Here is a 144,179-nt window from a genome sequence, read left to right as displayed (position 1 = left end):
GCTCCATGCCCTTGTCATCACAATGCTTCAAGACCCCCGTAATCACAATGCTCCATGCCCCTTTTCATAAGAATGCTCCATTAGACTTGTCATCACAAGTCTCCATGGTCATCTCATCACAATGCTCCAAGACATTGTCATCAACATGCTCCATTCCCTTGTCATCACAATGCTCCATGACCCCTGTCATCACAATACTCCATGCACATTTTCAGCCCAATGCTCCATGACCCTTGTCATCACAATGATCCATGCCCTTGTCATCACAATGCTCCATGCACTTGTCAGCACAATGCTCCCTGATCCTTGTCATCACAATGCTCCAAACCATTGTCACCACAATGCTCCATTACCTTTGTCATCAGAATCCTCCATGACACTTGGCATCACAATGCTCCATGCCATTGTCATCACAATGCTCCATGACCCCTGTCATCACAGTGCTCCGTGACTACAGTCATCATAATGCTTCATAACGTTTGTCATCACAACAATCCATGCCTGCGTCATCACAAGGCTCTGTGACCTTTGTAACCACAATGCTCCATGAACTTTTCATCACAATGCTCCGTGACCCTTGTCATCACAATGCTCCATGCCTTTGTCAGAACAATGCTCCATGACCCTTGTCATCAAATTGTGCCATGCGCTTTTCACCACAATGATCCACAACCTTGTCATCGCTATGCTCCATAAACCTTGTAATCACAATTCTCCATGCACTTCTCATCCAAATACTCTCTCACATGAGATATCACAATGTTCCATCACTAGTCATCACAATCCTCCCTCACCCCTGTTATCACAATGTTCCATGACCCCTGTCATCACAATGCTACATCCCCTTATCAGCACAATGTTCCATGACCCCTGACATCACAATGTTCCATAACCCCTGTCATCAAAATGCTCCATGACCCTTTTCATCCCAAAGCTCCATGACCCCTGGCATCACAATGTTCTATAACCCCTGGCATCAAAATGTTCCATTACACTTTTCATCAAATTGCTGCATGACCCTGTCATCAAAATGCTCCCTGACCTTCTCATCACAATGCACCACACACTTGTCATCAAAATGCTCCATGACCTTTGTCATCACAAAGCTCCGTGACCCTTGGCATCACAGTGCTCCATGTCATTGTCATCAAAATGCTCCATGAACCCTCTCATCACATTGCTCCATGTCCTTGTCATCACAAAGCTCCATGACACTTGTCATCACAATGCTCGATGCCATTCTCATCACAATGCTCCATGACCTTGTCATTACAATCCTCCATGACCCATGTATCACAGTGTACCGTGCCCTTGTCATGACAAACCGCCATGCCCACTCTCATCACAGTAATCCATGAAACATTTCAGATCAATGCTCAATGCCCTTCTCATCACAATGCTCCGTTACCTCTGTCGTAACAATGCTCCATGACACCTGCCATCATAATATTCCACGGCCTTGTCATCACAAGGCTCCATGACCCTTGTCATCACAATGCTCCAAGATCCATGTAATCACAATGCTCCATGCCCTTGTCATCACAAAGCTCCATGACGCATGTCTCAGAATGTTCCATGGTCTTCTCCTCACAATGCTCCATGCCCTTGTCATCACAATGCTCGAAGACTCCAGTAATCACAATGTTCCATTCCCTTTTTCATCAGAATGCTCCATTAGATTTATCATCACATGTCTCCATGGTCATCTCCTCACAATGCTCCAAGACCTTGTCATCACCATGCTCCGTTCCCTTGTCATCACAATGCTCCATGACCCCTGTCATCACAATACTCCATGAACATTTTCAGCCCAATTCTCTATGACCTTCTCATCACAATGCTCCATGACCAATATCATCACAATGCTCCATGACCACTGTCATCACAACACTCCATGACACCTGACAACACAATGATCTGGGACTCTTGTCATCACAATGCTCCAAGACCCCTGTAATCACAATGCTCCATGACCCCTGTCATCACAATACTCCATGAACATTTTCAGCCCAATGCTCCATGACCATTGTCATCACAATGATCCATGCCCTTGTGATCCCAATATTCCATGACACTTGTATTCACAAGGCTCTGTGACCCTTGTCACCACAGTGCTCCATGACACCTGTCATCACAATGCTCCATTCCTTTGTCAGCAAAATGCTACATGGCCTTGTCATTACAATGCGCTAGGCGCTTGTCATCACAATACTCCATTACTATTGTCATCACAATTTCCCATGAACCTTGGGATCACATTGCTTCATGCCCTTGTCATCACAATGCTCCATGCTCCTTGAAATCAAAATGATCCATGACCTCTGTCATCACAATGCTCCAAACCCTTGTGATCACAATGTTCCATAACTCTTGTCCTCACAACGCTCCATGATGCCTGTCATCACAATACTCCATGCCCTTTTCATCACAATGTTCCATGACCTTTGTCATCACAATTCTCAATACACTTGTCATCACAATGCTCCCTGACACTTGTCGTCAGCATGCTCCTTGAAACCTGTCACCAAAAGGCTACACGCCTTTTTCATCACAAAGCCCCATGCCGTTTTCATGCCAATGCTCCATGCCATTGTCATCAAAATATTTCACAAGCTTGTCATCAGAAAGCTCCATGACCCTTGTCATCACAATGCTCCATGCACTTGTCAGAACAATGCTCCCTGACCCTTGTCATCACAATGCTCCAAGCCATTGTCATTCACAATGCTCCATTACCTTTGTCATCAGAATCCTCCATGACACTTGGCATCACAATGCTCCATGACATTGTCATCACAATGGGCCATTACATATGTCATCACAATGCTCCCTGACACCTATCTTCACAATATTGCATGACCTTTGTCATCACAAAGCTCCATGACCCTTGGCATCACAATGCTCCAAGCCATTGTCATCACAATGCTCCATTACCTTTGTGATCAGAATCCTCAATGGAAGTTTACATCACAATGCTCCATGCCATTGTCATCACAATGGGCCTTTACATATGTCATCACAATGCTCCCTGACACCTCTCTTTACAATACTGCATTACCTGGTCATCACAATGCTCCCTGCCCTTCTCATCACAATGCACCACACCCTTGTCATCAAAATGCTCCATGACCTTTGTCATCACAAAACTCCATGACCCTTGGCATCACAATGCTCCATGTCATTGTCATCACAATGCTCCATGAACCCTCTCATCGCATTGCTCCATGCCCTTGTCATCACAAAGCTCCATGGCACTTGTCATCACAATGCTCGATGCCCTTCTCATCACAATGCTCCAGGCCCGTGTCATTACAATCCTCCATGACCCATGTATCACAGTGTACCGTGCCCTTGTCATCACAATGCGCCATGCCCACTCTCATCACAATAATCCATGAAATATTTCAGACCAATGCTCAATGCACTTCTCATCACAATGCTCCATTACCTTTGTCATAACAAGCTCCATGACCCCTGCCATCACAATGTTCCACGGCCTTGTCATCACAAGGCTCCAGCACCCTTGTCAGCACAATGCTCCAAGACCCATGTAATCACAATGCTCCATGCCCTTGTCATCACAAAGCTCCATGACGCATGTCATCACAATGTTCCATGGCCTTCGCCTCACAATGCTCCATGCCCTTGTCATCACAATGCTTCAAGACCCCCGTAATCACAATGCTCCATGCCCCTTTTCATAAGAATGCTCCATTAGACTTGTCATCACAAGTCTCCATGGTCATCTCATCACAATGCTCCAAGACATTGTCATCAACATGCTCCATTCCCTTGTCATCACAATGCTCCATGACCCCTGTCATCACAATACTCCATGCACATTTTCAGCCCAATGCTCCATGACCCTTGTCATCACAATGATCCATGTCCTTGTCATCACAATGCTCCATGCACTTGTCAGCACAATGCTCCCTGATCCTTGTCATCACAATGCTCCAAACCATTGTCACCACAATGCTCCATTACCTTTGTCATCAGAATCCTCCATGACACTTGGCATCACAATGCTCCATGCCATTGTCATCACAATGCTCCATGACCCCTGTCATCACAGTGCTCCGTGACTACAGTCATCATAATGCTTCATAACGTTTGTCATCACAACAATCCATGCCTGCGTCATCACAAGGCTCTGTGACCTTTGTAACCACAATGCTCCATGAACTTTTCATCACAATGCTCCGTGACCCTTGTCATCACAATGCTCCATGCCTTTGTCAGAACAATGCTCCATGACCCTTGTCATCAAATTGTGCCATGCGCTTTTCACCACAATGATCCACAACCTTGTCATCGCTATGCTCCATAAACCTTGTAATCACAATTCTCCATGCACTTCTCATCCAAATACTCTCTCACATGAGATATCACAATGTTCCATCACTAGTCATCACAATCCTCCCTCACCCCTGTTATCACAATGTTCCATGACCCCTTTCATCACAATGCTACATCCCCTTATCAGCACAATGTTCCATGACCCCTGACATCACAATGTTCCATAACCCCTGTCATCAAAATGCTCCATGACCCTTTTCATCCCAAAGCTCCATGAGCCCTGGCATCACAGTGTTCTATAACCCCTGGCATCAAAATGTTCCATTACATTTTTCATCAAATTGCTGCATGACCCTGTCATCAAAATGCTCCCTGCCCTTCTCATCACAATGCACCAGACACTTGTCATCAAAATGCTCCATGACCTTTGTCATCACAAAGCTCCATGACCCTTGGCATCACAATGCTCCATGTCATTCTCATCACAATGCTCCATGAACCCTCTCATCACATTGCTCCATGTCCTTGTCATCACAAAGCTCCATGACACTTGTCATCACAATGCTCGATGCCATTCTCATCACAATGCTCCATGACCTTGTCATTACAATCCTCCATGACCCATGTATCACAGTGTACCGTGCCCTTGTCATGACAAACCGCCATGCCCACTCTCATCACAGTAATCCATGAAACATTTCAGATCAATGCTCAATGCCCTTCTCATCACAATGCTCCGTTACCTCTGTCGTAACAATGCTCCATGACACCTGCCATCATAATATTCCACGGCCTTGTCATCACAAGGCTCCATGACCCTTGTCATCACAATGCTCCAAGATCCATGTAATCACAATGCTCCATGCCCTTGTCATCACAAAGCTCCATGAAGCATGTCATCAGAATGTTCCATGGTCTTCTCCTCACAATGCTCCATGCCCTTGTCATCACAATGCTCGAAGACTCCAGTAATCACAATGTTCCATTCCCTTTTTCATCAGAATGCTCCATTAGATTTGTCATCACAAGTCTCCATGGTCATCTCCTCACAATGCTCCAAGACCTTGTCATCACCATGCTCCATTCCCTTGTCATCACAATGCTCCATGACCCCTGTCATCACAATACACCATGAACATTTTCAGCCCAATTCTCTATGACCTTCTCATCACAATGCTCCATGACCAATATCATCACAATGCTCCATGACCACTGTCATCACAACACTCCATGACACCTGACAACACAATGATCCGGGACTCTTGTCATCACAATGCTCCAAGACCCCTGTAATCACAATGCTCCATGACCCCTGTCATCACAATACTCCATGAACATTTTCAGCCCAATGCTCCATGACCCTTGTCATCACAATGTTCCATGCCCATGTTATCCCAATGTTCCATGACACATGTATTCACAATGCTCCATGACGCTTGTCATCACAGTGCTCCATGACACCTGTCATCACAATGCTCCATGCCTTTGTCAGCAAAATGCTACATGACCTTTTCATTACAATGCTCTATGCACTTGTCATCACAATACTCCATTTCCATTGTCATCACAATCCTCCATGAACTTTGGGATCACATTGCTTCATGCCCTTGTCATCACAATGCTCCATGCTCCGGGAAATCAAAATGATCCATGACCTCTGTCATCACAATGCTCCAAACCCTTGTGATCACCATGTTCCATAACACTTGTCCTCACAACGCTCCATGATGCCTGTCATCACAATAATCCATGCCCTTTTCATCACAATGCTCCATGACCTTTGTCATCACAATTCTCAATACACTTGTCATCACAATGCTCCCTGACACTTGTCGTCAGAATGCTCTTTGAACCCTGTCACGAAAAGGCTCCATGCCTTTTCCATCACAAAGCCCCATGCCCTTTTCATCCCAATGCTCCATGCCATTGTCATCAAAATACTCCACAAGCTTGTCATCAGAATGCTCCATGACCCTTGTCATCACAATTCTCAATGCACTTGTCAGCACAATGCTCCCTGACACTTGTCATCACAATGCTCCAAGCCATTGTCATCACAATGCTCCATTACCTTTGTGATCAGAATCCTCAATGGAAGTTTGCATCACATTGCTCCATGCCATTGTCATCACAATGGGCCATTACATATGTCATCACAATGCTCCCTGACACCTCTCTTTACAATATTGCATTACCTGGTCATCACAATGCTCCCTGCCGTTCTCATCACAATGCATCACACCCTTGTCATCAAAATGCTCCATGACCTTTGTCATCACAAAGGTCCATGACCCTTGGCATCACAATGCTCCATGTCATTGTCATCACAATGCTCCATGAACTCTCTCATCACATTGCTCCATGCCCTTGTCATCACAAAGCTCCATGGCAATTGTCATCACAATGCTCGATGCCCTTCTCATCACAATGCTCCCTGCCGTTCTCATCACAATGCACCACACCCTTGTCATCAAAATGCTCCATGACCTTTGTCATCACAAAGCTCCATGACCCTTGGCATCACAATGCTCCATGTCATTGTCATCACAATGCTCCATGAACCCTCTCATCACATTGCTCCATACCCTTGTCATCACAAAGCTCCATGGCACTTGTCATCACAATGCTCGATGCCCTTCTCATCACAATGCTCCATGCCCTTGTCATTACAATACTCCATGACCCATGTATCACAGTGTACCGTGCCCTTGTCATCACAATGCGCCACGCCCACTCTCATCACAATAATCCATGAAATATTTCAGACCAATGCTCAATGCACTTCTCATCACAATGCTCCATTACCTCTGTCATAACAAGCTCCATGAACCCTGCCATCACAATATTCCACGGCCTTGTCATCACAAGGCTCCAGCACCCTTGTCAGCACAATGCTCCAAGACCCATGTAATCACAATGCTCCATGCCCTTGTCATCACAAAGCTCCATGACGCATGTCATCACAATGTTCCATGGCCTTCACCTCACAATGCTCCATGCCCTTGTCATCACAATGCTTCAAGACCCCCGTAATCACAATGCTCCATGCCCCTTTTCATAAGAATGCTCCATTAGACTTGTCATCACAAGTCTCCATGGTCATCTCCTCACAATGCTCCAAGACCTTGTCATCACCGTGCTCCATTCCCTTGTCATCACAATGCTCCATGACCCCTGTCATCACAATACTCCATGAACATTTTCAGCCCAATTCTCTATGACCTTCTCATCACAATGCTCCATGACCAATATCATCACAATGCTCCATGACCACTGTCATCACAACACTCCATGACACCTGACAACACAATGATCCGGGTCTCTTTTCATCACAATGCTCCAAGACCCCTGTAATCACAATGCTCCATGACCCCTGTCATCACAATACTCCATGAACATTTTCAGCCCAATGCTCCATGACCCTTGTCATCACAATGATCCATGCCCATGTTATCCCAATGTTCCATGACCCATGTATTCACAATGCTCCATGACGCTTGTCATCACAGTGCTCCATGACACCTGTCATCACAATGCTCCATGCCTTTGTCAGCAAAATGCTACATGACCTTGTCATTACAATGCTCTATGCACTTGTCATCACAATACTCCATTTCCATTGTCATCACAATCCTCCATGAACTTTGGGATCACATTGCTTCATGCCCTTGTCATCACAATGCTCCATGCTCCGTGAAATCAAAATGGTCCATGACCTCTGTCATCACAATGCTCCAAACCCTTGTGATCACAATGTTCCATAACACTTGTCCTCACAACGCTCCATGATGCCTGTCATCACAATAATCCATGCCCTTTTCATCACAATGCTCCATGACCTTTGTCATCACAATTCTCAATACACTTGTCATCACAATGCTCCCTGACACTTGTCGTCAGAATGCTCTTTGAACCCTGTCACGAAAAGGCTCCATGCCTTTTCCATCACAAAGCCCCATGCCCTTTTCATCCCAATGCTCCATGCCATTGTCATCAAAATACTCCACAAGCTTGTCATCAGAATGCTCCATGACCCTTGTCATCACAATTCTCCATGCACTTGTCAGCACAATGCTCCCTGACACTTGTCATCACAATGCTCCAAGCCATTGTCATCACAATGCTCCATTACCTTTGTGATCAGAATCCTCAATGGAAGTTTGCATCACAATGCTCCATGCCATTGTCATCACAGTGGGCCATTACATATGTCATCACAATGCTCCCTGACACCTCTCTTTACAATAATGCATTACCTGGTCATCACAATGCTCCCTGCCGTTCTCATCACAATGCACCACACCCTTGTCATCAAAATGCTCCATGACCTTTGTCATCACAAAGCTCCATGACCCTTGGCATCACAATGCTCCATGTCATTGTCATCACAATGCTCCATGAACCCTCTCATCACATTGCTCCATGCCCTTGTCATCACAAAGCTCCATGACGCATGTCATCAGAATGTTCCATGGCCTTCGCCTCACAATGCTCCATGCCCTTGTCATCACAATGCTTCAAGACACCCGTAATCACAATGTTCCATGCCCCTTTTCATAAGAATGCTCCATTAGACTTGTCATCACAAGTCTCCATGGACAACTCATCACAATGCTCCAAGCCCTTGTCATCAACATGCTCCATTCCCTTGTCATCACAATGCTCCATGACCCCTGTCATCACAATACTCCATGCAAATTTTCAGCCCAATGCTCCATGACCCTTGTCATCACAATGATTCATGCCCTTGTCATCACAAAGCTCCATGCACTTGTCAGCACAATGCTCCATTACCTTTGTCATCAGAATCCTCCATGACACTTGGCATCACAATGCTCCATGCCATTGTCATCACAATGCTCCATGACCTCTGTCATCACAATGCTCCGTGACTACAGTCATCACAATGCTTCATAACGTTTGTCATCACAACAATCCATGCCCGCGTCATCACAAGGCTCTGTGACCTTTGTAACCACAATGCTCCATGAACTTCTCATCACAATGCTCCGTGACCCTTGTCATCACAATGCTCCATGCCTTTGTCAGAACAATGCTCCATGACCCTTGTCATCAAATTGTGCCATGCGCTTTTCACCACAATGATCCACAACCTTGTCATCGCTATGCTCCATAAACCTTGTAATCACAATGCTCCATGCACTTCTCATCCAAATACTCTCTCACATGAGATATCACAATGTTCCATCACTAGTCATCACAATCCTCCCTCACCCCTGTTATCACAATGTTCCATGACCCCTGTCATCACAATGCTACATCCCCTTATCAGCACAATGTTCCATGACCCCTGACATCACAATGTTCCATAACCCCTGTCATCAAAATGCTCCATGACCCTTTTCATCCCAAAGCTCCATGACCCATGGCATCACAATGTTCTATAACCCCTGGCATCAAAATGTTCCATTACACTTTTCATCAAATTGCTGCATGACCCTGTCATCAATATGCTCCCTGCCCTTCTCATCACAATGCACCACACACTTGTCATCAAAATGCTCCATGACCTTTGTCATCACAAAGCTCCATGACCCTTGGCATCACAATGCTCCATGTCATTGTCATCACAATGCTCCATGAACCCTCTCATCACATTGCTCCATGTCCTTGTCATCACAAAGCTCCATGACACTTGTCATCACAATGCTCGATGCCATTCTCATCACAATGCTCCATGACCTTGTCATTACAATCCTCCATGACCCATGTATCACAGTGTACCGTGCCCTTGTCATGACAAACCGCCATGCCCACTCTCATCACAGTAATCCATGAAACATTTCAGATCAATGCTCAATGCCCTTCTCATCACAATGCTCCGTTACCTCTGTCGTAACAATGCTCCATGACACCTGCCATCATAATATTCCACGGCCTTGTCATCACAAGGCTCCATGACCCTTGTCATCACAATGCTCCAAGATCCATGTAATCACAATGCTCCATGCCCTTGTCATCACAAAGCTCCATGAAGCATGTCATCAGAATGTTCCATGGTCTTCTCCTCACAATGCTCCAAGACCTTGTCATCACCATGCTCCATTCCCTTGTCATCACAATGCTCCATGACCCCTGTCATCACAATACTCCATGAACATTTTCAGCCCAATTATCTATGACCTTCTCATCACAATGCTCCATGACCAATATCATCACAATGCTCCATGACCACTGTCATCACAACACTCCATGACACCTGACAACACAATGATCCGGGACTCTTGTCATCACAATGCTCCAAGACCCCTGTAATCTCAATGCTCCATGACCCCTTTCATCATAATACTTCATGAACATTTTCAGCCCAATGCTCCATGACCATTGTCATCACAATGATCCATGCCCTTGTCATCCCAATGTTTTATGACACTTGTATTCACAAGGCTCTGTGACGCTTGTCACCACAGTGCTCCATGACACCTGTCATCACAATGCTCCATTCCTTTGTCAGCAAAATGCTACATGGCCTTATCATTACAATGCGCTAGGCGCTTGTCATCACAATACTCCATTACTATTGTCATCACAATTTCCCATGAACTTTGGGATCACATTGCTTCATGCCCTTGTCATCACAATGCTCCATGCTCCTTGAAATCAAAATGATCCATGACCTCTGTCATCACAATGCTCAAAACCCTTGTGATCACAATGTTCCGTAACACTTGTCCTCACAACGCTCCATGATGCCTGTCATCACAATACTCCATGCCCTTTTCATCACGATGTTCCATGACCATTGTCATCACAATTCTCAATACACTTGTCATCACAATGCTCCCTGACACTTGCCGTCAGCATGCTCCTTGAAACCTGTCACCAAAAGGCTATACGCCTTTTTCATCACAAAGCCCCATGACATTTTCATCCCAATGCTCCATGCCATTGTCATCAAAATATTCCACAAGCTTGTCATCAGAAAGCTCCATGACCCTTGTCATCACAATGCTCCATGCACTTGTCAGAACAATGCTCCCTGACCCATGTCATCACAATGCTCCAAGCCATTGTCATTCACAATGCTCCATTACATTTGTCATCAGAATCCTCCATGACACTTGGCATCACAATGCTCCATGACATTGTCATCACAATGGGCCATTACATATGTCATCACAATGCTCCCTGACACCTATCTTCACAATACTGCATGACCTTTGTCATCACAAAGCTCCATGACCCTTGGCATCACAATGCTCCATGTCATTGTTATCACAATGCTCCATGAACCCTCTCATCACATTGCTCCATGCCCTTGTCATCAGAAAGCTCCATGGCACTTGTCATCATAATGCTCGATGCCCTTCTCATCACAATGTCCAGGCCCTTGTCATTACAATCCTCCATGACCCATGTATCACAGTGTACCGTGCCCTTGTCATCACAATGCGCCATGCCCACTCTCATCACAATAATCCATGAAATATTTCAGACCAATGCTCAATGCACTTCTCATCACAATGCTCCATTACCTCTGTCATAACAAGCTCCATGACCCCTGCCATCACAATGTTCCACGGCCTTGTCATCACAAGGCTCCAGCACCCTTGTCAGCACAATGCTCCAAGACCCATGTAATCACAATGCTCCATGCCCTTGTCATCACAAAGCTCCATGACGCATGTCATCAGAATGTTCCATGGCCTTCGCCTCACAATGCTCGATGCCCTTGTCATCACAATGCTTCAAGACCCCCGTAATCACAATGCTCCATGCCCCTTTTCATAAGAATGCTCCATTAGACTTGTCATCACAAGTCTCCATGGTCATCTCATCACAATGCTCCAAGACCTTGTCATCAACATGCTCCATTCCCTTGTCATCACAATGCTCCATGACCCCTGTCATCACAATACTCCATGCACATTTTCAGCCCAATGCTCCATGACCCTTGTCATCACAATGATCCATGCCCTTGTCATCACAATGCTCCATGCATTTGTCAGCACAATGCTCCCTGATCCTTGTCATCACAATGCTCCAAACCATTGTCACCACAATGCTCCATTACCTTTGTCATCAGAATCCTCCATGACACTTGGCATCACAATGCTCCATGCCATTGTCATCACAATGCTCCATGACCCCGGTCATCACAGTGCTCCGTGGCTACAGTCATCATAATGCTTCATAACATTTGTCATCACAACAATCCATGCCCGCGTCATCACAAGGCTCTTTGACCTTTGTAACCACAATGCTCCATGAACTTTTCATCACAATGCTCCGTGACCCTTGTCATCACAATGCTCCATGCCTTTGTCAGAACAATGCTCCTTGACCCTTGTCATCAAATTGTGCCATGCGCTTTTCACCACAATGATCCACAACCTTGTCATCGCTATGCTCCATAAACCTTGTAATCACAATGCTCCATGCACTTCTCATCCAAATACTCTCTCACATGAGATATCACAATGTTCCGTCACTAGTCATCACAATCCTCCCTCACCCCTGTTATCACAATGTTCCATGACCCCTGTCATCACAATGCTACATCCCCTTATCAGCACAATGTTCCATGACCCCTGACATCACAATGTTCCATAACCCCTGTCATCAAAATGCTCCATGACCCTTTTCATCCCAAAGCTCCATGACCCCTGGCATCACAATGTTCTATAACCCCTGGCATCAAAATGTTCCATTACACTTTTCATCAAATTGCTGCATGACCCTGTCATCAAAATGCTCCCTGCCCTTCTCATCACAATGCACCACACACTTGTCATCAAAATGCTCCATGACCTTTGTCATCACAAAGCTCCATGACCCTTGGCATCACAATGCTCCATGTCATTGTCATCACAATGCTCCATGAACCCGCTCATCACATTGCTCCATGTCCTTGTCATCACAAAGCTCCATGACACTTGTCATCACAATGCTCGATGCCATTCTCATCACAATGCTCCATGACCTTGTCATTACAATCCTCCATGACCCATGTATCACAGTGTACCGTGCCCTTGTCATGACAAACCGCCATGCCCACTCTCATCACAGTAATCCATGAAACATTTCAGATCAATGCTCAATGCCTTTCTCATCACAATGCTCCGTTACCTCTGTCGTAACAATGCTCCATGACACCTGCCATCATAATATTCCACGGCCTTGTCATCACAAGGCTCCATGACCCTTGTCATCACAATGCTCCAAGATCCATGTAATCACAATGCTCCATGCCCTTGTCATCACAAAGCTCCATGAAGCATGTCATCAGAATGTTCCATGGTCTTCTCCTCACAATGCTCCATGCCCTTGTCATTACAATCCTCCATGACCCATGTATCACAGTGTACCGTGCCCTTGTCATCACAATGCGCCACGCCCACTCTCATCACAATAATCCATGAAATATTTCAGACAAATGCTCAATGCACTTCTCATCACAATGCTCCATTACCTCTGTCATAACAAGCTCCATGACCCCTGCCATCACAATGTTCCACGGCCTTGTCATCACAAGGCTCCAGGACCCTTGTCAGCACAATGCTCCAAGACCCATGTAATCACAATGCTCCATGCCCTTGTCATCACAAAGCTCCATGACGCATGTCATCACAATGTTCCATGGCCTTCACCTCACAATGCTCCATGCCCTTGTCATCACAATGCTTCAAGACCCCCGTAATCACAATGCTCCATGCCCCTTTTCATAAGAATGCTCCATTAGACTTGTCATCACAAGTCTCCATGGTCATCTCCTCACAATGCTCCAAGACCTTGTCATCACCGTGCTCCATTCCCTTGTCATCACAATGCTCCATGACCCCTGTCATCACAATACTCCATGAACATTTTCAGCCCAATTCTCTATGACCTTCTCATCACAATGCTCCATGACCAATATCATCACAATGCTCCATGACCACTGTCATCACAACACTCCATGACACCTGACAACACAATGATCCGGGACTCTTGTCATCACAATGCTCCAAGACCCCTGTAATCACAATGCTCCATGACCCCTGTCATCACAATACTCCATGAACATTTTCAGCCCAATGCTCCATGACCCTTGTCATCACAATGATCCATGCCCATGTTATCCCAATGTTCCATGACCCATGTATTCACAATGCTCCATGACGCTTGTCATCACAGTGCTCCATGACACCTGTCATCACAATGCTCCATGCCTTTGTCAGCAAAATGCTACATGACCTTGTCATTACAATGCTCTATGCACTTGTCATCACAATACTCCATTTCCATTGTCATCACAATCCTCCATGAACTTTGGGATCACATTGCTTCATGCCCTTGTCATCACAATGCTCCATGCTCCGTGAAATCAAAATGGTCCATGACCTCTGTCATCACAATGCTCCAAACCCTTGTGATCACAATGTTCCATAACACTTGTCCTCACAACGCTCCATGATGCCTGTCATCACAATACTCCATGCCGTTTTCATCACAATGCTCCATGACCTTTGTCACAACAATTCTCAATACACTTGTCATCACAATGCTCCCTGACACTTGTCGTCAGCATGCTCCTTGAAACCTGTCACCAAAAGGCTACACGCCTTTTTCATCACAAAGCCCCATGCCGTTTTCATGCCAATGCTCCATGCCATTGTCATCAAAATACTCCACAAGCTTGTCATCAGAATGCTCCATGACCCTTGTCATCACAATTCTCCATGCACTTGTCAGCACAATGCTCCCTGACACTTGTCATCACAATGCTCCAAGCCATTGTCATCACAATGCTCCATTACCTTTGTGATCAGAATCCTCAATGGAAGTTTGCATCACAATGCTCCATGCCATTGTCATCACAGTGGGCCATTACATATGTCATCACAATGCTCCCTGACACCTCTCTTTACAATACTGCATTACCTGGTCATCACAATGCTCCCTGCCGTTCTCTTCACAATGCAACACACCCTTGTCATCAAAATGCTCCATGACCTTTGTCATCACAAAGCTCCATGACCCTTGGCATCACAATGCTCCATGTCATTGTCATCACAATGCTCCATGAACCCTCTCATCACATTGCTCCATGCCCTTGTCATCACAAAGCTCCATGGCACTTGTCATCACAATGCTCGATGCCCTTCTCATCACAATGCTCCATGCCCTTGTCATTACAATCCTCCATGACCCATGTATCACAGTGTACCGTGCCCTTGTCATCACAATGTGCCACGCCCACTCTCATCACAATAATCCATGAAATATTTCAGACCAATGCTCAATGCACTTCTCATCACAATGCTCCATTACCTCTGTCATAACAAGCTCCATGACCCCTGCCATCACAATGTTCCACGGCCTTGTCATCACAAGGCTCCAGGACCCTTGTCAGCACAATGCTCCAAGACCCATGTAATCACAATGCTGCATGCCCTTGTCATCACAAAGCTCCATGACGCATGTCATTACAATGTTCCATGGCCTTCGCCTCACAATGCTCCATGCCCTTGTCATCACAATGCTTCAAGACCCCCGTAATCACAATGTTCCATGCCCATTTTCATAAGAATGCTCCATTAGACTTGTCATCACAAGTCTCCATGGTCATCTCATCACAATGCTCCAAGACCTTGTCATCAACATGCTCCATTCCCTTGTCATCACAATGCTCCATGACCCCTGTCATCACAATACTCCATGCACATTTTTAGCCCAATGCTCCATGACCCTTGTCATCACAATGATCCATGCCCTTGTCATCACAAAGCTCCTTGCACTTGTCAGCACAATGCTCCCTGATCCTTGTCATCACAATGCTCCAAACCATTGTCACCACAATGCTCCATTACCTTTGTCATCAGAATCCTCCATGACACTTGGCATCACAATGCTCCATGCCATTGTCATCACAATGCTCCATGACCCGTGTCATCACAATGCTCCGTGACCCTTGTCATCACAATGCTCCATGCCTTTGTCAGAACAATGCTCCATGACCCTTGTCATCAAATTGTGCCATGCACTTTTCACCACAATGATGCACAACATTGTCATCGCTATGCTCCATAAACCTTGTAATCACAATGCTCCATGCACTTCTCATCCAAATACTCTCTCACATGAGATATCACAATGTTCCATCACTAGTCATCACAATCCTCCCTCACCCCTGTTATCACAATGTTCCATGACCCCTGTCATCACAATGCTACATCCCCTTATCAGCACAATGTTCCATGACCCCTGACATCACAATGTTCCATAACCCCTGTCATCAAAATGCTCCATGACCCTTTTCATCCCAAAGCTCCATGAAGCCTGGCATCACAATGTTCTATAATCCCTGGCAACAAAATGTTCCATTACACTTTTCATCAAATTGCTGCATGACCCTGTCATCAAAATGCTCCCTGCCCTTATCATCACAATGCACCACACACTTGTCATCAAAATGCTCCATGACCTTTGTCATCACAAAGCTCCATGACCCTTGGCATCACAATGATCCATGTCATTGTCATCACAATGCTCCATGAACCCTCTCATCACATTGCTCCATGTCCTTGTCATCACAAAGCTCCATGACACTTGTCATCACAATGCTCGATGCCATTCTCATCACAATGCTCCATGACCTTGTCATTACAATCCTCCATGACCCATGTATCACAGTGTACCGTGCCCTTGTCATGACAAACCACCATGCCCACTCTCATCACAGTAATCCATGAAACATTTCAGATCAATTCTCAATGCCCTTCTCATCACAATGCTCCGTTACCTCTGTCGTAACAATGCTCCATGACACCTGCCATCATAATATTCCACGGCCTTGTCATCACAAGGCTCCAGGACCCTTGTCATCACAATGCTCCAAGATCCATGTAATCACAATGCTCCATGCCCTTGTCATCACAAAGCTCCATGACGCATGTCATCAGAATGTTCCATGGTCTTCTCCTCACAATGCTCCATGCCCTTGTCATCACAATGCTCGAAGACTCCAGTAATCACAATGTTCCATTCCCTTTTTCATCAGAATGCTCCATTAGATTTGTCATCACAAGTCTCCATGGTCATCTCCTCACAATGCTCCAAGACCTTGTCATCACCATGCTCCATTCCCTTGTCATCACAATGCTCCATGACCCCTGTCACCACAATACACCATGAATATTTTCAGCCCAATTCTCTATGACCTTCTCATCACAATGCTCCATGACCAATATCATCACAATGCTCCATGACCACTGTCATCACAACACTCCATGACACCTGACAACACAATGATCCGGGACACTTGTCATCACAATGCTCCAAGACCCCTGTAATCACAATGCTCCATGACCACTGTCATCACAATACTCCATGAACATTTTCAGCACAATGCTCCATGACCCTTGTCATCACAATGATCCATGCCCATGTTATCCCAATGTTCCATGACCCATGTATTCACAATGCACCATGACGCTTGTCATCACAGTGCTCCATGACCCCTGTCATCACAATGCTCCATGCCTTTGTCAGCAAAATGCTACATGACCTTGTCATTACAATGCTCTATGCACTTGTCATCACAATACTCCATTTCCATTGTCATCACAATCCTCCATGAAGTTTGGGATCACATTGCTTCATGCCCTTGTCATCACAGTGCTCCATGCTCCTTGAAATCAGAATGATCCATGACCTCTGTCATCACAATGCTCCAAACTCTTGTGATCACAATGTTCCATAACACTTGTCCTCACAACGCTCCATGATGCCTGTCATCACAATAATCCATGCCCTTTTCATCACAATGCTCCATGACCTTTTTCATCACAATTCTCAATACACTTGTCATCACAATGCTCCCTGACACTTGTCGTCAGAATGCTCCTTGAACCCTGTCACGAAAAGGCTCCATGGATTTTTCATCACAAAGCCCCATGCCCTTTTCATCCCAATGCTCCATGCCATTGTCATCAAAATACTCCACAAGCTTGTCATCAAAATGCTCCATGACCCTTGTCATCACAATTCTCCATGCACTTGTCAGTACAATGCTCCCTGACACTTGTCATCACAATGCTCCAAGCCATTGTCATCACAATGCTCCATTACCTTTGTGATCAGAGTCCTCAATGGAAGTTTGCATCACAATGCTCCATGCCATTGTCATCACAATGGGCCATTACATATGTCATCACAATGCTCCCTGACACCTCTCTTTACAATACTGCATTACCTGGTCATCACAATGCTCCCTGCCGTTCTCATCACAATGCACCACACCCTTGTCATCAAAATGCTCCATGACATTTGTCATCACAAAGCTCCATGACCCTTGGCATTACAATGCTCCATGTCATTGTCATCACAATGCTCCATGAACCCTCTCATCACATTGCTCCATGCCCTTGTCATCACAAAGCTCCATGGCACTTGTCATCACAATGCTCGATGCCCTTCTCATCACAATGCTCCATGCCCTTGTCATTACAATCCTCCATGACCCATGTATCACAGTGTACCGTGCCCTTGTCATCACAATGTGCCACGCCCACTCTCATCACAATAATCCATGAAATATTTCAGACCAATGCTCAATGCACTTCTCATCACAATGCTCCATTACCTCTGTCATAACAAGCTCCATGACCCCTGCCATCACAATGTTCCACGGCCTTGTCATCACAAGGCTCCAGGACCCTTGTCAGCACAATGCTCCAAGACCCATATAATCACAATGCTCCATGCCCTTGTCATCACAAAGCTCCATGACGCATGTCATCACAATGTTCCATGGCCTTCGCCTCACAATGCTCCATGCCCTTGTCATCACAATGCTTCAAGACCCCCGTAATCACAATGCTCCATGCCCCTTTTCATAAGAATGCTCCATTAGACTTGTCATCACAAGTCTCCATGGTCATCTCCTCACAATGCTCCAAGACCTTGTCATCACCATGCTCCATTCCCTTGTCATCACAATGCTCCATGACCCCTGTCATCACAATACTCCATGAACATTTTCAGCCCAATTCTCTATGACCTTCTCATCACAATGCTCCATGACCAATATCATCACAATGCTCCATGACCACTGTCATCACAACACTCCATGACTCCTGACAACACAATGATCCGGGACTCTTGTCATCACAATGCTCCAAGACCCCTGTAATCACAATGCTCCATGACCCCTGTCATCACAATACTCCATGAACATTTTCAGCCCAATGCTCCATGACACTTGTCATCACAATGATCCATGCCCATGTTATCCCAATGTTTCATGACCCATGTATTCACAATGCTCCATGACGCTTGTCATCACAGTGCTCCATGACACATGTCATCACAATGCTCCATGCCTTTGTCAGCAAAATGCTACATGACCTTGTCATTACAATGCTCTATGCACTTGTCATCACAATATTCCATTTCCATTGTCATCACAATCCTCCATGAACTTTGGGATCACATTGCTTCATGCCCTTGTCATCACAATGCTCCATGCTCCGTGAAATCAAAATGATCCATGACCTCTGTCATCACAATGCTCCAAACCCTTGTGATCACCATGTTCCATAACACTTGTCCTCACAACGCTCCATGATGCCTGTCATCACAATAACCCATGCCCTTTTCATCACAATGCTCCATGACCTTTGTCATCACAATTCTCAATACACTTGTCATCACAATGCTCCCTGACACTTGTCGTCAGAATGCTCCTTGAACCCTGTCACGAAAAGGCTCCATGCCTTTTTCATCACAAAGCCCCATGCCCTTTTCATCCCAATGCTCCATGCCATTGTCATCAAAATACTCCACAAGCTTGTCATCAGAAAGCTCCATGACCCTTGTCATCCCAATGCTCCATGCACTTTTCAGCACAATGCTCCCTGACCCTTGTCATCACAATGCTCCAAGCCATTGTCATTCACAATGCTCCATTACCTTTGTCATCAGAATCCTCCATGACACTTGGCATCACAATGCTCCATGCCATTGTCATCACAATGGACCATTACATATGTCATCACAATGCTCCCTGACACCTATCTTCACAATACTGCATGACCTGGTCATCACAATGCTCCATGCCCTTGTCATCATAATGCGCCATTCCAAATGTCATGACAATAATCCATGAAACTTATTAGATCAATGCTCCGTGCCCTTGTCATCACAATGCTCTATGCCCTTGTTATCACAATGATCCCAGTCCCCTGTAATCAGAATGCTCCATGCCCCTTTACATCAGTATGCTCCATGAGACTTGTCATCACAAGGCTCCATGTTTTTCTCATCACAATGCTCCAGGACCTTGTCATCACAATGCTTCACGACATTTTCATGAAAATTCCCAATGGCCCTTGTCATCATAATGCTCCAAGCCCTAGTCATCACAATGCTCCATTATATTTGTCATCACAATCCTTCATTATATTTGGCATCACAATGCTCTATGCCATTGTCATCGCAATGGACCATTACATATGTCATCACAATGCTCCCTGACACCTGTCTTCACAATACTCCATGCCCTTGTCATCACAAAGATCAATGTCCTTGTAATCACAATGCTCCATGCCTTCGTTTTCACAATGTTCCAAGAACCCTGTAATCAGAATGCTCCATGCCCCTTTTCATCAGTATGCTCCATGAGATTTTTCATCACAAGGCTCCATGGTTTTCTCATCACAATGCTCCAGGACCTTGTCATCACAATGCTTCAAGACATTGTCCTGAAAATTCTCAATGGCCCTTGTCATCATAATGCTCCAAGCCCTAGTCATCACAATGCTCCATTATATTTTCACCACAGTCCTCGATTACATTTGGCATCACAATGCTCCATGCCATATTTATCGCAATGGACTATGACATATGTCATCACAATGCTCCCTGACACCTGTCTTCAAAATACTCCATGCCCTTGACATCACAATGCTCCATGCCCTTGTCATCACAATGCACCATGTCCACTATCATCACAATAATCTATGAAACTTGTCAGACCAATTCTCCATGCCCCTGTCATCACAATGCTCCATGCCCTTGTCATCACAATGCTCCATGACACCTTTCATCACAATGCTCCGTGACTCCAATGCTCCTAGACACCTTTCATCACAATGCTCCGTGACTCCAATCATCACAATGCTTCATGACTTTTGTCATCACAATTGTCCACGCCCTCGTCATCAACAGTCTCTGTGACCTTTTTAACCACAATGCTCCATGAACTTTTCATCACAATTCTCTGTGAAACTTGTCATCACAATGCTCCATGTCTTTGTCAAAACAATGCTCCATGACCATTGTCATCACAATGTGCCACGCGCATTTCATCACAACCTTCCAAACCTTGTCATTGCAATGCTCCATAAACCTTGTAATCACAATGGTCCATGCACTTCTCATCAAAATGCTCTCTCACCAGAGATATCACAATGTTCCATCACTAGTCATCACAATACACCCTCATCCTTGTAATCACAATGTTCCATGACACTGTCATCACAATGCTACATCCCCTTATCATCACAATGTTCCATGACCCCTGCCATCACAATGTTCCATAAGCCCTGTCATCAAAATGCTCCATGACACTTTCCATCACAAAGCTCCAAGACCCCTGCCATCACAATGTTCTATAACCCCTGCCATCAAAATGTTCCATTACACTTTTTTATCAAATTGCTGCATGACCCGGTCATCAAAATGCTCCCTGCCCTTCTCATCAAAATGCACCATGCACTTGTCATTAAAATGCTCCATTACTTTTGTCATCACAAAGCTCCAAGACCCTTGGCATCACAATGCTCCATGTCATTGTCATCACAATGCTCCATGAACCCTCTCATCACATTGCACCTTGCCCTTGTCATCAAAAAGCTCCATGACACTTGTCATCACAATGCTCGATGCCCTTCTCATCACAATGCTCCATGCCCTTGTCATTACCGTCCTGCATGACCCATGTATCAGAGTGTTCCGTGCCCTTGTCATCACAATGCTCCATTCCAACTCTCATCACAATAATCCATGAAACATTTCAGACATAAGTTCCATACCCTTCTCATCACAATGCTCCATTACCCCTGTCATAACTATGCACCATGACCACTGCCATCACAATGTTCCATGTCTTTGTCATCACAAGGTTCCATGATACTTCTCATCACAATGCTCAAGACCCCGGAAATCACAATGCTCCATGCCCTTGTCATCACAAAGCTCCATGACGCATGTCATCAGAATGTTCCATGGGCTTCTCATCAAAATGCTCCATGCCCTTGTCATCACAATGCATCAAGACCCTTGTAATCACAATGCTCCATGCCCCTTTTCATCTCAATGCTCCATGAACCCTGTCATCACAATGCACCATGCCCATCATCATAATGCTTCAGGCTATTGTCAGCACAATGAAATCAAAATTATCCATGACCTCTCTCATCACAATGCTCCATGACTCCTGTCATCACAATACTCCATGAACGTTTTCAGCCCCATGCTCCATGACACTTGTCATCACAATGATCCATGCCCTTGTCATCACAATGCTCCATGACCCCTGTATTCACAATGCTCCGTGACGCTTGTCATCACAGTGCTCCATGTCACCTGTCATCTCAATGCTCCATGCTTTTGTCAGCAAAATACTACATGACCTTGTCATTACAATGCTCTATGCACTTGTCATCACAGTACTCCATTACCATTGTCATCAAAATCCTCCATGAACATTGGGATCTCTTTGCTTCATTCCCTTTGTCATCACAATCCTCCATGCTCCTTGAAATCAAAATGATTCATGACCTCTGTCATCACAGTGCTCCAAAACCTTGTGATCACAATGTTCCATAACACTTGTCATCACAACGCTCCATGATGCCTTTTTCATCACTATTCTTTATGCCGTTTTCATCACAATGCTCCATGCCATTGTCATCAAAATACTCCACAAGCTTTTCATCAGAATGCTCCATGACCCTTGTCATCACAATTCTCCATGCACTTGTCAGCACAATGGTCCTTGACTCTTGTCATCACAATGCTCCATGTGCTTGTCAGGACAATGCTCCATGACACATGTCATCACAATGCACCATACGCTTGTCATCACAGTGCTCCACAATCTCGTCATCATAATTCTCCATAAAACTTCTCATCACAGTGCTCCATGCACTTCTCATCAAAATGATCTCTCACCCCTGATATTACAAAGTTACATCACTATTCGTCACTATACACCCTCACCCCTGTCATCACAATGTTCCATGACTCCTGTCATCACAATGCTACATGCACTTATCATCACAATGTTCGATGACCTCTGACATCACATTATTCCAATACCCCTGTCATCAAAATGCTCCATGACCCTTTTCATCAAAATGCTCTATGACTCCTGACATCACAATGTTCCATAACACGTGTCATCAAAATGTTCCATGACACTTTTCATCAAATTGCTCAATGACCCTGTCATCACACTGCTCCCGGCCCTTCTCATCACAATGCACAACGCCCTTGTCATCAAAATGCTCCATGATCTTTGTCATCACAAAGATCCATTACCCTTGGCATCACAATGCTCCATGTCATTGTCATCACAGTGCTCCATGAACGCTCTCATCACATTGCTCCATGCCCTTGTCATCACAAAGCTCCATAACACATGTCATCAGAATGCTCCATGGCTTCTCATCATAATGCTCTATGCCCTTGCCATCACAATGCTCCATTACCCCTGTCATAACAATGCTCCATGACCCCGGCCATCACGATGTTCCATGGCCTTGTTATCACAAGGCTCCATGACCCTTCTCATCACAATGCTCCAAGACCCCTGTAATCACAATGCTCCATGCCCCTTTTCATCTCAATGATCCATGAACCCTGTCATCACAATGCACCATGCCCATCATCATAATGCTTCATGCTATTGTCATCACTATGAAATCAAAATGCTCCATGAACTCTGTCATAAGAATGCTCCAAACCCTTGTGATCACAATATTCCATAACACTTGTCATCACAATGCCCCATGACACTCGTCATCACAATTATCCGTGGTCTTCTCATCACAATGCTCCATGAACTTTGTCATCACAATGCTCAATACCCTCGTCATCAAAATGCTCCCTGACACTTGTTATCTGTATGCTCCTTGAATCCTGTCATGAGAAGGCTCCATGGATTTTTCATCACAATGATCCATGCCCTTTTCATCACAGTGCTCCAAGACCCCTGTAATCACAATGTTCCATGCCCTTTTCATCACAAAGCTAAATGACGCATGTCATTAGAATGCTCCTTGGCCTTCTCCTCACAAATCTCCATTCCCTTGTCAGCACAGTCTTCCAAGACCCCTATAATCTCAGTGGTATATGCCCCTTTTCATCAGTATGCTCCATGAGATTTGTCATCACAAGGCTCCATGGTTTTCTTATCACAATGCTCAAGAACATTGTCATCACAATGCTTCACGACCTTGTCATGAAAATTCTCAATGGCCCTTGTCATCACAATGCTCCAGTCCCTAGTCATCACAATGCTCCATTATATTTGTCATCAAAATCCTCCATTACATTTGGCATCACAATGCTCCATGCCATTGTCATCGAAATGGACCGTGACATATGTCATCAAAATGCTCCCTGACACCTTTCTTCAAAATACTCCATGTACTATTTATCACAATGCTCCATGCCCCTGTCATCACAATGCTCCATGCCCTTGTCATCACAATGCTCCATGACCCCTGTCATCACAATGCTCCGTGACTCCAGTCATCACAATGCTTCATAGTATTTGTCATCACAGTGGTCCATGCCCGCGTTCTCACAAGGCTCTGTGTCCTTTTTAACCACTATGCTCCATGAACTTTTCATCACAATTCTCCGTGACCCTTATCATCACAATGCTCCATGCTTTGTCAGAAAAATGCTCCATGACCCTTGTCATTACAATGTGCCACCTGCTTTTCATCCCATCGGTCCTCAAATTTGTCATCGCAATGCTCCATAAACCTTGTAATCACAATGCTCCTTGGCTTTCTCATCACAATGCTCCATTACCCCTGTCATAACAATGCTCCATGACCCTTGCCATCACAATGTTCCACGGCCGTGTCATCACAAGGCTCCATGACACATGACATCACAATGTTCCAAGACCCCTGTAATCACAATGCTCCATGCATCTTTTCATCAGTATGCTTCATGAGATTTGTCATCACAAGCCTCCATGGTTTCTCATCACAGTGCTCTAGGACCTTGTAATCACAATGTTTCACGACTTTTCATGAAAATACTCAATGGCCCGTGTCATCATAATGCTCCAATCCCTAGTCATCACAATGCTCCTTTAAATTTGTCATCACAATCCTCCATTACATTTGGCATCACAATGCTCCCTGCCATTGTCATCGCAATGGAACATGACATATGTCATCACAATGCTCCCTGACACCTGTCTTCACAATACTCCATGACCTTCTCATCACCATGATCCATGCCCTTGTCATCACAATGCACCATGTCCACTCTCATCACAATAATCTATGAAGCTTGTCAGACAAATGCACCATGCCCCTGACAACACAATGCTCCATGGCCTAGTCATCACAAAGCTCCATGGCACTTGTCATCACAATGCTCAATGCCCTTCTCATCACAATGCTCCATGCCCTTGTCATTACAATCCTCCATGACCCATGTATCACAGTGTACCGTGCCCTTGTCATCACAATGCGCCACGCCCACTCTCATCACAATAATCCATGAAATATTTCAGACCAATGCTCAATGCACTTCTCATCACAATGCTCCATTACCTCTGTCATAACAAGCTCCATGACCCCTGCCATCACAATGTTCCACGGCCTTGTCATCACAAGGCTCCAAGACCCTTGTCAGCACAATGCTCCAAGACCCATGTAATCACAATACTCCATGCCCTTGTCATCACAAAGCTCCATGACGCATGTCATCACAATGTTCCATGGCCTTCGCCTCACAATGCTCCATGCCCTTGTCATCACAATGCTTCAAGACCCCCGTAATCACAATGCTCCATGCCCCTTTTCATCAGAATGCTCCATTAGACTTGTCATCCCTAGTCTCCATTGTCATCTCATCACAATGCTCCAAGACCTTGTCATCAACATGCTCCATTCCCTTGTCATCACAATGCTCCATGACCCCTGTCATCACAATACTCCATGCACATTTTCAGCCCAATGCTCCATGACCCTTGTCATCACAAAGCTCCATGCACTTGTCAGCACAATGCTCCCTGATCCTTGTCATCACAATGCTCCAAACCATTGTCACCACAATGCTCCATTACCTTTGTCATCAGAATCCTCCATGACACTTGGCATCACAATGCTCCATGCAATTGTCATCACAATGCTCCATGACCCCTGTCATCACAATGCTCCATGACTACAGTCATCACAATGCTTCATAACGTTTGTCATCACAACAATCCATGCCCACGTCTTCACAAGTCTCTGTGACCTTTGTAACCACAATGCTCCATGAACTTTTCATCACAATGCTCCGTGACCCTTGTCATCACAATGCTCCATGCCTTTATCAGAACAATGCTCCATGACCCTTGTCATCAAATTGTGCCATGCGCTATTCACCACAATGATCCACAACCTTGTCATCGCTATGCTCCATAAACCTTGTAATCACAATGCTCCATGCACTTCTCATCCAAATATTCTCTCACATGAGATATCACAATGTTCCATCACTAGTCATCACAATCCTCCCTCACCCCTGTTATCACAATGTTCCATGACCCCTGTCATCACAATGCTACATCCCCTTATCAGCACAATGTTCCATGACCCCTGACTTCAGAATGTTCCATAACCCCTGTCATCAAAATGCTCCATGACCCTTTTCATCCCAAAGCTCCATGACCCCTGGCATCACAATGTTCTATAACCCCTGGCATCAAAATGTTCCATTACACTTTTCATCAAATTGCTGCATGACCCTGTCCTCAAAATGCTCGCTGCCCTTCTCATCACAATGCACCACACACTTGTCATCAAAATGCTCCATGACCTTTGTCATCACAAAGCTCCATGACCCTTGGCATCACAATGCTCCATGTCATTGTCATCACAATGCTCCATGAACCCTCTCATCACATTGCTCCATGTCCTTGTCATCACAAAGCTCCATGACACTTGTCATCACAATGCTCGATGCCATTCTCATCACAATGCTCCATGACCTTGTCATTACAATCCTCCATGACCCATGTATCACAGTGTACCGTGCCCTTGTCATGACAAACCGCCATGCCCACTCTCATCACAGTAATCCATGAAACATTTCAGATCAATGCTCAATGCCCTTCTCATCACAATGCTCCGTTACCTCTGTTGTAACAATGCTGCATGACACCTGCCATCATAATATTCCACGGCCTTGTCATCACAAGGCTCCATGACCCTTGTCATCACAATGCTCCAAGATCCATGTAATCACAATGCTCCATGCCCTTGTCATCACAAAGCTCCATGACGCATGTGATCAGAATGTTCCATGGTCTTCTCCTCACAATGCTCCATGCCCTTGTCATCACAATGCTCGTAGTCTCCAGTAATCACAATGTTCCATTCCCTTTTTCATCAGAATGCTCCATTAGATTTGTCATCACAAGTCTCCATGGTCATCTCCTCACAATGCTCCAAGACCTTGTCATCACCATGCTCCATTCCCTTGTCATCACAATGCTCCATGACCCCTGTCACCACAATACTCCATGAATATTTTCAGCCCAATTCTCTATGACCTTCTCATCACAATGCTCCATGACCAATATCATCACAATGCTCCATGACCACTGTCATCACAACACTGCATGACAACTGACAACACAATGATCCGGGACTCTTGTCATCACAATGCTCCAAGACCCCTGTAATCACAATGCTCCATGACCCCTGTCATCACAATACTCCATGAACATTTTCAGACCAATGCTCCATGACACTTGTCATCACAATGATCCATGCCCATGTTATCCCAATGTTCCATGACCCATGTATTCACAATGCTCCATGACGCTTGTCATCACAGTGCTCCATGACACCTGTCATCACAATGCTCCATGCCTTTGTCAGCAAAATGCTACATGACCTTGTCATTACAATGCTCTATGCACTTGTCATCACAATACTCCATTTCCATTGTCATCACAATCCTCCATGAACTTTGGGATCACATTGCTTCATGCCCTTGTCATCACAATGCTCCATGCTCCTTGAAATCAAAATGATCCATGACCTCTGTCATCACAATGCTCCAAACCCTTGTGATCACAATGTTCCATAACACTTGTCCTCACAACGCTCCATGATGCCTGTCATCACAATAATCCATGCCCTTTTCATCACAATGCTCCATGACCTTTGTCATCACAATTCTCAATACACTTGTCATCACAATGCTCCCTGACACTTGTCGTCAGAATGCTCCTTCAACCCTGTCACGAAAAGGCTCCATGCCTTTTTCATCACAAAGCCCCATGCCCTTTTCATCCCAATGCTCCATGCCATTGTCATCAAAATACTCCACAAGCTTGTCATCATAATGCTCCATGACCCTTGTCATCACAATTCTCCATGCACTTGTCAGCACAATGCTCCCTGACACTTGTCATCACAATGCTCCAAGCCATTGTCATCACAATGCTCCATTACCTTTGTGATCAGAATCCTCAATGGAAGTTTGGATCACAATGCTCCATGCTATTGTCATCACAATGGGCCATTACATATGTCATCACAATGCTCCCTGACACCTCTCTTTACAATACTGCATTACCTGGTCATCACAATGCTCCCTGCCGTTCTCATCACAATGCACCACACCCTTGTCATCAAAATGCTCCATGACCTTTGTCATCACAAAGCTCCATGACCCTTGGCATCACAATGCTCCATGTCATTGTCATCACAATGCTCCATGAACCCTCTCATCACATTGCTCCATGCCCTTGTCATCACAAAGCTCCATGGCACTTGTCATCACAATGCTCGATGCCCTTCTCATCACAATTCTCCATGCCCTTGTCATTACAATCCTCCATGACCCATGTATCACAGTGTACCGTGCCCTTGTCCTCACAATGCGCCACGCCCACTCTCATCACAATAATCCATGAAATATTTCAGACCAATGCTCAATGCACTTCTCATCACAATGCTCCATTACCTCTGTCATAACAAGCTCTATGACCCCTGCCATCACAATGTTCCACGGCCTTGTCATCACAAGGCTCCAGGACCCTTGTCAGCACAATGCTCCAAGACCAATGTAATCACAATGCTCCATGCCCTTGTCATCACAAAGCTCCATGACGCATGTCATCACAATGTTCCATGGCCTTCGCCTCACAATGCTCCATGCCCTTGTCATCACAATGCTTCAAGACCCCCGTAATCACAATGCTCCATGCCCCTTTTCATAAGAATGCTCCATTAGACTTGTCATCCCAAGTCTCCATGGTCATCTCATCACAATGCTCCAAGACCTTGTCATCAACATGCTCCATTCCCTTGTCATCACAATGCTCCATGACCCCTGTCATCACAATACTCCATGAACATTTTCAGCCCAATGCTCCATGACCCTTGTCATCACAAAGCTCCATGCACTTGTCAGCACAATGCTCCCTGATTCTTGTCATCACAATGCTCCAAACCATTGTCACCACAATGCTCCATTACCTTTGTCATCAGAATCCTCCATGACCCCTGTCATCACAATGCTCCGTGACTACAGTCATCACAATGCTTCATAACGTTTGTCATCACAACAATCCATGCCCACGTCATCACAAGGCTCTGTGACCTTTGTAACCACAATGCTCCATGAACTTTTCATCACAATGCTCCGTGACCCTTGTCATCACAATGCTCCATGCCTTTGTCAGAACAATGCTCCATGACCCTTGTCATCAAATTGTGCCATGCGCTTTTCACCACAATGATCCACAACCTTGTCATCGCTATGCTCCATAAACCTTGTAATCACAATGCTCCATGCACTTCTCATCCAAATACTCTCTCACATGAGATATCACAATGTTCCATCACTAGTCATCACAATCCTCCCTCACCCCTGTTATCACAATGTTCCATGACCCCTGTCATCACAATGCTACATCCCCTTATCAGCACAATGTTCCATGACCCCTGACATCACAATGTTCCATAACCCCTGTCATCAAAATGCTCCATGACCCTTTTCTTCCCAAAGCTCCATGACCCATGGCATCACAATGTTCTATAACCCCTGGCATCAAAATGTTCCATTACACTTTTCATCAAATTGCTGCATGACCCTGTCATCAAAATGCTCCCTGCCCTTCTCATCACAATGCACCACACACTTGTCATCAAAATGCTCCATGATCTTTGTCATCACAAAGATCCATGACCCTTGGCATCACAATGCTCCATGTCATTGTCATCACAATGCTCCATGAACCCTCTCATCACACTGCTCCATATCCTTGTCATCACAAAGCTCCATGACACTTGTCATCACAATGCTCGATGCCATTCTCATCACAATGCTCCATGACCTTGTCATTACAATCCTCCATGTCCCATGTATCACAGTGTACCTTGCCCTTGTCATGACAAACCGCCATGCCCACTCTCATCACAGTAATCCATGAAACATTTCAGATCAATGCTCAATGCCCTTCTCATCACAATGCTCCGTTACCTCTGTTGTAACAATGCTGCATGACACCTGCCATCATAATATTCCACGGCCTTGTCATCACAAGGCTCCATGACCCTTGTCATCACAATGCTCCAAGATCCATGTAATCACAATGCTCCATGCCCTTGTCATCACAAAGCTCCATGACACATGTGATCAGAATGTTCCATGGTCTTCTCCTCACAATGCTCCATGCCCTTGTCATCACAATGCTCGAAGTCTCCAGTAATCACAATGTTCCATTCCCTTTTTCATCAGAATGCTCCATTAGATTTGTCATCACAAGTCTCCATGGTCATCTCCTCACAATGCTCCAAGACCTTGTCATCACCATGCTCCATTCCCTTGTCATCACAATGCTCCATGACCCCTGTCACCACAATACTCCATGAATATTTTCAGCCCAATTCTCTATGACCTTCTCATCACAATGCTCCATGACCAATATCATCACAATGCTCCATGACCACTGTCATCACAACACTCCATGACAACTGACAACACAATGATCCGGGACTCTTGTCATCACAATGCTCCAAGACCCCTGTAATCACAATGCTCCATGACCCCTGTCATCACAATACTCCATGAACATTTTCAGACCAATGCTCCATGACACTTGTCATCACAATGATCCATGCCCATGTTATCCCAATGTTCCATGACCCATGTATTCACAATGCTCCATGACGCTTGTCATCACAGTGCTCCATGACACCTGTCATCACAATGCTCCATGCCTTTGTCAGCAAAATGCTACATGACCTTGTCATTACAATGCTCTATGCACTTGTCATCACAATACTCCATTTCCATTGTCATCACAATCCTCCATGAACTTTGGGATCACATTGCTTCATGCCCTTGTCATCACAATGCTCCATGCTCCTTGAAATCAAAATGATCCATGACCTCTGTCATCACAATGCTCCAAACCCTTGTGATCACAATGTTCCATAACACATCTCCTCACAACGCTCCATGATGCCTGTCATCACAATAATCCATGCCCTTTTCATCACAATGCTCCATGACCTTTGTCATCACAATTCTCAATACACTTGTCATCACAATGCTCCCTGACACTTGTCGTCAGAATGCTCCTTCAACCCTGTCACTAAAAGGCTCCATGCCTTTTTCATCACAAAGCCCCATGCCCTTTTCATCCCAATGCTCCATGCCATTGTCATCAAAATACTCCACAAGCTTGTCATCAGAATGCTCCATGACCCTTGTCATCACAATTCTCCATGCACTTGTCAGCACAATGCTCCCTGACACTTGTCATCACAATGCTCCAAGCCATTGTCATCACAATGCTCCATTACCTTTGTGATCAGAATCCTCAATGGAAGTTTGGATCACAATGCTCCATGCCATTGTCATCACAATGGGCCATTACATATGTCATCACAATGCTCCCTGACACCTCTCTTTACAATACTGCATTACCTGGTCATCACAATGCTCCCTGCCGTTCTCATCACAATGCACCACACCCTTGTCATCAAAATGCTCCATGACGTTTGGCATCACAAAGCTCCATGACCCTTGGCATCACAATGATCCATGTCATTGTCATCACAATGCTCCATGAACCCTCTCATCACATTGCTCCATGCCCTTGTCATCACAAAGCTCCATGGCACTTGTCATCACAATGCTCGATGCCCTTCTCATCACAATGCTCCATGCCCTTGTCATTACAATCCTCCATGACCCATGTATCACAGTGTACCGTGCCCTTGTCCTCACAATGCGCCACGCCCACTCTCATCACAATAATCCATGAAATATTTCAGACCAATGCTCAATGCACTTCTCATCACAATGCTCCATTACCTCTGTCATAACAAGCTCCATGACCCCTGCCATCACAATGTTCCACGGCCTTGTCATCACAAGGCTCCAGGACCCTTGTCAGCACAATGCTCCAAGACCAATGTAATCACAATGCTCCATGCCCTTGTCATCACAAAGCTCCATGACGCATGTCATCACAAAGTTCCATGGCCTTCGCCTCACAATGCTCCATGCGCTTGTCATCACAATGTTTCAAGACCCCCGTAATCACAATGCTCCATGCCCCTTTTCATAAGAATGCTCCATTAGACTTGTCATCCCAAGTCTCCATGGTCATCTCATCACAATGCTCCAAGACCTTGTCATCAACATGCTCCATTCCCTTGTCATCACAATGCTCCATGACCCCTGTCATCACAATACTCCATGAACATTTTCAGCCCAATGCTCCATGACCATTGTCATCACAAAGCTCCATGCACTTGTCAGCACAATGCTCCCTGATTCTTGTCATCACAATGCTCCAAACCATTGTCACCACAATGCTCCATTACCTTTGTCATCAGAATCCTCCATGACCCCTGTCATCACAATGCTCCGTGACTACAGTCATCACAATGCTTCATAACGTTTGTCATCACAACAATCCATGCCCACGTCATCACAAGGCTCTGTGACCTTTGTAACCACAATGCTCCATGAACTTTTCATCACAATGCTCCGTGACCCTTGTCATCACAATGCTCCATGCCTTTGTCAGAACAATGCTCCATGACCCTTGTCATCAAATTGTGCCATGCGCTTTTCACCACAATGATCCACAACCTTGTCATCGCTATGCTCCATAAACCTTGTAATCACAATGCTCCATGCACTTCTCATCCAAATACTCTCTCACATGAGATATCACAATGTTCCATCACTAGTCATCACAATCCTCCCTCACCCCTGTTATCACAATGTTCCATGACCCCTGTCATCACAATGCTACATCCCCTTATCAGCACAATGTTCCATGACCCCTGACATCACAATGTTCCATAACCCCTGTCATCAAAATGCTCCATGACCCTTTTCATCCCAAAGCTCCATGACCCCTGGCATCACAATGTTCTATAACCCCTGGCATCAAAATGTTCCTTTACACTTTTCATCAAATTGCTGCATGACCCTGTCATCAAAATGCTCCCTGCCCTTCTCATCACAATGCACCACACACTTGTCATCAAAATGCTCCATGACCTTTGTCATCACAAAGCTCCATGACCCTTGGCATCACAATGCTCCATGTCATTGTCATCACAATGCTCCATGAACCCTCTCATCACATTGCTCCATGTCCTTGTCATCACAAAGCTCCATGACACTTGTCATCACAATGCTCGATGCCATTCTCATCACAATGCTCCATGACCTTGTCATTACAATCCTCCATGACCCATGTATCACAGTGTACCGTGCCCTTGTCATGACAAACCGCCATGCCCACTCTCATCACAATAATCCATGAAACATTTCAGATCAATGCTCAATGCCCTTCTCATCACAATGCTCCGTTACCTCTGTCGTAACAATGCTCCATGACACCTGCCATCATAATATTCCACGGCCTTGTCATCACAAGGCTCCATGACCCTTGTCATCACAATGCTCCAAGATCCATGTAATCACAATGCTCCATGCCCTTGTCATCACAATACTCCATGAACATTTTCAGCCCAATGCTCCATGACCATTGTCATCACAACGCTCCATGATGCCTGTCATCACAATACTCCATGCCCTTTTCATCACAATGTTCCATGACCTTTGTCATTACAATTCTCAATACACTTGTCATCACAATGCTCCCTGACACTTGTCGTCAGCATGCTCCTTGAAACCTGTCAACAAAAGGCTACACGCATTTTTTATCACAAAGCCCCATGCCGTTTTCATCCCAATGCTCCATGCCATTGTCATCAAAATATTCCACAAGCTTGTCATCAGAAAGCTCCATGACCCTTGTCATCACAATGCTCCCTGCACTTGTCAGAACAATGCTCCCTGACCCTTGTCATCACAATGCTCCAAGCCATTGTCATTCACAATGCTCCATTACCTTTGTCATCAGAATCCTCCATGACACTTGGCATCACAATGCTCCATGACATTGTCATCACAATGGGCCATTACATATGTCATCACAATGCTCCCTGACACCTATCTTCACAATACTGCATGACCTTTGTCATCACAAAGCTCCATGCCCTTGTCATCACAAAGCTCCATGGCACTTGTCATCACAATGCTCGATGCCCTTCTCATCAGAATGCTCCATGCCCTTGTCATTACAATCCTCCATGACCCATGTATCACAGTGTACCGTGCCCTTGTCATCACAATGCGCCATGCCCACTCTCATCACAATAATCCATGAAATATTTCAGACCAATGCTCAATGCACTTCTCATCACAATGCTCCATTACCTCTGTCATAACAAGCTCCATGACCCCTGCCATCACAATGTTCCACGGCCTTGTCATCACAAGGCTCCAGCACCCTTGTCAGCACAATGCTCCAAGACCCATGTAATCACAATGCTCCATGCCCTTGTCATCACAAAGCTCCATGACGCATGTCATCACAATGTTCCATGGCCTTCGCCTCACAATGCTCCATGCCCTTGTCATCACAATGCTTCAAGAACCCCGTAATCACAATGCTCCATGCCCCTTTTCATAAGAATGCTCCATTAGACTTGTCATCACAAGTCTCCATGGTCATCTCATCACAATGCTCCAAGACCTTGTCATCAACATGCTCCATTCCCTTGTAATCACAATGCTCCATGACCCCTGTCATCACAATACTCCATGAACATTTTCAGCCCAATGATCCATGACCATTGTCATCACAATGATCCATGCCCTTGTCATCCCAATGTTCCATGACACTTGTTTTCACAAGGCTCTGTGACGCTTGTCACCACAGTGCTCCATGACAACTGTCATCACAATGCTCCATTCCTTTGTCAGCAAAATGCTAAATGGCCTTGTCATTACAATGCGCTAGGCGCTTGTCATCACAATACTCCATTACTGTTGTCATCACAATTTTCCATGAACCTTGGGATCACATTGCTTCATGCCCTTGTCATCACAATGCTCCATGCTCCTTGAAATCACAATGATCCATGACCTCTGTCATCACAATGCTCAAAACCCTTGTGATCACAATGTTCCATAACACTTGTCCTCACAACGCTCCATGATGCCTGTCATCACAATTCTCCATGCCCTTTTCATCACAATGTTCCATGACGATTGTCATCACAATTCTCAATACACTTGTCATCACAATGCTCCCTGACACTTGTCGTCAGCATGCTCCTTGAAAACTGTCACCAAAAGTTTACACGCCTTTTTCATCACAAAGCCCCATGCCGTTTTCATCCCAATGATCCATGCCATTGTCATCAAAATATTCCACAAGCTTGTCATCAGAAAGCTCCATGACCCTTGTCATCACAATGCTCCATGCACTTGTCAGAACAATGCTCCCTGACCCTTGTCATCACAATGCTCCAAGCCATTGTCATTCACAATGCTCCATTACCTTTGTCATCAGAATCCTCCATGACACTTGGCATCACAATGCTCCATGACATTGCCATCACAATGGGCCATTATATATGTCATCACAATGCTCCCTGACAACTATCTTCACAATACTGCATGACCTTTGTCATCACAAAGCTCCATGACCCTTGGCATCACAATGCTCCATGTCATTGTCATCACAATGCTCCATGAACCCTCTCATCACATTGCTCCATGCCCTTGTCATCACAAAGCTCCATGGCACTTGTCATCACAATGCTCGATGCCCTTCTCATCACAATGCTCCATGCCCTTGTCATTACAATCCTCCATGACCCATGTATCACTGTGTACCGTGCCCTTGTCATCACAATGCGCCATGCCCACTCTCATCACAATAATCCATGAAATATTTCAGACCAATGCTCAATGCACTTCTCATCACAATGCTCCATTACCTCTGTCATAACAAGCTCCATGACCCCTGCCATCACAATGTTCCACGGCCTTGTCATCACAAGGCTCCAGCACCCTTGTCAGCACAATGCTCCAAGACCCATGTAATCACAATGCTCCATGCGCTTGTCATCACAAAGCTCCATGACGCATGTCATCACAATGTTCCATGGCCTTCGCCTCACAATGCTCCATGCCCTTGTCATCACAATGCTTCAAGACCCCCGTAATCACAATGCTCCATGCCCCTTTTCATAAGAATGCTCCATTTGACTTGTCATCACAAGTCTCCATGGTCATCTCATCACAATGCTCCAAGACCTTGTCATCAACATGCTCCATTCCCTTGTCATCACAATGCTCCATGACCCCTGTCATCACAATACTCCATGCACATTTTTAGCCCAATGCTCCATGACCCTTGTCATCACAATGATCCATGTCCTTGTCATCACAAAGCTCCATGCACTTGTCAGCACAATGCTCCCTGATCCTTGTCATCACAATGCTCCAAACCATTGTCACCACAATGCTCCATTACCTTTGTCATCAGAATCCTCCATGACACTTGGCATCACAATGCTCCATGCCATTGTCATCACAATGCTCCATGACCCCTGTCATCACAATGGTCCATGACTACAGTCATCACAATGCTTCATAACGTTTGTCATCGCAACAATCCATGCCCGCGTCATCACAAGGCTCTGTGACCTTTGTAACCACAATGCTCCGTGACCCTTGTCATCACAATGCTCCATGCCTTTGTCAGAACAATGCTCCATGACCCTTGTCATCAAATTGTGCCATGCGCTTTTCACCACAATGATCCACAACCTTGTCATCGCTATGCTCCATAAACCTTGTAATCACAATGCTCCATGCACTTCTCATCCAAATACTCTCTCACATGAGATATCACAATGTTCCATCACTAGTCATCACAATCCTCCCTCACCCCTGTTATCACAATGTTCCATGACCCCTGTCATCACAATGCTACATCCCCTTATCAGCACAATGTTCCATGACCCCTGACATCACAATGTTCCATAACCCCTGTCATCAAAATGCTCCATGACCCTTTTCATCCCAAAGCTCCATGACCCCTGGCATCACAATGTTCTATAACCACTGGCATCAAAATGTTCCATTACACTTTTCATCAAATTGCTGCATGACCCTGTCATCAAAATGCTCCCTGCCCTACTCATCACAATGCACCACACACCTGTCATCAAAATGCTCCATGACCTTTGTCATCACAAAGCTCCATGACCCTTGGCATCACAATGCTCCATGTCATTGTCATCACAATGCTCCATGAACCCTCTCATCACATTGCTCCATGTCCTTGTCATCACAAAGCTCCATGACACTTGTCATCACAATGCTCGATGCCATTCTCATCACAATGCTCCATGACCTTGTCATTACAATCCTCCATGACCCATGTATCACAGTGTACCGTGCCCTTGTCATGACAAACCGCCATGCCCACTCTCATCACAGTAATCCATGAAACATTTCAGACCAATGCTCAATGCCCTTCTCATCACAATGCTCCGTTACCTCTGTCGTAACAATGCTCCATGACACCTGCCATTATAATATTCCACGGCCTTGTCATCACAAGGCTCCATGACCCTTGTCATCACAATGCTCCAAGATCCATGTAATCACAATGCTCCATGCCCTTGTCATCACAAAGCTCCATGACGCATGTCATCAGAATGTTCCATGGTCTTCTCCTCACAATGCTCCATATCCTTGTCATCACAATGCTCGAAGACTCCAGTAATCACAATGTTCCATTCCCTTTTTCATCAGAATGCTCCATTAGATTTGTCATCACAAGTCTCCATGGTCATCTCCTCACAATGCTCCAAGACCTTGTCATCACCATGCTCCAGTCCGTTGTCATCACAATGCTCCATGACCCCTGTCATCACAATACTCCATGAACATTTTCAGCCCAATTCTCTATGACCTTCTCATCACAATGCTCCATGACCAATATCATCACAATGCTCCATGACCACTGTCATCACAACACTCCATGACACCTGACAACACAATGATCCGGGACTCTTGTCATCACAATGCTCCAAGACCCCTGTAATCACAATGCACCATGACCCCTGTCATCACAATACTCCATGAACATTTTCAGCCCAATGCTCCATGACCCTTGTCATCACAATGATCCATGCCCATGTTATCCCAATGTTCCATGACCCATGTATTCACAATGCTCCATGACGCTTGTCATCACAGTGCTCCATGACACCTGTCATCACAATGCTCCATGCCTTTGTCAGCAAAATACTACATGACCTTGTCATTACAATGCTCTATGCACTTGTCATCACAATACTCCATTTCCATTGTCATCACAATCCTCCATGAACTTTGGGATCACATTGCTTCATGCCCTTGTCATCACAATGCTCCATGCTCCTTGAAATCAATATGATCCATGACCTCTGTCATCACAATGCTCCAAAACCTTGTGATGACAATGTTCCATAACACTTGTCCTCACAATGCTCCGTGATGCCTGTCATCACAATAATCCATGCCCTTTTCATCACAATGCTCCATGACCTTTGTCATCACAATTCTCAATACACTTGTCATCACAATGCTCCCTGACACTTGTCATCAGAATGCTCCTTGAACCCTGTCACGAAAAGGCTCCATGCCTTTTTCATCACAAAGCCCCATGCCCTTTTCATCCCAATGCTCCATGCCATTGTCATCAATATACTCCACAAGCTTGTCATCAGAATGCTCCATGACCCTTGTCATCACAATTCTCCATGCACTTGTCAGCACAATGCTCCCTGACACTTGTCATCACAATGCTCCAAGCCATTGTCATCACAATGCTCCATTACCTTTGTGATCAGAATCCTCAATGGAAGTTTGCATCACAATGCTCCATGCCATTGTCATCACAATGGGCCATTACATATGTCATCACAATGCTCCCTGACACCTCTCTTTACAATACTGCATTACCTGGTCATCACAATGCTCCCTGCCGTTCTCATCACAATGCACCACACCCTTGTCATCAAAATGCTCCATGACCTTTGTCATCACAAAGCTCCATGACCCTTGGCATCACAATGCTCCATGTCATTGTCATCACAATGCTCCATGAACCCTCTCATCACATTGCTCCATGCCCTTGTCATCACAAAGCTCCATGGCACTTGTCATCACAATGCTCGATGCCCTTCTCATCACAATGCTCCATGCCCTTGTCATTACAATCCTCCATGACCCATGTATCACAGTGTACCGTGCCCTTGTCATCACAATGCACCATGCCCACTCTCATCACAATAATCCATGAAATATTTCAGACCAATGCTCAATGCACTTCTCATCACAATGCTCCATTACCTCTGTCATAACAAGCTCCATGACCCCTGCCATCACAATGTTCCACGGCCTTGTCATCACAAGGCTCCAGGACCCTTGTCAGCACAATGCTCCAAGACCCATGTAATCACAATGCTCCATGCCCTTGTCATCACAAAGCTCCATGACGCATGTCATCACAATGTTCCATGGCCTTCGCCTCACAATGCTCCATGCCCTTGTCATCACAATGCTTCAAGACCCCCGTAATCACAATGCTCCATGCCCCTTTTCATAAGAATGCTCCATTAGACTTGTCATCACAAGTCTCCATGGTCATTTCATCACAATGCTCCAAGACCTTGTCATCAACATGCTCCATGCCCTTGTCATCACAAAGCTCCATGGCACTTGTCATCACAATGCTCGATGCCCTTCTCATCACAATTCTCCATGCCCTTGTCATAACAATCCTCCATGACCCATGTATCACAAGGTACCGTGCCCTTGTCATCACAATGCGCCACGCCCACTCTCATCACAATAATCCATGAAATATTTCAGACCAATGCTCAATGCACTTCTCATCACAATGCTCCATTACCTCTGTCATAACAAGCTCCATGACCCCTGCCATCACAATGTTCCACGGCCTTGTCATCACAAGGCTCCAGCACCCTTGTCAGCACAATGCTCCAAGACCCATGTAATCACAATGCTCCATGCCCTTGTCATCACAAAGCTCCATGACGCATGTCATCACAATGTTCCATGGCCTTCGCCTCACAATGCTCCATGCCCTTGTCATCACAATGCTTCAAGACCCCCGTAATCACAATGCTCCATGCCCCTTTTCATAAGAATGCTCCATTAGACTTGTCATCACAAGTCTCCATGGTCATCTCATCACAATGCTCCAAGACCTTGTCATCAACATGCTCCTTTCCCTTGTCATCACAATGCTCCATGACCCCTGTCATCACAATACTCCATGCACATTTTTAGCCCAATGCTCCATGACCCTTGTCATCACAATGATCCATGCCCTTGTCATCACAATGCTCCATGCACTTGTCAGCACAATGCTCCCTGATCCTTGTCATCACAATGCTCCAAACCATTGTCACCACAATGCTCCATTACCTTTGTCATCAGAATCCTCCATGACACTTGGCATCACAATGCTCCATGCCATTGTCATCACAATGCTCCATGACCCCTGTCATCACAATGCTCCGTGACTACAGTCATCACAATGCTTCATAACTTTTTTCATCACAACAATCCATGCCCGCGTCATCACAAGGCTCTGTGACCTTTGTAACCACAATGCTCCGTGACCCTTGTCATCACAATGCTCCATGCCTTTGTCAGAACAATGCTCCATGACCCTTGTCATCAAATTGTGCCATGCGCTTTTCACCACAATGATCCACAACCTTGTCATCGCTATGCTCCATAAACCTTGTAATCACAATGCTCCATGCACTTCTCATCCAAATACTCTCTCACATGAGATATCACAATGTTCCATCACTAGTCATCACAATCCTCCCTCACCCCTGTTATCACAATGTTCCATGACCCCTGTCATCACAATGCTACATCCCCTTATCAGCACAATGTTCCATGACCCCTGACATCACAATGTTCCATAACCCCTGTCATCAAAATGCTCCATGACCCTTTTCATCCCAAAGCTCCATGACCCCTGGCATCACAATGTTCTATAACCCCTGGCATCAAAATGTTCCATTACACTTTTCATCAAATTGCTGCATGACCCTGTCATCAAAATGCTCCCTGCCCTTCTCATCACAATGCACCACACACTTGTCATCAAAATGCTCCATGACCTTTGTCATCACAAAGCTCCATGACCCTTGGCATCACAATGCTCCATGTCATTGTCATCACAATGCTCCATGAACCCTCTCATCACATTGCTCCATGTCCTTGTCATCACAAAGCTCCATGACACTTGTCATCACAATGCTCGATGCCATTCTCATCACAATGCTCCATGACCTTGTCATTACAATCCTCCATGACCCATGTATCACAGTGTACCGTGCCCTTGTCATCACAATGCGCCACGCCCACTCTCATCACAATAATCCATGAAATATTTCAGACAAATGCTCAATGCACTTCTCATCACAATGCTCCATTACCTCTGTCATAACAAGCTCCATGACCCCTGCCATCACAATGTTCCACGGCCTTGTCATCACAAGGCTCCAGGACCCTTGTCAGCACAATGCTCCAAGACCCATGTAATCACAATGCTCCATGCCCTTGTCATCACAAAGCTCCATGACGCATGTCATCACAATGTTCCATGGCCTTCACCTCACAATGCTCCATGCCCTTGTCATCACAATGCTTCAAGACCCCCGTAATCACAATGCTCCATGCCCCTTTTCATAAGAATGCTCCATTAGACTTGTCATCACAAGTCTCCATGGTCATCTCCTCACAATGCTCCAAGACCTTGTCATCACCGTGCTCCATTCCCTTGTCATCACAATGCTCCATGACCCCTGTCATCACAATACCCCATGAACATTTTCAGCCCAATTCTCTATGACCTTCTCATCACAATGCTCCATGACCAATATCATCACAATGCTCCATGACCACTGTCATCACAACACTCCATGACACCTGACAACACAATGATCCGGGACTCTTGTCATCACAATGCTCCAAGACCCCTGTAATCACAATGCTCCATGACCCTTGTCATCACAATACTCCATGAACATTTTCAGCCCAATGCTCCATGACCCTTGTCATCACAATGATCCATGCCCATGTTATCCCAATGTTCCATGACCCATGTATTCACAATGCTCCATGACGCTTGTCATCACAGTGCTCCATGACACCTGTCATCACAATGCTCCATGCCTTTGTCAGCAAAATGCTACATGACCTTGTCATTACAATGCTCTATGCACTTGTCATCACAATACTCCATTTCCATTGTCATCACAATCCTCCATGAACTTTGGGATCACATTGCTTCATGCCCTTGTCATCACAATGCTCCATGCTCCGTGAAATCAAAATGATCCATGACCTCTGTCATCACAATGCTCCAAACCCTTGTGATCACCATGTTCCATAACACTTGTCCTCACAACGCTCCATGATGCCTGTCATCACAATAATCCATGCCCTTTTCATCACAATGCTCCATGACCTTTGTCATCACAATTCTCAATACACTTGTCATCACAATGCTCCCTGACACTTGTCGTCAGAATGCTCTTTGAACCCTGTCACGAAAATGCTCCATGCCTTTTCCATCACAAAGCCCCATGCCGTTTTCATCCAAATGCTCCATGCCATTGTCATCAAAATACTCCACAAGCTTGTCATCAGAATGCTCCATGACCCTTGTCATCACAATTCTCCATGCACTTGTCAGCACAATGCTCCCTGACACTTGTCATCACAATGCTCCAAGCCATTGTCATCACAATGCTCCATTACCTTTGTGATCAGAATCCTCAATGGAAGTTTGCATCACAATGCTCCATGCCATTGTCATCACAGTGGGCCATTACATATGTCATCACAATGCTCCCTGACACCTCTCTTTACAATACTGCATTACCTGGTCATCACAATGCTCCCTGCCGTTCTCTTCACAATGCAACACACCCTTGTCATCAAAATGCTCCATGACCTTTGTCATCACAAAGCTCCATGACCCTTGGCATCACAATGCTCCATGTCATTGTCATCACAATGCTCCATGAACCCTCTCATCACATTGCTCCATGCCCTTGTCATCACAAAGCTCCATGGCACTTGTCATCACAATGCTCGATGCCCTTCTCATCACAATGCTCCATGCCCTTGTCATTACAATCCTCCATGACCCATGTATCACAGTGTACCGTGCCCTTGTCATCACAATGTGCCACGCCCACTCTCATCACAATAATCCATGAAATATTTCAGACCAATGCTCAATGCACTTCTCATCACAATGCTCCATTACCTCTGTCATAACAAGCTCCATGACCCCTGCCATCACAATGTTCCACGGCCTTGTCATCACAAGGCTCCAGGACCCTTGTCAGCACAATGCTCCAAGACCCATGTAATCACAATGCTGCATGCCCTTGTCATCACAAAGCTCCATGACGCATGTCATTACAATGTTCCATGGCCTTCGCCTCACAATGCTCCATGCCCTTGTCATCACAATGCTTCAAGACCCCCGTAATCACAATGTTCCATGCCCCTTTTCATAAGAATGCTCCATTAGACTTGTCATCACAAGTCTCCATGGTCATCTCATCACAATGCTCCAAGACCTTGTCATCAACATGCTCCATTCCCTTGTCATCACAATGCTCCATGACCCCTGTCATCACAATACTCCATGCACATTTTTAGCCCAATGCTCCATGACCCTTGTCATCACAATGATCCATGCCCTTGTCATCACAAAGCTCCTTGCACTTGTCAGCACAATGCTCCCTGATCCTTGTCATCACAATGCTCCAAACCATTGTCACCACAATGCTCCATTACCTTTGTCATCAGAATCCTCCATGACACTTGGCATCACAATGCTCCATGCCATTGTCATCACAATGCTCCATGACCCGTGTCATCACAATGCTCCGTGACCCTTGTCATCACAATGCTCCATGCCTTTGTCAGAACAATGCTCCATGACCCTTGTCATCAAATTGTGCCATGCACTTTTCACCACAATGATGCACAACCTTGTCATCGCTATGCTCCATAAACCTTGTAATCACAATGCTCCATGCACTTCTCATCCAAATACTCTCTCACATGAGATATCACAATGTTCCATCACTAGTCATCACAATCTTCCCTCACCCCTGTTATCACAATGTTCCATGACCCCTGTCATCACAATGCTACATCCCCTTATCAGCACAATGTTCCATGACCCCTGACATCACAATGTTCCATAACCCCTGTCATCAAAATGCTCCATGACCCTTTTCATCCCAAAGCTCCATGAAGCCTGGCATCACAATGTTCTATAATCCCTGGCAACAAAATGTTCCATTACACTTTTCATCAAATTGCTGCATGACCCTGTCATCAAAATGCTCCCTGCCCTTATCATCACAATGCACCACACACTTGTCATCAAAATGCTCCATGACCTTTGTCATCACAAAGCTCCATGACCCTTGGCATCACAATGATCCATGTCATTGTCATCACAATGCTCCATGAACCCTCTCATCACATTGCTCCATGTCCTTGTCATCACAAAGCTCCATGACACTTGTCATCACAATGCTCGATGCCATTCTCATCACAATGCTCCATGACCTTGTCATTACAATCCTCCATGGCCCATGTATCACAGTGTACCGTGCCCTTGTCATGACAAACCACCATGCCCACTCTCATCACAGTAATCCATGAAACATTTCAGATCAATTCTCAATGCCCTTCTCATCACAATGCTCCGTTACCTCTGTCGTAACAATGCTCCATGACACCTGCCATCATAATATTCCACGGCCTTGTCATCACAAGGCTCCATGACCCTTGTCATCACAATGCTCCAAGATCCATGTAATCACAATGCTCCATGCCCTTGTCATCACAAAGCTCCATGACGCATGTCATCAGAATGTTCCATGGTCTTCTCCTCACAATGCTCCATGCCCTTGTCATCACAATGCTCGAAGACTCCAGTAATCACAATGTTCCATTCCCTTTTTCATCAGAATGCTCCATTAGATTTGTCATCACAAGTCTCCATGGTCATCTCCTCACAATGCTCCAAGACCTTGTCATCACCATGCTCCATTCCCTTGTCATCACAATGCTCCATGACCCCTGTCACCACAATACACCATGAATATTTTCAGCCCAATTCTCTATGACCTTCTCATCACAATGCTCCCTGACCAATATCATCACAATGCTCCATGACCACTGTCATCACAACACTCCATGACACCTGACAACACAATGATCCGGGACACTTGTCATCACAATGCTCCAAGACCCCTGTAATCACAATGCTCCATGACCACTGTCATCACAATACTCCATGAACATTTTCAGCACAATGCTCCATGACCCTTGTCATCACAATGATCCATGCCCATGTTATCCCAATGTTCCATGACCCATGTATTCACAATGCACCATGACGCTTGTCATCACAGTGCTCCATGACCCCTGTCATCACAATGCTCCATGCCTTTGTCAGCAAAATGCTACATGACCTTGTCATTACAATGCTCTATGCACTTGTCATCACAATACTCCATTTCCATTGTCATCACAATCCTCCATGAACTTTGGGATCACATTGCTTCATGCCCTTGTCATCACAGTGCTCCATGCTCCTTGAAATCAAAATGATCCATGACCTCTGTCATCACAATGCTCCAAACTCTTGTGATCACAATGTTCCATAACACTTGTCCTCACAACGCTCCATGATGCCTGTCATCACAATAATCCATGCCCTTTTCATCACAATGCTCCATGACCTTTTTCATCACAATTCTCAATACACTTGTCATCACAATGCTCCCTGACACTTGTCGTCAGAATGCTCCTTGAACCCTGTCACGAAAAGGCTCCATGGATTTTTCATCACAAAGCCCCATGCCCTTTTCATCCCAATGCTCCATGCCATTGTCATCAAAATACTCCACAAGCTTGTCATCAAAATGCTCCATGACCCTTGTCATCACAATTCTCCATGCACTTGTCAGTACAATGCTCCCTGACACTTGTCATCACAATGCTCCAAGCCATTGTCATCACAATGCTCCATTACCTTTGTGATCAGAATCCTCAATGGAAGTTTGCATCACAATGCTCCATGCCATTGTCATCACAATGGGCCATTACATATGTCATCACAATGCTCCCTGACACCTCTCTTTACAATACTGCATTACCTGGTCATCACAATGCTCCCTGCCGTTCTCATCACAATGCACCACACCCTTGTCATCAAAATGCTCCATGACATTTGTCATCACAAAGCTCCATGACCCTTGGCATTACAATGCTCCATGTCATTGTCATCACAATGCCCCATGGACCCTCTCATCACATTGCTCCATGCCCTTGTCATCACAAAGCTCCATGGCACTTGTCATCACAATGCTCGATGCCCTTCTCATCACAATGCTCCATGCCCTTGTCATTACAATCCTCCATGACCCATGTATCACAGTGTACCGTGCCCTTGTCATCACAATGTGCCACGCCCACTCTCATCACAATAATCCATGAAATATTTCAGACCAATGCTCAATGCACTTCTCATCACAATGCTCCATTACCTCTGTCATAACAAGCTCCATGACCCCTGCCATCACAATGTTCCACGGCCTTGTCATCACAAGGCTCCAGGACCCTTGTCAGCACAATGCTCCAAGACCCATATAATCACAATGCTCCATGCCCTTGTCATCACAAAGCTCCATGACGCATGTCATCACAATGTTCCATGGCCTTCGCCTCACAATGCTCCATGCCCTTGTCATCACAATGCTTCAAGACCCCCGTAATCACAATGCTCCATGCCCCTTTTCATAAGAATGCTCCATTAGACTTGTCATCACAAGTCTCCATGGTCATCTCCTCACAATGCTCCAAGACCTTGTCATCACCATGCTCCATTCCCTTGTCATCACAATGCTCCATGACCCCTGTCATCACAATACTCCATGAACATTTTCAGCCCAATTCTCTATGACCTTCTCATCACAATGCTCCATGACCAATATCATCACAATGCTCCATGACCACTGTCATCACAACACTCCATGACTCCTGACAACACAATGATCCGGGACTCTTGTCATCACAATGCTCCAAGACCCCTGTAATCACAATGCTCCATGACCCCTGTCATCACAATACTCCATGAACATTTTCAGCCCAATGCTCCATGACACTTGTCATCACAATGATCCATGCCCATGTTATCCCAATGTTTCATGACCCATGTATTCACAATGCTCCATGACGCTTGTCATCACAGTGCTCCATGACACATGTCATCACAATGCTCCATGCCTTTGTCAGCAAAATGCTACATGACCTTGTCATTACAATGCTCTATGCACTTGTCATCACAATATTCCATTTCCATTGTCATCACAATCCTCCATGAACTTTGGGATCACATTGCTTCATGCCCTTGTCATCACAATGCTCCATGCTCCTTGAAATCAAAATGATCCATGACCTCTGTCATCACAATGCTCCAAACCCTTGTGATCACCATGTTCCATAACACTTGTCCTCACAACGCTCCATGATGCCTGTCATCACAATAACCCATGCCCTTTTCATCACAATGCTCCATGACCTTTGTCATCACAATTCTCAATACACTTGTCATCACAATGCTCCCTGACACTTGTCGTCAGAATGCTCCTTGAACCCTGTCACGAAAAGGCTCCATGCCTTTTTCATCACAAAGCCCCATGCCCTTTTCATCCCAATGCTCCATGCCATTGTCATCAAAATACTCCACAAGCTTGTCATCAGAAAGCTCCATGACCCTTGTCATCCCAATGCTCCATGCACTTTTCAGCACAATGCTCCCTGACCCTTGTCATCACAATGCTCCAAGCCATTGTCATTCACAATGCTCCATTACCTTTGTCATCAGAATCCTCCATGACACTTGGCATCACAATGCTCCATGCCATTGTCATCACAATGGACCATTACATATGTCATCACAATGCTCCCTGACACCTATCTTCACAATACTGCATGACCTGGTCATCACAATGCTCCATGCCCTTGTCATCATAATGCGCCATTCCAAATGTCATGACAATAATCCATGAAACTTATTAGATCAATGCTCCGTGCCCTTGTCATCACAATGCTCTATGCCCTTGTTATCACAATGATCCCAGTCCCCTGTAATCAGAATGCTCCATGCCCCTTTACATCAGTATGCTCCATGAGACTTGTCATCACAAGGCTCCATGTTTTTCTCATCACAATGCTCCAGGACCTTGTCATCACAATGCTTCACGACATTTTCATGAAAATTCCCAATGGCCCTTGTCATCATAATGCTCCAAGCCCTAGTCATCACAATGCTCCATTATATTTGTCATCACAATCCTTCATTATATTTGGCATCACAATGCTCTATGCCATTGTCATCGCAATGGACCATTACATATGTCATCACAATGCTCCCTGACACCTGTCTTCACAATACTCCATGCCCTTGTCATCACAAAGATCAATGTCCTTGTAATCACAATGCTCGATGCCTTCGTTTTCACAATGTTCCAAGAACCCTGTAATCAGAATGCTCCATGCCCCTTTTCATCAGTATGCTCCATGAGATTTTTCATCACAAGGCTCCATGGTTTTCTCATCACAATGCTCCAGGACCTTGTCATCACAATGCTTCACGACATTGTCCTGAAAATTCTCAATGGCCCTTGTCATCATAATGCTCCAAGCCCTAGTCATCACAATGCTCCATTATATTTGTCACCACAGTCCTCGATTACATTTGGCATCACAATGCTCCATGCCATATTTATCGCAATGGACTATGACATATGTCATCACAATGCTCCCTGACACCTGTCTTCAAAATACTCCATGCCCTTGACATCACAATGCTCCATGCCCTTGTCATCACAATGCACCATGTCCACTATCATCACAATAATCTATGAAACTTGTCAGACCAATTCTCCATGCCCCTGTCATCACAATGCTCCATGCCCTTGTCATCACAATGCTCCATGACACCTTTCATCACAATGCTCCGTGACTCCAATGCTCCTAGACACCTTTCATCACAATGCTCCGTGACTCCAATCATCACAATGCTTCATGACTTTTGTCATCACAATTGTCCACGCCCTCGTCATCAACAGTCTCTGTGACCTTTTTAACCACAATGCTCCATGAACTTTTCATCACAATTCTCTGTGAAACTTGTCATCACAATGCTCCATGTCTTTGTCAAAACAATGCTCCATGACCATTGTCATCACAATGTGCCACGCGCATTTCATCACAACGTTCCAAACCTTGTCATTGCAATGCTCCATAAACCTTGTAATCACAATGGTCCATGCACTTCTCATCAAAATGCTCTCTCACCAGCGATATCACAATGTTCCATCACTAGTCATCACAATACACCCTCATCCTTGTAATCACAATGTTCCATGACACTGTCATCACAATTGTACATCCCCTTATCATCACAATGTTCCATGACCCCTGCCATCACAATGTTCCATAAGCCCTGTCATCAAAATGCTCCATGACACTTTCCATCACAAAGCTCCAAGACCCCTGCCATCACAATGTTCTATAACCCCTGCCATCAAAATGTTCCATTACACTTTTTTATCAAATTGCTGCATGACCCGGTCATCAAAATGCTCCCTGCCCTTCTCATCAAAATGCACCATGCACTTGTCATTAAAATGCTCCATTACTTTTGTCATCACAAAGCTCCAAGACCCTTGGCATCACAATGCTCCATGTCATTGTCATCACAATGCTCCATGAACCCTCTCATCACATTGCACCTTGCCCTTGTCATCAAAAAGCTCCATGACACTTGTCATCACAATGCTCGATGCCCTTCTCATCACAATGCTCCATGCCCTTGTCATTACCGTCCTGCATGACCCATGTATCAGAGTGTTCCGTGCCCTTGTCATCACAATGCTCCATTCCAACTCTCATCACAATAATCCATGAAACATTTCAGACATAAGTTCCATACCCTTCTCATCACAATGCTCCATTACCCCTGTCATAACTATGCACCATGACCACTGCCATCACAATGTTCCATGTCTTTGTCATCACAAGGTTCCATGATACTTCTCATCACAATGCTCAAGACCCCGGAAATCACAATGCTCCATGCCCTTGTCATCACAAAGCTCCATGACGCATGTCATCAGAATGTTCCATGGGCTTCTCATCAAAATGCTCCATGCCCTTGTCATCACAATGCATCAAGACCCTTGTAATCACAATGCTCCATGCCCCTTTTCATCTCAATGCTCCATGAACCCTGTCATCACAATGCACCATGCCCATCATCATAATGCTTCAGGCTATTGTCAGCACAATGAAATCAAAATTATCCATGACCTCTCTCATCACAATGCTCCATGACTCCTGTCATCACAATACTCCATGAACGTTTTCAGCCCCATGCTCCATGACACTTGTCATCACAATGATCCATGCCCTTGTCATCACAATGCTCCATGACCCCTGTATTCACAATGCTCCGTGACGCTTGTCATCACAGTGCTCCATGTCACCTGTCATCTCAATGCTCCATGCTTTTGTCAGCAAAATACTACATGACCTTGTCATTACAATGCTCTATGCACTTGTCATCACAGTACTCCATTACCATTGTCATCAAAATCCTCCATGAACATTGGGATCTCTTTGCTTCATTCCCTTTGTCATCACAATCCTCCATGCTCCTTGAAATCAAAATGATTCATGACCTCTGTCATCACAGTGCTCCAAAACCTTGTGATCACAATGTTCCATAACACTTGTCATCACAACGCTCCATGATGCCTTTTTCATCACTATTCTTTATGCCGTTTTCATCACAATGCTCCATGCCATTGTCATCAAAATACTCCACAAGCTTTTCATCAGAATGCTCCATGACCCTTGTCATCACAATTCTCCATGCACTTGTCAGCACAATGGTCCTTGACTCTTGTCATCACAATGCTCCATGTGCTTGTCAGGACAATGCTCCATGACACATGTCATCACAATGCACCATACGCTTGTCATCACAGTGCTCCACAATCTCGTCATCATAATTCTCCATAAAACTTCTCATCACAGTGCTCCATGCACTTCTCATCAAAATGATCTCTCACCCCTGATATTACAAAGTTACATCACTATTCGTCACTATACACCCTCACCCCTGTCATCACAATGTTCCATGACTCCTGTCATCACAATGCTACATGCACTTATCATCACAATGTTCGATGACCTCTGACATCACATTATTCCAATACCCCTGTCATCAAAATGCTCCATGACCCTTTTCATCAAAATGCTCTATGACTCCTGACATCACAATGTTCCATAACACGTGTCATCAAAATGTTCCATGACACTTTTCATCAAATTGCTCAATGACCCTGTCATCACACTGCTCCCGGCCCTTCTCATCACAATGCACAACGCCCTTGTCATCAAAATGCTCCATGATCTTTGTCATCACAAAGATCCATTACCCTTGGCATCACAATGCTCCATGTCATTGTCATCACAGTGCTCCATGAACGCTCTCATCACATTGCTCCATGCCCTTGTCATCACAAAGCTCCATAACACATGTCATCAGAATGCTCCATGGCTTCTCATCATAATGCTCTATGCCCTTGCCATCACAATGCTCCATTACCCCTGTCATAACAATGCTCCATGACCCCGGCCATCACGATGTTCCATGGCCTTGTTATCACAAGGCTCCATGACCCTTCTCATCACAATGCTCCAAGACCCCTGTAATCACAATGCTCCATGCCCCTTTTCATCTCAATGATCCATGAACCCTGTCATCACAATGCACCATGCCCATCATCATAATGCTTCATGCTATTGTCATCACTATGAAATCAAAATGCTCCATGAACTCTGTCATAAGAATGCTCCAAACCCTTGTGATCACAATATTCCATAACACTTGTCATCACAATGCCCCATGACACTCGTCATCACAATTATCCGTGGTCTTCTCATCACAATGCTCCATGAACTTTGTCATCACAATGCTCAATACCCTCGTCATCAAAATGCTCCCTGACACTTGTTATCTGTATGCTCCTTGAATCCTGTCATGAGAAGGCTCCATGGATTTTTCATCACAATGATCCATGCCCTTTTCATCACAGTGCTCCAAGACCCCTGTAATCACAATGTTCCATGCCCTTTTCATCACAAAGCTAAATGACGCATGTCATTAGAATGCTCCTTGGCCTTCTCCTCACAAATCTCCATTCCCTTGTCAGCACAGTCTTCCAAGACCCCTATAATCTCAGTGGTATATGCCCCTTTTCATCAGTATGCTCCATGAGATTTGTCATCACAAGGCTCCATGGTTTTCTTATCACAATGCTCAAGAACATTGTCATCACAATGCTTCACGACCTTGTCATGAAAATTCTCAATGGCCCTTGTCATCACAATGCTCCAGTCCCTAGTCATCACAATGCTCCATTATATTTGTCATCAAAATCCTCCATTACATTTGGCATCACAATGCTCCATGCCATTGTCATCGAAATGGACCGTGACATATGTCATCAAAATGCTCCCTGACACCTTTCTTCAAAATACTCCATGTACTATTTATCACAATGCTCCATGCCCCTGTCATCACAATGCTCCATGCCCTTGTCATCACAATGCTCCATGACCCCTGTCATCACAATGCTCCGTGACTCCAGTCATCACAATGCTTCATAGTATTTGTCATCACAGTGGTCCATGCCCGCGTTCTCACAAGGCTCTGTGTCCTTTTTAACCACTATGCTCCATGAACTTTTCATCACAATTCTCCGTGACCCTTATCATCACAATGCTCCATGCTTTGTCAGAAAAATGCTCCATGACCCTTGTCATTACAATGTGCCACCTGCTTTTCATCCCATCGGTCCTCAAATTTGTCATCGCAATGCTCCATAAACCTTGTAATCACAATGCTCCTTGGCTTTCTCATCACAATGCTCCATTACCCCTGTCATAACAATGCTCCATGACCCTTGCCATCACAATGTTCCACGGCCGTGTCATCACAAGGCTCCATGACACATGACATCACAATGTTCCAAGACCCCTGTAATCACAATGCTCCATGCATCTTTTCATCAGTATGCTTCATGAGATTTGTCATCACAAGCCTCCATGGTTTCTCATCACAGTGCTCTAGGACCTTGTAATCACAATGTTTCACGACTTGTCATGAAAATACTCAATGGCCCGTGTCATCATAATGCTCCAATCCCTAGTCATCACAATGCTCCTTTAAATTTGTCATCACAATCCTCCATTACATTTGGCATCACAATGCTCCCTGCCATTGTCATCGCAATGGAACATGACATATGTCATCACAATGCTCCCTGACACCTGTCTTCACAATACTCCATGACCTTCTCATCACCATGATCCATGCCCTTGTCATCACAATGCACCATGTCCACTCTCATCACAATAATCTATGAAGCTTGTCAGACAAATGCACCATGCCCCTGACAACACAATGCTCCATGGCCTAGTCATCACAAAGCTCCATGGCACTTGTCATCACAATGCTCAATGCCCTTCTCATCACAATGCTCCATGCCCTTGTCATTACAATCCTCCATGACCCATGTATCACAGTGTACCGTGCCCTTGTCATCACAATGCGCCACGCCCACTCTCATCACAATAATCCATGAAATATTTCAGACCAATGCTCAATGCACTTCTCATCACAATGCTCCATTACCTCTGTCATAACAAGCTCCATGACCCCTGCCATCACAATGTTCCACGGCCTTGTCATCACAAGGCTCCAAGACCCTTGTCAGCACAATGCTCCAAGACCCATGTAATCACAATACTCCATGCCCTTGTCATCACAAAGCTCCATGACGCATGTCATCACAATGTTCCATGGCCTTCGCCTCACAATGCTCCATGCCCTTGTCATCACAATGCTTCAAGACCCCCGTAATCACAATGCTCCATGCCCCTTTTCATCAGAATGCTCCATTAGACTTGTCATCCCTAGTCTCCATTGTCATCTCATCACAATGCTCCAAGACCTTGTCATCAACATGCTCCATTCCCTTGTCATCACAATGCTCCATGACCCCTGTCATCACAATACTCCATGCACATTTTCAGCCCAATGCTCCATGACCCTTGTCATCACAAAGCTCCATGCACTTGTCAGCACAATGCTCCCTGATCCTTGTCATCACAATGCTCCAAACCATTGTCACCACAATGCTCCATTACCTTTGTCATCAGAATCCTCCATGACACTTGGCATCACAATGCTCCATGCAATTGTCATCACAATGCTCCATGACCCCTGTCATCACAATGCTCCATGACTACAGTCATCACAATGCTTCATAACGTTTGTCATCACAACAATCCATGCCCACGTCTTCACAAGTCTCTGTGACCTTTGTAACCACAATGCTCCATGAACTTTTCATCACAATGCTCCGTGACCCTTGTCATCACAATGCTCCATGCCTTTATCAGAACAATGCTCCATGACCCTTGTCATCAAATTGTGCCATGCGCTATTCACCACAATGATCCACAACCTTGTCATCGCTATGCTCCATAAACCTTGTAATCACAATGCTCCATGCACTTCTCATCCAAATATTCTCTCACATGAGATATCACAATGTTCCATCACTAGTCATCACAATCCTCCCTCACCCCTGTTATCACAATGTTCCATGACCCCTGTCATCACAATGCTACATCCCCTTATCAGCACAATGTTCCATGACCCCTGACTTCAGAATGTTCCATAACCCCTGTCATCAAAATGCTCCATGACCCTTTTCATCCCAAAGCTCCATGACCCCTGGCATCACAATGTTCTATAACCCCTGGCATCAAAATGTTCCATTACACTTTTCATCAAATTGCTGCATGACCCTGTCCTCAAAATGCTCGCTGCCCTTCTCATCACAATGCACCACACACTTGTCATCAAAATGCTCCATGACCTTTGTCATCACAAAGCTCCATGACCCTTGGCATCACAATGCTCCATGTCATTGTCATCACAATGCTCCATGAACCCTCTCATCACATTGCTCCATGTCCTTGTCATCACAAAGCTCCATGACACTTGTCATCACAATGCTCGATGCCATTCTCATCACAATGCTCCATGACCTTGTCATTACAATCCTCCATGACCCATGTATCACAGTGTACCGTGCCCTTGTCATGACAAACCGCCATGCCCACTCTCATCACAGTAATCCATGAAACATTTCAGATCAATGCTCAATGCCCTTCTCATCACAATGCTCCGTTACCTCTGTTGTAACAATGCTGCATGACACCTGCCATCATAATATTCCACGGCCTTGTCATCACAAGGCTCCATGACCCTTGTCATCACAATGCTCCAAGATCCATGTAATCACAATGCTCCATGCCCTTGTCATCACAAAGCTCCATGACGCATGTGATCAGAATGTTCCATGGTCTTCTCCTCACAATGCTCCATGCCCTTGTCATCACAATGCTCGTAGTCTCCAGTAATCACAATGTTCCATTCCCTTTTTCATCAGAATGCTCCATTAGATTTGTCATCACAAGTCTCCATGGTCATCTCCTCACAATGCTCCAAGACCTTGTCATCACCATGCTCCATTCCCTTGTCATCACAATGCTCCATGACCCCTGTCACCACAATACTCCATGAATATTTTCAGCCCAATTCTCTATGACCTTCTCATCACAATGCTCCATGACCAATATCATCACAATGCTCCATGACCACTGTCATCACAACACTGCATGACAACTGACAACACAATGATCCGGGACTCTTGTCATCACAATGCTCCAAGACCCCTGTAATCACAATGCTCCATGACCCCTGTCATCACAATACTCCATGAACATTTTCAGACCAATGCTCCATGACACTTGTCATCACAATGATCCATGCCCATGTTATCCCAATGTTCCATGACCCATGTATTCACAATGCTCCATGACGCTTGTCATCACAGTGCTCCATGACACCTGTCATCACAATGCTCCATGCCTTTGTCAGCAAAATGCTACATGACCTTGTCATTACAATGCTCTATGCACTTGTCATCACAATACTCCATTTCCATTGTCATCACAATCCTCCATGAACTTTGGGATCACATTGCTTCATGCCCTTGTCATCACAATGCTCCATGCTCCTTGAAATCAAAATGATCCATGACCTCTGTCATCACAATGCTCAAAACCCTTGTGATCACAATGTTCCATAACACTTGTCCTCACAACGCTCCATGATGCCTGTCATCACAATAATCCATGCCCTTTTCATCACAATGCTCCATGACCTTTGTCATCACAATTCTCAATACACTTGTCATCACAATGCTCCCTGACACTTGTCGTCAGAATGCTCCTTCAACCCTGTCACGAAAAGGCTCCATGCCTTTTTCATCACAAAGCCCCATGCCCTTTTCATCCCAATGCTCCATGCCATTGTCATCAAAATACTGCACAAGCTTGTCATCAGAATGCTCCATGACCCTTGTCATCACAACTCTCCATGCACTTGTCAGCACAATGCTCCCTGACACTTGTCATCACAATGCTCCAAGCCATTGTCATCACAATGCTCCATTACCTTTGTGATCAGAATCCTCAATGGAAGTTTGGATCACAATGCTCCATGCTATTGTCATCACAATGGGCCATTACATATGTCATCACAATGCTCCCTGACACCTCTCTTTACAATACTGCATTACCTGGTCATCACAATGCTCCCTGCCGTTCTCATCACAATGCACCACACCCTTGTCATCAAAATGCTCCATGACCTTTGTCATCACAAAGCTCCATGACCCTTGGCATCACAATGCTCCATGTCATTGTCATCACAATGCTCCATGAACCCTCTCATCACATTGCTCCATGCCCTTGTCATCACAAAGCTCCATGGCACTTGTCATCACAATGCTCGATGCCCTTCTCATCACAATGCTCCATGCCCTTGTCATTACAATCCTCCATGACCCATGTATCACAGTGTACCGTGCCCTTGTCCTCACAATGCGCCACGCCCACTCTCATCACAATAATCCATGAAATATTTCAGACCAATGCTCAATGCACTTCTCATCACAATGCTCCATTACCTCTGTCATAACAAGCTCTATGACCCCTGCCATCACAATGTTCCACGGCCTTGTCATCACAAGGCTCCAGGACCCTTGTCAGCACAATGCTCCAAGACCAATGTAATCACAATGCTCCATGCCCTTGTCATCACAAAGCTCCATGACGCATGTCATCACAATGTTCCATGGCCTTCGCCTCACAATGCTCCATGCCCTTGTCATCACAATGCTTCAAGACCCCCGTAATCACAATGCTCCATGCCCCTTTTCATAAGAATGCTCCATTAGACTTGTCATCCCAAGTCTCCATGGTCATCTCATCACAATGCTCCAAGACCTTGTCATCAACATGCTCCATTCCCTTGTCATCACAATGCTCCATGACCCCTGTCATCACAATACTCCATGAACATTTTCAGCCCAATGCTCCATGACCCTTGTCATCACAAAGCTCCATGCACTTGTCAGCACAATGCTCCCTGATTCTTGTCATCACAATGCTCCAAACCATTGTCACCACAATGCTCCATTACCTTTGTCATCAGAATCCTCCATGACCCCTGTCATCACAATGCTCCGTGACTACAGTCATCACAATGCTTCATAACGTTTGTCATCACAACAATCCATGCCCACGTCATCACAAGGCTCTGTGACCTTTGTAACCACAATGCTCCATGAACTTTTCATCACAATGCTCCGTGACCCTTGTCATCACAATGCTCCATGCCTTTGTCAGAACAATGCTCCATGACCCTTGTCATCAAATTGTGCCATGCGCTTTTCACCACAATGATCCACAACCTTGTCATCGCTATGCTCCATAAACCTTGTAATCACAATGCTCCATGCACTTCTCATCCAAATACTCTCTCACATGAGATATCACAATGTTCCATCACTAGTCATCACAATCCTCCCTCACCCCTGTTATCACAATGTTCCATGACCCCTGTCATCACAATGCTACATCCCCTTATCAGCACAATGTTCCATGACCCCTGACATCACAATGTTCCATAACCCCTGTCATCAAAATGCTCCATGACCCTTTTCTTCCCAAAGCTCCATGACCCATGGCATCACAATGTTCTATAACCCCTGGCATCAAAATGTTCCATTACACTTTTCATCAAATTGCTGCATGACCCTGTCATCAAAATGCTCCCTGCCCTTCTCATCACAATGCACCACACACTTGTCATCAAAATGCTCCATGATCTTTGTCATCACAAAGATCCATGACCCTTGGCATCACAATGCTCCATGTCATTGTCATCACAATGCTCCATGAACCCTCTCATCACACTGCTCCATATCCTTGTCATCACAAAGCTCCATGACACTTGTCATCACAATGCTCGATGCCATTCTCATCACAATGCTCCATGACCTTGTCATTACAATCCTCCATGTCCCATGTATCACAGTGTACCTTGCCCTTGTCATGACAAACCGCCATGCCCACTCTCATCACAGTAATCCATGAAACATTTCAGATCAATGCTCAATGCCCTTCTCATCACAATGGTCCGTTACCTCTGTTGTAACAATGCTGCATGACACCTGCCATCATAATATTCCACGGCCTTGTCATCACAAGGCTCCATGACCCTTGTCATCACAATGCTCCAAGATCCATGTAATCACAATGCTCCATGCCCTTGTCATCACAAAGCTCCATGACACATGTGATCAGAATGTTCCATGGTCTTCTCCTCACAATGCTCCATGCCCTTGTCATCACAATGCTCGAAGTCTCCAGTAATCACAATGTTCCATTCCCTTTTTCATCAGAATGCTCCATTAGATTTGTCATCACAAGTCTCCATGGTCATCTCCTCACAATGCTCCAAGACCTTGTCATCACCATGCTCCATTCCCTTGTCATCACAATGCTCCATGACCCCTGTCACCACAATACTCCATGAATATTTTCAGCCCAATTCTCTATGACCTTCTCATCACAATGCTCCATGACCAATATCATCACAATGCTCCATGACCACTGTCATCACAACACTCCATGACAACTGACAACACAATGATCCGGGACTCTTGTCATCACAATGCTCCAAGACCCCTGTAATCACAATGCTCCATGACCCCTGTCATCACAATACTCCATGAACATTTTCAGACCAATGCTCCATGACACTTGTCATCACAATGATCCATGCCCATGTTATCCCAATGTTCCATGACCCATGTATTCACAATGCTCCATGACGCTTGTCATCACAGTGCTCCATGACACCTGTCATCACAATGCTCCATGCTTTTGTCAGCAAAATGCTACATGACCTTGTCATTACAATGCTCTATGCACTTGTCATCACAATACTCCATTTCCATTGTCATCACAATCCTCCATGAACTTTGGGATCACATTGCTTCATGCCCTTGTCATCACAATGCTCCATGCTCCTTGAAATCAAAATGATCCATGACCTCTGTCATCACAATGCTCCAAACCCTTGTGATCACAATGTTCCATAACACTTGTCCTCACAACGCTCCATGATGCCTGTCATCACAATAATCCATGCCCTTTTCATCACAATGCTCCATGACCTTTGTCATCACAATTCTCAATACACTTGTCATCACAATGCTCCCTGACACTTGTCGTCAGAATGCTCCTTCAACCCTGTCACGAAAAGGCTCCATGCCTTTTTCATCACAAAGCCCCATGCCCTTTTCATCCCAATGCTCCATGCCATTGTCATTAAAATACTCCACAAGCTTGTCATCAGAATGCTCCATGACCCTTGTCATCACAATTCTCCATGCACTTGTCAGCACAATGCTCCCTGACACTTGTCATCACAATGCTCCAAGCCATTGTCATCACAATGCTCCATTACCTTTGTGATCAGAATCCTCAATGGAAGTTTGGATCACAATGCTCCATGCCATTGTCATCACAATGGGCCATTACATATGTCATCACAATGCTCCCTGACACCTCTCTTTACAATACTGCATTACCTGGTCATCACAATGCTCCCTGCCGTTCTCATCACAATGCACCACACCCTTGTCATCAAAATGCTCCATGACCTTTGTCATCACAAAGCTCCATGACCCTTGGCATCACAATGCTCCATGTCATTGTCATCACAATGCTACATGAACCCTCTCATCACATTGCTCCATGCGCTTGTCATCACAAAGCTCCATGGCACTTGTCATCACAATGCTCGATGCCCTTCTCATCACAATGCTCCATGCCCTTGTCATTACAATCCTCCATGACCCATGTATCACAGTGTACCGTGCCCTTGTCCTCACAATGCGCCACGCCCACTCTCATCACAATAATCCATGAAATATTTCAGACCAATGCTCAATGCACTTCTCATCACAATGCTCCATTACCTCTGTCATAACAAGCTCCATGACCCCTGCCATCACAATGTTCCACGGCCTTGTCATCACAAGGCTCCAGGACCCTTGTCAGCACAATGCTCCAAGACCAATGTAATCACAATGCTCCATGCCCTTGTCATCACAAAGCTCCATGACGCATGTCATCACAAAGTTCCATGGCCTTCGCCTCACAATGCTCCATGCCCTTGTCATCACAATGTTTCAAGACCCCCGTAATCACAATGCTCCATGCCCCTTTTCATAAGAATGCTCCATTAGACTTGTCATCCCAAGTCTCCATGGTCATCTCATCACAATGCTCCAAGACCTTGTCATCAACATGCTCCATTCCCTTGTCATCACAATGCTCCATGACCCCTGTCATCACAATACTCCATGAACATTTTCAGCCCAATGCTCCATGACCATTGTCATCACAAAGCTCCATGCACTTGTCAGCACAATGCTCCCTGATTCTTGTCATCACAATGCTCCAAACCATTGTCACCACAATGCTCCATTACCTTTGTCATCAGAATCCTCCATGACCCCTGTCATCACAATGCTCCGTGACTACAGTCATCACAATGCTTCATAACGTTTGTCATCACAACAATCCATGCACACGTCATCACAAGGCTCTGTGACCTTTGTAACCACAATGCTCCATGAACTTTTCATCACAATGCTCCGTGACCCTTGTCATCACAATGCTCCATGCCTTTGTCAGAACAATGCTCCATGACCCTTGTCATCAAATTGTGCCATGCGCTTTTCACCACAATGATCCACAACCTTGTCATCGCTATGCTCCATAAACCTTGTAATCACAATGCTCCATGCACTTCTCATCCAAATACTCTCTCACATGAGATATCACAATGTTCCATCACTAGTCATCACAATCCTCCCTCACCCCTGTTATCACAATGTTCCATGACCCCTGTCATCACAATGCTACATCCCCTTATCAGCACAATGTTCCATGACCCCTGACATCACAATGTTCCATAACCCCTGTCATCAAAATGCTCCATGACCCTTTTCATCCCAAAGCTCCATGACCCCTGGCATCACAATGTTCTATAACCCCTGGCATCAAAATGTTCTTTAAACTTTTCATCAAATTGCTGCATGACCCTGTCATCAAAATGCTCCCTGCCCTTCTCATCACAATGCACCACACACTTGTCATCAAAATGCTCCATGACCTTTGTCATCACAAAGCTCCATGACCCTTGGCATCACAATGCTCCATGTCATTGTCATCACAATGCTCCATGAACCCTCTCATCACATTGCTCCATGTCCTTGTCATCACAAAGCTCCATGACACTTGTCATCACAATGCTCGATGCCATTCTCATCACAATGCTCCATGACCTTGTCATTACAATCCTCCATGACCCATGTATCACAGTGTACCGTGCCCTTGTCATGACAAACCGCCATGCCCACTCTCATCACAATAATCCATGAAACATTTCAGATCAATGCTCAATGCCCTTCTCATCACAATGCTCCGTTACCTCTGTCGTAACAATGCTCCATGACACCTGCCATCATAATATTCCACGGCCTTGTCATCACAAGGCTCCATGACCCTTGTCATCACAATGCTCCAAGATCCATGTAATCACAATGCTCCATGCCCTTGTCATCACAATACTCCATGAACATTTTCAGCCCAATGCTCCATGACCATTGTCATCACAACGCTCCATGATGCCTGTCATCACAATACTCCATGCCCTTTTCATCACAATGTTCCATGACCTTTGTCATTACAATTCTCAATACACTTGTCATCACAATGCTCCCTGACACTTGTCGTCAGCATGCTCCTTGAAACCTGTCAACAAAAGGCTACACGCATTTTTTATCACAAAGCCCCATGCCGTTTTCATCCCAATGCTCCATGCCATTGTCATCAAAATATTCCACAAGCTTGTCATCAGAAAGCTCCATGACCCTTGTCATCACAATGCTCCCTGCACTTGTCAGAACAATGCTCCCTGACCCTTGTCATCACAATGCTCCAAGCCATTGTCATTCACAATGCTCCATTACCTTTGTCATCAGAATCCTCCATGACACTTGGCATCACAATGCTCCATGACATTGTCATCACAATGGGCCATTACATATGTCATCACAATGCTCCCTGACACCTATCTTCACAATACTGCATGACCTTTGTCATCACAAAGCTCCATGCCCTTGTCATCACAAAGCTCCATGGCACTTGTCATCACAATGCTCGATGCCCTTCTCATCAGAATGCTCCATGCCCTTGTCATTACAATCCTCCATGACCCATGTATCACAGTGTACCGTGCCCTTGTCATCACAATGCGCCATGCCCACTCTCATCACAATAATCCATGAAATATTTCAGACCAATGCTCAATGCACTTCTCATCACAATGCTCCATTACCTCTGTCATAACAAGCTCCATGACCCCTGCCATCACAATGTTCCACGGCCTTGTCATCACAAGGCTCCAGCACCCTTGTCAGCACAATGCTCCAAGACCCATGTAATCACAATGCTCCATGCCCTTGTCATCACAAAGCTCCATGACGCATGTCATCACAATGTTCCATGGCCTTCGCCTCACAATGCTCCATGCCCTTGTCATCACAATGCTTCAAGAACCCCGTAATCACAATGCTCCATGCCCCTTTTCATAAGAATGCTCCATTAGACTTGTCATCACAAGTCTCCATGGTCATCTCATCACAATGCTCCAAGACCTTGTCATCAACATGCTCCATTCCCTTGTAATCACAATGCTCCATGACCCCTGTCATCACAATACTCCATGAACATTTTCAGCCCAATGCTCCATGCCCTTGTCATCCCAATGTTCCATGACACTTGTTTTCACAAGGCTCTGTGACGCTTGTCACCACAGTGCTCCATGACAACTGTCATCACAATGCTCCATTCCTTTGTCAGCAAAATGCTAAATGGCCTTGTCATTACAATGCGCTAGGCGCTTGTCATCACAATACTCCATTACTGTTGTCATCACAATTTTCCATGAACCTTGGGATCACATTGCTTCCTGCCCTTGTCATCACAATGCTCCATGCTCCTTGAAATCAAAATGATCCATGACCTCTGTCATCACAATGCTCAAAACCCTTGTGATCACAATGTTCCATAACACTTGTCCTCACAACGCTCCATGATGCCTGTCATCACAATTCTCCATGCCCTTTTCATCACAATGTTCCATGACGATTGTCATCACAATTCTCAATACACTTGTCATCACAATGCTCCCTGACACTTGTCGTCAGCATGCTCCTTGAAAACTGTCACCAAAAGGCTACACGCCTTTTTCATCACAAAGCCCCATGCCGTTTTCATCCCAATGATCCATGCCATTGTCATCAAAATATTCCACAAGCTTGTCATCAGAAAGCTCCATGACCCTTGTCATCACAATGCTCCATGCACTTGTCAGAACAATGCTCCCTGACCCTTGTCATCACAATGCTCCAAGCCATTGTCATTCACAATGCTCCATTACCTTTGTCATCAGAATCCTCCATGACACTTGGCATCACAATGCTCCATGACATTGCCATCACAATGGGCCATTATATATGTCATCACAATGCTCCCTGACAACTATCTTCACAATACTGCATGACCTTTGTCATCACAAAGCTCCATGACCCTTGGCATCACAATGCTCCATGTCATTGTCATCACAATGCTCCATGAACCCTCTCATCACATTGCTCCATGCCCTTGTCATCACAAAGCTCCATGGCACTTGTCATCACAATGCTCGATGCCCTTCTCATCACAATGCTCCATGCCCTTGTCATTACAATCCTCCATGACCCATGTATCACTGTGTACCGTGCCCTTGTCATCACAATGCGCCATGCCCACTCTCATCACAATAATCCATGAAATATTTCAGACCAATGCTCAATGCACTTCTCATCACAATGCTCCATTACCTCTGTCATAACAAGCTCCATGACCCCTGCCATCACAATGTTCCACGGCCTTGTCATCACAAGGCTCCAGCACCCTTGTCAGCACAATGCTCCAAGACCCATGTAATCACAATGCTCCATGCGCTTGTCATCACAAAGCTCCATGACGCATGTCATCACAATGTTCCATGGCCTTCGCCTCACAATGCTCCATGCCCTTGTCATCACAATGCTTCAAGACCCCCGTAATCACAATGCTCCATGCCCCTTTTCATAAGAATGCTCCATTTGACTTGTCATCACAAGTCTCCATGGTCATCTCATCACAATGCTCCAAGACCTTGTCATCAACATGCTCCATTCCCTTGTCATCACAATGCTCCATGACCCCTGTCATCACAATACTCCATGCACATTTTTAGCCCAATGCTCCATGACCCTTGTCATCACAATGATCCATGTCCTTGTCATCACAAAGCTCCATGCACTTGTCAGCACAATGCTCCCTGATCCTTGTCATCACAATGCTCCAAACCATTGTCACCACAATGCTCCATTACCTTTGTCATCAGAATCCTCCATGACACTTGGCATCACAATGCTCCATGCCATTGTCATCACAATGCTCCATGACCCCTGTCATCACAATGGTCCATGACTACAGTCATCACAATGCTTCATAACGTTTGTCATCGCAACAATCCATGCCCGCGTCATCACAAGGCTCTGTGACCTTTGTAACCACAATGCTCCGTGACCCTTGTCATCACAATGCTCCATGCCTTTGTCAGAACAATGCTCCATGACCCTTGTCATCAAATTGTGCCATGCGCTTTTCACCACAATGATCCACAACCTTATCATCGCTATGCTCCATAAACCTTGTAATCACAATGCTCCATGCACTTCTCATCCAAATACTCTCTCACATGAGATATCACAATGTTCCATCACTAGTCATCACAATCCTCCCTCACCCCTGTTATCACAATGTTCCATGACCCCTGTCATCACAATGCTACATCCCCTTATCAGCACAATGTTCCATGACCCCTGACATCACAATGTTCCATAACCCCTGTCATCAAAATGCTCCATGACCCTTTTCATCCCAAAGCTCCATGACCCCTGGCATCACAATGTTCTATAACCACTGGCATCAAAATGTTCCATTACACTTTTCATCAAATTGCTGCATGACCCTGTCATCAAAATGCTCCCTGCCCTACTCATCACAATGCACCACACACCTGTCATCAAAATGCTCCATGACCTTTGTCATCACAAAGCTCCATGACCCTTGGCAACACAATGCTCCATGTCATTGTCATCACAATGCTCCATGAACCCTCTCATCACATTGCTCCATGTCCTTGTCATCACAAAGCTCCATGACACTTGTCATCACAATGCTCGATGCCATTCTCATCACAATGCTCCATGACCTTGTCATTACAATCCTCCATGACCCATGTATCACAGTGTACCGTGCCCTTGTCATGACAAACCGCCATGCCCACTCTCATCACAGTAATCCATGAAACATTTCAGATCAATGCTCAATGCCCTTCTCATCACAATGCTCCGTTACCTCTGTCGTAACAATGCTCCATGACACCTGCCATTATAATATTCCACGGCCTTGTCATCACAAGGCTCCATGACCCTTGTCATCACAATGCTCCAAGATCCATGTAATCACAATGCTCCATGCCCTTGTCATCACAAAGCTCCATGACGCATGTCATCAGAATGTTCCATGGTCTTCTCCTCACAATGCTCCATATCCTTGTCATCACAATGCTCGAAGACTCCAGTAATCACAATGTTCCATTCCCTTTTTCATCAGAATGCTCCATTAGATTTGTCATCACAAGTCTCCATGGTCATCTCCTCACAATGCTCCAAGACCTTGTCATCACCATGCTCCAGTCCGTTGTCATCACAATGCTCCATGACCCCTGTCATCACAATACTCCATGAACATTTTCAGCCCAATTCTCTATGACCTTCTCATCACAATGCTCCATGACCAATATCATCACAATGCTCCATGACCACTGTCATCACAACACTCCATGACACCTGACAACACAATGATCCGGGACTCTTGTCATCACAATGCTCCAAGACCCCTGTAATCACAATGCACCATGACCCCTGTCATCACAATACTCCATGAACATTTTCAGCCCAATGCTCCATGACCCTTGTCATCACAATGATCCATGCCCATGTTATCCCAATGTTCCATGACCCATGTATTCACAATGCTCCATGACGCTTGTCATCACAGTGCTCCATGACACCTGTCATCACAATGCTCCATGCCTTTGTCAGCAAAATACTACATGACCTTGTCATTACAATGCTCTATGCACTTGTCATCACAATACTCCATTTCCATTGTCATCACAATCCTCCATGAACTTTGGGATCACATTGCTTCATGCCCTTGTCATCACAATGCTCCATGCTCCTTGAAATCAATATGATCCATGACCTCTGTCATCACAATGCTCCAAAACCTTGTGATCACAATGTTCCATAACACTTGTCCTCACAATGCTCCGTGATGCCTGTCATCACAATAATCCATGCCCTTTTCATCACAATGCTCCATGACCTTTGTCATCACAATTCTCAATACACTTGTCATCACAATGCTCCCTGACACTTGTCATCAGAATGCTCTTTGAACCCTGTCACGAAAAGGCTCCATGCCTTTTTCATCACAAAGCCCCATGCCCTTTTCATCCCAATGCTCCATGCCATTGTCATCAATATACTCCACAAGCTTGTCATCAGAATGCTCCATGACCCTTGTCATCACAATTCTCCATGCACTTGTCAGCACAATGCTCCCTGACACTTGTCATCACAATGCTCCAAGCCATTGTCATCACAATGCTCCATTACCTTTGTGATCAGAATCCTCAATGGAAGTTTGCATCACAATGCTCCATGCCATTGTCATCACAATGGGCCATTACATATGTCATCACAATGCTCCCTGACACCTCTCTTTACAATACTGCATTACCTGGTCATCACAATGCTCCCTGCCGTTCTCATCACAATGCACCACACCCTTGTCATCAAAATGCTCCATGACCTTTGTCATCACAAAGCTCCATGACCCTTGGCATCACAATGCTCCATGTCATTGTCATCACAATGCTCCATGAACCCTCTCATCACATTGCTCCATGCCCTTGTCATCACAAAGCTCCATGGCACTTGTCATCACAATGCTCGATGCCCTTCTCATCACAATGCTCCATGCCCTTGTCATTACAATCCTCCATGACCCATGTATCACAGTGTACCGTGCCCTTGTCATCACAATGCACCATGCCCACTCTCATCACAATAATCCATGAAATATTTCAGACCAATGCTCAATGCACTTCTCATCACAATGCTCCATTACCTCTGTCATAACAAGCTCCATGACCACTGCCATCACAATGTTCCACGGCCTTGTCATCACAAGGCTCCAGGACCCTTGTCAGCACAATGCTCCAAGACCCATGTAATCACAATGCTCCATGCCCTTGTCATCACAAAGCTCCATGACGCATGTCATCACAATGTTCCATGGCCTTCGCCTCACAATGCTCCATGCCCTTGTCATCACAATGCTTCAAGACCCCCGTAATCACAATGCTCCATGCCCCTTTTCATAAGAATGCTCCATTAGACTTGTCATCACAAGTCTCCATGGTCATTTCATCACAATGCTCCAAGACCTTGTCATCAACATGCTCCATGCCCTTGTCATCACAAAGCTCCATGGCACTTGTCATCACAATGCTCGATGCCCTTCTCATCACAATTCTCCATGCCCTTGTCATAACAATCCTCCATGACCCATGTATCACAAGGTACCGTGCCCTTGTCATCACAATGCGCCACGCCCACTCTCATCACAATAATCCATGAAATATTTCAGACCAATGCTCAATGCACTTCTCATCACAATGCTCCATTACCTCTGTCATAACAAGCTCCATGACCCCTGCCATCACAATATTCCACGGCCTTGTCATCACAAGGCTCCAGCACCCTTGTCAGCACAATGCTCCAAGACCCATGTAATCACAATGCTCCATGCCCTTGTCATCACAAAGCTCCATGACGCATGTCATCACAATGTTCCATGGCCTTCGCCTCACAATGCTCCATGCCCTTGTCATCACAATGCTTCAAGACCCCCGTAATCACAATGCTCCATGCCCCTTTTCATAAGAAAGCTCCATTAGACTTGTCATCACAAGTCTCCATGGTCATCTCATCACAATGCTCCAAGACCTTGTCATCAACATGCTCCTTTCCCTTGTCATCACAATGCTCCATGACCCCTGTCATCACAATACTCCATGCACATTTTTAGCCCAATGCTCCATGACCCTTGTCATCACAATGATCCATGCCCTTGTCATCACAATGCTCCATGCACTTGTCAGCACAATGCTCCCTGATCCTTGTCATCACAATGCTCCAAACCATTGTCACCACAATGCTCCATTACCTTTGTCATCAGAATCCTCCATGACACTTGGCATCACAATGCTCCATGCCATTGTCATCACAATGCTCCATGACCCCTGTCATCACAATGCTCCGTGACTACAGTCATCACAATGCTTCATAACTTTTTTCATCACAACAATCCATGCCCGCGTCATCACAAGGCTCTGTGACCTTTGTAACCACAATGCTCCGTGACCCTTGTCATCACAATGCTCCATGCCTTTGTCAGAACAATGCTCCATGACCCTTGTCATCAAATTGTGCCATGCGCTTTTCACCACAATGATCCACAACCTTGTCATCGCTATGCTCCATAAACCTTGTAATCACAATGCTCCATGCACTTCTCATCCAAATACTCTCTCACATGAGATATCACAATGTTCCATCACTAGTCATCACAATCCTCCCTCACCCCTGTTATCACAATGTTCCATGACCCCTGTCATCACAATGCTACATCCCCTTATCAGCACAATGTTCCATGACCCCTGACATCACAATGTTCCATAACCCCTGTCATCAAAATGCTCCATGACCCTTTTCATCCCAAAGCTCCATGACCCCTGGCATCACAATGTTCTATAACCCCTGGCATCAAAATGTTCCATTACACTTTTCATCAAATTGCTGCATGACCCTGTCATCAAAATGCTCCCTGCCCTTCTCATCACAATGCACCACACACTTGTCATCAAAATGCTCCATGACCTTTGTCATCACAAAGCTCCATGACCCTTGGCATCACAATGCTCCATGTCATTGTCATCACAATGCTCCATGAACCCTCTCATCACATTGCTCCATGTCCTTGTCATCACAAAGCTCCATGACACTTGTCATCACAATGCTCGATGCCATTCTCATCACAATGCTCCATGACCTTGTCATTACAATCCTCCATGACCCATGTATCACAGTGTACCGTGCCCTTGTCATGACAAACCGCCATGCCCACTCTCATCACAGTAATCCATGAAACATTTAGATCAATGCTCAATGCCCTTCTCATCACAATGCTCCGTTACCTCTGTCGTAACAATGCTCCATGACACCTGCCATCATAATATTCCACGGCCTTGTCATCACAAGTCTCCATGACCCTTGTCATCACAATGCTCCAAGATCCATGTAATCACAATGCTCCATGCCCTTGTCATCACAAAGCTCCAAGACGCATGTCATCAGAATGTTCCATGGTCTTCTCAAAATGCTCCATGCCCTTGTCATCACAATGCTCGAAGACTCCAGTAATCACAATGTTCCATTCCCTTTTTCATCAGAATGCTCCATTAGATTTGTCATCACAAGTCTCCATGGTCATCTCCTCACAATGCTCCAAGACCTTTTCATCACGATGCTCCATTCCCTTGTCATCACAATGCTCCATGACCCCTGTCATCACAATACTCCATGAATATTTTCAGCCCAATTCTCTATGAACTTCTCATCACAATGCTCCATGACCAATATCATCACAATGCTCCATGACCACTGTCATCACAACACTCCATGACACCTGACAACATAATGATCCGGGACTCTTGTCATCACAATGCTCCAAGACCCCTGTAATCACAATGCTCCATGACCCCTGTCATCACAATACTCCATGAACATTTTCAGCCCAATGCTCCATGACCATTGTCATCACAATGATCCATGCCCTTGTCATCCCAATGTTCCATGACACTTGTTTTCACAAGGCTCTGTGACGCTTGTCACCACAGTGCTCCATGACACCTGTCATCACAATGCTCCATTCCTTTGTCAGCAAAATGCTAAATGGCCTTGTCATTACAATGCGCTAGGCGCTTGTCATCACAATACTCCATTACTGTTGTCATCACAATCCTCCATGAACATTGGGATCACATTGCTTCATGCCCTTGTCATCACAATGCTCCATGATCCTTGAAATCAAAATGATCCATGACCTCTGTCATCACAATGCTCCAAACCCTTGTGATCACAATGTTCCATAACACTTGTCCTCACAACGCTCCGTGATGACTGTCATCATAATAATCCATGCCCTTTTCATCACAATGCTCCATGACCTTTGTCATCACAATTCTCAATACCCTTGTCATCACAATGCTCCCTGACACTTGTCATCAGAATGCTCCTTGAACCCTGTCACGAAAAGGCTCCATGCCTTTTTCATCACAAAGCCCCATGCCCTTTTCATCCCAATGCTGCATGCCATTGTCATCAATATACTCCACAAGCTTGTCATCAGAATGCTCCATGACCCTTGTCATCACAATTCTCCATGCACTTGTCAGCACAATGCTCCCTGACACTTGTCATCACAATGTTCCAAGCCATGGTCATCACAATGCTCCATTACCTTTGTGATCAGAATCCTCAATGGAAGTTTGCATCACAATGCTCCATGCCATTGACATCACAATGGGCCATTACATATGTCATCACAATGCTCCCTGACACCTCTCTTTACAATACTGCATTACCTGGTCATCACAATGCTCCCTGCCGTTCTCATCACAATGCACCACACACTTGTCATCAAAATGCTCCATGACCTTTGTCATCACAAAGCTCCATGACCCTTGGCATCACAATGCTCCATGTCATTGTCATCACAATGCTCCATGAAACCTCTCATCACATTGCTCCATGTCCTTGTCATCACAAAGCTCCATGACACTTGTCATCACAATGCTCCATGCACTTGTCAGAACAATGCTCCCTGACCCTTGTCATCACAATGCTCCAAGCCATATTCATTCACAATGCTCCATTACCTTTGTCATCAGAATCCTCCATTACACTTGGCATCACAATGCTCCATGACATTGCCATCACAATGGGCCATTACATATGTCATCACAATGCTCCCTGACACCTATCTTCACAATACTGCATGACCTTTGTCATCACAAAGCTCCATGACCCTTGGCATCACAATGCTCCATGTCATTGTCATCACAATGCTCCATGAACCCTCTCATCACATTGCTCCATGCCCTTGTCATCACAAAGCTTCATGGCACTTGTCATCACAATGCTCGATGCCCTTCTCATCACAATGCTCCATGCCCTTGTCATTACAATCCTCCATGACCCATGTATCACAGTGTACCGTGCCCTTGTCATCACAATGTGCCATGCCCACTCTCATCACAATAATCCATGAAATATTTCAGACCAATGCTCAATGCACTTCTCATCACAATGCTCCATTACCTCTGTCATAACAAGCTCCATGACCCCTGCCATCACAATGTTCCACGGCCTTGTCATCACAAGGCTCCAGCACCCTTGTCAGCACAATGCTCCAAGACCCATGTAATCACAATGCTCCATGCCCTTGTCATCACAAAGCTCCATGACGCATGTCATCACAATGTTCCATGGCCTTCGCCTCACAATGCTCCATGCCCTTGTCATCACAATGCTTCAAGACCCCCGTAATCACAATGCTCAATGCCCCTTTTCATAAGAATGCTCCATTAGACTTGTCATCACAAGTCTCCATGGTCATCTCATCACAATGCTCCAAGACCTTGTCATCAACATGCTCCATTCCCTTGTCATCACAATGCTCCATGACCCCTGTCATCACAATACTCCATGCACGTTTTTAGCCCAATGCTCCATGACCCTTGTCATCACAATGATCCATGCCCTTGTCATCACAATGCTCCATGCACTTGTCAGCACAATGCTCCCTGATCCTTGTCATCACAATGCTCCAAACCATTGTCACCACAATGCTCCATTACCTTTGTCATCAGAATCCTCCATGACACTTGGCATCACAATGCTCCATGCCATTGTCATCACAATGCTCCATGACCCCTGTCATCACAATGCTGCGTGACTACAGTCATCACAATGCTTCATAACGTTTGTCATCGCAACAATCCATGCCCGCGTCATCACAAGGCTCTGTGACCTTTGTAACCACAATGCTCCGTGACCCTTGTCATCACAATGCTCCATGCCTTTGTCAGAACAATGCTCCATGACCCTTGACATCAAATTGTGCCATGCGCTTTTCACCACAATGATCCACAACCTTGTCATCGCTATGCTCCATAAACCTTGTAATCACAATGCTCCATGCACTTCTCATCCAAATACTCTCTCACATGAGATATCACAATGTTCCATCACTAGTCATCACAATCCTCCCTCACCCCTGTTATCACAATGTTCCATGACCCCTGTCATCACAATGCTACATCCCCTTATGAGCACAATGTTCCATGACCCCTGACATCACAATGTTCCATAACCCCTGTCATCAAAATGCTCCATAACCCTTTTCATCCCAAAGCTCCATGACCCCTGGCATCACAATGTTCTATAACCCCTGGCATCAAAATGTTCCATTACACTTTTCATCAAATTGCTGCATGACCCTGTCATCAAAATGCTCCCTGCCCTTCTCATCACAATGCACCACACACTTGTCATCAAAATGCTCCATGACCTTTGTCATCACAAAGCTCCATGACCCTTGGCATCACAATGCTCCATGTCATTGTCATCACAATGCTCCATGAACCCTCTCATCACATTGCTCCATGTCCTTGTCATCACAAAGCTCCATGACACTTGTCATCACAATGCTCGATGCCATTCTCATCACAATGCTCCATGACCTTGTCATTACAATCCTCCATGACCCATGTATCAAAGTGTACCGTTCCCTTGTCATGACAAACCGCCATGCCCACTCTCATCACAGTAATCCATGAAACATTTCAGATCAATGCTCAATGCCCTTCTCATCACAATGCTCCGTTACCTCTGTCGTAACAATGCTCCATGACACCTGCCATCATAATATTCCACGGCCTTGTCATCACAAGGCTCCATGACCCTTGTCATCACAATGCTCCAAGATCCATGTAATCACAATGCTCCATGCCCTTGTCATCACAAAGCTCCATGATGCATGTCATCAGAATGTTCCATGGTCTTCTCCTCACAATGCTCCATGCCCTTGTCATCACAATGCTCAAAGACTCCAGTAATCACAATGTTCCATTCCCTTTTTCATCAGAATGCTCCATTAGATTTGTCATCACAAGTCTCCATGGTCATCTCCTCACAATGCTCCAAGACCTTGTCATCACCATGCACCATTCCCTTGTCATCACAATGCTCCATGACCCCTGTCATCACAATACTCCATGAACATTTTCAGCCCAATTCTCTATGACCTTCTCATCACAATGCTCCATGACCAATATCATCACAATGCTCCATGACCACTGTCATCACAACACTCCATGACACCTGACAACACAATGATCCGGGACTCTTGTCATCACAATGCTCCAAGACCCCTGTAATCACAATGCTCCATGACCCCTGTCATCACAATACTCCATGAACATTTTCAGCCCAATGCTCCATGACCCTTGTCATCACAATGATCCATGCCCATGTTATCCCAATGTTCCATGACCCATGTATTCACAATGCTCCATGACGCTTGTCATCACAGAGCTCCATGACACCTGTCATCACAATGCTCCAAGCCATTGTCATCACAATGCTCCATTACCTTTGTCATCAGAATCCTCCCTGACACTTGGCATCACAATGCTCCATGCCATCCTCATCACAATGGGCCATTCCATATGTGATCACAATGCTCCCTGACACCTGTCTTAACAATACGGCATGACCTGGTCATCAAAATGCTCCATGCCCTTGTCATCACAGTGTGCCATTCCAACTCTCATCGCAATACTCCATGAAAGTTATTAGACCAATGTTCCATGCCCTTGTCATCACAATGCTCCATGCCTTGTTATCACAATGCTCCATGACCCCTGTCATCACAATGCTCCGTGACTCCAGTCATCACAATGCTTCATGACCTTTGTCATCACAATGGTCCATGCCCTCATCATCAACAGTCTCTGTGACCTTTTTAACCCCAATGCTCCATGAACTTTTCATCACAATGCTCTTTGACCCTTGTCATCACAATGCTCTATGCCGTTCTCAGCACAATGCTCCATGACCCTTGTCATCACAATGCTCCATGCGCTTGTCAGCACAATGCTCCATGACACATGTCATCACAATGCACCATGCGCTTGGCATCACAGTGCTCCACAACATTGTCATCACAATGCTCCATAAAATTTGTCATCACAATGCTCCATGCACTTCTCATCAAAATGCTCTCTCACCACTGATATCACAATGCTACATCACTATTTGTCACAATACTCCCTCACCCCTGTCATCACAATGTTCCATGACTCCTGTCATCACAATGCTACATGCACTTATCATCACAATGTTCGATGACCCCTGAAATCACAATGTTCCATAACACCTGTCATCAAAATGTTCCATGACACTTTTCATCAAATTGCTCCATGACCCTGTCATCAGAATGATCCCTGCCCTTCTCATCACAATGCACAACACCCTTGCCATCAAAATGCTCCATGACCTTTGTCATCACAAAGATCCATGGCACTTGGAATCACAATGCTCCATGTCATTGTCATCACAATGCTCCATGAACGCTCTCATCACATTGCTCCATGCCCTTGTCTTCACATAGCTCCATGACACATGTCATCAGAATGCTCCATGGCCTTCTCATCACAATGCTCCAAGCCCTCACCATCGCAATGCTCCATTACCCCTGTCATAACAATGCTCCATGACCCCTGCCATCACGATGTTCCATGGCCTTGTCATCACAAGGCTCCATGACCCTTCTCATCACAATGCTCCAAGAACACTGTAATCACAATGCTCTATGCACCTTTTCATCTCAATGATCCATGAACCCTGTCATCACAATGCACTATGCCCATCATCATAATGCTTCATGCTATTGTCATAACAACGAAATCAAAATGTTCCATGACCTCTGTCATAACAATGCTCCAAACCCTTGTGATCACAATATTCCATAAAACTTGTCATCACAATGCCCGAGGATGCTCGTCATCACAATTATCCATGGTCTTCTCATCACAATGCTCCATGACCTTCGTCATCACAATGCTCAATACACTTGTCATCAACATGCTCCCTGACACTTTTTGTCTGTATGCTCCTTGAACCCTGTCATGACAAGGCTCCATGCCTTTTTCATCACAATGATCCATGCCCTTTTAATCACAATGCTCCAAGTCCCATGTAATCACAATGGTCCGTGCCATTGTCATCACAAATCTCAATGATGCATGCCATCAGAATGCTCCTTGATCTTCTCCTCACAATGCTCCATGCCCTTGTCTTCACAGTGTTCTAAGACCCCTGTAATCACAATGCTCCATTCCCCTTTTCATCAGTATACTCCATGAGACTTGTCATCACAAGGCTCCATGGTTTTGTCATCACAATGCTCCAGGACATTGTCATCACAATGCTTCACGACCTTGTCATCAAAATTTTCAATGGCCCTTGTCATCATAATGCTCCAAACCCTAATCATCACAATGCTCCATTATATTTGTCATCACAATCCTCCATTACATTTGGTATCACAAAGCTCCATGCCATTGTCATCGCCATGGACCATGACATATGTCATCACAATGCTCCCTGACACCTGTCTTCACAATACTCCATGACCTTATCATCACAATGCTCCATGCCCTTGTCATCATAATGCACCATTCCCACTCTCATCACAATAATCTTTGAAACTTGTCAGACCAATGCTCCATGCCACTGTCATCACAATGCTCCATGCCCTTGTCATCACAAGGCTCCATGACCCCTGTCATCACAATGCTCCGTGACTCCAGCCATCACAATGCTTCATGACCTTTGTCATCACAATGGTCCATGCCCTCGTCATCAACAGTCTCTGTGACCTTTTTAACCACAATGCTCCATGAAGTTTTCATCACAATGCTCTTTGACCCTTGTCATCACAATGCTCTATGCCTTTCTCAGCACAATGCTCCATGACCCTTGTCATCACAATGCTCCATGCGCTTGTCAGCACAATGCTCCATGACACATGTCATCACAATGCACCATGCGCTTGTCATCACAGTGCTCCACAACATTGTCATCACAATGCTCCATAAAATTTGTCATCAGAATGCTCCATGCATTTCTCATCAAAATGCTCTCTCACCACTGATATCACAATGCTACATCACTATTTGTCACAATACTCCCTCACCCCTGTCATCACAATGCTCCCTGACACTTGTCGTCAGAATGCTCCTTGAACCCTGTCACAAAAAGTCTCCATGCCTTTTTCATCACAAAGCCCAATGCCGTTTTCATCCCAATGCTCCATGCCATTGTCATCAAAATACTCCACAAGTTTGTCATCAGAATGCTCCCTGACCCTTGTCATCACAATTCTCCATGCACTTGTCAGCACAATGCTCCCTGACCTTTGTCATCACAATGCTCCAAGCCATTGTCATCACAATGCTCCATTACCTTTGTCATCAGTATCCTCCCTGACACTTGGCATCACAATGCTCCATGCCATTGTCATCACAATGGGCCATTACATATGTCATCACAATGCTTCCTGACACCTCTCTTCACAATACTGCATGACCTGGTCATCAAAATGCTCCATGCCCTTGTCATCACAATGCGCCATTCCAACTGTCATCACAATAATCCATGAAACTTATTAGACCAATGCTCCATGCGCTTGTCATCACAATGCTCCATGCCCTTGTTATCACAGTGTTCCAAGACCACTGTAATCAGAATGCTCCATGCCCCTTTTCATCAGTATGCTCCATTAGACTTGTCATCACAAGGCTCCATGGTTTTCTCATCACAATGCTCCAGGACCTTGTCATCACAATGCTTCACGACATTGTCATGAAAATTCTCAATGGCCCTTGTCATCATAATGCTCCAAGACCTAGTCAACACAATGCTCCATTATATTTGTCATCACAATCCTCCATTACATTTGGCATCACAATGCTCCCTGCCATTGTCATCGCAATGGAACAGGACATATGTCATCACAATGCTCCCTGACACCTGTCTTCACAATGCTCCATGCCCTTTTCATCACAATGCTCCATGAACCCTTACATCACAATGCTCCTTGACTCCAGTCATCAAAATGCTTCATAACATTTGTCATCACAACGGTCCATTCCCGCCTCATCAGAAGGCTCTGTGACGTTTGTAACCACAATGCTCCATGAAATTTACATCACAATGCTCCGTGACCCTTGTCATCACAATGCTCCAAGATCTATGTAATCACAATGCTCCATGCCCTTGTCATCACAAAGCTCCATGACGCATGTCATCAGAATGTTCCATGGACTTCTCCTCACAATGCTCCATGCCCTTGTCATCACAATGCTCGAAGACTCCAGTAATCACAATGTTCCATTCCCTTTTTCATCAGAATGCTCCATTAGATTTGTCATCACAAGTCTCCATGGTCATCTCCTCACAATGCTCCAAGACCTTGTCATCACCATGCACTATTCCCTTGTCATCACAATGCTCCATGACCCCTGTCATCACAATACTCCATGAACATTTTCAGCCCATTTCTCTATGACCTTCTCATCACAATGCTCCATGACCAATATCATCACAATGCTCCATGACCACAGTCATCACAACACTCCATGACACCTGACAACACAATGATCCGGGACTCTTGTCATCACAATGCTCCAAGACCCCTGTAATCACAATGCTCCATGACCCCTGTCATCACAATACTCCATGAACATTTTCAGCCCAATGCTCCATGACCCTTGTCATCACAATGATCCATGCCCATGTTATCCCAATGTTCCATGACCCATGTATTCACAATGCTCCATGACGCTTGTCATCACAGTGCTCCATGACCCCTGTCATCACAATGCTCCATGCCTTTGTCAGCAAAATGCTACATGACCTTGTCATTACAATGCTCTATGCACTTGTCATCACAATACTCCATTTCCATTGTCATCACAATCCTCCATGAACTTTGGGATCACATTGCTTCATGCCCTTGTCATCACAATGCTCCATGCTCCTTGAAATCAAAATGATCCATGACCTCTGTCATCACAATGCTCAAAACCCTTGTGATCACAATGTTCCATAACACTTGTCATCACAACGCTCCATGATGCCTGTCATCACAATACTCCATGCCCTTTTCATCACAATGCTCCATGACCTTTGTCATCACAATTCTCAATACACTTGTCATCACAATGCTCCCTGACACTTGTCGTCAGCATGCTCCTTGAACCCTGTCACGAAAAGGCTCCATGCCTTTTTCATCACAAAGCCCCATGCCCTTTTCATCCCAATGCTCCATGCCATTGTCATCAAAATACTCCACAAGCTTGTCATCAGAATGCTCCATGACCCTTGTCATCACAACTCTCCATGCACTTGTCAGCACAATGCTCCCTGACACTTGTCATCACAATGCTCCAAGCCATTGTCATCACAATGCTCCATTACCTTTGTGATCAGAATCCTCAATGGAAGTTTGCATCACAATGCTCCATGCCATTGTCATCACAATGGGCCATTACATATGTCATCACAATGCTCCCTGACACCTCTCTTTACAATACTGCATTACCTGGTCATCACAATGCTCCCTGCCGTTCTCATCACAATGCACCACACCCTTGTCATCAAAATGCTCCATGACCTTTGTCATCACAAAGCTCCAGGACCCTTGGCATCACAATGCTCCATGTCATTGTCATCACAATGCTCCATGAACCCTCTCATCACATTGCTCCATGCCCTTGTCATCACAAAGCTCCATGGCACTTGTCATCACAATGCTCGATGCCCTTCTCATCACAATGCTCCATGCCCTTGTCATTACAATCCTCCATGACCCATGTATCACAGTGTACCGTGCCCTTGTCATCACAATGCGCCACGCCCACTCTCATCACAATAATCCATGAAATATTTCAGACCAATGCTCAATGCACTTCTCATCACAATGCTCCATTACCTCTGTCATAACAAGCTCCATGACCCCTGCCATCACAATGTTCCACGGCCTTGTCATCACAAGGCTCCAGGACCCTTGTCAGCACAATGCTCCAAGATCCATGTAATCACAATGCTCCATGCCCTTGTCATCACAAAGCTCCATGACGCATGTCATCACAAAGTTCCATGGCCTTCGCCTCACAATGCTCCATGCCCTTGTCATCACAATGCTTCAAGACCCCCGTAATCACAATGTTCCATGCCCCTTTTCATAAGAATGCTCCATTAGACTTGTCATCACAAGTCTCCATGGTCATCTCATCACAATGCTCCAAGACCTTGTCAGCAACATGCTCCATTCCCTTGTCATCACAATGCTCCATGACCCCTGTCATCACAATACTCCATGCACATTTTCAGCCCAATGCTCCATGACCCTTGTCATCACAATGATCCATGCCCTTGTCATCACAATGTTCCATGCACTTGTCAGCACAATGCTCCCTGATCCTTGTCATCACAATGCTCCAAACCATTGTCACCACAATGCTCCATTACCTTTGTCATCAGAATCCTCCATGACACTTGGCATCACAATGCTCCATGCCATTGTCATCACAATGCTCCATGACCCCTGTCATCACAATGCTCCGTGACTACAGTCATCACAATGCTTCATAACGTTTGTCATCACAACAATCCATGCCCACGTCATCACAAGGCTCTGTGACCTTTGTAACCACAATGCTCCATGAACTTTTCATCACAATGCTCCGTGACCCTTGTCATCACAATGCTCCATGCCTTTGTCAGAACAATGCTCCATGACCCTTGTCATCAAATTGTGCCATGCGCTTTTCACCACAATGATCCACAACCTTGTCATCGCTATGCTCCATAAACCTTGTAATCACAATGCTCCATGCACTTCTCATCCAAATACTCTCTCACATGAGATATCACAATGTTCCATCACTAGTCATCACAATCCTCCCTCACCCCTGTTATCACAATGTTCCATGACCCCTGTCATCACAATGCTACATCCCCTTATCAGCACAATGTTCCATGACCCCTGACATCACAATGTTCCATAACCCCTGTCATCAAAATGCTCCATGACCCTTTTCTTCCCAAAGCTCCATGACCCATGGCATCACAATGTTCTATAACCCCTGGCATCAAAATGTTCCATTACACTTTTCATCAAATTGCTGCATGACCCTGTCATCAAAATGCTCCCTGCCCTTCTCATCACAATGCACCACACACTTGTCATCAAAATGCTCCATGGCCTTTGTCATCACAAAGCTCCATGACCCTTGGCATCACAATGCTCCATGTCATTGTCATCACAATGCTCCATGAACCCTCTCATCACATTGCTCCATGTCCTTGTCATCACAAAGCTCCATGACACTTGTCATCACAATGCTCGATGCCATTCTCATCACAATGCTCCATGACCTTGTCATTACAATCCTCCATGACCCATGTATCACAGTGTACCGTGCCCTTGTCATGACAAACCGCCATGCCCACTCTCATCACAGTAATCCATGAAACATTTCAGATCAATGCTCAATGCCCTTCTCATCACAATGCTCCATTACCTCTGTCGTAACAATGCTCCATGACACCTGCCATCATAATATTCCACGGCCTTGTCATCACAAGGCTCCATGACCCTTGTCATCACAATGCTCCAAGATCCATGTAATCACAATGCTCCATGCCCTTGTCATCACAAAGCTCCATGACGCATGTGATCAGAATGTTCCATGGTCTTCTCCTCACAATGCTCCATGCCCTTGTCATCACAATGCTCGAAGACTCCAGTAATCACAATGTTCCATTCCCTTTTTCATCAGAATGCTCCATTAGATTTGTCATCACAAGTCTCCATGGTCATCTCCTCACAATGCTCCAAGACCTTGTCATCACCATGCTCCATTCCCTTGTCATCACAATGCTCCATGACCCCTGTCATCACAATACTCCATGAACATTTTCAGCCCAATTCTCTATGACCTTCTCATCACAATGCTCCATGACCAATATCATCACAATGCTCCATGACCACTGTCATCACAACACTCCATGACACCTGACAACACAATGATCTGGGACTCTTGTCATCACAATGCTCCAAGACCCCTGTAATCACAATGCTCCATGACCCCTGTCATCACAATACTCCATGAACATTTTCAGCCCAATGCTCCATGACCATTGTCATCACAATGATCCATGCCCTTGTCATCCCAATGTTCCATGACACTTGTATTCACAAGGCTCTGTGACGCTTGTCACCACAGTGCTCCATGACACCTGTCTTCACAATGCTCCATTCCTTTGTCAGCAAAATGCTACATGGCCTTGTCATTACAATGCGCTAGGCGCTTGTCATCACAATACTCCATTACTATTGTCATCACAATTTCCCATGAACCTTGGGATCACATTGCTTCATGCCCTTGTCATCACAATGCTCCATGCTCCTTGAAATCAAAATTATCCATGACCTCTGTCATCACAATGCTCAAAACCCTTGTGATCACAATGTTCCATAACACTTGTCCTCACAACGCTCCATGATGCCTGTCATCACAATACTCCATGCCCTTTTCATCACAATGTTCCATGACCATTGTCATCACAATTCTCATACACTTGTCATCACAATGCTCCATGACACTTGTCGTCAGAATGCTCCTTGAACCCTGTCACGAAAAGGCTCCATGCCTTTTTCATCACAAATCCCCATGCCCTTTTCATCCCAATGCTCCATGCCATTGTCATCAAAATACTCCACAAGCTCGTCATCAGAATGCTCCATGACCCTTGTCATCACAATTCTCCTTGCACTTGTCAGGACAATGGTCCTTGACCCTTGTCATCACAATGCTCCAAGCCATTGTCATCACAATGCTCCATTACCTTTGTCATCAGAATCCTCCCTGACACTTGGCATCACAATGCTCCATGCCATCCTCATCACAATGGGCCATTCCATATGTGATCACAATGCTCTCTGACACCTGTCTTCACAATACGGCATGACCTGGTCATCAAAATGCTCCATGCCCTTGTCATCACAGTGTGCCATTCCAACTCTCATCGCAATACTCCATGAAAGTTATTAGACCAATGTTCCATGCCCTTGTCATCACAATGCTCCATGCCTTGTTATCACAATGCTCCATGACCCCTGTCATCACAAGGCTCCGTGACTCCAGTCATCACAATGCTTCATGACCTTTGTCATCACAATGGTCCATGCCCTCGTCATCAACAGTCTCTGTGACCTTTTTAACCCCAATGATCCATGAACTTTTCATCACAATGCTCTTTGACCCTTGTCATCACAATGCTCTATGCCTTTCTCAGCACAATTCTCCATGACACATGTCATCACAATGCACCATGCGCTTGGCATCACAGTGCTCCACAACATTGTCATCACAATGCTCCATAAAATTTGTCATCACAATGCTCCATGCACTTCTCATCAAAATGCTCTCTCACCACTGATATCACAATGCTACATCACTATTTGTCACAATACTCCCTCACCCCTGTCATCACAATGTTCCATGACTCCTGTCATCACAATGCTACATGCACTTATCATCACAATGTTCGATGACCCCTGAAATCACAATGTTCCATAACACCTGTCATCAAAATGTTCCATGACACTTTTCATCAAATTGCTCCATGACCCTGTCATCAGAATGATCCCTGCCCTTCTCATCACAATGCACAACGCCCTTGCCATCAAAATGCTCCATGACCTTTGTCATCACAAAGATCCATGGCACTTGGCATCACAGTGCTCCATGTCATTGTCATCACAATGCTCCATGAACGCTCTCATCACATTGCTCCATGCCCTTGTCTTCACATAGCTCCATGACACATGTCATCAGAATGCTCCATGGCCTTCTCATCACAATGCTCCAAGCCCTGGCCATCACAATGCTCCATTACAACTGTCATAACAATGCTCCATGACCCCTGCCATCACGATGTTCCATGGCCTTGTCATCACAAGGCTCCATGACCCTTCTCATCACAATGCTCCAAGAACACTGTAATCACAATGCTCTATGCCCCTTTTCATCTCAATGATCCATGAACCCTGTCATCACAATGCACTATGCCCATCATCATAATGCTTCATGCTATTGTCATAACAACGAAATCAAAATGATCCATGACCTCTGTCATAACAATGCTCCAAACCCTTGTGATCACAATATTCCATAACACTTGTCATCACAATGCCCCAGGATGCTCGTCATCACAATTATCCATGGTCTTCTCATCACAATGATCCATGACCTTCGTCATCACAATGCTCAATACACTTGTCATCAACATGCTCCCTGACACTTGTTGTCTGTATGCTCCTTGAACCCTGTCATGACAAGGCTCCATGCCTTTTTCATCACAATGATCCATGCCCTTTTAATCACAATGCTCCAAGTCCCATGTAATCACAATGGTCCGTGCCATTGTCATCACAAAGCTCAATGATGCATGCCATCAGAATGCTCCTTGATCTTCTCCTCACAATTCTCCATGCCCTTGTCTTCACAGTGTTCTAAGACCCCTGTAATCACAATGCTCCATTCCCCTTTTAATCAGTATGCTCCATGAGACTTGTCATCACAAGGCTCCATGGTTTTGTCATCACAATGCTCCAGGACCTTGTCATCACAATGCTTCACGACCTTGTCATCAAAATTTTCAATGGCCCTTTTCATCATAATGCTCCAAACCCTAATCATCACAATGCTCCATTATATTTGTCATCACAATCCTCCATTACATTTGGTATCACAAAGCTCCATGCCATTGTCATCGCCATGGACCATGACATATGTCATCACAATGCTCCCTGACACCTGTCTTCACAATAGTCCATGACCTTATCATCACAATGCTCCATGCCCTTGTCATCATAATGCACCATTCCCACTCTCATCACAATAATCTTTGAAACTTGTCAGACCAATGCTCCATGCCACTGTCATCACAATGCTCCATGCCCTTGTCATCACAAGGCTCCATGACCCCTGTCATCACAATGCTCCGTGACTCCAGCCATCACAATGCTTCATGACCTTTGTCATCACAATGGTCCATGCCCTCGTCATCAACAGTCTCTGTGACCTTTTTAACCACAATGCTCCATGAACTTTTCATCACAATGCTCTTTGACCCTTGTCATCACAATGCTCTATGCCTTTCTCAGCACAATGCTCCATGACCCTTGTCATCACAATGCTCCATGCGCTTGTCAGCACAATGCTCCATGACACATGTCATCACAATGCACCATGCGCTTGTCATCACAGTGCTCCACAACATTGTCATCACAATGCTCCATAAAATTTGTCATCACAATGCTCCATGCATTTCTCATCAAAATGCTCTCTCACCACTGATATCACAATGCTACATCACTATTTGTCACAATACTCCCTCACCCCTGTCATCACAATGCACCCTGACACTTGTCGTCAGAATGCTCCTTGAACCCTGTCACAAAAATTCTCCATGCCTTTTTCATCACAAAGCCCAATGCCGTTTTCATCCCAATGCTCCATGCCATTGTCATCAAAATACTCCACAAGTTTGTCATCAGAATGCTCCCTGACCCTTGTCATCACAATTCTCCATGCACTTGTCAGCACAATGCTCCCTGACCTTTGTCATCACAATGCTCCAAGCCATTGTCATCACAATGCTCCATTACCTTTGTCATCAGTATCCTCCCTGACACTTGGCATCACAATGCTCCATGCCATTGTCATCACAATGGGCCATTACATATGTCATCACAATGCTTCCTGACACCTCTCTTCACAATACTGCATGACCTGGTCATCAAAATGCTCCATGCCCTTGTCATCACAATGCGCCATTCCAACTGTCATCACAATAATCCATGAAACTTATTAGACCAATGCTCCATGCGCTTGTCATCACAATGCTCCATGCCCTTGTTATCACAATGTTCCAAGACCACTGTAATCAGAATGCTCCATGCCCCTTTTCATCAGTATGCTCCATGAGACTTGTCATCACAAGGCTCCATGGTTTTCTCATCACAATGCTCCAGGACCTTGTCATCACAATGCTTCACGACATTGTCATGAAAATTCTCAATGGCCCTTGTCATCATAATGCTCCAAGACCTAGTCAACACAATGCTCCATTATATTTGTCATCACAATCCTCCATTACATTTGGCATCACAATGCTCCCTGCCATTGTCATCGCAATGGAACAGGACATATGTCATCACAATGCTCCCTGACACCTGTCTTCACAATGCTCCATGCCCTTTTCATCACAATGCTCCATGAACCCTTACATCACAATGCTCCTTGACTCCAGTCATCAAAATGCTTCATAACATTTGTCATCACAACGGTCCATTCCCGCCTCATCAGAAGGCTCTGTGACGTTTGTAACCACAATGCTCCATGAAATTTACATCACAATGCTCCGTGACCCTTGTCATCACAATGCTCCAAGATCCATGTAATCACAATGCTCCATGCCCTTGTCATCACAAAGCTCCATGACGCATGTCATCAGAATGTTACATGGACTTCTCCTCACAATGCCCCATGCCCTTGTCATCACAATGCTCGAAGACTCCAGTAATCACAATGTTCCATTCCCTTTTTCATCAGAATGCTCCATTAGATTTGTCATCACAAGTCTCCATGGTCATCTCCTCACAATGCTCCAAGACCTTGTCATCACCATGCACTATTCCCTTGTCATCACAATGCTCCATGACCCCTGTCATCACAATACTCCATGAACATTTTCAGCCCAATTCTCTATGACCTTCTCATCACAATGCTCCATGACCAATATCATCACAATGCTCCATGACCACTGTCATCACAACACTCCATGACACCTGACAACACAATGATCCGGGACTCTTGTCATCACAATGCTCCAAGACCCCTGTAATCACAATGCTCCATGACCCCTGTCATCACAATACTCCATGAACATTTTCAGCCCAATGCTCCATGACCCTTGTCATCACAATGATCCATGCCCATGTTATCCCAATGTTCCATGACCCATGTATTCACAATGCTCCATGACGCTTGTCATCACAGTGCTCCATGACACCTGTCATCACAATGCTCCATGCCTTTGTCAGCAAAATGCTACATGACCTTGTCATTACAATGCTCTATGCACTTGTCATCACAATACTCCATTTCCATTGTCATCACAATCCTCCATGAACTTTGGGATCACATTGCTTCATGCCCTTGTCATCACAATGCTCCATGCTCCTTGAAATCAAAATGATCCATGACCTCTGTCATCACAATGCTCAAAACCCTTGTGATCACAATGTTCCATAACACTTGTCCTCACAACGCTCCATGATGCCTGTCATCACAATACTCCATGCCCTTTTCATCACAATGCTCCATGACCTTTGTCATCACAATTCTCAATACACTTGTCATCACAATGCTCCCTGACACTTGTCGTCAGCATTCTCCTTGAACCCTGTCACAAAAAGGCTCCATGCCTTTTTCATCACAAAGCCCCATGCCCTTTTCATCCCAATGCTCCATGCCATTGTCATCAAAATACTCCACAAGCTTGTCATCAGAATGCTCCATGACCCTTGTCATCACAACTCTCCATGCACTTGTCAGCACAATGCTCCCTGACACTTGTCATCACAATGCTCCAAGCCATTGTCATCACAATGCTCCATTACCTTTGTGATCAGAATCCTCAATGGAAGTTTGCATCACAATGCTCCCTGCCATTGTCATCACAATGGGCCATTACATATGTCATCACAATGCTCCCTGACACCTCTCTTTACAATACTGCATTACCTGGTCATCACAATGCTCCCTGCCGTTCTCATCACAATGCACCACACCCTTGTCATCAAAATGCTCCATGACCTTTGTCATCACAAAGCTCCATGACCCTTGGCATCACAATGCTCCATGTCATTGTCATCACAATGCTCCATGAACCCTCTCATCACATTGCTCCATGCCCTTGTCATCACAAAGCTCCATGGCACTTGTCATCACAATGCTCGATGCCCTTCTCATCACAATGCTCCATGCCCTTGTCATTACAATCCTCCATGACCCATGTATCACAGTGTACCGTGCCCTTGTCATCACAATGCGCCACGCCAACTCTCATCACAATAATCCATGAAATATTTCAGACCAATGCTCAATGCACTTCTCATCACAATGCTCCATTACCTCTGTCATAACAAGCTCCATGACCCCTGCCATCACAATGTTCCACGGCCTTGTCATCACAAGGCTCCAGGACCCTTGTCAGCACAATGCTCCAAGACCCATGTAATCACAATGCTCCATGCCCTTGTCATCACAAAGCTCCATGACGCATGTCATCACAATGTTCCATGGCCTTCGCCTCACAATGCTCCATGCCCTTGTCATCACAGTGCTTCAAGACCCCCGTAATCACAACGCTCCATGCCCCTTTTCATAAGAATGCTCCATTAGACTTGTCATCACAAGTCTCCATGGTCATCTCATCACAATGCTCCAAGACCTTGTCAGCAACATGCTCCATTCCCTTGTCATCACAATGCTCCATGACCCCTGTCATCACAATACTCCATGCACATTTTCAGCCCAATGCTCCATGACCCTTGTCATCACAATGATCCATGCCCTTGTCATCACAATGCTCCATGCACTTGTCAGCACAATGCTCCCTGATCCTTGTCATCACAATGCTCCAAACCATTGTCACCACAATGCTCCATTACCTTTGTCATCAGAATCCTCCATGACACTTGGCATCACAATGCTCCATGCCATTGTCATCACAATGCTCCATGACCCCTGTCATCACAATGCTCCGTGACTACAGTCATCACAATGCTTCATAACGTTTGTCATCACAACAATCCATGCCCACGTCATCACAAGGCTCTGTGACCTTTGTAACCACAATGCTCCATGAACTTTTCATCACAATGCTCCGTGACCCTTGTCATCACAATGCTCCATGCCTTTGTCAGAACAATGCTCCATGACCCTTGTCATCAAATTGTGCCATGCGCTTTTCACCACAATGATCCACAACCTTGTCATCGCTATGCTCCATAAACCTTGTAATCACAATGCTCCATGCACTTCTCATCCAAATACTCTCTCACATGAGATATCACAATGTTCCATCACTAGTCATCACAATCCTCCCTCACCCCTGTTATCACAATGTTCCATGACCCCTGTCATCACAATGCTACATCCCCTTATCAGCACAATGTTCCATGACCCCTGACATCACAATGTTCCATAACCCCTGTCATCAAAATGCTCCATGACCCTTTTCTTCCCAAAGCTCCATGACCCATGGCATCACAATGTTCTATAACCCCTGGCATCAAAATGTTCCATTACACTTTTCATCAAATTGCTGCATGACCCTGTCATCAAAATGCTCCCTGCCCTTCTCATCACAATGCACCACACACTTGTCATCAAAATGCTCCATGGCCTTTGTCATCACAAAGCTCCATGACCCTTGGCATCACAATGCTCCATGTCATTGTCATCACAATGCTCCATGAACCCTCTCATCACATTGCTCCATGTCCTTGTCATCACAAAGCTCCATGACACTTGTCATCACAATGCTCGATGCCATTCTCATCACAATGCTCCATGACCTTGTCATTACAATCCTCCATGACCCATGTATCACAGTGTACCGTGCCCTTGTCATGACAAACCGCCATGCCCACTCTCATCACAGTAATCCATGAAACATTTCAGATCAATGCTCAATGCCCTTCTCATCACAATGCTCCGTTACCTCTGTCGTAACAATGCTCCATGACACCTGCCATCATAATATTCCACGGCCTTGTCATCACAAGGCTCCATGACCCTTGTCATCACAATGCTCCAAGATCCATGTAATCACAATGCTCCATGCCCTTGTCATCACAAAGCTCCATGACGCATGTGATCAGAATGTTCCATGGTCTTCTCCTCACAATGCTCCATGCCCTTGTCATCACAATGCTCGAAGACTCCAGTAATCACAATGTTCCATTCCCTTTTTCATCAGAATGCTCCATTAGATTTGTCATCACAAGTCTCCATGGTCATCTCCTCACAATGCTCCAAGACCTTGTCATCACCATGCTCCATTCCCTTGTCATCACAATGCTCCATGACCCCTGTCATCACAATACTCCATGAACATTTTCAGCCCAATTCTCTATGACCTTCTCATCACAATGCTCCATGACCAATATCATCACAATGCTCCATGACCACTGTCATCACAACACTCCATGACACCTGACAACACAATGATCTGGGACTCTTGTCATCACAATGCTCCAAGACCCCTGTAATCACAATGCTCCATGACCCCTGTCATCACAATACTCCATGAACATTTTCAGCCCAATGCTCCATGACCATTGTCATCACAATGATCCATGCCCTTGTCATCCCAATGTTCCATGACACTTGTATTCACAAGGCTCTGTGACGCTTGTCACCACAGTGCTCCATGACACCTGTCTTCACAATGCTCCATTCCTTTGTCAGCAAAATGCTACATGGCCTTGTCATTACAATGCGCTAGGCGCTTGTCATCACAATACTCCATTACTATTGTCATCACAATTTCCCATGAACCTTGGGATCACATTGCTTCATGCCCTTGTCATCACAATGCTCCATGCTCCTTGAAATCAAAATTATCCATGACCTCTGTCATCACAATGCTCAAAACCCTTGTGATCACAATGTTCCATAACACTTGTCCTCACAACGCTCCATGATGCCTGTCATCACAATACTCCATGCCCTTTTCATCACAATGTTCCATGACCATTGTCATCACAATTCTCATACACTTGTCATCACAATGCTCCATGACACTTGTCGTCAGAATGCTCCTTGAACCCTGTCACGAAAAGGCTCCATGCCTTTTTCATCACAAAGCCCCATGCCCTTTTCATCCCAATGCTCCATGCCATTGTCATCAAAATACTCCACAAGCTCGTCATCAGAATGCTCCATGACCCTTGTCATCACAATTCTCCTTGCACTTGTCAGGACAATGGTCCTTGACCCTTGTCATCACAATGCTCCAAGCCATTGTCATCACAATGCTCCATTACCTTTGTCATCAGAATCCTCCCTGACACTTGGCATCACAATGCTCCATGCCATCCTCATCACAATGGGCCATTCCATATGTGATCACAATGCTCCCTGACACCTGTCTTCACAATACGGCATGACCTGGTCATCAAAATGCTCCATGCCCTTGTCATCACAGTGTGCCATTCCAACTCTCATCGCAATACTCCATGAAAGTTATTAGACCAATGTTCCATGCCCTTGTCATCACAATGCTCCATGCCTTGTTATCACAATGCTCCATGACCCCTGTCATCACAAGGCTCCGTGACTCCAGTCATCACAATGCTTCATGACCTTTGTCATCACAATGGTCCATGCCCTCGTCATCAACAGTCTCTGTGACCTTTTTAACCCCAATGATCCATGAACTTTTCATCACAATGCTCTTTGACCCTTGTCATCACAATGCTCTATGCCTTTCTCAGCACAATGCTCCATGACACATGTCATCACAATGCACCATGCGCTTGGCATCACAGTGCTCCACAACATTGTCATCACAATGCTCCATAAAATTTGTCATCACAATGCTCCATGCACTTCTCATCAAAATGCTCTCTCACCACTGATATCACAATGCTACATCACTATTTGTCACAATACTCCCTCACCCCTGTCATCACAATGTACCATGACTCCTGTCATCACAATGCTACATGCACTTATCATCACAATGTTCGATGATCCCTGAAATCACAATGTTCCATAACACCTGTCATCAAAATGTTCCATGACACTTTTCATCAAATTGCTCCATGACCCTGTCATCAGAATGATCCCTGCCCTTCTCATCACAATGCACAACGCCCTTGCCATCAAAATGCTCCATGACCTTTGTCATCACAAAGATCCATGGCACTTGGCATCACAATGCTCCATGTCATTGTCATCACAACGCTCCATGAACGCTCTCATCACATTGCTCCATGCCCTTGTCCTCACATAGCTCCATGACACATGTCATCAGAATGCTCCATGGCCTTCTCATCACAATGCTCCAAGCCCTGGCCATCACAATGCTCCATTACACCTGTCATAACAATGCTCCATGACCCCTGCCATCACGATGTTCCATGGCCTTGTCATCACAAGGCTCCATGACCCTTCTCATCACAATGCTCCAAGAACACTGTAATCACAATGCTCTATGCCCCTTTTCATCTCAATGATCCATGAACCCTGTCATCACAATGCACTATGCCCATCATCATAATGCTTCATGCTATTGTCATAACAACGAAATCAAAATGATCCATGACCTCTGTCATAACAATGCTCCAAACCCTTGTGATCACAATATTCCATAACACTTGTCATCACAATGCCCCAGGATGCTCGTCATCACAATTATCCATGGTCTTCTCATCACAATGATCCATGACCTTCGTCATCACAATGCTCAATACACTTGTCATCAACATGCTCCCTGACACTTGTTGTCTGTATGCTCCTTGAACCCTGTCATGACAAGGCTCCATGGCTTTTTCATCACAATGATCCATGCCCTTTTAATCACAATGCTCCAAGTCCCATGTAATCACAATGGTCCGTGCCATTGTCATCACAAAGCTCAATGATGCATGCCATCAGAATGCTCCTTGATCTTCTCCTCACAATGCTCCATGCCCTTGTCTTCACAGTGTTCTAAGACCCCTGTAATCACAATGCTCCATTCCCCTTTTAATCAGTATGCTCCATGAGACTTGTCATCACAAGGCTCCATGGTTTTGTCATCACAATGCTCCAGGACCTTGTCATCACAATGCTTCACGACCTTGTCATCAAAATTTTCAATGGCCCTTTTCATCATAATGCTCCAAACCCTAATCATCACAATGCTCCATTATATTTGTCATCACAATCCTCCATTACATTTGGTATCACAAAGCTCCATGCCATTGTCATCGCCATGGACCATGACATATGTCATCACAATGCTCCCTGACACCTGTCTTCACAATACTCCATGACCTTATCATCACAATGCTCCATGCCCTTGTCATCATAATGCACCATTCCCACTCTCATCACAATAATCTTTGAAACTTGTCAGACCAATGCTCCATGCCACTGTCATCACAATGCTCCATGCCCTTGTCATCACAAGGCTCCATGACCCCTGTCATCACAATGCTCCGTGACTCGAGCCATCACAATGCTTCATGACCTTTGTCATCACAATGGTCCATGCCCTCGTCATCAACAGTCTCTGTGACCTTTTTAACCACAATGCTCCATGAACTTTTCATCACAATGCTCTTTGACCCTTGTCATCACAATGCTCTATGCCTTTCTCAGCACAATGCTCCATGACCCTTGTCATCACAATGCTCCATGCGCTTGTCAGCACAATGCTCCATGACACATGTCATCACAATGCACCATGCGCTTGTCATCACAGTGCTCCACAACATTGTCATCACAATGCTCCATAAAATTTGGCATCACAGTGCTCCATGCATTTCTCATCAAAATGCTCTCTCACCACTGATATCACAATGCTACATCACTATTTGTCACAATACTCCCTCACCCCTGTCATCACAATGCTCCCTGACACTTGTCGTCAGAATGCTCCTTGAACCCTGTCACAAAAAGTCTCCATGCCTTTTTCATCACAAAGCCCAATGCCGTTTTCATCCCAATGCTCCATGCCATTGTCATCAAAATACTCCACAAGTTTGTCATCAGAATGCTCCCTGACCCTTGTCATCACAATTCTCCATGCACTTGTCAGCACAATGCTCCCTGACCTTTGTCATCACAATGCTCCAAGCCATTGTCATCACAATGCTCCATTACCTTTGTCATCAGTATCCTCCCTGACACTTGGCATCACAATGCTCCATGCCATTGTCATCACAATGGGCCATTACATATGTCATCACAATGCTTCCTGACACCTCTCTTCACAATACTGCATGACCTGGTCATCAAAATGCTCCATGCCCTTGTCATCACAATGCGCCATTCCAACTGTCATCACAATAATCCATGAAACTTATTAGACCAATGCTCCATGCGCTTGTCATCACAATGCTCCATGCCCTTGTTATCACAATGTTCCAAGACCACTGTAATCAGAATGCTCCATGCCCCTTTTCATCAGTATGCTCCATGAGACTTGTCATCACAAGGCTCCATGGTTTTCTCATCACAATGCTCCAGGACCTTGTCATCACAATGCTTCACGACATTGTCATGAAAATTCTCAATGGCCCTTGTCATCATAATGCTCCAAGACCTAGTCAACACAATGCTCCATTATATTTGTCATCACAATCCTCCATTACATTTGGCATCACAATGCTCCCTGCCATTGTCATCGCAATGGAACAGGACATATGTCATCACAATGCTCCCTGACACCTGTCTTCACAATGCTCCATGCCCTTTTCATCACAATGCTCCATGAACCCTTACATCACAATGCTCCTTGACTCCAGTCATCAAAATGCTTCATAACATTTGTCATCACAACGGTCCATTCCCGCCTCATCAGAAGGCTCTGTGACGTTTGTAACCACAATGCTCCATGAAATTTACATCACAATGCTCCGTGACCCTTGTCATCACAATGCTCCAAGATCCATGTAATCACAATGCTCCATGCCCTTGTCATCACAAAGCTCCATGACGCATGTCATCAGAATGTTCCATGGACTTCTCCTCACAATGCTCCATGCCCTTGTCATCACAATGCTCGAAGACTCCAGTAATCACAATGTTCCATTCCCATTTTCATCAGAATGCTCCATTAGATTTGTCATCACAAGTCTCCATGGTCATCTCCTCACAATGCTCCAAGACCTTGTCATCACCATGCACTATTCCCTTGTCATCACAATGCTCCATGACCCCTGTCATCACAATACTCCATGAACATTTTCAGCCCAATTCTCTATGACCTTCTCATCACAATGCTCCATGACCAATATCATCACAATGCTCCATGACCACTGTCATCACAACACTCCATGACACCTGACAACACAATGATCCGGGACTGTTGTCATCACAATGCTCCAAGACCCCTGTAATCACAATGCTCCATGACCCCTGTCATCACAATACTCCATGAACATTTTCAGCCCAATGCTCCATGACCCTTGTCATCACAATGATCCATGCCCATGTTATCCCAATGTTCCATGACCCATGTATTCACAATGCTCCATGACGCTTGTCATCACAGTGCTCCATGACACCTGTCATCACAATGCTCCATGCCTTTGTCAGCAAAATGCTACATGACCTTGTCATTACAATGCTCTATGCACTTGTCATCACAATACTCCATTTCCATTGTCATCACAATCCTCCATGAACTTTGGGATCACATTGCTTCATGCCCTTGTCATCACAATGCTCCATGCTCCTTGAAATCAAAATGATCCATGACCTCTGTCATCACAATGCTCAAAACCCTTGTGATCACAATGTTCCATAACACTTGTCCTCACAACGCTCCATGATGCCTGTCATCACAATACTCCATGCCCTTTTCATCACAATGCTCCATGACCTTTGTCATCACAATTCTCAATACACTTGTCATCACAATGCTCCCTGACACTTGTCGTCAGCATGCTCCTTGAACCCTGTCACGAAAAGGCTCCATGCCTTTTTCATCACAAAGCCCCATGCCCTTTTCATCCCATTGCTCCATGCCATTGTCATCAAAATACTCCACAAGCTTGTCATCAGAATGCTCCATGACCCTTGTCATCACAACTCTCCATGCACTTGTCAGCACAATGCTCCCTGACACTTGTCATCACAATGCTCAAAGCCATTGTCATCACAATGCTCCATTACCTTTGTGATCAGAATCCTCAATGGAAGTTTGCATCACAATGCTCCATGCCATTGTCATCACAATGGGCCATTACATATGTCATCACAATGCTCCCTGACACCTCTCTTTACAATACTGCATTACCTGGTCATCACAATGCTCCCTGCCGTTCTCATCACAATGCACCACACCCTTGTCATCAAAATGCTCCATGACCTTTGTCATCACAAAGCTCCATGACCCTTGGCATCACAATGCTCCATGTCATTGTCATCACAATGCTCCATGAACCCTCTCATCACATTGCTCCATGCCCTTGTCATCACAAAGCTCCATTGCACTTGTCATCACAATGCTCGATGCCCTTCTCATCACAATGCTCCATGCCCTTGTCATTACAATCCTCCATGACCCATGTATCACAGTGTACCGTGCCCTTGTCATCACAATGCGCCACGCCCACTCTCATGACAATAATCCATGAAATATTTCAGACCAATGCTCAATGCATTTCTCATCACAATGCTCCATTACCTCTGTCATAACAAGCTCCATGACCCCTGCCATCACAATGTTCCATGGCCTTGTCATCACAAGGCTCCAGGACCCTTGTCAGCACAATGCTCCAAGACCCATGTAATCACAATGCTCCATGCCCTTGTCATCACAAAGCTCCATGACGCATGTCATCACAATGTTCCATGGCCTTCGCCTCACAATGCTCCATGCCCTTGTCATCACAATGCTTCAAGACCCCCGTAATCACAATGCTCCATGCCCCTTTTCATAAGAATGCTCCATTAGACTTGTCATCACAAGTCTCCATGGTCATCTCATCACAATGCTCCAAGACCTTGTCAGCAACATGCTCCATTCCCTTGTCATCACAATGCTCCATGACCCCTGTCATCACAATACTCCATGCACATTTTCAGCCCAATGCTCCATGACCCTTGTCATCACAATGATCCATGCCCTTGTAATCACAATGCTCCATGCACTTGTCAGCACAATGCTCCCTGATCCTTGTCATCACAATGCTCCAAACCATTGTCACCACAATGCTCCATTACCTTTGTCATCAGAATCCTCCATGACACTTGGTATCACAATGCTCCATGCCATTGTCATCACAATGCTCCATGACCCCTGTTATCACAATGCTCCGTGACTACAGTCATCACAATGCTTCATAACGTTTGTCATCACAACAATCCATGCCCACGTCATCACAAGGCTCTGTGACCTTTGTAACCACAATGCTCCATGAACTTTTCATCACAATGCTCCGTGACCCTTGTCATCACAATGCTCCATGCCTTTGTCAGAACAATGCTCCATGACCCTTGTCATCAAATTGTGCCATGCGCTTTTCACCACAATGATCCACAACCTTGTCATCGCTATGCTCCATAAACCTTGTAATCACAATGCTCCATGCACTTCTCATCCAAATACTCTCTCACATGAGATATCACAATGTTCCATCACTAGTCATCACAATCCTCCCTCACCCCTGTTATCACAATGTTCCATGACCCCTGTCATCACAATGCTACATCCCCTTATCAGCACAATGTTCCATGACCCCTGACATCACAATGTTCCATAACCCCTGTCATCAAAATGCTCCATGACCCTTTTCTTCCCAAAGCTCCATGACCCATGGCATCACAATGTTCTATAACCCCTGGCATCAAAATGTTCCATTACACTTTTCATCAAATTGCTGCATGACCCTGTCATCAAAATGCTCCCTGCCCTTCTCATCACAATGCACCACACACTTGTCATCAAAATGCTCCATGGCCTTTGTCATCACAAAGCTCCATGACCCTTGGCATCACAATGCTCCATGTCATTGTCATCACAATGCTCCATGAACCCTCTCATCACATTGCTCCATGTCCTTGTCATCACAAAGCTCCATGACACTTGTCATCACAATGCTCGATGCCATTCTCATCACAATGCTCCATGACCTTGTCATTACAATCCTCCATGACCCATGTATCACAGTGTACCGTGCCCTTGTCATGACAAACCGCCATGCCCACTCTCATCACAGTAATCCATGAAACATTTCAGATCAATGCTCAATGCCCTTCTCATCACAATGCTCCGTTACCTCTGTCGTAACAATGCTCCCTGACACCTGCCATCATAATATTCCACGGCCTTGTCATCACAAGGCTCCATGACCCTTGTCATCACAATGCTCCAAGATCCATGTAATCACAATGCTCCATGCCCTTGTCATCACAAAGCTCCATGACGCATGTGATCAGAATGTTCCATGGTCTTCTCCTCACAATGCTCCATGCCCTTGTCATCACAATGCTCGAAGACTCCAGTAATCACAATGTTCCATTCCCTTTTTCATCAGAATGCTCCATTAGATTTGTCATCACAAGTCTCCATGGTCATCTCCTCACAATGCTCCAAGACCTTGTCATCACCATGCTCCATTCCCTTGTCATCACAATGCTCCATGACCCCTGTCATCACAATACTCCATGAACATTTTCAGCCCAATTCTCTATGACCTTCTCATCACAATGCTCCATGACCAATATCATCACAATGCTCCATGACCACTGTCATCACAACACTCCATGACACCTGACAACACAATGATCTGGGACTCTTGTCATCACAATGCTCCAAGACCCCTGTAATCACAATGCTCCATGACCCCTGTCATCACAATACTCCATGAACATTTTCAGCCCAATGCTCCATGACCATTGTCATCACAATGATCCATGCCCTTGTCATCCCAATGTTCCATGACACTTGTATTCACAAGGCTCTGTGACGCTTGTCACCACAGTGCTCCATGACACCTGTCTTCACAATGCTCCATTCCTTTGTCAGCAAAATGCTACATGGCCTTGTCATTACAATGCGCTAGGCGCTTGTCATCACAATACTCCATTACTATTGTCATCACAATTTCCCATGAACCTTGGGATCACATTGCTTCATGCCCTTGTCATCACAATGCTCCATGCTCCTTGAAATCAAAATTATCCATGACCTCTGTCATCACAATGCTCAAAACCCTTGTGATCACAATGTTCCATAACACTTGTCCTCACAACGCTCCATGATGCCTGTCATCACAATACTCCATGCCCTTTTCATCACAATGTTCCATGACCATTGTCATCACAATTCTCATACACTTGTCATCACAATGCTCCATGACACTTGTCGTCAGAATGCTCCTTGAACCCTGTCACGAAAAGGCTCCATGCCTTTTTCATCACAAAACCCCATTCCGTTTTCATCACAATGCTCCATGCCATTGTCATCAATGTACTCCACAAGCTTGTCATCAGAATGCTCCATGACCCTTGTCATCACAATTCTCCTTGCACTTGTCAGCACAATGCTCCCTGACCGTTGTCATCACAGTTCTCCAAGCCATTGTCATCACAATGCTCCATTACCTTTGTCATCAGAATCCTCCATGACACTTGGAAACACAATGCTCCATGCCATCCTCATCACAATGGGCCATTACATATGTCATCACAATGCTCCCTGACACCTGTCTTCACAATACTGCATGACCTGGTCATCACAATGTTCCATGCCCTTGTCATCACAATGCGCCATTCCAACTGTCATCGCAATACTCCATGAAACTTATTAGACCAATGTTCCATGCCCTTGTCATCACAATGCTCCATGCCCTTGTTATCACAATTCTCCATGACCCCTGTCATCACAGTGCACCGTGACTCCAGTCATCACAATTCTTCATGACCTTTGTCATCACAATGGTTCATGCCCTCGTCATCAACAGGCTCTGTGACCTTTTTAACCACAATGCTCCATGAACTTTTCATCACAATGCTCTTTGACTCTTGTCATCACAATGCTCTATGCCTTTCTCAGCACAATGCTCCATGACCCTTGTCATCACAATGCTCCTTGCGCTTGTCAGCACAATGCTCCATGACACATGTCATCACAATGCACCATGCGTTTGTCATCACATTGCTCCACAACTTTGTCACCACAATGCTCCATAATATTTGTCATCACAATGCTCCATGCACTTCTCATGAAAATGCTCTCTCACCACTGATATCACAATGCTACATCACTATTTGTCACTATACTCCCTCACCATTGTCATCACAATGTTTCATGACTCCTGTCATCACAATGCTACATGCAATTATCATCACAATGTTCGATGACCCCTGAAATCACAATGATCCATAACACCTGTCATCAAAATGTTCAATGCCACTTTTCATCAAATTGCTCCATGACCCTGTCATCAGAATGCTCCCTGCCCTTCTCATCACAATGCACAACGCCCTTGCCATCAAAATGCTCCATGACATTTGTCATCACAATGATCCATGACCCTTGGCATCACAATGCTCCATGTCATTGTCATCACAATGCTCCATGAACGATCTCATCACATTGCTCCATGCCCTTGTCTTCACATAACTCCAGGACACATGTCATCAGAATGTTCCACGGCGTTCTCATCACAATGCTCTATGCCCTTGCCATCACAATGATCCATTACCCCAGTCATAACAATGCTCCATGACCCCTGCCATCACGATGTTCCATGGCCTTTTCATCACAAGGCTCCATGACCCTTCTCATCACCATGCTCCAATAACACTGTAATCACAATGTTCTATGCCCCTTTTCATCTCAATGATCCATGAACCCTGTCATCACAATGCACCATGCCCATCATCATAATGCTTCATGCTATTGTCATAACAATGAAATCAAAATGTTCCATGACCTCTGTCATAACAGTGCTCCAAAACCTTGTGATCACAATGTTCCATAACACTTGTCATCACAACGCTCCATGATGCCGGTCATCACAATAATCCATGCCCTTTTCATCACAGTGCTCCATGACCTTTGTCACCACAATTCTCAATACACTTGTCATCACAATATTCCATTTCCATTGTCATCACAATCCTCCATGAACTTTGGGATCACATTGCTTCAGGCCCTTGTCATCAAAATGCTCCATGCTCCTTGAAATCAAATTGATCCATCACCTCTGTCATCACAATGCTCCAAACACTTGTGATCAATATGTTCAATAACACTTGTCCTCACAACGCTCCATGATGCCTGTCATCACAACACTCCATGCCATTTTCATCACAATGCTCCATGAACTTTGTCATCACAATTCTCCATACACTTGTCATCAAAATGCTCCCTGACACTTGTCGTCAGAATGCTCCTTGAACTGCGTCACGAAAAGGCTCCATGCCATTTTCATCACAAATCCACATGCCATTTTCATCCCAGTTCTCCATGCCATTGTCATCAAAATACTACACAAGCTTGTCATCAGAATGCTCCATGACGCTTGTCATCACAATTCTCCGTGCACTTGTCAGCAAAATGCTCCCTGACCCTTATCATCACAATGTTCCAAGCCATTGTCATCACAATGCTCCATTACCTTTGTCCTCAGAATCCTCCATGACACTTGGCATCGAAATGCTCCATGCCATTGTCATCACAATGGGCCATTACATATGTCATCACAATGCTCCCTGACACCTCTCTTCACAATACTGCATAACCTGGTCATCACAATGCTCCATGTCCTTGTCATCACAATGTGCCATTCCAACTCTCATCACAATAATCCATGAAACTTATTAGACCAATGCTCCTTGCCCTTGTTATCACAATGTTCCAAGACCCCTGTAATCAGAATGCTCCATGCCCCTTTTCATCAGAATGCTCCATATGACATGTCATCAGAAGGCTCCATGGATTTCTCATCACAATGCTCCATGACCTTTGTCATCACAATGCTCCAAGACCCATGTAATCACAATGCTACATGCCCCTGTCATCGCAATGGACCATGACATTTGGCATCACAATACTCCATGCCATTGTCTTTGAAATTGACCATGACATATGTCATCACAATGCCCCCTTACACCTGTTTTCACAATACTCCATGCCCTTGTCATCACAATGCTCCATGCCCTTGTCATCACAATGCACCATGTCCAATGTCATCACAATAATCTATTAAACTTGTCAGACCAATGCTCCATGCCCCTGTCATCACAATGTTCCATGCCCTTGTCATCACAATGCTCCATGACCCTTGTCATCACAATGCTCCGTGACTCCAGTCATCACAATGCTTCATAACGTTTGTCATCACAACGGTCCATGCCTGCGTCATCGCAAGGCTCTGTGACCTTTGTAACCACAATGCTCCATGAACTTTTCATCACAATTCACCGTGGCCCTTGTCATCACAATGCTCCATGCCTTTTTCAGAACAATGCTCCATGACCCTTGTCATCACAATGTGCCATGTGCTTTTCATCACAGTGATCCACAACCTTGTCATCGCTATGCTCCATAAACCTTGTAATCACAATTCTCCATGCACTTCTCATCCAAATGCTCTCTCACATGAGATATCACAATGTTCCATCACTTGTCATCACAATCCTCCCTCACCCCTGTTATCACAAAGTTCCATGACCCCTGTCATCACAATGCTACATCCCCTTATCAGCACAATTTTCCATGATCCTGACATCACAATGTTCCATAACCCCTGTCATCAAAATGCTCCATGACCATTTTCATCCCAAAGCTCTATGACCCCTGGCATCACAATGTTCTATAACCACTGTCATCAAAATATTACATTACACTTTTCATCAAATTGCTGCATGACCCTGTCATCAAAATGCTCCCTGCCCTTCTCATCACAATGCACCACACACTTGTCATCAAAATGCTCCATGACCATGGTCATCACTAAGCTCCATGACCCTTGGCATCACAATGATCCATGCCATGGACATCACAATGTTCCATGAACCCTCTCATCACATTGCTCCATGCACTTGTCATCACAAAGCTCCATGACGCATGTCATCACAATGTTCCATGGCCTTCGCCTCACAATGCTCCATGCCCTTGTCATCACAATGCTTCAAGACCCCCGTAATCACAATGCTCCATGCCCCTTTTCATAAGAATGCTCCATTAGACTTGTCATCACAAGTCTCCATGGTCATCTCATCACAATGCTCCAAGACCTTGTCAGCAACATGCTCCATTCCCTTGTCATCACAATGCTCCATGACCCCTGTCATCACAATACTCCATGCACATTTTCAGCCCAATGCTCCATGACCCTTGTCATCACAATGATCCATGCCCTTGTAATCACAATGCTCCATGCACTTGTCAGCACAATGCTCCCTGATCCTTGTCATCACAATGCTCCAAACCATTGTCACCACAATGCTCCATTACCTTTGTCATCAGAATCCTCCATGACACTTGGTATCACAATGCTCCATGCCATTGTCATCACAATGCTCCATGACCCCTGTTATCACAATGCTCCGTGACTACAGTCATCACAATGCTTCATAACGTTTGTCATCACAACAATCCATGCCCACGTCATCACAAGGCTCTGTGACCTTTGTAACCACAATGCTCCATGAACTTTTCATCACAATGCTCCGTGACCCTTGTCATCACAATGCTCCATGCCTTTGTCAGAACAATGCTCCATGACCCTTGTCATCAAATTGTGCCATGCGCTTTTCACCACAATGATCCACAACCTTGTCATCGCTATGCTCCATAAACCTTGTAATCACAATGCTCCATGCACTTCTCATCCAAATACTCTCTCACATGAGATATCACAATGTTCCATCACTAGTCATCACAATCCTCCCTCACCCCTGTTATCACAATGTTCCATGACCCCTGTCATCACAATGCTACATCCCCTTATCAGCACAATGTTCCATGACCCCTGACATCACAATGTTCCATAACCCCTGTCATCAAAATGCTCCATGACCCTTTTCTTCCCAAAGCTCCATGACCCATGGCATCACAATGTTCTATAACCCCTGGCATCAAAATGTTCCATTACACTTTTCATCAAATTGCTGCATGACCCTGTCATCAAAATGCTCCCTGCCCTTCTCATCACAATGCACCACACACTTGTCATCAAAATGCTCCATGGCCTTTGTCATCACAAAGCTCCATGACCCTTGGCATCACAATGCTCCATGTCATTGTCATCACAATGCTCCATGAACCCTCTCATCACATTGCTCCATGTCCTTGTCATCACAAAGCTCCATGACACTTGTCATCACAATGCTCGATGCCATTCTCATCACAATGCTCCATGACCTTGTCATTACAATCCTCCATGACCCATGTATCACAGTGTACCGTGCCCTTGTCATGACAAACCGCCATGCCCACTCTCATCACAGTAATCCATGAAACATTTCAGATCAATGCTCAATGCCCTTCTCATCACAATGCTCCGTTACCTCTGTCGTAACAATGCTCCCTGACACCTGCCATCATAATATTCCACGGCCTTGTCATCACAAGGCTCCATGACCCTTGTCATCACAATGCTCCAAGATCCATGTAATCACAATGCTCCATGCCCTTGTCATCACAAAGCTCCATGACGCATGTGATCAGAATGTTCCATGGTCTTCTCCTCACAATGCTCCATGCCCTTGTCATCACAATGCTCGAAGACTCCAGTAATCACAATGTTCCATTCCCTTTTTCATCAGAATGCTCCATTAGATTTGTCATCACAAGTCTCCATGGTCATCTCCTCACAATGCTCCAAGACCTTGTCATCACCATGCTCCATTCCCTTGTCATCACAATGCTCCATGACCCCTGTCATCACAATACTCCATGAACATTTTCAGCCCAATTCTCTATGACCTTCTCATCACAATGCTCCATGACCAATATCATCACAATGCTCCATGACCACTGTCATCACAACACTCCATGACACCTGACAACACAATGATCTGGGACTCTTGTCATCACAATGCTCCAAGACCCCTGTAATCACAATGCTCCATGACCCCTGTCATCACAATACTCCATGAACATTTTCAGCCCAATGCTCCATGACCATTGTCATCACAATGATCCATGCCCTTGTCATCCCAATGTTCCATGACACTTGTATTCACAAGGCTCTGTGACGCTTGTCACCACAGTGCTCCATGACACCTGTCTTCACAATGCTCCATTCCTTTGTCAGCAAAATGCTACATGGCCTTGTCATTACAATGCGCTAGGCGCTTGTCATCACAATACTCCATTACTATTGTCATCACAATTTCCCATGAACCTTGGGATCACATTGCTTCATGCCCTTGTCATCACAATGCTCCATGCTCCTTGAAATCAAAATTATCCATGACCTCTGTCATCACAATACTCAAAACCCTTGTGATCACAATGTTCCATAACACTTGTCCTCACAACGCTCCATGATGCCTGTCATCACAATACTCCATGCCCTTTTCATCACAATGTTCCATGACCATTGTCATCACAATTCTCATACACTTGTCATCACAATGCTCCATGACACTTGTCGTCAGAATGCTCCTTGAACCCTGTCACGAAAAGGCTCCATGCCTTTTTCATCACAAAACCCCATTCCGTTTTCATCACAATGCTCCATGCCATTGTCATCAATGTACTCCACAAGCTTGTCATCAGAATGCTCCATGACCCTTGTCATCACAATTCTCCTTGCACTTGTCAGCACAATGCTCCCTGACCGTTGTCATCACAGTTCTCCAAGCCATTGTCATCACAATGCTCCATTACCTTTGTCATCAGAATCCTCCATGACACTTGGAAACACAATGCTCCATGCCATCCTCATCACAATGGGCCATTACATATGTCATCACAATGCTCCCTGACACCTGTCTTCACAATACTGCATGACCTGGTCATCACAATGTTCCATGCCCTTGTCATCACAATGCGCCATTCCAACTGTCATCGCAATACTCCATGAAACTTATTAGACCAATGTTCCATGCCCTTGTCATCACAATGCTCCATGCCCTTGTTATCACAATTCTCCATGACCCCTGTCATCACAGTGCACCGTGACTCCAGTCATCACAATTCTTCATGACCTTTGTCATCACAATGGTTCATGCCCTCGTCATCAACAGGCTCTGTGACCTTTTTAACCACAATGCTCCATGAACTTTTCATCACAATGCTCTTTGACTCTTGTCATCACAATGCTCTATGCCTTTCTCAGCACAATGCTCCATGACCCTTGTCATCACAATGCTCCTTGCGCTTGTCAGCACAATGCTCCATGACACATGTCATCACAATGCACCATGCGTTTGTCATCACATTGCTCCACAACTTTGTCACCACAATGCTCCATAATATTTGTCATCACAATGCTCCATGCACTTCTCATGAAAATGCTCTCTCACCACTGATATCACAATGCTACATCACTATTTGTCACTATACTCCCTCACCATTGTCATCACAATGTTTCATGACTCCTGTCATCACAATGCTACATGCAATTATCATCACAATGTTCGATGACCCCTGAAATCACAATGATCCATAACACCTGTCATCAAAATGTTCAATGCCACTTTTCATCAAATTGCTCCATGACCCTGTCATCAGAATGCTCCCTGCCCTTCTCATCACAATGCACAACGCCCTTGCCATCAAAATGCTCCATGACATTTGTCATCACAATGATCCATGACCCTTGGCATCACAATGCTCCATGTCATTGTCATCACAATGCTCCATGAACGATCTCATCACATTGCTCCATGCCCTTGTCTTCACATAACTCCAGGACACATGTCATCAGAATGTTCCACGGCGTTCTCATCACAATGCTCTATGCCCTTGCCATCACAATGATCCATTACCCCAGTCATAACAATGCTCCATGACCCCTGCCATCACGATGTTCCATGGCCTTTTCATCACAAGGCTCCATGACCCTTCTCATCACCATGCTCCAATAACACTGTAATCACAATGTTCTATGCCCCTTTTCATCTCAATGATCCATGAACCCTGTCATCACAATGCACCATGCCCATCATCATAATGCTTCATGCTATTGTCATAACAATGAAATCAAAATGTTCCATGACCTCTGTCATAACAGTGCTCCAAAACCTTGTGATCACAATGTTCCATAACACTTGTCATCACAACGCTCCATGATGCCGGTCATCACAATAATCCATGCCCTTTTCATCACAGTGCTCCATGACCTTTGTCACCACAATTCTCAATACACTTGTCATCACAATATTCCATTTCCATTGTCATCACAATCCTCCATGAACTTTGGGATCACATTGCTTCAGGCCCTTGTCATCAAAATGCTCCATGCTCCTTGAAATCAAATTGATCCATCACCTCTGTCATCACAATGCTCCAAACACTTGTGATCAATATGTTCAATAACACTTGTCCTCACAACGCTCCATGATGCCTGTCATCACAACACTCCATGCCATTTTCATCACAATGCTCCATGAACTTTGTCATCACAATTCTCCATACACTTGTCATCAAAATGCTCCCTGACACTTGTCGTCAGAATGCTCCTTGAACTGCGTCACGAAAAGGCTCCATGCCATTTTCATCACAAATCCACATGCCGTTTTCATCCCAGTTCTCCATGCCATTGTCATCAAAATACTACACAAGCTTGTCATCAGAATGCTCCATGACGCTTGTCATCACAATTCTCCGTGCACTTGTCAGCAAAATGCTCCCTGACCCTTATCATCACAATGTTCCAAGCCATTGTCATCACAATGCTCCATTACCTTTGTCCTCAGAATCCTCCATGACACTTGGCATCGAAATGCTCCATGCCATTGTCATCACAATGGGCCATTACATATGTCATCACAATGCTCCCTGACACCTCTCTTCACAATACTGCATAACCTGGTCATCACAATGCTCCATGTCCTTGTCATCACAATGTGCCATTCCAACTCTCATCACAATAATCCATGAAACTTATTAGACCAATGCTCCTTGCCCTTGTTATCACAATGTTCCAAGACCCCTGTAATCAGAATGCTCCATGCCCCTTTTCATCAGAATGCTCCATATGACATGTCATCAGAAGGCTCCATGGATTTCTCATCACAATGCTCCATGACCTTTGTCATCACAATGCTCCAAGACCCATGTAATCACAATGCTACATGCCCCTGTCATCGCAATGGACCATGACATTTGGCATCACAATACTCCATGCCATTGTCTTTGAAATTGACCATGACATATGTCATCACAATGCCCCCTTACACCTGTTTTCACAATACTCCATGCCCTTGTCATCACAATGCTCCATGCCCTTGTCATCACAATGCACCATGTCCAATGTCATCACAATAATCTATTAAACTTGTCAGACCAATGCTCCATGCCCCTGTCATCACAATGTTCCATGCCCTTGTCATCACAATGCTCCATGACCCTTGTCATCACAATGCTCCGTGACTCCAGTCATCACAATGCTTCATAACGTTTGTCATCACAACGGTCCATGCCTGCGTCATCGCAAGGCTCTGTGACCTTTGTAACCACAATGCTCCATGAACTTTTCATCACAATTCACCGTGGCCCTTGTCATCACAATGCTCCATGCCTTTTTCAGAACAATGCTCCATGACCCTTGTCATCACAATGTGCCATGTGCTTTTCATCACAGTGATCCACAACCTTGTCATCGCTATGCTCCATAAACCTTGTAATCACAATTCTCCATGCACTTCTCATCCAAATGCTCTCTCACATGAGATATCACAATGTTCCATCACTTGTCATCACAATCCTCCCTCACCCCTGTTATCACAAAGTTCCATGACCCCTGTCATCACAATGCTACATCCCCTTATCAGCACAATTTTCCATGATCCTGACATCACAATGTTCCATAACCCCTGTCATCAAAATGCTCCATGACCATTTTCATCCCAAAGCTCTATGACCCCTGGCATCACAATGTTCTATAACCCCTGTCATCAAAATATTACATTACACTTTTCATCAAATTGCTGCATGACCCTGTCATCAAAATGCTCCCTGCCCTTCTCATCACAATGCACCACACACTTGTCATCAAAATGCTCCATGACCATGGTCATCACTAAGCTCCATGACCCTTGGCATCACAATGATCCATGCCATGGACATCACAATGTTCCATGAACCCTCTCATCACATTGCTCCATGCACTTGTCATCACAAAGCTCCATGACACTTGTCATCACAATGCTCGATGCCCTTCTCATCACAATGCTCCATGTCCTTGTCATTACATTCCTCCATCACCCATGTATCACAGTGTACCGTGCCCTTGTCATCACAATGCCCCATGCCCACTGTCATCACAATAATCCATGAAACATTTCAGACCAATGCTCAATGCACTTCTCATCACAATGCTCCATTAGACTGTCAACAATGCTCCATGACCCCTGCCATCACAATGTTCCACGGCCTTGTGATCACAAGACTAAATGACCATTGTCATCACAATGCTCCAAGACCCATGTAATCACAATGCTCCATGCCCTTGTCATCACAGAGCTCCATGACGCATGTCATCAGAATGTTCCATGGCCTTCTCCTCACAATGCTCCATGCCCTTGTCATCACAATGCTCCAAGACACTCGTAATCACAATGCTCCATGCCCCTTTTCATCAGAAGGCTCCATGATATTTGTCATCACAAGTCTCCATGGTCAACTCATCACAATGCTCCAAGACCTTGTCATCACCATGCTCCATTCCCTTGTCATCACAATGCTCCATGACACCTGTCATCACAATACTCCATGAACATTTTCAGCCCAATGCTCCATGACCTTCTCATCACAATGCTCCATGACCAATATCATCACAATGCTCCATGACAACTGTCATCACAACACTCCATGACACCTGACAACACAATGATCCGGGACTCTTGTCATGACAATGCTCCAAGACCCCTGTAATCACAATGCTCCATGACCCCTGTCATCACAATACTCCATGAACATTTTCAGCCCAATGTTCCATGACCCTGGTCATCACAATGATCCATGCCCTTGTCATCCCAATGTTCCATGACCCCTGTATTCACAGTGATCCGTGACGCTCGTCATCACAGTACTCCATGACACCTGTCATCACAATGCTCCATGCCTTTGTCAGCAAAATGCTACATGACCTTGTCATTACAATGCTCTATGCGATTGTCATCACAATACTCGATTACCATTGTCATCTCAATCCTCCATGAACCTTGGGATCACATTGCTTCATGCCCTTGTCATCACAATGCTACATGCTCCTTGAAATCAAAATGATCCATGACCTCTGTCATCACAATGCTCCAAACCCTTGTGATCACAATGTTCCATAACATTTGTCCTCACAATGCTCCATGATGCCTGTCATCACAATACTCCATACACTTTTCATCACAATTCTCCATGACTTTGTCATCACAATTCTCAATACACTTTTCATCACAGTGCTCCCTGACACTTGTCGTCAGTATGCTCCATGAACCCTGTCATGACAAGGCTCCATGCCTTTTTCATCACAATGTTCCATGCCCTTTTCATCACAATGCTCCAAGACCCGTGTAATCACAATGCTCCATGCCCTTGCCATCCAAAGCTCCATGACGCATGTCATCAGAATGTTCCCTGGACTTCTCATCACAATGCTCCCTGCTCTTGTCATCACAAAGCACTAAGACCCCTGTAATCACAATGCTCCATGCCCATTTTCATCTCAATGCTCCTATGAACCCTGTCAGCACAATGAACAATGCCCATCATCATAATGCTTCAGGCAATTGTCATCACAATCAAATCAAAATGCTCCATGACCTCTGTCATCACAATGCTCAAAATCCTGGTGATCACAATGTTGCATAACTCTTATCATCACAACACCCCATGACGCTCATCATCACAATGATCCATGGTCGTCTCATCACAAGGCTCCATGACCTTTGTCATCAAAATTCTCAATAAACTTGTCATCACAATGCTCGCTGACACTTGTCGTCAGAATGCTCCTTGAACCCTGTCACAAAAAGGCTCCATGTCTTTTTCATCACAAAGCCACATGCCATTTTCATCCCAATGCTGCATGCCATTGTCATCAAAATACACCACAGGCTTGTCATCAGAATGCTCCATGACCCTTGTCATCACAATTCTCCATGCACTTGTCAGCACAATGCTCCCTGACCCTTGTCATCACAATGCTCCAAGCCATTGTCATCACAATGCTCCATTACCATTGTCATCAGAATCCTCCATGACACTTGGCATCACAATGCTCCATGCCATTGTCATCACAATGCTCCATGTCTTTGTCAGCAAAATGCTAAATGACATTGTCATTACAATCCTCTATGCGCTTGTTATCACAATACTCCATTTCAATTGTCATCACAATCCTCCATCAACCTTGGGATCACATTGCTTCATGCCCTTGTCATCACAATGCTCCATGCTCCTTGAAATCAAAATGATCCATGACCTCTGTCATCACAATGCTCCAAACCCTTGTGATCACATTGTTCCATAACACTTGTCATCACAACGCTCCATGATGCCTGTCATCACAATACTCCATGCCCTTTTCATCACAATGCTCCATGACCTTTGTCATCACAATTCTCAATACACTTGTGATCACAATGCTCCCTGACACTTGTCATCAGAATGCTCCTTGAAACCCATCACGAAAAGGCTCCATGCTTTTTTCATCACAATGCCCCATGCCATTTTCATCACAATGTTCCATACCATTGTCATCAAAATACTCCACAAGCTTGTCATCAGAATGCTCCCGGACCCTTGTCATCACAATGCTCCATTACCTTTCTCATCAGAATCCTCCATGACACTTGGCATCACAGTGCTACATGCCATTGTCATCACAATGGGCCATTACATATGTCAACACAATGCTCCCTGACACTTATCTTCACAATACTGCATGACCTGGTCATCACAATGCTCCATGCCCTTGTCATCACTGTAGGCCATTCCAACTGTCATCGCAACAAACCATGAAAGTTATTAGACCAATGTTCCATGCCCTTGTCATCACAATTCTCCATGCCCTTGTTATCACAATGCTCCATGACCCCTGTCATCACAATGCTCCGTTACTCCAGTCATCACAATGCTTCATCAACTTTGTCATCACAATGGTCCATGCCCTCACCATCAACAGTCTCTGTGACCTTTTTAACCCCTATGCTCCATGAACTTTTCATCACAATGCTCTTTGACCCTTGTCATGACAATGCTCTATGCCTTTCTCAGCACAATGCTCCATGACCCTGGTCATCACAATGCTCCATGCCCCTTTTCATCTCAATGCTCCCTGAACCCTGTCATCACAGTGCACGATGCCCATCATCATAATACTTCAGTCTATTGTCATCACAATGAAATTAATATTCTCCATGACCTCTGACATCATAATGCTACAAACCCTTGTGATCACAATGTTCCATAAAACTTATCATCACAGCACCCCATGACGCTCAGCATCACAATTATCCATGGTCTTATCATCACAATGCTCCATGATCTTTGTCATCACGATGCTCAATACACTTTTCATCACAATGCTCCCTGACACTTGTCGTCAGTATGCTCCATGAACCCTGTCATGACAAGGCTCCATGCCTTTATCATCACAATGATCCATGCCTTTTCATCGGAATGCTCCAAGACCCCTGCAATCACAATGCTCCATGCACTTCTCATCCAAATGCTCTCTCACATTAGATATCACAATGTTCCATCACTAGTCATCACATTCCTCCCTCAACCCTGTTATCACAATGTTCCATGACCCCTGTTATCACAATGCTACATCCCCTTATCAGCACAATGTTCCATGACCCCTGACATCACAATGTTCCATAACCCCTGTCATCAAAATGCTCCATGACCCTTTTCATCCCAAAGCTCCATGACCCCTGGAATCACAGTGTTCTATAACCCCTGTCATCAAAATGTTCCATTACACTTTTCATCAAATTGCTGCGTGACCCTGTCATCAAAATGCTCCCTGCCCTACTCATAACAATGCACCACACGCTGGTCATCAAAATGCTCCATGACATTTGTCATCACAAAGCTCCATGACCCTTGGCATCACAATGCTCCATGTCATTGTCATCACAATGCTCCATGAAACCTCTCTTCACATTGCTCCATGCCCTTGTCATCACAAATCTCCATGACACTTGTCATCACAATGCTCGATGCCCTTCTCATCATAATGCTCCATGTCCTTGTCATTACAATCCTCCATGACCCATGTATCACAGTGTACCGTGCCCTTGTCATCACAATGCTCCATGCCCACTCTCATCACAATAATCCATGAAACATTTCAGACCAATGCTCAATGCCCTTCTCATCACAATGCTCCATTACCTCTATCAACAATGCTCCATGACCCCTGCCATCACAATGTTCCACGGCCTTGTGATCACAAGGTTCCATGACCATTGTCATCACAATGCTCCAAGACCCATGTAATCACAATGCTCCATGCCCTTGTCATCACAAAGCTCCATGACACATGTCATCTGAATGTTCCATGGCCATCTCCTCACAATGCTCCATGCCCTTGTCATCACAATGCTCCAAGACACTCGTAATCACAATGCTCCATGCCCCTTTTCATCAGAAGGCTCCATGATATTTTTCATCACAAGTCTCCATGGTCAACTCATCACAATGCTCCAAGACCTTGTCATCACCATGCTCCATTCCCTTGTCATCACAATGCTCCCTGACACTTGTCGTCAGTATGCTCCATGAACTCTGTCATGACAAGGCTCCATGCCTTTTTCATCACAATGATCCATGCCCTTTTCATCACAGTGCTCCAAGACCACTGTAATCATAATGCTCCTTGCCCTTGTCATCACAAAGCTCCATGATGCATATCATCAGAATGTTCCATGCACTTCTCATCACAATGCTCCATGCCCTTGTCATCACAATGCTCCAAGACCCCTGTAATCACAATGCTCCATGCCCCTTTTCATCTCAATGCTCCATGAACACTGTCATAACAATGCACCATGCCCATCATCATAATGCTTCAGGCTATTGTCATCACAGTGAAATCAAAATGCTCCATGACCTTTGTCATCACAAAGCTCCATGACCCTTGGCATCACAATGCTCCATGTCATTGTCATCACAATGCTCCATGAAACCTCTCTTCACATTGCTCCATGCCCTTGTCATCACAAATCTCCATGACACTTGTCATCACAATGCTCGATGCCCTTCTCATCATAATGCTCCATGTCCTTGTCATTACAATCCTCCATCACCCATGTATCACAGTGTACCGTGCCCTTGTCATCACAATGCTCCATGCCCACTCTCATCACAATAATCCATGAAACATTTCAGACCAATGCTCAATGCCCTTCTCATCTCAATGCTCCATTACCTCTATCAACAATGCTCCATGACCCATGCCATCACAATGTTCCATGGCCTTGTGATCACAAGGCTCCATGACCATTGTCATCACAATGCTCCAAGAGCCATGTAATCGCAATGCTCCATGCCCTTGTCATCACAAAGCTCCATGACACATGTCATCAGAATGTTCCATGGCCTTCTCCTCACAATGCTCCATGCCCTTGTCATCACAATGCTCCATACCCTCGTAATCACAATGCTCCATGCCGCTTTTCATCAGAATGCTCCATGAGACTTTTCATCACAAGTCTCCATGGTCATCTCATCACAATGCTCCAAGACATTGTCATCACCATGCTCCATTCCCTGGTCATCACAATGCTCCATGACCCCTGTCATCACAAGGCTCCATGACCCTTCTCATCACAATGCTCCAAACTCCTGTAATCACAATGCTCCATGCCCCTTTTCATCACAATGCTCCATGAACCCTGTCATCACAATGAACCATGCCCATCATCATAATGCTTCAGGCTATTGTCATCACAATGAAATCAAAATGCTCCATGACCTCTGTCATCACAATGCTCCAAACCCTGGTGATCACAATGTTGCATAACACTTATCATCACAAAACCCCATGACGCTAATCATCACTATTATCCATGGTCTTCTCATCACAAGGCTCCATGACCTTTGTCATCACAATTCTCAATACTCTTTTCATCACAATGCTCCCTGACACTTGTCGTCAGTATGCTCCATGAACTCTGTCATGACAAGGCTCCATGCCTTTTTCATCACAATGATCCATGCCCTTTTCATCACAGTGCTCCAAGACCACTGTAATCATAATGCTCCTTGCCCTTGTCATCACAAAGCTCCATGATGCATATCATCAGAATGTTCCATGCACTTCTCATCACAATGCTCCATGCCCTTGTCATCACAATGCTCCAAGACCCCTGTAATCACAATGCTCCATGCCCCTTTTCATCTCAATGCTCCATGAACACTGTCATAACAATGCACCATGCCCATCATCATAATGCTTCAGGCTATTGTCATCACAGTGAAATCAAAATGCTCCATGACCTCTGTCATCACAATGCTCCAAACCCTGGTGATCACAGTGTTGCAAAACACTTATCATCACAACACCCCATGACGCTCATCATCACAATTATCCATGGTCTTCTCATCACAATGCTCCATGAACTTTGTCATCACAATTTTCAATACACTTGTCATCACAATGCTCCCTGACACTTGTCGTCAGAATGCACCTTGAACCCTGTGACGAAAAGGTTCCATGCCTTTTTCATCACAAAGCCCCATGCTGTTTTCATCCCAAAGCTCCATGCCATTGTCATCAAAATACTACACAAGCTTGTCATCAGAATGCTCCATGACCCTTGTCATCACAATTCTCCATGCACTTGTCAGCACAATGCTCCCTGACCCTTGTCATCACAATGATCCAAGCCATTGTCATCACAATGCTCCATTACCTTTGTCATTAGAATCCTCCATGACACTTGGAATCACAATGCTCCAAGCCATTGTCATCACAATGGGCCATTACATATGTAATCACAATGCTCCCTGACACCTCTCTTTACAATACTGCATGATCTCTTCATCACAATGCTCCATGCTCTTGTCTTCATAATGCGCCATTCCAACTGTCATCACAATAATCCATGAAACTTATTAGACGAATGCTCCATGCCCTTGTAATCACATTGCTCCATGCTCTTGTTATCACAATGTTTAAGACCCCTGTAATCAGAATGCCCCATGCCCCTTTTCATCAGTATGCTCCATGAGACTTGTCATCGCAAGGCTCCATGATTTTCTCATCACAATGCTCCAGCACCTTGTCATCACAATGGTTCACGACATTGTCATGAAAATTCTCAATGGCCATTGTCTTCATAATGCTCCAAGCCCTAGTCATCACAGTGCTCCATTATATTTGTCATCACAATCCTCCCTTGCATTTGGCATCACTATGCTCCATGCTATTGTCATCGCAATGGACCATGACATATTTCATCACAGTGCCCCCTGACACCTGTCTTCACAATACTCCATGCCCTTGTCATCACAATGCTCCATGCCCTGGTCATCACAATGCACCATGTCCACTGTCATCACAATAATCTATGAAATTTGTAAGACCAATGCTCCATGCCCCTGTCATAACAATGCTCCATGACCTTGTCATCACAATGCTCCATGAACCCTGTCATCACAATACTCCATGTACATTTTCAGCCCAGTGCTCCATGACCCTTGTCATCACAATGATCCATGCACTTGTCATCCCAATGTTCCATGACGCCTGTAATCACAGTGCTCCATGTCATCTGTCATCACAGTGCTCCATGCCTTTGTCAGCAAAATGCTACATGACCTTGTCATTACAATGCTCTATGCGATTGTCATCACAATACTCCATTACCATTGTCATCACAATCCTCCAGGAACCTTGGGATCACATTGCTTCAGGCCCTTGTCATCAAAATGCTCCATGCTCCTTGAAATCAAATTGATCCATGACCTCTGTCATCACAATGCTCCAAACCCTTGTGATCAAAATGTTCAATAACACTTGTCCTCACAACGCTCCATGATGCCTGTCATCACAATACTCCATGCCCTTTTCATCACAATGCTCCATGAACTTTGTCATCACAATTCTCCATACACTTGTCATCAAAATGCTCCCTGACACTTGTCGTCAGAATGCTCCTTGAACTGTGTCACGAAAAGGCTCCATGCCATTTTCATCACAAATCCACATGCCGTTTTCATCCTAGTGCTCCATTCCATTGTCATCAAAATACTCCACAATCTTGTCATCAGAATGCTCCATGACGCTTGTCATCACAATTCTCCGTGCACTTGTCAGCAAAATGCTCCCTGACCCTTATCATCACAATGCTCCAAGCCATTGTCATCACAATGCTCCATTACCTTTGTCATCAGAATCCACCATGACACTTGGCATCACAATGCTCCATGCCATTATCATCACAATGGGCCATTACATATGTCATCACAATGCTCCCTGACACCTCTCTTCACAATACTGCATAACCTGGTCATCACAATACTCTATGCCCTTGTCATCACAATGTGCCATTCCAACTCTCATCACAATAATCCGTGAAAATTATTAGATCAATGCTCCTTGCCCTTGTTATCACAATGTTCCAAAACCCCTGTAATCAGAATGCTCCATGCCCCTTTTCATCAGAATGCTCCATATGACATGTCATCAGAAGGCTCCATGGATTTCTCATCACAATGCTCCATGACCTTTGTCATCACAATGCTCCAAGACCCATGTACTCACAATGCTTCATGCCCCTGTCATCGCAATCGACCATGACATTTGGCATCACAATGCTCCATGCCATTGTCTTTGAAATTGACCATGACATATGTCATCACAATGCCCCCTTACACCTGTTTTCACAATACTCCATGCCCTTGTCATCACAATGCTCCATGCCCTTGTCATCACAATGCACCATGTCCAATGTCATCACAATAATCTATTAAACTTGTCAGACCAATGCTCCATTCCCCTGTCATCACAATGTTCCATGCCCTTGTCATCACAATGCTTCATGACCCTTGTCACCACAATGCTCCGTGACTCCAGTCATCACAATGCTTCATAACGTTTGTCATCACAACGGTCCATGCCTGCGTCATCGCAAGGCTCTGTGACCTTTGTAACCACAATGCTCCATGAACATTTCATCACAATTCTCCGTGACCCTTGTCATCACAATGCTCCATGCCTTTTTCAGAACAGTGCTCCATGACCCTTGTCATCACAATGTGCCATGTGCTTTTCATCACAATAATCCACAACCTTGTCATCGCTATGCTCCATAAACCTTGTAATCACAATGCTCCATGCACTTCTCATCCAAATGCTCTCTCACATGAGATATCACAATGTTCCATCACTAGTCATCACAATCCTCCCTCACCCCTGTTATCACAATGTTCCATGACCCCTGTCATCACAATGCTACATCCCCTTATCAGCACAATTTTCCATAAACCCTGACGTCACAATGTTCCATAACCCCTGTCATCACAATGCTCCATGACCATTTTCATCCCAAAGCTCTATGACCTCTGGCATCACAATGTTCTATAACCCCTGTCATCAAAATATTACATTACACTTTTCATCAAATTGCTGCATGACCCTGTCATCAAAATGCTCCCTGCCCTTCTCATCACAATGCACCACACACTTGTCATCAAAATGCTCCATGACCATGGTCATCACTAAGCTCCATGAACCTTGGCATCACAATGCTCCATGCCATGGACATCACAATGCTCCATGAACCCTCTCATCACATTGCTCCATGCACTTGTCATCACAAAGCAACATGACACTTGTCATCACAAAGCAACATGACACTTGTCATCACAATGCTCGATGCCCTTCTCATCACAATGCTCCATGTCCTTGTCATTACAATCCTCCATCACCCATGTATCACAGTGTACCGTGCCCTTGTCATCACAATGCGCCATGCCCACTGTCATCACAATAATCCATGAAACATTTCAGACCAATGCTCATTGCACTTCTCATCACAATGCTCCATTACCACTGTCAACAATGCTCCATGACCCCTGCCATCACAATGTTCCACGGCCTTGTGATCACAAGACTCCATGACCATTGTCATCACAATGCTCCAAGACCCATGTAATCACAATGCTCCATGCCCTTGTCATCACAGAGCTCCATGACGCATGTCATCAGAATTTTCCATGGCCTTCACCTCACAATGCTCCATGCACTTGTCATCACAATGCTCCAAGACACTCGTAATCACAATGCTCCATGCCCCTTTTCATCAGAAGGCTCCATGATATTTGTCATCTCAAGTCTCCATGGTCAACTCATCACAATGCTCCAAGACCTTGTCATCACCATGCTCCATTCCCTTGTCATCACAATGCTCCATGACTCCTGTCATCACAATACTCCATGAATATTTTCAGCCCAATGCTCCATGACCTTTTCATCACAATGCTCCATGACCAATATCATCACAATGCTCCATGACCACTGTCATCACAACACTCCATGACACCTGACAACACAATGATCCGGGACTCTTGTCATCACAATGCTCCAAGATCCCTGTAATCACAATGCTCCATGACCCCTGTCATCAAAATATTCCATGAATATTTTCAGCCCAATGCTCCATGACCCTTGTCATCACAATGATCCATGCCCTTGTCATCCCAATGTTCCATGACGCCTGTATTCACAGTGCTCCGTGACGCTTGTCATCACAGTGCTCCATGACACCTGTCATCACAATGCTCCATGCCTTTGTCAGCAAAATGCTACATGACATTGTCATTACAATGCTCTATGAGATTGTCATCACAATACTCGATTACCATTGTCATCACAATCCTCCATGAACCTTGGGATCACATTGCTTCATGCCCTTGTCATCACAATGCTACATGCTCCTTGAAATCAAAATGATCCATGACCTCTGTCATCACAATGCTCCAAACCCTTGTGATCACAATGTTCCATAACACTTGTCCTCACAACGCTCCATGATGCCTGTCATCACAATAATCCATACACTTTTCATCACAATTCTCCATGACCTTTGTCATCACAATTCTCAATACACTTTTCATCACAGTGCTCCCTGACACTTGTCGTCAGTATGTTCCATGAACCCTGTCATGACAAGGCTCCATGCCTTTTTCATCACAATGTTCCATGCCCTTTTCATCTCAATGCTCCAAGACCCCTGTAATCACAATGCTCCATGCCCTTGCCATCCAAAGCTCCATGACACATGTCATCAGAATGTTCCATGGACTTCTCATCACAATGCTCCCTGCTCTTGTCATCACAAAGCACTAAGACCCCTGTAATCACAATGCTCCATGCCCCTTTTCATCTCAATGCTCCTATGAACCCTGTCAGCACAATGAACAATGCCCATCATCATAATGCTTCAGGCAATTGTCATCACAATCAAATCAAAATGCTCCATGACCTCTGTCATCACAATGCTCAAAATCCTGGTGATCACAATGTTGCATAACTCTTATCATCACAACACCCCATGACGCTCATCATCACAATGATCCATGGTCGTCTCATCACAAGGCTCCATGACCTTTGTCATCAAAATTATCAATAAACTTGTCATCACAATGCTCGCTGACACTTGTCGTCAGAATGCTCCTTGAACCCTGTCACAAAAAGGCTCCGTGTCTTTTTCATCACAGAGCCACATGCCGTTTTCATCCCAATGCTGCATGCCATTGTCATCAAAATACACCACAGGCTTGTCATCAGAATGCTCCATGACCCTTGTCATCACAATTCTCCATGCACTTGTCAGCACAATGCTCCCTGACCCTTGTCATCACAATGCTCCAAGCCATTGTCATCACAATGCTCCATTACCATTGTCATCAGAATCCTCCATGACACTTGGCATCACAATGCTCCATGCCATTGTCATCACAATGCTCCATGTCTTTGTCAGCAAAATGCTAAATGACCTTGTCATTACAATCCTCTATGCGCTTGTCATCACAATACTCCATTTCCATTGTCATCACAATCCTCCATCAACCTTGGGATCACATTGCTTCATGCCCTTGTCATCACAATGCTCCATGCTCCTTGAAATCAAAATGATCCATGACCTCTGTCATCACAATGCTCCAAGACCCTTGTAACCACAATGCTCCATGCCCCTTTTCATCTCAATGCTCCCTGAACCCTGTCATCACAGTGCACGATGCCCATCATCATAATACTTTAGTCTATTGTCATCACAATGAAATTAATATTCTCCATGACCTCTGACATCATAATGCTACAAAGCCTTGTGATCACAATGTTCCATAAAACTTATCATCACAGCACCCCATGACGCTCATCATCACAGTTATCCATGGTCTTATCATCACAATGCTCCATGATCTTTGTCATCACGATGCTCAATACACTTTTCATCACAATGCTCCCTGACACTTGTCGTCAGTATGCTCCATGAACCCTGTCATGACAAGGCTCCATGCCTTTATCATCACAATGATCCATGCCTTTTCATCGCAATGCTCCAAGACCACTGCAATCACAATGCTCCATGCACTTGTCATCCAAATGCTCTCTCACATGAGATATCACAATGTTCCATCACTAGTCATCACATTCCTCCCTCAACCCTGTTATCACAATGTTCCATGACCCCTGTTATCACAATGCTACATCCCCTTATCAGCACAATGTTCCATGACCCCTGACATCACAATGTTCCATAACCACTGTCATCAAAATGCTCCATGACCCTTTTCATCCCAAAGCTCCATGACCCCTGGAATCACAGTGTTCTATAACCCCTGTCATCAAAATGTTCCATTGCACTTTTCATCAAATTGCTGCATGACCCTGTCATCAAAATGCTCCCTGCCCTACTCATAACAATGCACCACATGCTGGTTATCAAAATGCTCCATGACATTTGTCATCACAAAGATCCATGACCCTTGGCATCACAATGCTCCATGTCATTGTCATCACAATGCTCCATGAAACCTCTCTTCACATTGCTCCATGCCCTTGTCATCACAAATCTCCATGACACTTGTCATCACAATGCTCGATGCCCTTCTCATCATAATGCTCCATGTCCTTGTCATTACAATCCTCCATGACCCATGTATCACAGTGTACCGTGCCCTGGTCATCACAATGCGCCATGCCCACTCTCATCACAATAATCCATGAAATATTTCAGACCAATGCTCAATGCCCTTCTCATCACAATGCTCCATTACCTCTATCACCAATGCTCCATGACCCCTGCGATCACAATGTTCCACGGTCTTGTGATCACAAGGCTCCATGACCATTGTCATAACAATGCTCCAAGACCCATGTAATCACAATGCTCCATGCCCTTGTCATCACAAAGCTCCATGACACATGTCATCTGAATGTTCCATGGCCATCTCCTCACAATGCTCCTTGCCCTTGTCATCACAATGCTTCAAGACACTCGTAATCACAATGCTCCATGCCCCTTTTCATCAGAAGGCTCCATGATATTTGTCATCACAAGTCTCCATGGTCAACTCATCACAATGCTCCAAGACCTTGTCATCAGCATGCACCATTCCCTTGTCATCACAATGCTCCCTGACACTTGTCGTCAGTATGCTCCATGAACTCTGTCATGACAAGGCTCCATGCCTTTTTCATCACAATGATCCATGCCCTTTTCATCACAGTTCTCCAAGACCACTGTAATCATAATGCTCCTTGCCCTTGTCATCACAAAGCTCCATGATGCATATCATCAGAATGTTCCATGCACTTCTCATCACAATGCTCCATGCCCTTGTCATCACAATGCTCCAAGACCCCTGTAATCACAATGCTCCATGCCACTTTTCATCTCAATTCTCCATGAACACTGTCATAACAATGCACCATGCCCATCATCATAATGCTTCAGGCTATTGTCATCACAGTGAAATCAATATGCTCCATGATCTTTGTCATCACAAAGCTCCATGACCCTTGGCATCACAATGCTCCATGTCATTGTCATCACAATGCTCCATGAAACCTCTCTTCACATTGCTCCATGCCCTTGTCATCACAAATCTCCATGACACTTGTCATCACAATGCTCGATGCCCTTCTCATCATAATGCTCCATATCCTTTTCATTACAATCCTCCATGACCCATGTATCACAGTGTACCGTGCCCTTGTCATCACAATGCTCCATGCCCACTCTCATCACAATAATCCATGAAACATTTCAGACCAATGCTCAATGCCCTTCTCATCACAATGCTCCATTACCTCTATCAACAATGCTCCATGACCCCTGCCATCACAATGTTCTACGGCCTTGTGATCACAAGGCTCCATGACCATTGTCATCACAATGCTGCAAGACCCATGTAATCACAATGCTCCATGCCCTTGTCATCACAAAGCTCCACGACACATGTCATCAGATTGTTCCATGGCCTTCTCCTCACAATGCTCCATGCCCTTGTCATCACAATGCTCCATAGCCTCGTAATCACAATGCTCCATGCCGCTTTTCATCAGAATGCTCCATGAGACTTGTCATCACAAGTCTCCATGGTCATCTCATCACAATGCTCCAAGACCTTGTCATCACCATGCTCCATTCCCTGGTCATCACAATGCTCCATACCCTCGTAATCACAATGCTCCATGCCCCTTTTCATCAGAATGCTCCATGAGACTTGTCATCACAAGTCTCCATGGTCATCTCATCACAATGCTCCAAGACCTTGTCATCACCATGCTCCATTCCCTGGTCATCACAATGCTCCATGACCCCTGTCATCACAAGGCTCCATGACCCTTCTCATCACAATGCTCCAAACCCCTGTAATCACAATGCTCCATGCCCCTTTTCATCACAATGCTCCATGAACCCTGTCATCACAATGAACCATGCCCATCATCATAATGCTTCAGGCTATTGTCATCACAATGAAATCAAAATGCTCCATGACCTCTGTCATCACAATGCTCCAAACCCTGGTGATCACAATGTTGCATAACACTTATCATCACAAAACCCCATGACGCTAATCATCACTATTATCCATGGTTTTCTCATCACAAGGCTCCATGACCTTTGTCATCACAATTCTCAATACTCTTTTCATCACAATGCTCCCTGACACTTGTCATCAGTATGCTCCATGAACTCTGTCATGACAAGGCTCCATGCCTTTTTCATTACAATGATCCATGCCCTTTTCATCACAGTGCTCCAAGACCACTGTAATCATAATGCTCCTTGCCCTTGTCATCACAAAGCTCCATGATGCATATCATCAGAATGTTCCATGCACTTCTCATCACAAAGCTCCAGGCCCTTGTCATCACAATGCTCCAAGACACCTGTAATCACAATGCTCCATGCCCCTTTTCATCTCAGTGCTCCATGAACACTGTCATAACAATGCACCATGCCCATCATCATAATGCTTCAGGCTATTGTCATCACAGTGAAATCAAAATGCTCCATGACCTCTGTCATCACAATGCTCCAAACCCTGGTGATCACAATGTTGCAAAACACTTATCATCACAACACCCCATGACGCTCATCATCACAATTATCCATTGTCTTCTCATCACAATGCTCCATAACCTTTGTCATCACAATTCTCAATACACTTGTCATCACAATGCTCCCTGACACTTGTCGTCAGAATGCACCTTGAACCCTGTGACGAAAAGGCTCCATGCCTTTTTCATCACAAAGCCCCATGCTGTTTTCATCCCAAAGCTCGATGCCATTGTCATCAAAATACTACACAAGCTTGTCATCAGAATGCTCCATGACCCTTGTCATCACAATTCTCCATGCACTTGTCAGCACAATGCTCCCTGACCCTTGTCATCACAATGATCCAAGCCATTGTCATCAAAATGCTCCATTACCTTTGTCATTAGAATCCTCCATGACACTTGGAATCACAATGCTCCAAGCCATTGTCATCACAATGGGCCATTACATATGTAATCACAATGCTCCCTGACACCTCTCTTCACAATACTGCATGATCTCTTCATCACAATGCTCCATGCTCTTGTCTTCATAATGCGCCATTCCAACTGTCATCACAATAATCCATGAAACTTTTTAGACGAATGCTCCATGCCCTTGTAATCACATTGCTCCATGCTCTTGTTATCACTATGTTCCAAGACCCCTGTAATCAGAATGCCCCATGCCCCTTTTCATCAGTATGCTCCATGAGACTTGTCATCGCAAGGCTCCATGATTTTCTCATCACAATGTTCCAGGACCTTGTCATCACAATGGTTCACGACATTCTCATGAAAATTCTCAATGGCCCTTGTCTTCATAATGCTCCAAGCCCTAGTCATCACAGTGCTCCACTATATTTGTCATCACAATCCTCCCTTGCATTTGGCATCACTATGCTCCATGCTATTGTCATCGCAATGGACCATGACATATTTCATCACAATGCCCCCTGACACCTGTCTTCACAATACTCCATGCCCTTGTCATCACAATGTTCCATGCCCTTGTCTTCACAATGCACCATGTCCACTGTCATCACAATAATCTATGAAACTTGTCAGACCAATGCTCCATGCCCCTGTCATAACAATGTTCCATGACCTTGTCATCACAATGCTCAATGTCCCTTGTCATCACAATATTCCATGAATATTTTCAGCCCAGTGCTCCATGACCCTTGTCATCACAATGATCCATGCACTTGTCATCCCAATGTTCCATGACGATTGTAATCACAGTGCTCCATGACATCTGTCATCACAATGCTCCATGCCTTTGTCAGCAAAATGCTACATGACCTTGTCATTACAATGCTCTATGTGCATGTCATCACAATACTCCATTACCATTGTCATCACAATCCTCCAGGAACCTTGGGATCACATTGCTTCAGGCCCTTGTCATCAAAATGCTCCATGCTCCTTGAAATCTAAATGATCCATGACCTCTGTCATCACAATGCTCCAAACACTTGTGATCAAAATGTTCAATAACTCTTGTCCTCACAACGCTCCATGATGCATATCATCACAATACTCCATGCCCTTTTCATCACAATGCTCCATGAACTTTGTCATCACAATTCTCCATACACTTGTCATCAAAATGCTCCCTGACACTTGTCGTCAGAATGCTCCTTGAACTGTGTCACGAAAAGGCTCCATGCCATTTTCATCACAAATCCACATGCCGTTTTCATCCCAGTGCTCCATTCCATTGTCATCAAAATACTCCACAAGCTTGTCATCAGAATGCTCCATGACGCTTGTCATCACAATTCTCCGTGCACTTGTCAGCAAAATGCTCCCTGACCCTTATCATCACAATGCTCCAAGCCATTGTCATCACAATGCTCCATTACCTTTGTCATCAGAATCCTCCATGACACTTGGCATCACAATGCTCCATGCCATTGTCATCACAATGGGCCATTACATATGTCATCACAATGCTCCCTGACACCTCTCTTCACAGTACTGCATAACCTGGTCATCACAATGCTCCATGCCCTTGTCATCACAATGTGCCATTCCAACTCTCATTGCAATACTCCATGAAAGTTATTAGACCAATGTTCCATGCCCTTGTCATCACAATGCTCCATCCCCTTGTTATCACAATGCTGCATGACCCTGTCATCACAATGCTCAAAGACCCATGTAATCACAATGCTTCATGCCCCTGTCATTGCAATGGACCATGACATTTGGCATCACAATGCTCCATGCCATTGTCTTTGAAATTGACCATGACATATGTCATCACAATGCCCCCTTTCACCTGTTTTAACAATACTCCATGCCCTTGTCATCACAATGCCCCATGCCCTTGTCATCACAATGCACCATGTCCAATGTCATCACAATAATCTATTAAACTTTCAGACCAATGCTCCATGCCCCTGTCATCACAATGTTCCATGCCCTTGTCATCACAATGCTCCATGACCCTTGTCATCACAATGCTCCGTGACTCCAGTCATCACAATGCTTCATAACGTTTGTCATCACAAGGGTCCATGCCTGCGTCATCGCAAGGCTCTGTGACCTTTGTGACCACAATGCTCCATGAACTTTTCATCACAATTCTCCGTGACCCTTGTCATCACAATGCTCCATGCCTTTTTCAGAACAATGCTCCATGACCTTTGTCATCACAATGTGCCATGTGCTTTTCACCACAATGATCCTCAACCTTGTCATCGCTATGCTCCATAAACCTTGTAATCACAATGCTCCATGCACTTCTCATCCAAATGCTCTCTCACATGAGATATCACAATGTTCCATCACTAGTCATCACAATCCTCCCTCACCCCTGTTATCACAATGTTCCATGACCCCTGTCATCACAATGCTACATCCCCTTATCAGCACAATTTTCCATGACCCCTGACATCACAATGTTCCATAACCCCTGTCATCAAAATGCTCCATGACCATTTTCATCCCAAAGCTCTATGACCCCTGGCATCACAATGTTCTATAACCCCTGTCATCAAAATATTACATTACACTTTTCATCAAATTGCTGCATGACCCTGTCATCAAAATGCTCCCTGCCCTTCTCATCACAATGCACCACACACTTGTCATCAAAATGCTCCATGACCATGGTCATCACTAAGCTCCATGAACTTTGGAATCACAATGCTCCATGCCATGGACATCACAATGCTCCATGAACCCTCTCATCACATTGCTCCATGCACTTGTCATCACAAAGCAACATGACACATGTCATCACAATGCTCGATGCCCTTCTCATCACAATGCTCCATGTCCTTGTCATTACAATCCTCCATCACCCATGTATCACATTGTACCGTGCCCTTGTCATCACAATGCGCCATGCCCACTCTCATCACAATAATCCATGAAACATTTCAGACCAATGCTCAATGCACTTCTCATCACAATGCTCCATTACCACTGTCAACAATGCTCCATGACCCCTGCCATCACAATGTTCCACGGCCTTGTGATCACAAGACTAAATGACCATTGTCATCACAATGCTCCAAAACCCATGTAATCACAATGCTCCATGCCCTTGTCATCACAGAGCTCCATGACGCATGTCATCAGAATGTTCCATGGCCTTCTCCTCACAATGCTCCATGCCCTTGTCATCACAATGCTCCAAGACACTCGTAATCACAATGCTCCATGCCCCTTTTCATCAGAAGGCTCCATGATATTTGTCATCACAAGTCTCCATGGTCAACTCATAACAATGCTCCAAGACCTTGTCATCACCATGCTCCATTCCCTTGTCATCACAATGCTCCATGACTCCTGTCATCACAATACTCCATGAACATTTTCAGCCCAATGCTCCATGACCTTCTCATCACAATGCTCCATGACCAATATCATCACAATGCTCCATGACCACTGTCATCACAACACTCCATGACACCTGACAACACAATGATCCGGGACTCTTGTCATCACAATGCTCCAAGACCCCTGTAATCACAATGCTCCATGACCCCTGTCATCATAATACTCCATGAACATTTTCAGCCCAATGCTCCATGACCCTTGTCATCACAATGATCCATGCCCTTGTCATCCCAATGTTCCATGACCCCTGTATTCACAGTGCTCCGTGACGCTTGTCATCACAGTGCTCCATGACACCTGTCATCACAATGCTCCATGCCTTTGTCAGCAAAATGCTACATGGCCTTGTCATTACAATGCTCTATGCGCTTGTCATCACAATACTCAATTACCATTGTCATCACAATCCTCCATGAACCTTGGGATCACATTGCTTCATGCCCTTGTCATCACAATGCTACATACTCCTTGAAATCAAAATGATCCATGACCTCTGTCATCACAATGCTCCAAAGCCTTGTGATCACAATGTTCCATAACAATTGTCCTCACAACGCTCCAAGATGCCTGTCATCACAATACTCCATACACTTTTCATCACAATTCTCCATGACCTTTGTCATCACAATTCTCAATACACTTTTCATCACAGTGCTCCCTGACAATTGTCGTCAGTATGCTCCATGAACCCTATCATGACACGGCTCCATGCCTTTTTCATCACAATGATCCATGCCCTTTTCATCAAAATGCTCCAAGATCCCTGTAATCACAATGCTCCATGCCCTTGCCATCCAAAGCTCCATGACGCATGTCATCAGAATGTTCCATGGACTTCTCATCACAATGCTCCCTGCTCTTGTCATCACAAAGCACTAAGACCCCTGTAATCAAAATGCTCCATGCCCCTTTTCATCTCAATGCTCCTAGGAACCCTGTCAGCACAATGAACAATGCCCATCATCATAATGCTTCAGGCAATTGTCATCACAATCAAATCAAAATGCTCCATGACCTCTGTCATCACAATGCTCAAAATCCTGGTGATCACAATGTTGCATAACTCTTATCATCACAACACCCCATGATGCTCATCATCACAATGATCCATGGTCGTCTCATCACAAGGCTCCATGACTTTTGTCATCAAAATTCTCAATAAACTTGTCATCACAATGCTCGCTGACACTTGTCCTCAGAATGCTCCTTGAACCCTGTCACAAAAAGGCTCCATGTATTTTTCAACACAAAGCCACATGCCGTTTTCATCCCAATGCCGCATGCCATTGTCATCAAAATACACGACAGGCTTGTCATCAGAATGCTCCATGACCCTTGTCATCACAATTCTCCATGCACTTGTCAGCACAATGCTCCCTGACCCTTGTCATCACAATGCTCCAAGCCATTGTCATCACAATGCTCCATTACCATTGTCATCAGAATCCTCCATGACACTTGGCATCACAATGCTCCATGCCATTGTCATCACAATGCTCCATGTCTTTGTCAGCAAAATGCTAAATGACCTTGTCTTTACAATCCTCTATGCGCTTGTCATCACAATACTCCATTTCCATTGTCATCACAATCCTCCATCAACCTTGGAATCACATTGCTTCATGCCCTTGTCATCACAATGCTCCATGCTCCTTGAAATCAAAATTATCCATGACCTCTGTCATCACAATGCTCCAAACCCTTGTGATCACATTGTTCCATAACACTTGTCATCACAACACTCCATGATGCCTGTCATCACAATACTCCATGCCCTTTTCATCACAATGCTCCATGACCTTTGTCATCACAATTCTCAATACACTTGTGATCACAATGCTCCCTGACACTTGTCATCAGAATGCTCCTTGAAACCCATCACGAAAAGGCTCCATGCTTTTTTCATCACAATGCCCCATGCCATTTTCATCACAATGTTCCATACCATTGTCATCAAAATACTCCACAAGCTTGTCATCAGAATGCTCCCGGACCCTTGTCATCACAATGCTCCATTACCTTTCTCATCAGAATCCTCCATGACACTTGGCATCACAGTGCTACATGCCATTGTCATCACAATGGGCCATTACATATGTCAACACAATGCTCCCTGACACTTATCTTCACAATACTGCATGACCTGGTCATCACAATGCTCCATGCCCTTGTCATCACAGTAGGCCATTCCAACTGTCATCGCAACAAACCATGAAAGTTATTAGACCAATGTTCCATGCCCTTGTCATCACAATTCTCCATGCCCTTGTTATCACAATGCTCCATGACCCCTGTCATCACAATGCTCCGTTACTCCAGTCATCACAATGCTTCATGAACTTTGTCATCACAATGGTCCATGCCCTCACCATCAACAGTCTCTGTGACATTTTTAACCCCTATGCTCCATGAACTTTTCATCACAATGCTCTTTGACCCTTGTCATCACAATGCTCTATGCCTTTCTCAGCACAATGCTCCATGACCCTGGTCATCACAATGCTCCATGCCCCTTTTCATCTCAATGCTCCCTGAACCCTGTCATCACAGTGCACGATGCCCATCATCATAATACTTCAGTCTATTGTCATCACAATGAAATTAATATTCTCCATGACCTCTGACATCATAATGCTACAAACCCTTGTGATCACAATGTTCCATAAAACTTATCATCACAGCACCCCATGACGCTCAGCATCACAATTATCCATGGTCTTATCATCACAATGCTCCATGATCTTTGTCATCACGATGCTCAATACACTTTTCATCACAATGCTCCCTGACACTTGTCGTCAGTATGCTCCATGAACCCTGTCATGACAAGGCTCCATGCCTTTATCATCACAATGATCCATGCCTTTTCATCGCAATGTTCCAAGACCACTGCAATCACAATGCTCCATGCACTTCTCATCCAAATGCTCTCTCACATGAGATATCACAATGTTCCATCACTAGTCATCACATTCCTCCCTCAACCCTGTTATCACAATGTTCCATGACTCCTGTTATCACAATGCTACATCCCCTTATCAGCACAATGTTCCATGACCCCTGACATCACAATGTTCCATAACCACTGTCATCAAAATGCTCCATGACCCTTTTCATCCCAAAGCTCCATGACCCCTGGAATCACAGTGTTCTATAACCACTGTCATCAAAATGTTCCATTGCACTTTTCATCAAATTGCTGCATGACCCTGCCATCAAAATGCTCCCTGCCCTACTCATAACAATGCACCACACGCTGGTCATCAAAATGCTCCATGACCTTTGTCATCACAAAGCTCCATGACCCTTGGCATCACAATGCTCCATGTCATTGTCATCACAATGCTCCATGAAAACTCTCTTCACATTGCTCCATGCCCTTGTCATCACAAATCTCCATGACACTTGTCATCACAATGCTCGATGCCCTTCTCATCATAATGCTCCATGTCCTTGTCATTACAATCCTCCATGACCCATGTATCACAGTGTACCGTGCCCTTGTCATCACCATGCTCCATTCCCTGGTCATCACAATGCTCCATGACCCCTGTCATCACAAGGCTCCATGACCCTTCTCATCACAATGCTCCAAACTCCTGTAATCACAATGCTCCATGCCCCTTTTCATCACAATGCTCCATGAACCCTGTCATCACAATGAACCATGCCCATCATCATAATGCTTCAGGCTATTGTCATCACAATGAAATCAAAATGCTCCATGACCTCTGTCATCACAATGCTCCAAACCCTGGTGATCACAAGGTTGCATAACACTTATCATCACAAAACCCCATGACGCTAATCATCACTATTATCCATGGTCTTCTCATCACAAGGCTCCATGACCTTTGTCATCACAATTCTCAATACTCTTTTCATCACAATGCTCCCTGACACTTGTCGTCAGTATGCTCCATGAACTCTGTCATGACACGGCTCCATGCCTTTTTCATCACAATGATCCATGCCCTTTTCATCACAGTGCTCCAAGACCACTGTAATCATAATGCTCCTTGCCCTTGTCATCACAAAGCTCCATGATGCATATCATCAGAATGTTCCATGCACTTCTCATCACAATGCTCCATGCCTTTTTCAGAACAATGCTCCATGACCCTTGTCATCACAATGTGCCATGTGCTCTTCATCACAATGATCCACAACCTTGTCATCGCTATGCTCCATAAACCTTGTAATCACAATTCTCCATGCACTTCTCATCCAAATGCTCTCTCACATGAGATATCACAATGTTCCATCACTTATCATCACAATCCTCCCTCACCCCTGTTATCACAATGTTCCATGACCCCTGTCATCACAATGCTACATCCCCTTATCAGCACAATTTTCCATGACCCCTGACATCACAATGTTCCATAACCCCTGTCATCAAAATGCTCCATGACCATTTTCATCCCAAAGCTCTATGACCCCTGGCATCACAATGTTCTATAACCCCTGTCATCAAAATATTACATTACACTTTTCATCAAATTGCTGCATGACCCTGTCATCAAAATGCTCCCTGCCCTTCTCATCACAATGCACCACACACTTGTCATCAAAATGCTCCATGACCATGGTCATCACTAAGCTCCATGACCCTTGGCATCACAATGCTCCATGCCATGGACATCAAAATGCTCCATGAACCCACTCATCACATTGCTCCATGCACTTGTCATCACAAAGCTCCATGACACTTGTCATCACAATGCTCGATGCCCTTCTCATCACAATGCTCCATGTCCTTGTCATTATATTCCTCCATCACCCATGTATCACAGTGTACCGTGCCCTTGTCATCACAATGCGCCATGCCCACTGTCATCACAATAATCCATGAAACATTTCAGACCAATGCTCAATGCACTTCTCATCACAATGCTCCATTAGACTGTCAACAATGCTCCATGACCTCTGCCATCACAATGTTCCACGGCCTTGTGATCACAAGACTAAATGACCATTGTCATCACAATGCTCCAAGACCCATGTAATCACAATGCTCCGTGCCCTTGTCATCACAGAGCTCCATGACACATGTCATCAGAATGTTCCATGGCCTTCTCCTCACAATGCTCCATGCCCTTATCATCACAATGCTTCAAGACACTCGTAATCACAATGCTCCATGCCCCTTTTCATCAGAAGGCTCCATGATATTTGTCATCACAAGTCTCCATGGTCAACTCATCACAATGCTCCAAGACCTTGTCATCACCATGCTCCATTCCCTTGTCATCACAATGCTCCATGACTCCTGTCATCACAATACTCCATGAACATTTTCAGCCCAATGCTCCATGACCTTCTCATCACAATGCTCCATGACCAATATCATCACAATGCTCCATGACCACTGTCATCACAACACTCCATGACACCTGACAACACAATGATCTGGGACTCTTGTCATCACAATGCTCCAAGACCCCTGTAATCACAATGCTCCATGACCCCTGTCATCAAAATACTCCATGAACATTTTCAGCCCAATGCTCCATGACCCTTGTCATCACAATGATCCATGCCCTTGTCATCCCAATGTTCCATGACCCCTGTATTCACAGTGATCCATGACGCTCGTCATCACAGTGCTCCATGACACCTGTCATCACAATGCTCCATGCCTTTGTCAGCAAAATGCTACATGACCTTGTCATTACAATGCTCTATGCGATTGTCATCACAATACTCGATTACCATTGTCATCTCAATCCTCCATGAACCTTGGGATCACATTGCTTCATGCCCTTGTCATCACAATGCTACATGCTCCTTGAAATCAAAATGATCCATGACCTCTGTCATCACAATGCTCCAAACTCTTGTGATCACAATGTTCCATAACATTTGTCCTCACAACGCTCCATGATGCCTGTCATCACAATACTCCATACACTTTTCATCACAATTCTCCATGACTTTGTCATCACAATTCTCAATACACTTTTCATCACAGTGCTCCCTGACACTTGTCGTCAGTATGCTCCATGAACCCTGTCATGACAAGGCTCCATGCCTTTTTCATCACAATGTTCCATGCCCTTTTCATCACAATGCTCAAAGACCCCTGTAATCACAATGCTCCATGCCCTTGCCATCCAAATCTCCATGACGCATGTCATCAGAATGTTCCATGGACTTCTCATAACAATGCTCCCTGCTCTTGTCATCACAAAGCACTAAGACCCCTGTAATCACAATGCTCCATGCCCCTTTTCATCTCAATGCTCCTATGAACCCTGTCAGCACAATGAACAATGCCCATCATCATAATGCTTCAGGCAATTGTCATCACAATCAAATCAAAATGCTCCATGACCTCTGTCATCACAATGCTCAAAATCCTGGTGATCACAATGTTGCATAACTCTTATCATCACAACACCCCATGACGCTCATCATCACAATGATCCATGGTCGTCTCATCACAAGGCTCCATGACCTTTGTCATCAAAATTCTCAATAAAATTGTCATCACAATGCTCGCTGACACTTGTCGTCAGAATGCTCCTTGAACCCTGTCACAAAAAGGCACCATGTCTTTTTCAACACAAAGCCACATGCCGTTTTCATCCCAATGCTGCATGCCATTGTCATCAAAATACACCACAGGCTTGTCATCAGAATGCTCCATGACCCTTGTCATCACAATGCTCCAAGCCATTGTCATCACAATGCTCCATTACCATTGTCATCAGAATCCTCCATGACACTTGGCATCACAATGCTCCATGCCATTGTCATCACAATGCTCCATGTCTTTGTCAGCAAAATGCTAAATGACCTTGTCATTACAATCCTCTATGCGCTTGTCATCACAATACTCCATTTCCATTGTCATCACAATCCTCCATCAACATTGGGATCACATTGCTTCATGCCCTTGTCATCACAATGCTCCATGCTCCTTGAAATCAAAATTATCCATGACCTCTGTCATCACAATGCTCCAAACCCTTGTGATCACATTGTTCCATAACACTTGTCATCACAACACTCCATGATGCCTGTCATCACAATACTCCATGCCCTTTTCATCACAATGCTCCATGACCTTTGTCATCACAATTCTCAATACACTGGTGATCACAATGCTCCCTGACACTTGTCATCAGAATGCTCCTTGAAACCCATCACGAAAAGGCTCCATGCTTTTTTCATCACAATGCCCCATGCCATTTTCATCACAATGTTCCATACCATTGTCATCAAAATACTCCACAAGCTTGTCATCAGAATGCTCCCGGACCCTTGTCATCACAATGCTCCATTACCTTTCTCATCAGAATCCTCCATGACACTTGGCATCACAATGCTCCATGCCATTGTCATCACAATGCTCCATGTCTTTGTCAGCAAAATGCTAAATGACCTTGTCATTACAATCCTCTATGCGCTTGTCATCACAATACTCCATTTCCATTGTCATCACAATCCTCCATCAACCTTGGGATCACATTGCTTCATGCCCTTGTCATCACAATGCTCCATGCTCCTTGAAATCAAAATGATCCATGACCTCTGTCATCACAATGCTCCAAACCCTTGTGATCACATTGTTCCATAACACTTGTCATCACAACGCTCAATGATGCCTGTCATCACAATACTCCATGCCCTTTTCATCACAATGCTCCATGACCTTTGTCATCACAATTCTCAATACACTTGTGATCACAATGCTCCCTGACACTTGTCATCAGAAGGCTCCTTTAAACCCGTCACGAAAAGGCTCCATGCCTTTTTCTTCACAATGCCCCATGCCATTTTCATCACAATGTTCCATACCATTGTCATCAAAATACTCCACAAGCTTGTCATCAGAATGATCCCGGACCCTTGTCATCACAATGCTCCATTACCTTTCTCATCAGAATCCTCCATGACACTTGGCATCACAGTGCTACATGCCATTGTCATCACAATGGGCCATTACATATGTCATCACAATGCTCCCTGACACTTATCTTCACAATACTGCATGACCTGGTCATCACAATGCTTCATGCCCTTGTCATCACAATAGGCCATTCCAACTGTCATCGCAACAAACCATGAAAGTGATTAGACCAATGTTCCATGCCCTTGTCATCACAATGCTCCATGCCCTTGTTATCACAATGCTCCATGACCCCTGGCATCACAATGCTCCGTTACTCCATTCATCACAATGCTTCATGACTTTGTCATCACAGTGGTCCATGCCCTCACCATCAACAGTCTCTGTGACATTTTTAACACCAACGCTCCATGAACTTTTCATCACAATGCTCCGTGACCCTTGTCAACACAATGCTACATGCCTTTGTCAGAACAATGCTCCATGACACTTGTCATCACAATGTGCCATGCGCTTTTCATCACAATGATCCACAACCTTGTCATCGCTATGCTCCATAAAACTTGTAATCACAATGCTCCATGCACTTCTCATCCAAATGCTCTCTCACATGATATATCACAATGTTCCATCACTAGTCATCAAAATCCTCCCTCACCCCTGTTATCACAATGTTCCATAACCCTTGTCATCACCATGCTACATCCCCTTATCAGCACAATGTTCCATGACCCCTGACATCACAATGTTCTATAACCCCTGTCATCAAAATGCTCCATGACCCATTTCATCACAAAGCTCCATGACCGCTGGCATCACAATGTTCTATAAGGCCTGTCATCAAAATGTTCCATTACACTTTTCATCAAATTGCTGCATGAACATGTCATCAAAATGCTCCCTGCCCTTCTCATCACAATGCACCACACCCTTGTCACCAAAAAGCTCCATGACCATTGCCCTCACTAAGCTCCATGACCCTTCGCATCACAATGCTCCATGTCATTGTCATCACAATGCTCCATGAAACTTCTCATCACATTGCTCCATGCCCTTGTCATCACAAAGCTCCATGACTCTTGTCATCACAATGCTCGATGCCCTTTTCATCACAATGCTCCATGCCCTTGTCATTACAATCCTCCATCACCCATGTATCACAGTGTACCGTGCCCTTGTCATCACAATGCTCCATGCCCACTCTCATCACAATAATCCATGAAACATTTCAGACTAATGCTCAATGCCCTTCTCATCCCAATGCTCCATTACCTCTGTCATAACAATGCTCCATGACACCTGCCATGACAATGCTCCATGCCCTTGTCATCACAATGCTCCAAGACCCTCGTAATCACAAGTTTCCATGCCCCTTTTCATCAGAATGCTCCATTATTCCTGTCATCACAATTCTCCATGGTCATCTCATCAGAATGCTCCAGGACCTTGTCATCTCCATTCTCCATTCCCTTGTCATCACAATGCTTCATGACCCCTGTCATCACAATACTCCATGAAAATTTTCAGCCCAATGCTCCATTACCTTCTCATCACAATGCTCCATGACCAATATCATCACAATGCTCCATGACCACTGTCATCACAACACTCCATGACACCTGACAACACAATGATCAGGGACTCCTGTCATCACAATGCTCCAAGAACCCTGTAATCACAATTCTCCATGACCCCTGTCATCACAATACTCCATGAATATTTTCAGCCGAATGCTCCATGACCCTTGTCATCAAATTGATCCATGCCCTTGTCATCCCAATGTTCCATAACCACTGTATTCACAATGCTCCTTGACGCTTGTCATCACAGTGCTCCATGACACCTGTCATTACAATGCTCCATGAATTTGTCAGCATAATGCTACATGACCTTTTCATTACAATGCTCTATGCACTTGTCATCACAATACTCCATTACCATTGTCATCACTATCCGCCATGAACATTGGGATCACATTGCTTCATGCCCTTGTCATCACAATGCTCCATGCTCCTTGAAATCAACATGATCCATAACCTCTGTCATCACAATGCTCCAAACCCTTGTGATCACAATGTTCCATAACACTTGTCCTCACAATGCTCCATGATGCCTGTCATCACAATACTCCATGCCCTTTTCATCACAATGCTCCATGACCTTTGTCATCACAATTATCAATACACTTGTCATCACAATGCTCCCTGACTCTTGTCGTCAGAATGCTCCTTGAACCGTGTCATGAAAAGGCTCCATGCCTTTTTCATCACAAAGCCCCATGCCATTTTCATCCCAATGCTCCATGCCATTGTCATCAAAATACTCCACAAGCTTGTCATCAGAATGCTCCATGACCCTTGTCATCACAATTCTCCATGCACTTGTCAGCACAATGCACCCTGACCCTTGTCATCACAATGCTCCAAGCCATTGTCATCACAATGCTCCATTACCTTTGTCATTAGAATCCTCCATGACACTTGGCATCACAATGCTCCATGCCACTGTCATCACAATGGGCCATTACATATGTCATCACAATGCTCCCTGACACATCTCTTCACCATACTTCATGCCCTTGTCTTAACAATGCGCCATTCCAACTGTCATCACAATAATCCATGAAACATATTAGACCAATGCTCCATGCCCTTGTCATCACAATGCTCCATGACCTTGTTATCACAATGTTCCAAGACCCCTGTAATCAGAATGCTCCATGCCCCTTTTCATCAGTATGCTCCATGAGACTTTTCATCACATGGCTCCATGGTTTTCTCATCATAATGCTCCAGGACCTTGTCATCAGAATGCTTCACAACATTGTCATGAAAATTCTCAATGGCACTTGTCATCATAATGCTCCAAGCCCTAGTCATCACAATGCTCCATGATATTGGTCATCACAATCATCCCTTACATTTGGCATCACAATGCTCCATGCCATTGTCATCGCAATGGACCATGATATATGTCATCACAATACCCTGACACCTCTCTTCACAATACTCCATGCACTTATCATCACAAAGCTCCATGCCCTTGTCATCACAATGCACCATGTCCACTGTCATCACAATAATCTATGAAAATTGTCATACCAAAGCTCCATGACCCTGTCATCACAATTCTCCATGCCCTTGTCATCACAATGCTCCATGTCCCCTCTCATCACAATGCTCGGTGACTCCAGTCATCACAATGCTTCATAAAGTTTGTCATCACAGCGGTCCATGCCCACGTCATCACAAGGCTCTGTGACCTTTGTTACCACAATGCTCCATGAACTTTTCATCACAATGCTCCATGACCCTTGTCCTCACAATGCTCCATGCCTTTGTCAGAACAATTCTCCATGACCCTTGTCATCACAATGTGCCATGCGCTTTTCATCACAATGATCCACAACCTTGTCATCACTATGCTCCATAAACCTTGTAATCACAATGCTCCATGCACTTTTCCTCCAAATGCTCTCTCACATGAGATATCACAATGTTCCATCACTAGTCATCACAATCCTCCCTCACCCGAGTTATCACAATGTACCATGACCCCTGTCATCACAATGCTACATCTCCTTATCAACACAATATTCCATGACACCTGACATCACAATGTTCCATAACCACTGTCATCAAAATGCTCCATGACCCTTTTCATCCCAAAGCTCCATGATCCCTGGCCACACAATGTTCAATAACCCCTGTCATCAAAATATTCCATTACACTTTTCATCAAATTGCTGCATGACCCTGTCATCAAAATGCTGCCTGCCTTTCTCATCACAATGCACCACACCCTTGTCATCAAAATGCTCCATGACCTTTGTCATCCCAAAGCTCCATGACACTTGGCATCACAATGCTCCATGTCTTTGTCATCACAATGCTCCATGAACCCAGTCATCACATTGCTCCTTGCCCTTGTCATCACAAAGCTCAATGACACTTGTCATCACAATGCTCGATGCCTTTCTCATCACAATGCTCCATGCCCTTGTCATTACAATCCTCCATGACCCATGTATCACAGTGTTCCGTGCCCTTGTCATCACAATGGTCCATGCCCCATCTCATCACTATAATCCATGAAACATTTCAGACCAATGCTCAATGCCCTTCTCATCACAATGCTCCATTTCCTCTGTCATAACAATGCTCCATGACCCCTGCCATCACAATGTTCCACGGCATTGTCATCACAAGGCTCCAGGACCCTTGTCATCAAAATAGCCCAAGACCCCTGTAATCACAATGCTCAATGCCCTAGTCATAACAAAGCTCGATGACGCATGTCATCAGAAAGTTCCATGGCCTTCTCCTCAAAATGCTCCATGCCCTTGTCATCACAATGCTCGAAGACCCCAGTAATCACAATGCTCCATGCCCCTTTTCATCAGAATGCTCCATGAGATTTGTCATCACAAGTCTCCTTGGTCATCTCATAACAATGCTCCAGGACCTTGTCATCACCATGCTCCATTCCCTTGTCATCACAATGCTCCATGACCCCTGTCATCACAATACTCCATGAAAATTTTCAGCCCAATGCTCCATGACATTCTCATCACAATGCTCCATGACCAATATCATCACAATGCTCCAAGACCACTGTCATCACAACACTCCATCACACCAGACAACACAATGATCCGGGACTCTTGTCATCACAATGCTCCAAGACCGCTGTAATCACAATGCTCCATGACCCCTGTCATCACAACTCTTCATGAACATTTTCAGCCCAATGCTCCATGACCCTTGTCATCACAATTATCTATGCCCTTCTCATCCCAATGCTCCATGACCCCTGTATTCACAATGCTCCATGACGCTTGTCATCACAGTGCTCCATGACACCTGTCATCACAATGCTCCATGCCTTTGTCAGCAAAATGCTACATGACCTTGTCATTACAATGCTCTATGTGCTTATCATCACAATACTCCATTACCATTGTCATCACAATCCTCAATGAATCTCGGGGTCACATTGCTTCATGCCCTTGTCATCACAATGCTCCATGCTCCTTGAAATGAAAATGATCCATGACCTCTGTCATCACAATGCTCCAAACCCTTGTGATCACAATGTTCCATAACACTTGTCATCACTATGATCCATGATGTCTGTCATCACAATACTCCATGCCCTTTTCATCACAGTGCTCCATGAAATTTGTCATCACAATTCTCAATACACTTGTCATCACAATGCTCCCTGACACTTGTCAACATAATGCTCCTTGAACCCTGTCACGAAAAGGCTCCATGCCTTTTTCTTCTCATTGCCCCATGCCGTTTTCCTCCTAATGCTCCATGCCATTGTCATAAAAATACTCCACAAGCTTGTCATCAGAATGCTCCATGACACTTGTCATCACAATTCTCCATGCACTTGTCAGCACAATGCTCCCTGACCCTTGTCATCACAATGTTCCAAGCCATTGTCACCAAAATGCTCCATTACCTTTGTCATCAGAATCCTCCTTGACACTTGGCATCACAATGCTCCATGCCATTTTCATCACAATGGGCCATTACATATGTCATCACAATGCTCCCTGACACCTCTCTTGACAATACTGCATGACCTGGTCATCACAATCCTCCATGCCCTTGTCATCACAATGTGCCATTCCAACTGTCATCACAATAATCCATGAAACTTATTAGACCAATGCTCCATGCCCTTGTCGTCACATTTCTCCATGCCCTTGTTATCACCATGTTCCAAGACCCCTGTAATCAGAATCCTCCATGCCCCTTTTCATCAGGGTGCTCCATGAGACTTGTCATCACAAGTCTCCATGGTTTTCTCATCACAATGCTCCAGGACCTGGTCATCACAATGCTTCACGACATTGTCATGAAAATTTTCAATGGCCCTTGTCATCATAATGCTCCATGCCCTATTCATCACAATGCTCCATTATATTTGTCTTCACAATCCTCCCTTACATTTGGCATCACAATGCTCCATGCTATTGTCATCGCAATGGACCATGACATATGTCATCACAATGCCCTGACACCTCTCTTCACAATACTCCATATCCTTGTCATCACAATGTTCCATGCCCTTGTCATCACAATGAACCATGTCCACTGTCATCACAATAATCTATGAAATTGTCAGACCAAAGCTCCATGACCCTGTCATCACAATGCTCCATGCCTTTGTCATCACAATGCTCCATGTCCCCTGTCATTAGAATGCTCCGTGACTCCAGTCATCACAATGATTCATAAAGTTTGTCATCACAACGGTCCATGCCCACGTCATCACAAGGCTCTGTGACGTTTGTAACCACAATGCTCCATAAACTTTTCCTCACAATCCTCAGTGACCCTTGTCCTCACAATACTCCATGTCTTTGTAAGAACAATGCTCCATGACCCTTGTCATCACAATGTGCCATGCGCTTTTCATCACAATGATCCACAACTTTGTCATCACTATGCTCCATAAACCTTGTAATCACAATGCTCCATTCACTTCTCATCCAAATGCTCTCTCACATGAGATATCACAATGTTCCATCACTAGTCATCACAATCCTCCCTCACCCCTGTTATCACAATGTTCCATGACCCCTGACATCACAATATTCCATAACCCTGTCATCAAAATGTTCCATTACACTTTTCTTCAAATTGCTGCATGACCCGGTCATCAAAATGCTCCCTGCCCTTCTCATCACAATGTACCACACACTTGTCATCAAAATGCTCCATGACCATTGTCATCACTAAGATCCATGACCCTTGGCATTACAATGCTCCATTTCATTGTCATCACAATGCTCCATGAACCCTCTCATCACATTGCTCCATGCCCTTGTCATCACAAAGCTCCATGACACTTGTCA

Source organism: Mesoplodon densirostris, unplaced genomic scaffold (assembly GCF_025265405.1).
Source record: "Mesoplodon densirostris isolate mMesDen1 unplaced genomic scaffold, mMesDen1 primary haplotype scaffold_41, whole genome shotgun sequence".
Lineage (NCBI taxonomy): Eukaryota > Metazoa > Chordata > Mammalia > Artiodactyla > Ziphiidae > Mesoplodon > Mesoplodon densirostris.
The sequence above is the reverse complement of the archived record's forward strand: the minus strand, read 5'-3'. Positions refer to the sequence as shown.